Raw genomic sequence first — 144,179 nt, forward strand, 5'->3', positions numbered from 1 at the left:
GGCACAGGACCCTGAGGTGGGCCCCACTTTGGGAGCCTCATTTCCATTTCCTTATGACCTTCCCATGTTTCTAACATTTCCAGTTTAGCTGGATTTCCTGAGCTAAGAGTGGGCACTGGTGAGCCAAAATGACCTGCTCTGTGGCATGGAGAGAGCTCGCACCTAAACCCTCTCACATCTGGTTATCACCTGAGTGTGAAGCTGGAGATACCATCCCTTAGTCACAAGAACATGACTGACCCCTCATTCCTCTTGGAACCACCATAAAATGGGAATGGTATTCTCTCATGCCTATGGACACTCTGAGGATTAAGAAAGGTACAGAAAGAAAAGTGTCTGGCCGATTGTCTGGCACCTAGTAAGGGTTTTGAGGAATGTCTCTTTCAATTGCAAGTGACAGAAATCTAATTCAAACCATGTTAATAAAAGGTGGAATTGATTTTTTATGGTTCTCATAACCAAGCCTCAGTCCAAGGGTGGGTTCTCTGGATGGCTTCAAGCCAGTCTGGGATGATGAAGTCAGTGCTCAAGAGAGGAGGCCAAGGTTGTGCCTTCCCTCCATCCCTCTTCTTGGCGTAATTTCAACAATGTTCTCTTTGCATGGTTAATATGATGGCCACACAGAGCCTTGGACTCATGGCCTCCCAACTTGGCAATGCCATTGGAAGTAGGACTTCTCTTTCTTAATGCCCCTGTATGAATCACAATGAAGACCCTGGTTGGCCCTGATTGGTTCATATGTCCCTCTCTGAACCAATAATTGTGGCCAGGGAAACATAGTATTCTGACTGGCCAGCATGAAACAGATTACCATGTCTGGGTAGAGGGTAGAGTGATTTCCAAAAGGGAGATTCACCACCCCTAAAAAGGAGAATAAATGCACCACAGGCAAAAACCATAGGACACAATCCCCTTCTCTGAATAGGTGAATGAATCCACTAATTAAAAATGTTTCCCTCCACCCGCCCCTGCTCCCTAGACATTTCAAACTCCATCTGGCAAAGCGAGTTAAGGAAAATGTATGGACCACGAGCCAACACCCAAGACCAAACATAATACCCAATACAAGATTTGCTGGTAGATAGTCTTGCAATTTTCTAAGCAGCTAAATACAATTTCTTCAGTGAATTGGATAAATAGAAGAGCAGGTTGTATTTAGCCGGAGAAATAATAGGGTGGATGTTTTTTTCTTCTTTCAATATTTGAAAAGCCATGACATGTTATAGTCTTGGCCCACAATCTTATGGAAATTCACGTAACAGTTCCCTTCCTCTCATAAGCAATTTCCTTCCTGACAGGCTTAAGTGGATGAGTGATTGCATCCGTGCTGTCTTCTTGAGGATCTGAGAGTGAAAAGTGTCTTGGAGCCAGTACCGCAATCTTAGAATGTTGTCTGCTCTGGTCAGTTGTGAAGACTGAAGTTCAGTCTCTGATGCAAACCTTAACCAAAAACATGTAAGGCTCCTTAATCTACAATTCAGACCATGGACAAAAGTAATTATAGCTGAGTGGACAAAAGGATTATCAAATGTATTACAAGTAACCCTCAAGAGGTTACATAGGCAATTGGGAAAGCAATGTGACTGAGCCCCAGGTTGGGTGGCTGGGTCTCCCCTGGCAGAGAATGGCTGGTGATGTTAATGGAAAGAGGCATCTGTGGGAATGGTGAGTGGTTATTCCAGGGAACTCGGTTAGTACTCAAATTTTCACAGCAGGTCTGTGATGAAAAGGAAAATTGAACCACACCTTCTGTGGCCACTGGAGTATGTCACCCTGGAGCATGCACACATGAGTGCTTTGTAGGAAGGAAACACTGAGCCAACAGAAGTGATGACACATCCCATTACCTGAGGTGCCTGTGCTGGTGGGGCCCCAAGACCATCTCCAAAATGAAAGGTCAGACGGAACACGGGGAAGGGAGTATGGGTCTCGTGTGGCCCATAACTTTGTCATCGATGAAAAGTCACAGATTAATTTTCTCATGATGCATTTGTACCCCCCTGGCAGCTCTTTGGCATGAGCCCAACTTCATTGAAATGGAAAAATGGGGCTCAGGAAAGCAGCCCAGGCTGTCAGCTATGATTGATGGCTTAGAAAGGATTCTCTATTATCCAGGTGAGCGCTGTAATTGAATAAAAAGTGAGAGGCAGAGATGCTGTCTTTTGGGGCCCTGATTCCCCTCAGCAAGTGAGCCCCAAACAACAGATTGAGCTAGACGTGATTAAAGATCTCATCTCAAGATAACTTGAATACACAAAATAACATACCGGTAATGATTCAGTGGTGAGAGAAAGTCACTGTACTTGGTAGGTGCTTTGTGAATATTTGTCATATAATTGAAGGAATATCAATCTCTTTTCTCTTTTATCATCCAGTGTCCCCGAATCACAAAATATTTTTGAGTTTGAACAAATTGGCCTCTAACAACATCTGTATGGCGTGTCGAAAAGGGTCTATGAAATCTTTTCCTCTTGATAGCTGAAGAATCTGAGATATGAAGAAGTTAAGTGACTTGAAGATAACATTTCATAAATTCTGGATGAGGCAGAGAGAAAACATATCTTGAACTTCCTGCTTCCCCTCCGGAGAATAATCCCATTCTTTCACTATTTCCATCAGCTTGCTGACTGAAGTTACTGTGATGCCATAGTGCTAGTAAGAACCTTGATTTCTGGGGTACCTGGCTGGTTCAGTTCGTTAAGTGTCTGACTTAGGTCATGATCTCACAGTCCATGAGATCGAGCCCCACATCGGGGCTGACAACGCGGAGCCTACTTGGGATTCTCTCTGTCTCAGTAAATAAAAAGAACCTTGATTTTCAAGCAGTGACCTGGAGCAGATCACCATGCCTAAATGGGCCAAGAGAAGCTTTCTTTCTCATCTCTCAAAGATGCTAAATGCCCCCCTATGTTTCCTTTGGAGACTGTTTGCATCTCTGATGAAAGATCCCAATAAATTGACAACTTAGAGTGTATTTCTGGCTCAGCCAGGTACTCTGGGCAAATGCTCGAGCCCACCAGCCCAGTCCAGGAACATCCACCTCCCCATCCTGTCCCAACCTGGAAAATGGGGCCAGAGACAACCCAAGGGAAAGAGTCAGGAGCTCCCAGACAATTGGCAACAGATATGACCTCAGCCCCCACCTGCCCAAGCCCACCTTCTTCAGATGAGCAAAAAGGGGTCTGCAGAGGGGGGAAGTGAAGTAACTTTGTACCCCAGCTGAAATCATACCTAGAGCATGCAGACTCACCAAGGACCTTGGGTGTCTCCAGATTCATAGAGAGAGCCCTTCTAGGGAGAGAGTGGTCATTCTGTCATGAAACTGCTTTTCTTGGGCTGCATGCTTTGTGAGATCAAATGAGCCACTCTGCTTCTTCTGTATTTGAGTGTCATCCAGATTAACTAAATGGAAGCAATGAGCTTAGCTCTTGAAAGGAAACACTCAGGAAAACACTCAGAAAAGAAAAGGAGTCAGGAGGTTGAGGGGGTCTTTTTCATTGTTACAGCAACCCTAAACTAATTGCCTTTGGAGTAATTTTCTTTATTATGGCTAGTACAGTAATTAAGTAGTTGGTCTCATGCCAAAGAATGGTTTCATTTTGGAAAACTAAAAAACTCTAGACAAAATAGACATTTTCAAACCCCTTGGTTCAAATACATATTAGCAGCATGAGCTTGAGCAAATGGTCCAGAGTCTGAGTTTCTTCATCTGAAATGAGAGATTTCAGGTCTCCTAGGATTATTTGAGGACTAAATGAAATCAGGGATATACGGGGCTAACGCAGTGCATGGAACAGATCAAGTTTCCAAGAGAAGCTGATTGCTTTTCTCTTCCATGTGCAACCAAATTCTTTTTCCTCTGACCTGGTCTTGAGAGAATGTGCTCCTGACAACACTTCCCAACTGCTATGGGATGAAACCAAGTCTGCCTCTCTCCGAGCCCTATTTCCCTTCTTCATTACGAGAGGATGGCATTGAGCCATCTTTGAGATTCCTGTGGATTGTCATGTTTTGATCCTCCCCAGAAATGATGCATCCAATAGCAAGGCCTCCAGAGGTTTCTCTTCCTTCCCAGTTCTATACCTGTCCCTCCATGGGTGAGGTGTGGCAATCGTTTTCTAATTTTGGTGGCCATGATCTCACCTCTTTTATCTAAAAGGCACAAGAAAAAGCCATGATGGGAACTCTTCTTCACCATATGTTCACACAGGAACCCCAGCTGAAGTGAGAAAGGGGTTCTAGACTTCAGTTGCCACGTCAGTGAATGTTTAGTTCAAAGGCACTAGGGAATAAAGAGGAAGCTACGCTGCTACCAAACCAAATGTAGAAACTAACCACCCATTATTTCATATGTATTTCATAACAAACATTTACTCTCTACAAACTGTTTGGGACCATAAACCAATACTGCAGTCTTCATGCTGTATAACTTTGAGCAAGTTGCCTCCTTGAGATAAATTCCTAGCTTATCTGTGCCCCAGTGTCTGCATCTGTAAAATGGGCACTATAAAAGAACTTGACTTATAGAGTTATTGTCCAGATTTAAAACATAATAGATGTGAAGTGCTTCCAATAGTGCCCAGCATATGAAAACATGCTCACTGTTGTGTGCTACTCTTTTTTGTTTATATTATTCTATGCCAGAGTATTTTTTTATTTAATTTTTTATCTTTTAAAATTTACATCCAAATTAGTTAGCATATAGTGAAACAATGATTTCAGGAGTAGATTCCTTAATGGCCCTTACCCCATCCCCCCTTCCCACAGCCCCTCCAGCAACCCTCAGTTTGTTCTCCATATTTATGAGTCTCTTCTGTTTTGTCCCCCTCCCTGTTTTTATATTATTTTTGTTTCCTTTCCCTTATGTTCATTTGTTTTGTCTCTTAAAATCCAAAGTATGGAAAGAGCCCAAATGTCCATAGATGGATGAATGGATAAAGAATATGTGGTATATATATACGATGGAGTATTACTCGGCAATCTATGCCAGAGTCTTTGTTAGTGACCAGCCATCAGCTCTAAGACGGCTACAGCCCCTACTCATAAAGAACTTTCAACCCTACAAGATTGATCTTCATGCAGATCAGTCTGCCAGTCCATACTAGAGAGTTTTCTCCACATGCTGAGCACTCTAGCTGGTACTCAAGACACAAAAGTAGACATACTATGGTCCCTGATTATGTGAAGCCAGGGGGTCATGGGGAGGCCTATGTGGACATGGGCTGCCTTGGTTTGAATCTAAAATGCCAGTTACTAACTATGTGTGTGACCTTGAGCAAGTTTCTTAATCTCTGCAATCTTCCATTTTCTCAACTGCAAAACGAAGAGCCCAATAACATTGACTGAGCTTTGCGCGAGATGCTATGCGTGAAGCCCTGATACAGGACACATCCAGGGAAGACCCAGGAAGCTCCTGCTGGGTACTTACAGCAAAGGGTGGAAATGTCACAAGGCAGTAGACCCCAGGTGGCCATGGAGGCCCAGGGGAAGTACATTCAGCTCAGACAGCAATGAGAGGAGGGGCCAGGGAAGCTTTCTGAAGAAGGGGGTCCTTGGGGTGACAGGAAGAACAAACCAGGGCTGACTAGGTATGGCATTTGAGAACATTCCACATACAGAAATAACAAGATCCAGAAAATGTACTGCAGGCAGAGTTCACTGCAGCATTTTCTCACCACAGGGATACCTGCAGGATAAAACAGCCCTCCTGCTGGTTCAGGTCAAAGGAAGTAAATCTTGAAATTTAAAAACTTGATCTTCAGTTAATGGCCCATGCAGGACCAGACTAGCTCAAACTGCAGAACCAAATCCTCCAGATTTGTTTATCACACAGGAACTTAGTGGGGAGGATTGGAGATCCATCCCTGGAGTGTCATCAGCCCTTGCCACTTGCATTCCATGTGAATTTCGACATGGAATAGAGACCCGGCTTGGCAAAACTGGTTTTGAGTGGTTCACAGTTGAGCTAGATCATATCCGTCTATGCGGCTCTCAGAACAAAATTGCCATAGTTAGGACACATGGGGGGTCAGCACATCTTCCACCCACGGGATTAACAAAGGTAGACATTCTGGCAGCCTCCTTAGGCCTAAGAGAATCATAATGGCAGACTGCAATGCTGATAGCAATTATGTTTTGTAGACATCCACTGCAGGGGAAAGGCTGTTATTCAACAACATGCCGGAGACACCCTTGAAAATAGAAAATAACTTTTCTGCAACAAATGACCCCAGGAAACAAAATCACACCCTCCCCCATTCCTAACCCCTGCAGCTTTAAGCCGGAGGTCACATGCGGGGATGCTACTTGGGGATGCCAGTGGGTGTACAAGCCTGTGTACCCTAGGGGCGTACTGGACAAAGCCAAGAAAACACAAACAGGAAGATGAAAAGGATGACCAATGTAAGAACCCTCTTCTTCTGCCCTTTTCTCAGCTTTAAGAATGCCCCTGTTTGGACCAAAAATCTCCTGTGTGATTTGTAGCCACGCAAGAGTTTTGTTTGTTGGAGAGTTGTTTATTTGTTTGTCTGGTTGGTTTTTGATCTTCACATCCTCACTCTGGTGTCTTGGTAGATCCAGTTGCAAGGTAAGAAGTTGCTCAGGAAAACCCAAAGGTGGCAGCTGCTTCCCTGCATAAGCAGTAGCCCTGTGCAGATGAAAACCATCAGTCTCTGTTATGCATGAATTTAGAGAAGAAAATGTTAGGATATGCACAGTTTTCATCCACATGTTTGTCTCAATGGTGGCAGATTCTTGCTGACTTCTCTTCCTCCATCTGCTCACAAATGTTGCAATTCTCCCAGACTCAGTCCTGCTCTTTCCCTTCTTTCCCCAGGTAAAATCATCTATCTCTGTGGCTTTAACAGATCCATGCTTTTCATTTCCATACTAATCAGCAGGGTTGGGATATACTGCAGTAATCATCAATACCCCAAACGCTGAGGCTTAAAATAACAAAGGCTTATTTGCCTTCCACACAAAGAATACTGGGGGTCTGGATGTCTCTCTGGGTTGGCTATTCCTACATGTGATGGTTCAACATCTCTCCTCTGTGTCAGACATTCCATTATTGCTGGGGTAAGAGAAAACTGGGTGATTGAATCTCACATAGGCAATTAGTTGATTTGTCTGAAAATGACATGTAGTGCTTTTGCTCCCATTTGACTTGTCAAATCAAAGCATGTGGTCCCACCTCATGACTGCCTTTCCATCCTCACCTCATGCCGCTCACCCCTTCTCACTTCTGTCACACCAGACTCTGGAGATCTCCATAAAGAGCTGCATCCCCCCTGATGACTTCCCCAAGTGTGGTTGACTATTGCTGAAATTGTCCCCCAGTGATCCGTACCTCTCTGTCCTCACTCTCTTGGTCCCCTGTCACATTGACTTTGAGCGTGGCTCTGTGATTTGTTTTGGCCACCAGACAATAAAAAATGTGATATAAGCAGATACTTGCTCGATGAGGCTTTCTCTCTTCTGCTGTTCTTTGGAACCCTGAGTAACCATGTGCAAAAGCCCTAAACAGCCAACTGGAAGAAGAGACAGCACTGAAGCATAGATGAGGCACCTCATTTGAGGACCTCTAGACTAAACATTCTGCCAACTGCTAAACATATGAACGGAGCCACTCTAGAATCTCCAGTCCTGGAGAAGACACCAACTGTGCATGGAGATCAGCCAAGCCAGCCCTGCCCCAAAGAGTTGTGAGAAAGAATACATATTTGCTGTTTATGGCTGGCTTGTTATGCAGCAAAAGCTAACCAACACACAAAAACTATTCTGTTGAGAACGTTCTTTGTCTTAGCTTTTTACTGCACTGGCTTCCTTCTTATCATTCAGGCCTCAGGTAAAATGTCACCATTTTTAGATCCTAATTATAAATACAGATTGATTTACACAAAAGCATCAGCATTTATACTTGATTTATAACTTCTGATTTGTTGGGGCCATGAATTGGTTTTTATTAAACTCTTTCTATTGGTCTAGGCAACAATATCTATTATACCCATTTCACTGTTTATCTCCATTACCTTTGTGAAGTAAAGCCATCGTCATTCCTATATTTTTACCTAAAACTTCTCATTTTGTCCCCCCATATGCAATGTCAACAAATCTTCCCAAGATATCTGATGTAACTTTATAACTGTTTCTAGATATTTACTACATGATCAGGTAGGTACTGAGTACTTACAGATGAGTAAACCACAGTTCCTACACTTAGCAGTTTACAATAATAGAGCATGCGATGCGTGAATAAAGGAAGTTCAGAAAGTAGGATGCTTGTAGCAGCAGAAACATGGGCAGAGGCAGAGCTAGCATGGAGATAGGAGAGGCTGTCTGAGTTGTAGAAAGGAGGAAGCAAACCAACATCCATTAAATAAGGCTCTTTGGATGTTATTCTTGGTGCTGCATTTGAAAGGATAAGAGTTGGACAAGGCATGGGAAAGCATTCCAGGCTGAGGAAAAGACTATGAGTACATTAAAAAAAGCAGACAACCCAGGGTGTGGGTAACAAGGGTCGAGGTAGACCACAGGCAGTTGTGTGTTTCTGAAAAGTAAGGTAGAATGGGCGGCAGTAGGGAATGAGCCTTGCTGAGAAAGAAGGGGCCACATAAATGGTAGACATTGCATGCCATCCCAAGGGATGTGGATGTTCCAATGTCTTCTTCCACCTCCCTTTATCACATGGATTATTGTCTTGGAAATGAGTGAGTGAGTGAGTCATCTGTATCTCACCCATCTCCACTCAATCTTCACCACCTCTGCCATGAAGGTTTTTTTATCTGCCCTTAGGATAACAATTTCCTGTTTCCTGAATCTGTTCTTTCTCTTCCTCCTCCACTCAACACCTCCCCTCCCTGTGTCTCCACCAGCAGATCCCTTCACCACCACAACATACACATTTCCTCCTGTCATTATTGGTTTCATTGCTAATTCTCTCCTTCCTCCTCTCCTCTTCATCATCTAATATCATAAATATAATGACTTGCAGAGGGGAGAACATATTCTAGGCAGAGACTAAGGTGTGACTGAAGGTGAGAACCAGCAGGTCTTAGGGACAGGAGGGAGGACAGAGAAGTGACCCCAACAAGGATGTATTTGTGGGGTGGAGTCAAAGGTTCGTGTTTGGGGAGCAATGGGGGTTTGGGGAGCAGAGAGCATCAAAGGAAGGTCATTGTGAAACAATGGTGGGCCTCAAGTTACAGGTTGAGGCACCTTGATTTCCAGCCTGAAGCAACAGGGAGCTTCTGCAGACTTCACTAGGTGATCCTGTGTGATACTGGACGGAGGGGAGAGGAGTCATATGCTACCCAGGCAAAAACTGCATGACACTGGAATAAAGAAAATGTTACCAGAACAAGCATGTGAGGAAGAGACCAGAAAGAACAGAAGAGTAACCATGCAACATAAAGAAAGGTGGTCATACTCTGGTTATGTATCAACCATCGTGTGTTGTATGTCAAATAGTATGATAAGCTCTTTATGTATGTTCTCTCACTTGACCTCATTAGTCCTCACAACAGCCATGTAAGATTGATACTACTGCCTCTATTTTATAGATTCGAGATTTAGAGATTTAGTGAACTGAGCAAGATCACATAGCTGGTGAGGGATGGAACTGGAGTTCAGGTCCATAGTTGCTCTATAGCACTTGGGACACTTCTAGGAGAACCCCTCCAGGCCCCTTAACATGAGAGCCTGACCCTTAGGAGCTCCACACAGCCCTAACTTAGATGGGCTCTTCCTCCTCTATTTACTCAAATAGAAATATGTGCTTGGTTAACCTTCCACCTGTGATTTCATGTCAAAATGTATTTTATTCTCCACGTCCCCTTCTTTCAAATTTCAACTTCTATCTCTGTCATTAGTTTTCCATTTTAGAGTGACAACAGAGGCCTCCTTTGCCAAGCCCCCCCCTTTCTCCTTTTGCACTTTGGTTATTATGATTTACAGTTGGGACCTCTCTGCTGGTAGTAAGAGGACAAGTGACCTGTCCTGTTGAAAGAGTCCATTAAAACCCAGCTATCGAGCCAAATGCAGTTACGCCCTTCCCGTGATACTCTCTCTCCCTCACACCTGCAACCACTTTCTCATCCTGTCCTCCAGGAATCCCCTGTCCTCCCTTCCATCCACCTCAGACCAGTCCTGGTTTCACCCTGTTGCACGGATTTCCCCGCCTCTTCCTGGACAGTTCTCTTTGCTTGCTGCCCTGGGTCTCTCATTCACTCTCTGGTCACGAATGTTTAAGCTCTCCACTTTTTCCAAGCTCAGCTGTCACTGCTTCCTCTAAACTTGGATCTGTACCATTTCCTCCCAATTTCCCTGACTTATTGGTTCTTCATGTGTTGTTACTCAGCGGGGTTGACAGAATAATGGCTCCCCAAGGACATTCACAGCCCAATCTCCAATACTTATGAATATGTTACTTTGCATGGTAAAAGAGACTTCACAAATGTGATTATATTAAGGACCTTGAGATAAGAAGATTATCCTATATTTCCTGAGTAGGTCCAATGTGATCACAAGGGACCCTGCAAATGGCAGAGGGAGGTAGGAAGGGTGGTAAGTGCAGTGCAATGTGGAAAGAATTCCAATGTGGTTCTGGAGATGGGAAAAGGAGGCCATAAGCCAAGGAAGGTGGACAGACTCTAGGAGATGGATTCTCCTCTAGAGGCTCAAGAATGGAATTCAGGCCTGCTGATGACACCTTGATTTCAGTCCAGTGAGACCTGTGTTGGACTGCTACACTATAGAGCTATGGAATAAAAAATTTGTGTTGTTTAAGCCACTAAGTTTGTAGTAATGCATCCCAGCAGCTACAGAAAATCAATATACTCCCTCATTTTTTAGAAATAAAAAAAATGGAGCCTGGATTAACTGAAATTACTCAGGAAAGGGGAATCTGGGGTCATCCCTGATTAACTGAAGGTTCACCTGAAAACCCTTTTTGCTGGAAGCCTTTTGAGAAATATTCTTGAAATACTGTTTGTCCAGCTCAATGAGCTGAGTGTGCTCTACATGCTTGCTGCTTGCTCAGTATGGTCCATGGCCCAGCAGCCTTAGCAGCACCCAGGAGCATACTAGGAAATAAAAAGGACAAGGGGCCAACTGGCCCAGAATCTACATTTTAATAGATCTGCAGATGATTTAGACACACTTCAAGTTTGAGATGTAGTGCTCTCCACAATTACAAGTTATACTAAAATAATTGCATTGATTGCATTCTTGCAGCCAGTTAGCATCTGTTTATTCAGAATTCCTTGAGTCAAGAGCTGAACAGCAAACCTGAAGATTGTCTCATCTGGTGGCTTTCAAACATATTCACCAGAAGAACTTAATTTGAAAAGAAATTTTCCCAGGAGAACACTTTTGCACTGCTGGTGGGAATGCAAACTGGTACAGCCACTCTGGAAAACAGTATGGAGATTCCTCAAAAAATTAAAAATAGAACTACTCTATAACCCAACAATTGTGCTACTAGATATTTATCCAAAGGATACAGAAATGCTGAATCAAAGAGGCACATGCACCCCAATATTTATAGTAGCTCTATCAACAATAGCCAAATTATGGAAAGAGCCCAAATGTCCATTGACTACTGAATGGATAAAGAAGATGTGATCTATACAATGGAATATTACTTGGCAATGAAAAATAATGAAATCTTGCTATCTGCAACAACGTGGATGGAACGAGAGTGTATAATGCTAAGCAAAATAAATCAGAGAAAGACAAATATCATATGATTTCACTCATGTGGAATATAAGAAACACAACAGATGAACATAGGGGAAGGGAAGGAAAATAAGATAAAAACAGAGAGAGAGGCAAATCATAAGGGACTCTTAAATACAGAAAACAAACTGAGGGTTGCTGGAGGGGAGGTGGGTAGGGGGATAGGCTAAATGGGTGATGGGCATTAAGGAGGGCACTTGTTGGGATGAGTACTGGGTGCTATACAGAAGTGATGAGTCACTGGGTTCTACTCCTGAAACCAATACTACACTGTATGTTAACTAACTTGAATTTAAATAAATACATTTAAATAATAATAAAAAAGAACTAAGCAGCAAGAGCCAACTACAAAAAATAAATACTTTTTTTTAAATAAAATATATCTTCCCAATTAGAAGAAAGGTATGTGGCCCCAGGACTCTACCTGCCTCCATCCCTCTACCATCAACCTGAGAGTCACCTCTGGGCATCTCTTTAGAACCTAAAGAGGTTCACCTTTCTGTGTTTGAAAAACAGATTTTAAGCAAAATCCCTCTTAACATGTGCAGGAAAACTAAGACTTGAAGAAGAGAAGAGACTTGCCAAGAGTCATAGGTACAATTAGGAGGCTGCAAAGGGGAGCCTGGAAGGCCCAGAAGCTTCTCAACATGATAGACTTGTTGGTGATCTTGACTACACTCCAATGAAGGAAGGTCTATTTCCATCGCTGTTGTGATGATGGTCTCTATTTCGGAAATGAAGAAACTGAGGTCAAAGATCCACAGAGGTAATAAAGGGTGAGGGCAGATCTTCATACTTCCTGTTCTTTCCATTAAGCCTTACGTCTCTGGTAGGCTTGCTGGAAAACAAGTCTATTGTCTGAAAGAAGTAGATGTCCTTAGATCTTCTGAAGAGCCTTCAGTAAGTGTAAGTGCATCTCCGTATTGTACTTATTTTACTATCAGTAAGTGTTTGAATGTATGCCTCCTCAGCTCTGGGCGAATTTCTGCATCCTCAAGGCTTAGCACAGTAATCAGCAGTACTCAGCGAAGGTTGACTGAATAAGTTAATACTAATGATAACTAATGGTTATTGCAAGTTCACTGTATACCAAGCACTGTTCATTTTATCTTCTCTGGCCTCAATTTTCCACTTTATAAAATAATAGATGTATGGATAGATAGATAGTTGGGTGGACAAGATGGATGGACAGATGGAGGGATGGTTAGGTGCATGAGATGGATGGATGGATAGACTGTTGGGTGGATGGATGGATGGACAGAGAAATGGAGAGACATGTATTAGGATGGATCGTTGGATGCTCAGATAGTGGAAAATATACCTTAATGTCTAGGAGATTTTTCACCAAAATGTTGAATCCGGTTGCAATTCTCCTCCTTTGTGTAATTACAAACACAATCAGCAGAGTACGAGAGCTGGAAGTGTTCTTTGGATGGTCTTGATTCAGCCATTTTGGAAATTAAGACATTCTTGCCCAGAAAGTGCTTTAAAAAAACTTCATGAAGTTTCATGAAGAGAAAACAACTGACTTGCTGGAATCTCTCACAGCATATGCATGCTTCTCTCTCAGGGTTTTTAAAAGATTTTTTTAAGTTCAATTCTGCATGTTTTTTAAAAAGTTTATTGTTTAACACTTCCTCACAATAGCACGAAATAAGTAGATTACAAGGATAATATTTTATTCATCCCTTTATTTCTACTATGAAGCATAGCATCTGAAATATATTGTTTCAATAAATACCAAATAAATGAATGAATGAATGAACTTGATTGCTATCAGAAGACATTTGAATGAACACTGAGGGTTATTACATTTGTCATTCTTTCAACAAATGCTAATAAAACCTGCTGTTCCCAAGGTCCTGCCCTGGTCACCCTGAGGGAAGCAACGTGAATGCAACACTTTTTTTTTAAGTTTATTTTGAGAGAGAGAGAGAGAGAGAGAGAGAGAGAGAGAGAAAGGGAGAGGCAGAGGGACAGAGATAGAATCCCAAGCACGACCGACATGGGACTCAAACCCACAAACCATGAGATAATGACCTGAGCCAAAATCAAGAGTCAGATGCTGAACTGACTGAGCCACCCAGGGACCCCTGAACGCAACACTTTTGAGGCAGACATAACTTCAATTGGTTGCATGTGGGGAAATTGAGAAATCAGGCCACTGAGTGAGTACGTCCACTCATGCAACAAATCTCTATTGACTGCCCACAACATGCCAGTTAGCTGTGGATATTTCGTGAAGAGCCTGGAATACCATTCTGAGGATTTTGGACCTCGGACACATGCCAGGGACCATGTGTATGTCACTGAGGGCTTTGCATAGGGGGCTGAAGTCACAACACAGCTGCGAAAAGAAATGCAAAGACAATATGCTGCCTTAAAATTCAAAAGTAGCTATTTCCTCCCATAAATGCTTAGCTATGCTTGTCTCTGTCAAGTTCTGGTTTCTTTTTTCATTTTTTTTAAGGTTTATTTATTTTTGAGAGAGAGAGAATGAGTGGGGAGGGGCAGAGAGAGGGAGACAGAGGATCTGAAGCAGGCTCCACACTGATGCGGGGCTTGAACTCATGAACTATGAGATCGTGACTTGAGCCAAAATCAAGAGTCAGTCACTTAACCGACTGAGCCACACAGGCGCCCCTGGTTTCTTTTTTAAATCTTAAGAACTTTGTATGGAGTTTCCACATTAACAGAAAACGTGAAGTCTGGAGTCAGACAGACCTGACTTTGCCTCCTGGCTGTGTTTCTCACCAAGAGCATGATCTTGGGCAAGTAGGACTCTCTTTGGGCCTCAGTGTCCACACGTGCAAAATGAGAGAAATGATAGTATCACTGGTACAGAATTATAGTGAGAATTTAATGAAGTCATGCGTGGACAACATTTAGCTCTGTGTATGGCATAGAGTAACCACTCAGTGAACACCAGATAATCAGAGCACAGCGGACAATGGGGTGACAGGGCTGGCCAATTATTGAGTACCTAATTTAAGACAAGTCCTCTAGACAAAACTAGATGTTTAAGCATGCATTTATTCAACGAGCTTCACGAAGCCCCTGCGTGGGCGCCAGGCACTATTCTAAAGATTGGGCCCAAAACAGTGAAGAAAACAGAACAGGAACAGAAGTTCTTACCCTCAGGGAACGTCCATGCTAGGGGCACGCTTAATCCACATAGTGTGACTCAGTTTCTTCACCTGTTAGTAGTAAGAACTGAACTTTCCTCCCGTGGTTGTAAGGAAAATTCAATTATTAAAAAAAAAAATTGTCGGGGGGGTGCCTGGGTGGCTCAGTCAGTTAAGTGTCCGGCTTCAGCCCAAGTCATGATCTCACAGCTCATGGGTTCAAGTCCCACATGGGGCTCTGTGCTGACGGCTCAGAGCCTGGAGTCTGCTTCGGATTCTGTGTCTCCCTCTTTCTGTCCCTCCCCTGCTTGTGCTCTGTCTCTCTCTCTCTTTCTCACTCTCTCTCAAAAATAAACATTAGAAAAAATTTTTTAAGTTTATCTATTTGTTTTGAGAGAGACAGAGACATCATGAGCAGAGGAGGGGCAGAGAGAGAAAGAGACAGAGAGAGAATCCTGAGCAGGCTCCACACCGTCAGTGCAGAACCTGACACGGGGCTCGAACCCACGAGCCCTGCGCCAAGCCCAAGAGTTGGACGCTTAACTGACTGAGCCACCCAGGTGCCCCTGAAAACTCAATTATTGAATGTGAAGTGCTTCAAACAGTATCTGGCACAGAGTAGGGGCCGTAGAATATTAGTTTTTTGTTCTTCTGACTGTCGTTATTTTTGTAGGGAATCATTACCTATCTCTTGTACCTCTGGCACTAGCCACAGAGAGAATTTTAGGGATTATTACCTATCTTTTGCAAAGAGGTTAAGTGGTCTCATTAAAATCACACAGTTATTAGAGGCAGAGCCAGAACTTAAGCACAATCCATCTCCAAAATTGAAGGTCTAACTTGCTACAAACATTCCCCAGCTTCCCTTTCCACCCGCCCCTGAGAAAAATTTATTTTATGTACACTGACTAGTATAAACAATTATATCATATGCTTCTTTTCCCAGAGTCATTTAAGCTCTAATAACTGGGATTTCCTGATTTTGCATTGATGGATGACAGAATTAGCAGCACTTTTGGAATTTCTACTCCCAGGCTGACCTCATTAGCCTTGTTTATAGACCAGGCAGAGAAGACAACGTTACGTCCTGTAAAACAAGGAAGGGAGGACTTATAGATTGGGGCAGCTTGCTTTAATTATCCATTTTGGACCACGGAAGCCCCTACAGTAGTGATTTTTATTAAGTGTTTTAATACGAACCAGTAAGACAACTTTGGAGTTCTAAAATGCAAGCTGCGATGGGTTTTTTTGAGAAGTGACTTTTAAAAGTCTGCGAATTTGTTGTTCTTTCTTTCTTCCGGTAATGAATATTCTAGACCTTTTCTCTAAAGACAATTTGAAATCCTCTTTAATCTACAGATTAACACCTCATTGGAAATTACATTCTTTCTCTGATAAAAGGGACAAGTAGGACAAAGATCAATATTGTGTGTGGTGTGTGCCTCAAAGAGCTAAGTTCAAAGTTACAGCCGAAAACTTCAGGGGAAAATATGCAAAGTATATGAGAGGGAAGTTGAAAGATAAAGAAGAAAAAAAAATGGATTAATAAAAATCTTTGCCAAGGCAGGAAATCAACCTAGACATATTTTATTGAAGCCTTTTGACTTTCTGTTTGGGTTGAATTCCAATGGCTTTGAACTTTTTTCAAAAACATCGAAAAATATTTCTTCCAGAGGAGGAAACTCAGTGTGAATACAGGAATTCAGTGAGATCCATTAATTATTTCAGCTCCTGGAGTCCTTGTGAAAGTGTCTAGATTCTTCTGGTGAAAGAGACTCTCCTGCTGTTTAGGATGCACCTGATATGCTCATTAAAATGACAGGTTCCCTGATCATCAGAATCCTACAGAATTAGAAGCCCAGAGGCAGGAGTGGGGTGGGGGAGGAGTTCATGTTTTCAACAAGGCCATGGGTGTGTCTGATGCAGCCCAGGACACTCTATTCCAATCTTTCATCACTGGTCTAGGGGTCCATTTTGTGGATTAGAAAACTAAGAACCAGAGAATGGAAGTAACTCACCTCCGAATTGTTTTAGTATGGCAAAATACACCTAACATCAAATTTACTATTTGAACCATTTCTAAGTGTGCGGTCCGGTGACATTAGGTATATTTACCTTGTTACGCAACCAACACTGCCATCCATCTCCGGGACTCTTTCATCATCCCCGACAGAAGCCGCACACCCATTCAACCCTACCTGTCCAACCCCCATGCCCCCAGCTCCTGGTAACCTTATTCTACTTTCTGTCTCTGTGAGATTGACCCTTCCCAGTGCCACATGTAAGGGGAATCATATAGTATTTACCTTTTTGGCTTCATTCACTTAACGTAATATCTTTAAGATTCATCCATGTTATAGCATGTTTCCAAATTCCATTCCTTATTGAAGTTGAATAATATTAGGGACGCCTGGGTGGCTAATCAGTTGGGTGTCTGACTTCAGCTCAGGTCATGATATCATGGTTCATGAGTTCAGGCCCCACGTCAGTGCTGACAGCTCAGAGCCTGGAGGCCGGTTCAGATTCTGTGTGCCCCCCTCGCCCTGCCTCTGTTCTTCCCCTGCTTGTGCTCAGTGTCTCTTGCTCTCAAAAGTAAACATTTTTTAAAAATTAAAATAAATAAATGAATAAATAAATAAATAAAGTTGAATAATATTCCATTGTATGTATGTACATTTTGTGTTTATCCAGTCAACCATCAATGGACATTGAATTTTTATTTTTAGCCATCTTGGACCAAAGACATGACATTTTCACTTAAAAGTCTTCCTTTTCCTGTCCCCATCATAGGGTCGCCAGATTTAACAAAAATACAGAATGCCCAGCTGAATTTCAGGTAAAAACAAAACAAAACAAAACAAAAAACAGTACACATTTTCAGTGTCAGTCTTTTCTATGCAATATTTGAGACACTCTATGCTAAAACATTATTCCTTGTTTATCTGAAATTCAAATTTAACTGTGCATCTTGGATTTTATCTGGCAGACCTACAGTCCACATTCAATAAAACCACAAGGAGATTCCTGTCTACTTGGAACCCTGAGTTGCCAGAATTCTTGTTTTTGAACCTTATCTTAATCAAGATTAATGTAAAGCAAGTAAAAGCACAGTATAAGCAATATTTGTACACTTTTTCTCAGCTTCAAAAGCTTTGTCTGATACATTGCACCGTTGCCTCAATCCTGCAGCCATCATCCCAATTCTCTAGATAAGGAAAATGAGGCTTGTATATGGGGACTGCCTGACCTCATACAGGTGGTAAAAATCAGGGGGTGGCTCAAATCCAACACCCCCAGATTCCAAATCCAGTCTTTAGTGTGTTTTTTTTTAATTTCACTTTAAGTATAGAAATAGGATAGACTATGGGGGGAACAGATACCTTCATTCAATGCTGGAGGGGATAAAAAATGATACAATTCCAAGAGGAGATTAGGCAATACTCATAAACAACCCCAGCAGGAAGCATTCCTCCATCAATCTAACAATCCCACACCTGGAAATCCACCCCAAACATACTTCCATACTTCCAGCAGCATGAAAATACATATGCACATGGTTTTATTGCTTTATTTATAATTATAAATATTGGGAACTACTTCAGTGCCCCAATATAGGATTTGGAGTGAATAAACTATCACACATGCACACAATGGAGTACTATGCACCTGAAAGAAAAGAAAGGAAGCCCTAAGAACCGATGCAAAGTGATTTCCAGGAAATAATGTCAAATGATGAGAGCAGGGTGCAAAAAGTCTATCTTTTGGGTGGGAAAGAAGATCAAGTAAGAAACAAAGGTGCGTCTGCTTAGCTCTGCAAAAAGAACCACAGGAAGGAGAAAGCTGATGTCGGGGAGGAGAACAAGGTGGGGGGAGTCCCAGAGTGAGGGGCATTTCTCCGAGTACATCTTAGCCATAGATTTGACTTTTAGAAGCAAGTTTATTTCTGTGTATTTAAAAGTAACTTTAAATCAGCAAGGATAGGATGGAGGGAAGAAAATCTAGAACGGCGTACAAACTAAGGCAAATAAACCCCAAAATATTTAAAATCAATGCAAAAACCATACTGATGGGGGGGGGTTGGATAACTAATCTGAGTAACACACTGTGTTACCCTTAATCTTGAGTGGGGTTGAGGACCAGGAGACATTTGATTTCCTCTTATGATGTGTGTTTTTCTCAGTGGTGTGGGTGAAGCAATTTTAGTGAGTAATGTGCCATTGATGTTGTTGGGACCCAGGATTCTCACTAAAGAAGAAGGGAAATTTAAATATAGAATGGGAGGGTGCCAAGAACGACCCCCGGACCGGAGTTAGAGATTTCAGTCAGTGCACACTCACGATTCCCAAAACATGTACACATGTGCATACATATGTGTGTGTGCATGTGTATACATGTGTATTTGCGCCAGTGGCACGTTAGAGACAGCCGTACTAGCTCATGAGATCTCATTTTCCAACATTAGGCAATCTGTGAGCCCGTTGTTATCGCAAGTGTTGTTAAAATTAAAGTACATAAGCTTAAAACTAATTGCATTAAAAATAAAGGTAATGGGGTACCTGGATGGCTCAGTTGAGCATCCACCTCTTGATTTCGGCTCAGCTCATGATCCCAGTGTCGTGGGATCAAGCCCTGCATGAGGCTCTGTGCTGAGTGGGAAGCCTACTTAAAGTTCTCTCTCGCGCTCTGCCCCACCCCCACTTGTGTGTATGCTCTGTGTGTGTGTGTGTGTGTGTATGTGTGTGTGTGTGTGTGTGTGTCTGTCTCTCTCTAAAATAAAAAATATATATATAAGATAAAAAATATACAAAATTCATAACATCCTCATTTTTTACCACATTTTACTATTGTCCATGCACTTGACGTTAGTTGCATTATCGTACCTGTTCTCAACGCCATGTTCAGTAACATCACATCGGTAGCTTAAAATTGGCTGCGGTGGAAATATTTACACCATGGAAATCCATAAGTACTACAAAGCAAGGTCCTGTTTGTTTGCGGATCTGGTTGTTAAATACATACCAGCATATATTGTTTGTATGCGCATATACAACTATGCCTACATTCTCTAGTCCTGTTCTTACTATTGCAACATTAAGAATCCACATCTAGGAGCACCTGGGGGGCTCAGTCGGCTGAGCGTCCGACTTCAGCTCAGGTCATGATCTCACAATTTGTGAGTTCGAACCCCACATTGAGCTCGCTGCTGTCAATGCAGAGCCTGCTTCATATCCTGGGTCCCCTTCTTTCTCTGCCCCTCCCCCACTTGTGCGCACGCACACACACACACACACACACACACACACACACATTCTCACTCTCTCTTTCAAAAATAAATAAACATTAAAAAAGAAAGAATGCATACTAAGAATTGGTGGAATAGGTGTTTGTTCACTCTCCCTTTATGGTCTGCCTCAGGCCTTTGGAACATTCATTCTGAGAGAGCAGAACCTTGTTTATTTTATGCATCGCCGTATGTAATGTCTAGAACACAGCCTGCCGTACAAGGTGAGTGGTTGAGAACTTTTTGCCAAATGAGTGAAAAGACAAATAAATGTCTAATCATTCTCATTTAAAAATTGTGAGGGGTCCTTGATTTGTCATAGTTCTAGTAGGAGGAGCCTACCAAAGAATCCCAAGATTCTAGCCCAACTTGAGACTAACAGATGCTCTCTCTGGCAGTGCAAAGGGAATGGCACATGAATTCATTGACTTCCACATACAGGCTGGTGTCTCCCAAGCTCCCTCTTCAACACTGCCCAGAAAACTAGGGTCCAAGGGACTGTGGTGACCATTGCCAAATCCCCAGCTCCTAGAACAGGGCCTGCCACATAGTAATTCCCTGATTAATAAAAACAGCATCTCTTCCGGAAATTCTCAAAAAGGAACTTGAGGTCTCTCCTTTGTGGATCAGCACTTACACACACAGCCACTGTTCCTTAATCAACATGCATGTGACTTCAAATAAATCAAGGGAAGTTGATTTAAGGGTTTCTTAAGGAAATACTTGGGAGCCCAAATATTCAAATCCAATGAATAATGCTTTTGAAATCAAAGAGATTATTCACTGAAAGCAAAACAATGGCCAAACAATAAGTCACCTTGGAAAGCCAGGCAGGGCAGGTAACATAGGAGGCCCACCCTATGATGCCACGGTCCACAGCCTACTTAAAAATCCAGAGTTCAGTCTTTTCTGGATGTGGGCTTTGCTGCAAACCTCTAAAATATGAAGTGCTAGCCAATCATGTAAGCACCCTCACTGTTTGAGGATAGATCTGACCTTTGATTATTTTTTTCTGCTTCTTCCTTTGCAAATCCTTCAAAATCCCATCTCCTCCCCCAGAAGCCTGAGGACCTCATCCACTGCATGGACCCTGAATCCCTTCTTTTTTTTTAAGATTTTATTTTTTAAATTTTATTGTTTAATTTACATCCAAATTAGTTAGCATCTAGTGCAACAATGATTTCAGGAGTAGATTCCTTAATGCCCCTTACCCATTTAGCCCCTCCCCCCTCCCACAACCTCTTCAGCAACCCTCTGTTTGTTCTCCATATTTAAGAGTCTCTTGTGTTCTGTCCCCCTCCCTGTTTTACATTATTTTTGTTTCCCTACCCTTATGTTCATCTGTTTAGTATCTTACATTTCTCATATGAGTGAAGTCATATGATTTTTGTCTTTCTCTGATTTACTAATTTCACTTAGCAGAATACCCTCTAGTTCCATCCACGTAGTTGCAAATGGCAAGACTTTATTCTTTTTGATTGCCGAGTAATACTCCATTGTGTGTGTGTGTGTGTGTGTGTGTGTGTGTGTGTGTGTGTATATATATATATACCATATCTTCTTTATCCATTCATCCATCGATGGACATTTGAGGTCTTTCCATACTTTGGCTATTGTCAATAGTGCTGCTATAAACATTGGGGTGCATGTGCCCCTTTGAAACAGCACACTGGTATCCCTTGCATAAATGCCTAGTAGTGCAATTGCTGGGTCGTAGGGTAGTTCTATTTTTAGTTTTTGAGGAACCTCCATACTGTTTTTCAGAGTGGCTGCACCAGTTTGCATTCCCACCAGCAGTGCAAAAGAGATCATCTTTCTCTGCATCCTTGGCAACATTTATTGTTGTCTGGGTTGTTAATGTTAGCCATTCTGACAGGTGTGAGGTGTTATCTCTCATTGTGGTTTTGATTTATATTTCCCTGATGATGAGCGATGTTGAGCATTTTTTCCTGTGTCTGTTAGTCACCTGCATGTCTTCTTTGGAGAAGTGTCTATTCATGTCTTTTGCCCATTTCTTCACTGGATTATTTGCTTTTTGGGTGTTGAGTTTGATAAGTTCTTTATAGATGTTGGATACTAACCCTTTATCTGATATGTCATTTGTAAATATCTTCTCCCATTCCATAGGTTGCCTTTTAGTTTTGCTGCTTGTTTCCTTCACTGTGCAGAAGCTTTTTATTTTGATGAGGTCCCAATAGTTCATTTTTGCTTTTGTTTCCCTTGCCTCCAGAGATGTGTTGAGTAAGAAGTTGCTGCAGCCGAGGTCAAAGAGGTTTTTTTCCTGCTTTCTCTTCTAGGATTTTGATGGCTTCCTGTCTTACATTTAGGTCTTTCATCCATTTTGAGTTTGTTTTTGTGTATGGGGTAAGAAAGTGGTCCAGGTTCATTTTTCTACATGTCGCTGTCCAGTTTTCCCAGCACCATTTGCTAAAGAGACTGTCTTTATTCCATTGGATATTCTCTCCTGCTTTGTCAAAGATTAGTTGGCCATATGTTTGTGGGTCCATTTCTGGGTTCTCTATTCTCTTACATTGATCTGAGTGTCTGTTTTTGTGCAAGTACCATACTGTCTTGATGATTACAGCTTTGTAATATGTCTTAAAGTCCGGGATTGTGATGCCTCCAGCTTCGGTTTTCTTTTTCAAGATTGTTTTCTCTATTCCGGGTCTTTTCTGGTTCCATACAAATTTTAGGATTGCTTGTTCTAGCTCTGTGAAGAACACTGGTGTTATTTTGATAGGGATTGCCTGAATCACTTCTTGTTTGAGGATCCCAAGACACCATACTTCCTAACTCTCTCATTGCATTGAGAAAGGACTTTAGGGCGAGAAAAAGGAAGAATATGGCAAAGTTCACATGCTAGTTAGTCTCACAGCCCTGTATCAGAACCACAGGCACAGAAACAGTGGTGGAATGGACTCTTTTGCCATTTATTAACACAGTGAGCCCAGACCCTGTCTTTTCTATTCCATGGGAATATCCTCTGGGAAGGAGAGAGCTTATTTTGTAAAGGTCATTGAACCCTTAGTCTGTGTCGGGCACTGTTCTAAGGGTGTTACAGTTATTAACTCACTTTATCCTTGCAACAGCCCTGAGTATTAGCCACTAATTATGCTCACCAAATTATTTCTGGCTCTCCATTCTGCAGGCACCTCCTGAACCCCTGTGGTTGGACAAGGTCATGTGACTGGTTCTGACCAATGAGTTGTAAGCAAAAGTGATATGTGTGTCTTCCTGGCTAAGCTAAATTACCAGACCCTCCAGAGACCTCTTTTCCATCTGCTATGAGTACCCACAACATTCAGGTGCCACTGGCTCTGTTAAGAAGCAGTTTCTTACACATTTTATCCTTGCCTCAATCCTACAATCCAATGTCAGTTCTTACGATGTAGGAATTGAGGCTCAGAGAGACCAAGTGTGTTTCTCAAGTTCGCATGGACGATAATGGTTAGAGGTTGAACACAAAACAGTTTTTTTTCAACTTTATAGAAAAAAGGTAGGCAGTTATAATAATGAGCTTCTGACAAGACAGAACAGAGTCCCAACTGACCCACCATGAAGATGGAGCATCAGAGAAATAAAAAAATCTCTGATATTACAAACCATGAGAAATGGAGGTCTTTTGTTACGACAGCATACCCTGGACTCTCCTGACCCATTTTGTGAGGCAGAGCCTACCATTGTCCTCTCTTTGAGATATGGAAACTGAAGCATAGTGCTATTAAGTAACTTGCCAAGGTGACAGAGTTGTAAGTAAGGGGTTCCTATTTGAACCCAGATGGTTTGGAAGGCAATTTATCTCGCTGTTCTTCCAGCTGGTTTGTCTCCCAGCAGCTGATGCTTCCCATTGCCCAGGTACCCACAGAAAGATTGGGACTCCTGCCTGTGAGGACCACGAATGAAGTGTGCTCATTTTAGAGCTGCCGTAAATAATTGCCATGAACGGGGTAGCCTAAAACAGCAGACACTTATTCTTTTGAAGTTCTGGAGGTGAGAAACCTGAGATCAAGGTGTCCCCAGGGCCATGCTCCCTGTGAAGGTTCTAGGGGAAAATCCATTCTTTGCCTCTTCCAGCTTCTGGTGGCTCCACGTGTTACTTGGTGCATGGCCCCATTGCTCAGATCTCTGCCTCCATCATCACTGGCCTCCTCTTCTTCTGTACATCTTGCTTCTTTCTGTGTGTGTTTTATAAAGACACTTGTCATTGGATTTAGAGCCATCTGAAGAGTCCAGTACGATCTCCTCATCTGAAGATCCTTGACTTAACTACATTTGCAAAGACCTTATTTTTTTTTTTAAAAGCTACATTCTGTGATTCTGGGTGGACATGAATTTGAGGGGATGCTAGTCAAGACGTAGAGAAGCAGAATGTTAGGCATTTACTCAGGACACTGCCTCTACAATTCCCAGATCCAAGGGTACACTGACACCTATCAAGGTTTAAATCCCAAAGACTTCAGAAAATTGTGTCAACGCTAGATAAAGTTGGAGATCAGTGGTTGGAGACACTCAATGGGAGGGGGTGAGAAATGTGAGTAGAACAAATCAAGGCTTGAACCGTTGGCCTGGCTAAGCCCCTTCGTTCTTTGATGAGGTCTCACTGCTCAGGTCTCAATCCTCTTTGATTCCTTCTTACATTAGGCAAAATCCTGCAGCAATGGGTATCCCTTCAATTTCATAGGCATGTCTCCCTTTCCCACTTAAAAGGGAAAGCTGGGCTCCAGCTTGTGGTCTTCCAGTTCCTTGGAAAACTGAACACGAGCTCTTGCCTAATGATTGGAAAGCATGTGACTACTTGGTCTGAGAGATAGGGATAGGAAACTAGTGTCCTCAAGAACTCAGCTACAGATGTCTTGTTTGACCAGATGTCCTAGTTCTCCAAAGTAGCCTGGACTCTCCACTATCCTGTACACAGCCTGTTCACTCCTTTATCCTACTTTCCTGGCCCCCAGAAAGCATTTTGGTTTGAGCCTCTCTGGGGTATGTAAAATTAAATGTACCTCACCACCAAGAGAATTAATTTCATTCTGAAAATTCTTGTCTGGTCTACATTAAAAATTCATAATCTTGCTCCTAACATAACTGACCTCATTTCTTGAGCACTAATAACCTTAGCCTTATTGTGTGTTTGCCAGTCCCCATCCTCCCTGCCAACTCCACCCCCTCCTTCCTGCCCTGAGTCACAATACAATGGTTCCAATATTGAAGGGCCCCATGCCCCAAAAGTTTCTAATCATTAGGTTTCTCCACTCACCACAAGAGAGAAGAGTTAAAGGAGAGTTTCTGTTATCCCTAGATGCCAGGGATTTTTGCAACCTGCTGGAATGCACAGATATCATAGCAAGGTGGCTATTGCAGAGGAAATGGAACTGTTCCCCCAGACAGACCCAGGCTTTGCATTTGGCTTGCAAGAAAACTTTCACAGAGAAACCCCAAGTCTTGGCATCTCCATGCCTTCACATCTAAATGGGGATAGCAATACTCTACTTGGAGAAGTTAGACAAGATGATAGTAGTGAAATCACTTCTTATGCTGCAAAACCTACACAGATACACAAGATTGCTGCCATTTTTCAATCCGCGGATTTCAAGTTTCCTCCTACATGAAGTGACTCTTCCATCCACATCCAGAACTGCCAACCAACCCTTGGTTTCTTCAGTCTGCAAAAGTTGTTGACAAGCCCATTGGAAGGCAGATGTGGATAATCAGACACATGACTTCAAAGGAGAAATACTAACACCATCATCATTATGGTCCTGGTATGATTTCAGGAGAAGTGCTTCCTTCCTGCCCATCCTCCCCCAGCAATTGCTTTCAGGTTCCCTTCACAGAATGATTACAGTTGATCCCCAATTTGGCTGCTTATGTCAATGATAATCATCTCCATAGTCTGTAATTATTGAAACCTGCTGAGTCTCCACCAGCACCCGCCCTTGGAATAGGGAAAAGAATTAATCACATCACCAACAGATGTGACCAAATAATGGGGATGAAATATGGAAATCCACAATGAACCCTTCCTGCCATATATTCCTCCATCAATTTTACTGCAATGTGAAGAGACACAAATTAAAAATAATAATAAACATTTATTAATGTCTCCAACGTGCCATTATTTCTCTTAACCCTTGTGTATCTGTCAAGATTCTCTAGAAAAACAGAACCAAAGAATACACACACACACACACACACACACACACCCCACAATTAGTGACTGTAAACAACATCCATTTAATAGCTCACAGTTCTGCCGGTCAGAAGTTGGAGTGGGGTGGGGTAGAGAGTCAGCTGGATTTTATATTCAGAGTCTTATAAGCCCCAAATCAAGCTATTGGCCATACCCTCTTACCTGAGGGTCCCAAGGAAGAATCTGCTTCAGGCTCATTCAGATTGTTGGCAGAATCCATTTTCTTGCAGTAGGAGGATGGAGATCCTCACTTTCCTGCTGGCTGTGACCCAGGGCTCACTCTACTTCTAGAAGTCACCTGCACTTACACTACTTCTCACATGGCCTCCTCCAAATTCAAAGCAGCAACAGCCACTGAATCCTCCTCACCCTTAGAATCTCTCTAACATCCTGTGTTGCCACCAATAAGCCAGAGAAAACTCTGCTTTTAAGGCCTCATGTGATCAGATGAGGCCCACATAGATAATCTCTCCCTCTTAAGGTCAACTTTGCAGCCATATCATAAAGCACAATCACCAGAGTGAGTATCTCACCCCATTCACAGGTCCCAGAGAATTCAGGTGTATGATTCCTGTGTTTTCCAACACCATCAAGCAATTCTCCACTTCTCAGTGAACACTGACCCATTGCCTGACAAATTCAGCTGACTTCTGACACTATATACCTGCAGACAGCACCAGATCCCACAAGGTAAGGGCTCAGGCTCACAAGACTACCCCCTCTCCAGACACTAATTACAAGTCCAGGCTGTCACCTGTGCTTCTGACTGACCAGCTGTACATCAGAGGCTCCCATGACTTCCTCCTCCTTGGGTTCCATCAATTTGCTATGGCAGCTCACAGACCTCAGGGAAATATTTTACGAACTAGTTACCAGTTTATTACCAAAGGATATAATTCAGAAACAACCAGATAAAGAGATGCACAGGCAAGTTATGTGATGGCTTCCATGTCTTCTCCAAGCAGGCACCTAGTGTCCATCAATTAGGAAGCTCTCCAGACCCCATGCTTTTGGGTTTATGGAGACTTCATTACGTAGGCATATTGATCAAATCATTGGCCATTGGAAACTGATTCAATCTCCAGCCCCTTTTTCTTCCCTGGAAGTCAGGGGGAGGGGCTGAAAGTGCCAAATCTCTAATCACATGGTTAGTTCTCCTGGCAATCAGCCCCCATTCTTAGGCCTTTTCCCCAAATCACTTCCTTAACAAAAACTCAGGTATGGTTGAAGGTGGTTTGTTATAAATATCAAGACCGCTTTATCGCTCTTGTCATTTAGGAAATTCCAAGGGTTTTAAGAACTCTGTGATAGAAACAGTGACAAAGACAAAATATATATTTCTTAACAATAATCACAGGGTAGAACATCCTTTGGAGGCTTGGAAGCTTCATCTTTGAATTCAGCCTACCACACTGGTGATTTCCATACACATAAAGCTTGAGAAGTAATATTTCACACCATTTAGAATCATAATTCACACAGTCAATTCTTAAATGTCTTATATTTTGGTTAGCAATTTGGCTAGCAAGTATGGTCCATTTTCGACTGCACTTGCATTATCTCATTTAATTCTCCAAAGGGCTTATGTATGGTAATGGATACTTCTCATCTGAGGATCAAGACGCTGTTACCCAGAGACCCTCCGTGTTCCACCAATATTACATGACAAGTACTCAGAACCTCTGGTATTTGATCCTGAACTCCTGCTTAAAAGTCAAACCTGCTTCCTCCCTCTCTCCTTCATATACTTCGAAAAACTCATTTTCATAGATTATTAGAAAAGCAACTCTGATATTAAGCTCATTTTTGCTGAGGCACAAGCAACTGAGAGAATTCGTTCAGTGTTTTGTGTGTGACGTGCTGTGTGTGACGGGTTTGTCCATTTGTGAACAGGACTGACTATAATTGCTGTCTTCACCAGCATGTGATATTAACAGCTAACAGACAGGGTACTCCAGGACCTAGTGGCCCAAGGTGATAGGGAAGAGTTCTAACATGGTCTAGGAGGCTCAATAAATCCTTCCACAGTGACTTGAAATTTATGGGCGTCGATTCAAAGAGAAAGAACCCAAATGGAATTTCTGAGGAGAAGATTTTGGATCAACCCCTTTGCTTTGAAATCCTTCAAACCACACCCCCAGGATGATATAGGCATACTTCTGAATCTGTGTGTGAGGTAGAGAACATTTGCCTTGGATGAAAGTTTGAGACCTGGAGTGTGGGTTCTCAACCTGGCATCTGCAGCTATCATTGGAGATATCACATACCGGCTCTGCGCCTCAGGTTTTGAAAAACTTTGGGTGGTTTTTGAAAAAACCTCAGGTGGTAAAGTAACTCTATGATCCTTCTGTTCAAGGATGCTGTCCTAGAGACAGCAGTGAGGTGTAAAGGGAACTCATGAAAGGAAGGACCAAATACCTGGAAACCATTTTTTGGAAATATCCCAGCCCCAGTGGCCCCAGGGTGGGGTGGAGAGCTAGCAGTCATTGAGCAAAAGCCAGAAAAGCTGGTGGCTTTGGAGTGGGCCAAGAAAAGGTGGCCTGGAGGAGCTTTGTTGTTGACAACTTTCTACAAATTCCCACCTCATGCCTGGAAGATAGCTGGGTTCAGTAACAATGTAGATCTCTTCCAGCTACAGGACTCAAGTCCTGCTGAAAACATTGAACCAGACCCTTCAGTGCCCACCATCAGACACTTTCTCCTTTGACATTTTAACAGCTCAAATGGAAAACTCTTGGGGACCCCGTTTCTGAAGCATGATGAGTTGTGTCATCAAGTTAAATGATGCCACCTGTATACTTTGTTTCATCTGGAAGGCTTTTAAAGTCTGGTGTCTTTTCTTTAAAAGGGTCTAAACAGCTGGCCACCAGATGCCAGTCTCTATCCCTTGAGTTGTGTTGGCAGCTTATAGTTTGGATAATTTAATGACCAGTCTTCACTTAAGTTGGTGCACAATTCCTGCCAAGCTGGACTTTTATTATTACGTGGCATTTATATCCAGGACTATGGGAGACTTAATGAAAAGAGGATAGAGATGGGTCTGGAAAACATTCCCAAGGATAGAATGGCTGGAGCCAACAAAAATTTTAGAATTTTAATTTAGAACCTTATGCCTGATAAACAGATGAAAATAAATATATAAAAATAAGGCCAGCTTATAGGTAATAATTCAGAACAAGTACCAAATCATGGTACTTTTCAAGACTTTCCAATGTTTATCTGAAATATATCTATGGTACAATGAACTGAAGACAACACAAGGAGTGTTTGAACATCAATAGTCATAATGTTTGCCTTCCTACCGCAGGATACACTTTTCTGAAGAGGATATACAAACTGAAGGGAAGAATCAGAATTTTCAAGATAACTGCAAAAATTCTTTTCAATACTTCTTGTCAACTTTCTTTAAATATAATTCACGTATAATGTATATAATACAACCACTTTAAGTGTATGGTTTTATGGTTCAATGAGTTGTGACAATTGTCTACCCTTGTAACCACCACCACAGTTAAGATCTAGAATGTTCTCAGTACTCCCTCAAATTTTTCTGGAGCCCTTCCCTGCAGCCCCTGTGTTTTCAGTCCCCACTCCGATGCCAGATCCAGGCAATCACTGATCTTCTTTCTCACTATAAATTGGTCTGCCTGTTCTAGAATTTCTTACAAATGGAATCATATAGTATATTCTTTTTCGTATCCGATTTCTTTGGCTCAGAAGTGTTTTTGAAATTCATACACATTGTTACACAGGTCAGCCTTCCATTTTCTTTTTCTTGAGTAGTATTCCATTGTATGAATTTACCATTATTGGTTTATTTGTTCACCAGTTGATGAACATTTGGGTTTCTTGTAGTTTCACTGCTGAGTAGTGTTCTATCCTATGGGTATACTTAGAATTGGTGATCCAATCACAGATGAATGGTTTGTTTCTAGTTTGGGGCTATTATACATTAGGTTGCTAGGAATATTTTTTTGTATTCACTTCTTGGAGATAGTCTTTCATTTCTCTTGGGTAAATGGCCTAGGAGTGGGATTGCTGGGTTTCACAATAAGGATGTAGTTAACTGTGTATAAAGGCGCCAACCAGTTCTTGAGAGTGTTTGTACTATTCTCCTCACCCACCAGCAATACACAAGAGTTCCAGTTGCTCCACATATCTGTCCACTCTTGGCAGTGTCATTTTTTACATTTTAGCCACAGTAGGGGGTGTGTACTGTTACCTCACTATGTTTTCAATTTCCGTTTCCCTGGTGACACCCCTTAAGACACTCTTTTAGATCAGAAGAGAGAAGACCTCGACACATGTATAAGAGAGAAGGCTAATGTGTAGAGTTACCATATACCATAGTGTCTCTAGGACAGTTTGGGATTATACCCAGTGTCCTAATGTCATTACCCACAGCACCGCCTTACTCATTTGCTCCAGCTGCCGTAACAAAATACCACAGACTGGGTGGCTTTATTTACAGGAATTCATTTTTCCACAGTTCTGGAGACTAAGAAGTCCTAGATAGGCGCTGGCCAACTTGGTTCCCCAATGAAGCTTCCTTTCCCAGCTTGCAGGTGATCAAGCTGGAAAGAGAGAAAGAAGCAAGCTTTCTGGTGTCTTTTCTTAGGCAGGGCCAACCTTCCTGCCCTCATCTAAACCTTACTATTTCCTAAAGATGCCATCTCCAAATATCATTGAGGTTAATGTTTCAATGTATGAATTTGACAGAGAGGGACACTCCATAGCAGCCCCGTTTAATTTGGATTAAGTTTTGTTGTTGAGTGTGCAATGTAGTCTTCTCTACCTCTTCACAAAACCTCCAGTAAATCCACATTTCTTACCAATCTATTTGAAATTGTAGCTGTGCTTGTAAGTCAGGTACCAAGAGCAGAAGTTACCTGATAAGACCCCATTGCATTTGTGCTACAATTATTATAAGTTTTGAAAGCATTCAAAAGGATACACTACTATCTGCATCATCTTATTGAACTATTTCTTTCAGCCTAGTATTTTGGTTTGAAGAACAAAACCTACCTCATAAAAGCACACTGCAAATTAAAGAATCACTATCATCAATGAAAATATATTATTTCAACTTCTGGCCAGTTGTAAAATAACATTTTATTTTGACCTTTTGTGATTTGAAAGAATTATACTGCACATTCAGGTACAAGTTTATCCATGAAGGCAAAATGAAAGTTGAGCCAGACATTCTGTCCATCCCTAAAACCAAAGCCAAGCAAAAGTGTTTTCTTGACTCTGTTCCCATTTTCCTCTTTCATTCTGGCAATAAACCACCATCAGAATGTAACGATTTCAGTTTTACATAGTCTGTCTCTCTCCTGTTCACAATATGATTCACAACATGATAACGTCCAGTCCCAAGCATTATATCTGGTAGCACTTCATGACAGGTTAGAAATAGATGGAAGCATGCATTCGTACCTTAAATTTGTTCCATAACTCTGACCACATTTTCACCACGTAACCTTTCATATAGTTTTACCCTTATGTAGTTTCATTTGGCAAATTTTTAGCATGTATATAAATACAAGGTATCGCAAAAGGCACCATGGATAATGGAAAGTTACAAAGAAGTTTAAGACATAGTCCCAGCCTTCAAGAAACTTATACTTTAGTATGAAGGGGGGGGGGCACTTACATAAAGAACTATAAGATAAAGCAGAAAGTGGTAAGTACTCTGTGCATGAGACAAATGGTTGTAGCTTGGAAGCATTGAGTGTCCTTGTAGGCAGGGCTTTTCTGTTCCCAGAGAACTATGTATGCAAGAATTACTAGCCAAGTGGGGAAGAAAGTGACGCTTAATAGCTTTGCGAGTGCCCCTTTGTACCACTCCCTGGTCAGGGAGAAGAAAAGCTGAACTTTTCTGATGTTTAGTGCTGAAGCACAAGGTTTATAATTTCAATTCAAACTGAGATTTGCTGCTCCACATCTCCCACCCCTATATTCACAAAGCCAACACTGAACCCACTTAATCATGGAAGCAGTGGTGGACCCACCTTGTGGGGCACTGACTTGACCACTACCACACAGAAACAAGAAATTGAAAACACACACCTCACTTAAGCACAGGAAATGAAAGGTAGACAAGAGAACTGGCTCTGCTCAGCCCTGAGGACACCATTTATTCCCCAGTCTACCACAGAATCAGAAAAAAGCTCAGCTAGAAAAGCCCCAAGCTGTCATGGCTGTGTCTCCATCCACTAATGAACTGTGGCCAGCCTTGGACCCAGCAGATTATAACTCTGTCTTCATTAGAGGGAGGTTACACCAGGAAAGGAAGATTGCAGAAAGGGAAGATGGTAGTATTATCTTTGTGTCTCCTGTGGGCTGAAGATGAGACGTGAGCAGGGAGATAAACATATCCTCCCTTTCCCCACAAGTTCATTACTTTAGAACAGCCTCTTTCTGAATGTGCTTTGCCCAATATTTGTATCATAATGTGCACCACCAATAACATTCTTTGAATCAAGTGTTTCTTTGAAAAATATGGAATATTTTAGCTGTTAGTCGAAGATCGATTGCACTCATGATGCAGCTTTTTCACATCTTGTGTCCATGACTTTGGTAGACTCTCTCACACTGACTCTGGGCTTGAGCCCAGACTTGCTCTGGCCAATAGGTTCATAGCAAACTTGATGCACACACAAATTTGAAAAAATAGTTGCCTATTTGCACTTCTTCTTTTGGACTCTTACAACTTCCTTACAACTACATGCCCACACTATCCTTTTGGAGAAAAAGACCCACAAAACAGAGTCAGTTGCCCAGCCAAGGCCATCTTGGATCAGCCAACAGCCAGAAGACCAAAAGACATATGGGTCAGTGCCCACCAAGACCAGAAGAAATGCCTACTAGCCAAGCACAGCCAAGATCAGTGGAACTGCCCAGTCAACCTACAGATTCATGAAGAATAATAAATTGTTGCTGTTTTAAGCATTTAAAAAAATTGGAATAGCTAAATGATATGCCCTAAATGAGATTGCTCTGGAATGAATTGTGTCACTCCAGAATTCATCTGCTGAAGCCCTAACCTACACTGTGATGGTATTTGGGGGTGGGGCCTTTGGGAAATAAATGGGTTTAGATGAGGTCATGAGGGTGAGGCCCCTATGACAGGATTAGTGCCCTTATAAGAAGAAGAAGAAGAGACACCAGAGTTCTCTCTTGCCACTCCATGTGAGGACACAGTGAGAAGGCAGCCATCTAAAACAGGAGGAAGAGAGCTCTCATCAGAACCTGACCACACTGGCACCCTGATCTCAGACCTCCAGGCTCCAGAACTCTGAGAAAATAAATGTGCTGTGTAAGCCACCAGTTTACAGTATTTTGTTATGGCAGCCCAAGCAGACTAGGACAGCTTTTGGTACCGAGAAGCAGGGTGCCACTGTACCAAACACTTGAACATCTGAAAGCAACTTTGGAATTGAGAAATATGAATTTGGAATATTGTCCAAATTGGAAATATAGACATTAATAGCAATTCTGGCAAGTCTCAGACAGATGAGGGACGTGTTATTAGGAACTGAAGGAAAGGTAATCCTTGTTTAAAATCTTAAAATCAGCAGAGAACTTGGTTGAACTATATTCCTAGTGTTTTGAAGGAAGCAGAAACTGTGAGCAACAAAACCGGATGTTTGGCTGAGATTTCTAAGCAAAATGCTGGAGAAGTGGCTTCCACGCTCCTGCTGCTTGGAGTGAAATGCCAAAAGAGATAAATTAATTGAAAAAAGAACTGTTACGCAAAAATGAACTATAAATTGAGGGTTTAGAAAATTCTCGGCTTATGCATATCGTAAAAGTAAGAAACTTGTTCTGAAAAGTACACGGAGGGGGTAGCTGAACAAGCATTTGATAGAGAGATCATGGGTGGAGCTCACTCAGTCAGACATCTCAACAGAAGCCAGGAATAGAGATGGGATTTTATCAACAGAGACACTGCCTCTTTGACTACAGGAGAAAAAAAAAAAGGTGGGAGAAAATAAAGGAAGGCTGTCATGGTTTTTTTTTTTTTTTTTTGGATTTTACAGGATGGAACCATATCGTTCTTTGGCAGTAAGCATGCACTATCTTTCCAGAAAAGGGAATAAGGAACCCTCAAAGCAATTCAGAAATCATCAAGGCTACCACTGTCACTACAGACACAGAATACACAGGCTCAGAGGCAAGATGGCCTCCACCACAGTTTCAAAGAGTGAGACCACCACCCAATACAGCCTCATGGGTGTGGGCACCCTGCTAAACTGTGGGGTGATACTACTACCCCCAGGCAGTCTGGAGGCAGAGCATCAAACCAAAGTGGCTTCTTCACAAAACTTAAGATCGAATGCAAATTGCCTTGCAATTGCCTTGCTAAATTTTGGACTTGCCCGAGGCCTATTCTCCCTTTTTTCTTTCCTATCTCTCCTTTTATAATAATGTCTACCCTATGCCTGTTCAACTATTGCACTTTGGAAGCACATAACTTCTCTGGTTTCACACGTTCACAGCTGAAGAGGGATTTGCCTCAGGATGAATCTTGCCTAGAGTCTCACCCATATCTGACTGAGATGATATTTATATGAGAATTTGGACTTTAGAGTTGATACTAGAACAAGTTAAGACTTTGGGATGGAATTAATGTATTCTGAATACAAGTACAACATGAATTTTGGAGGACCTGGGACAGAATGTTATGGATTGAATTGCGTTCCCTCCAAATTCATATGTTGAAATCCTAACACTCAATGTGATGGCACTTGGAGATGCGTCTTTGGGACATAGTTAGGTTTAGATGTCACAAGGGTCGGGCCCTCGTGATGAGATTTGTACCCTATAGAAAGAAGGAAAAGACACCAGAACTCTATCTCCCTGCCATGTGAGGACACAGTAAGAAGGTGCCCTCAAGAAGACAGAAAGAGAGCTCTCACCAGAACCGAACCCTGACGGCACTCTGATGTCAGATCTCCAGCCTCCAGAACCATGAGAAAATAAATTTTTATTGTTTGGAGCACCCAGTTTATGGCATTTTGTTATGGCAGCCTGAGCAGACTAAGAGATTCCTATATATAACTAGTATCATCCAAACTTATTTTACTGTCATGTTTCTTCCCATGGAACATTCCAGAATATGAATCTACAGACAACACTCCAGGGAAACACTGGGATAAATAAATTGTAATAATATAAGTGCATCAGGATGCCAGATTTCAGAGACATAATAAAGAAACAATCAGTATTTTATGATGGAATTTTGAGGGAAAGTAGAAGAGGGAGTAAAAGCAGTATTTAAAATCCTGACAACCTGACAGGATTGTGGTTTTAATGACAGAATTAGGTAACTCAGGAAGAGTGAGTTTGAGGGAAAATAGTTTTCTTTTGAGATATTAAACCTGAAGAGAATGTGCTATCTCCAAGAAGTAAGATCCAGCAGGCATGAGAAAAACAAGAATGGTGTCAGGGGAGAGGTCTTATTAGTTCTATAGATTCCAAAGAGAGGGTGACCAATGCATGAAAGAAAGATCCCACAGAGGGAAGAGAGTCAAAGGCTAAGTGTTATGCCTCAAAGCACTGGGACATAGGTGGGGCATACATACAGAGGCCAAGAGTAGGAAAATGACTTTTCAAGGCCAGTTCAGAGTTCAGGCTATAACTCTAACTGTTGAATTCTTGGTAAGCTTACCACAGGGCTCACAAGTCATTTAGCAATGAATTGGACATTGGTTCACCGAAGGGCAACCAATCAAGATGGCACCTTAATTGAAGTCATGTTACATGAAGAACAGTTAGAAAGAGCCAGAATCATCGAACTTGGGATGAGGAAAATGGGCCTGTGGGAGATGAGAATGGCTGAAAGTAGCCTTTGGAGATTGTAACAGCTTTTACGTGTGGAAAACTGAGCAGGAATATTTGCTGTTGCTCAGAGAATAACCTGGTGAAGTTGTGGCCCCTTTCCCTGGGAACTGACAAGCAGAAATGGAGTGGCCTCTGCCAAGGCTGTGAAGGAGGCTCGTGCACAGAGAGAGAGAGTTAGATTGTCCCCAGTCGGCTATCCTCTGATCTACAAACAGATAGTCTCCTTTTCTCATTTTGATGAGTGGCAATAAGCTGATCTTCTACTTTATATCACCAAGAAGGTAAAAAGGGGCTTTCAGATTTGCTCACCATGACTGGAATCCATGAGAAACTCACAGAAGCGGCTCTATCCCATCTCCATCTCTCACAGCTAATAGTGACAAGCACACAGTAGGCATCTGTGTATCATCTAACCCTCTGGAGCAGGGCAAGGGCCCCCCAAATGGCTTCACCTCGAAGTTATGACTAGATTATTCCCTACCACTCTCAATAAAGAACATTTCACTTAACTCTCCCATCTCTAAACTTCAGCAACATCTTCCAAGAGGAAGATGAAATTTTCCAACAAGATTCATTTCTCCTTTGGCCTCTTTCTCGATGTCTTCACGTATTTGATAGAACTCAGCAAAGGCTTTATTATAAAATCCAGATGAAGCCACCTGGGTTTTAGGATATAATTGGAAACTTGGCTGCTGCATGCATGCAAAGGAGAAGAAATAAAATCAACCATAAGAGCACAGACCCTAATATATGAAAAATGTTCAAACTTTATAATTACATTCAGATAGAGGACTGCAGGTTTTCCAAGAATAACAACTGGTGCCTCTAAGAGTTTAGAGTGTCTTTCACAAGTAATCTGTATTCATCTCGAATGTAATGGATGCGAAGGAAAATATATGGTGCATGAATCTTCTCTGCATTTGGTGTGGAGATTGTGTTTTAACCAGCATTTAACAGCTCAGGTACTGGAAGAACCAGACAACCTACATTCAAATCCCAGCTTGGCTACTTACTGACTGTGTGACCTTGCGCTAGTCACTTAACCTCTCTGTGCTCATGTGTAAATTGAGGATAATGTTAGTATCTATTTTATAGGATTGTTGAAAGGATTAAATGAGCTCATACACTTAGAGAGCACATGAACCAGTGTCTCGTGCATAGTTAATGCTCGACAAATGTTTGCAATTTTGCCACTATTGTTTAAAACGGTAGAAAAGAAAAGGGTCTGACCCTTTTACAAGCGTGTGTGGAATGAAAGAAGCCATATTTCTAGTGGGAAGGGCTCAAAATACTTGAGTTAGAAACAAAATGTATGGGGGTGCCTGGGTGGCTCAGTTGGTTAAGCGGCTAACTTCGGCCCGGGTCATGAATTTGCTTTCGTGAGTTTGAGCCCCGCGCGGGGTTCTGTGCTGACAGCTCAGAACCTGGAGCCTGCTTCGGATTCTGTGTCTCCCTCTCTCTCTGCTCCTCCCCTGCTCATGCTCTGTCTGTCTGTCTCTCTCTCTCAAAAATAAATAAAGATTAAAAAAAGTTAAAAAAAAAAAACCAAAATGTATGAACTAGGACTTTCTGTACCTACATTTAGCGCAGTTCAAAGCCAACAACACATGGCCTGAGTAGAGGGCAGCTTTTAGGGATATTAGCTTTCAACTAGCATTAATAAGCTGTTTAGCCCATTTTGACTGAGGGGCAGCCTGGAACAGTCAATGTCAGGATGATGGCCTTGTTCTGTACACACAGTAAAATAAATGTTTGGGTAAGTGGAGTTTACACTAGTTAAATGCTAAACAGAGTATTTAAGTTGTAACTTGGAGTTTATAACTTCCTTTATCCCTTGCTTTGAAGGTTGCTTGTGAAATCTGACAGTGACTTAGTGGACAATTTTCTTAATAAATGCAAGCATTTTTAAAGATGGTTTTCAGCATCTATTTCTGTCACTAATCTTTCTACGGTTTCCAATTTACTTAGCCCGATGGCACACAATTTTTAAACCTTCAGTTTATCGTGTTCCCAACTGACATTTAGCTAGATTAGTTTTGCAAGAGAGAGAAAGCGGGGATTTACGTTTAATATAAAAATACCCATCATTTGTCGAGCACTTTTTATAGTGTCAGGCCCTGCTCTGCATTTTTTGCATATATTGCCTCATTTAATCTTCTAAGAATCTTTCAAGGCAGCTATCTGTGTTAGAGTATTTGACATTAGCCGACTCTGACAAGCCCCCAAACTCAGTGGGGAGACACAGCATAGGTTTATACATTTTCCCATAATGTCTGATGCCGTCATGTGGTTCTCCCAGGCAGCATCTTCTAAGGGATGCCTCAGGGTTTGGGTGCCCTCTACCCTGCAGCTCCAGCACCTTCGCTTCCTGCCAAATGGAGAGAGGAGAGGGAAAAATGTGCCCTAGGCACACCACCGCTAACTACCTGAGCCCCAAATGAACCCTCCCTTAGCCCTGCTCATGTCCCATTGGCCAGAAATCAGTCACATGGTCCACCCAACCTCAGAGGCGGCTAGGAAGCAGGGAGGAATACTTGACATCACTAAATTTTAAACCTATCTGCCATAATTTACCCTTCTGGTCACTAAATACCTATTTTCTCCCCTCTTTCCTTATATATAAGGAAGAGAACGCAAACACAGAATCCGTGACTCTTGGGATTCCATCTGGTCATTGCACCCAGCTCAAAGTGCAGACTTCCGAGTTATGTGAGGCGCTTGTCAAAAGTCCAGATCTGCCATTTCTCCATCCAGTGGTCTATAAATTAAAAGGAAAGGGATCTCTATCACCCAAAAAGACAAATTAAAAGGAAAGTGATCTCTATCACCCAAAAAGACAGGTTTCCTCCATCATGCTCGCCCTCTCTCTCTCTCTCTCTGTCTCTCTCACACACACACACACACACACGTGCACACACGCACACACACTCTACAAATGGAGTAACAGTGATGATAGAACTACAACAAAAAATGTCCCTTCAGAGAGATACCCAACAGCCATTGATGCCACATCTCGCCAGGCAGACATAGGGAAAGGTTCAGGCTATGGGCCTAGCTCCGTTTTCTGGGGAGAGCTCCCTTGTCCGTTTTTCTCTGTGGCCATCAGTTCCTCCTTCTGGGAGTCTCTCCTTGCTACCCCGAGCTGTGTATTGGGGAGCCAGCCCTCCGTACAGCCAATAGTTCACCTGCTGGAGGGAGCGGTTGTTTTTTCAGTCTTGAAAGATACTCTGAGTACCGGCTTATAGTTATTTCAGCGACAGAAAGTCCTCAAAAAAAAATTCGTAGGTTCCTAAAAACCATGAAGTTTAGGTACTGTCTCTCTATTCCCTTTTATTTCTGTGTAGAGTTTAGCCATTTCCTTCCGGGGCTCATCTCATTCTCGAAATACCTTGCAAAATGCAGTCAATAGCAGCCAACACACACGGCGGATGTTTTCCTCCCAGCCTCGCGTCCTAGAGCTGCGGGGTGACTCGCACAGATGGCTGTGCGCATTATCACAGATGTTGGTTTCACCACATGTGTCTGTTGGGGCAAAACCTGGCACTTTACTCATCCAGCCTCCGGTATCCATTTCCTTGCCACTCAGCTCCTGACGACCCGGCCAGTGACACCAAGCGTAGGTTTTTATTAGACAGCACCCTACGTCCATTACCAATTTTGGTATTGATCAGGGAGACAACACTAGCCGCTGTGGTCAATCGCAGTGACTCACAATAGGTCCTGCTGAGTGACCCATACGTAGTGAGGTGCTGAGTTAACAGTCGTTGAGTAAATGCAGCATTATGTGTCTCTATACAATTAGGTTATTTAGCGTATTTGTATCTAATCTTCCACAATTAAGCAAACAAATTCCTAAGGAAATTAAATGCATATTCAAGATCATATAACTGGAAAATCATAGATCAAGGTCCGGGACACTACTTGTACTCGTGCCTATAGACGTCTCTTCAGTAGTAGCCAGAGCGAAAATAGACTCGACCTTTTTCTCTGCTTTCATAGGAAAGAAAATCTGAAACCTGACCGTTTCCCTGCAGTTGTAGATCCTTTCTGTCTTTGCGCTATTTCAGTCAGAGGTATTATCCTCTGTCTATGGCATAACAGTTCCTTTAGGTGAGTCAAAAAACACAGTGGAAAATAGTCTATAGTTTTAAAATAATGAATGAGGTTTTTGTCCTGTAATTTGTTCATGTAAGTTTACATACTTAATAGCATATTTAACAGACTGCACCTGTGTCCGTATCTCTATTCTCCACCAAATGGTTTACTTATTTAACTAATGTTTGCTATATTCATCGAGGAGATTTTACTATACCATAACCATTCATTAAGTCTGGCAAGGGCACACATTGTCCTGTTTACTCTCTGCATAAGCTTTGACATATCCCTCCCCAGTGCAAACCCAAATTGTCAAAACTGTCGAATGATCTGAACCCAAATGATACTTTATTCATGCAGCATGTATTTATTGAGGACTTATTATCTCCCGGGAACTGAGCGAGACCTGCTTTAAGATATACTATAAATATTTTTTAAATCATCATTTTCAGCTGGCCACACTTTAAGTTGGCTATAATTTGAAATCACAAATGCTCAGGGTGTGTGTGTGTGTGTGTGTGTGTGCGCGCGTGGGTGTTTCATGGCAGGTGGGGAAGGGTGGTGGCACTAGTAAAATCAGTAACACTGTATGTCACAAGACTTATATCCCGCTGCATGGACACACTCTGCAAAGTAAATATCCCTCCTGGAGTTTATGATTCACATTCAGGATGCAGGTTAACATAAGCCCGATGCGAATGACATCATTTTAGGTATGTTCTCCCTTTTATGAAAACATCACATAGACTAATTTTACATTTTCAAGCAGACAAATTAGGGAAGAATTGCGTGGAAATAATTGTGTTAGCAAACGTGACGTCTAAGCCTAATTTCACCAGGAGTAACCGTTCTATAAGTTGAGACAGAAACTTCCTTATGTGCTTTTATGCATCCAGTGAAGCGATGCCATTTGGTCTCAAGGCACCGCTTGAAAAGGCAAAGCAGCTTCAAGCGCCACAGCGAGAAGAGCTACGGATAAAAGAGAGAAACAGAATTGCTCAGATACCTGAAACCTTTGCCTCTCGTTTGCCTCAGTCTGGAGTTTGCGGAAGAAATTCACCCACTCCCACTCCTGCCTAACGAGCGTATATATTAAGCTCTTTGAAATGTGAGTATTATGGGAAGGATCGCAGTTGCTTTAAATTATAGACGTTGGCAAGTGGCGGGGAGGAGCAGGAGGTTGTTTAAACTGAGAAAGACAGTTGCAAAACTTCATGCAACAGCATGAGCTCCAAGCTTCAAACACATTCTCGTGCTCAGAAGAGCACTTTATTTTTCACCGAGTTACTTTTTGTATTGTTTCGAAGCAGCTTCGAATAATATACACATATTCCTGCTTTCAATTTTTTAATGGTTTCTAAATTCATGGGACAACCAAAGCAAGAAAGCCTCATGTCTTGGGGGAAATGTTGATAGCGGCAACGCCTAGAAAAGGTAAGCTCCTATTTTCATTGCACTTTTTCTCTTTTTCCCTCCTGTTTGGCCTTCGTCAAAAATATATACTGGAAGAACTTAAGACAGCTACTTGTAAAGAAGGGGGGAACTTGTAGAAAGTACGTCAACAAATGATAAATCAAGAGGTTGGAAAACCTCAGCGATCATGCCTTCTCCTGTCTTCTATTCCGCTTGACCCAAACCTCTGTGAAATAGCTTTGACTATTTGAAAAAATGTCATTTCTCTCAGCAAATGTGCGCAGGTCCTCCGAATTTCCAGCCTGATGCACCCCACATTCACTAGTGGGGTGATGGGCTCATTTATTGCCCAGGTCAGAGGATCCGTGTTTTTTTGCCCGGTTGTATGTAAGTCAACTTCCGGAGCTGTGATCTTTCTATTAACTCAGAAACCATTCCCAGGGAAGATTTTAATATCTTTCCAAAAATTCTCTTAAGTGTGGTTACTATGACTTCTTATAAACTTGTTTTGCAGAATATGGTTTTAAAAGTTAAATAAATCACTTGGCTTTTCCTTTGTAACGACGCGAGAGGATGTTACAGCTATTATGTCCTGGGAGAAAAAAAGTCCAATTCCAAGTTTGTGCATTCCGGTTGTCGTTGACTGACAATGCTAGTGTCTGGGTAGGGTGGCTGTGCCTTCTCGACTATGCCTCAGATACAGGTAGGGAGCAGAGAGACTCAGATATTCCTCGGTTTTCTATTGCATTGGTCCTACGGGAAGTATGCTGTGGTTTGAGGTAGAAAGGTGCAAAAATGTGTGGTGTGTTATTCCTATTTCCCTGGGAAAGTCTCTGTTATCAGATTTCCCATCTTTCTGAGGCAGAATTCCAGGTGCAAAGAACTAGCTATCCACAGAAATCTAACTCCAAATTCTTCCAGCAGGCTGCGATTTGAACAGAGCTGTGCGTTCGTTCCTCCACACACACATATGTACTCACAGGCGGAGGTTACAGAGCCCCGTGGGTTGGACCGAGCTGGAGGGGTCTGGGGCCTCTAGGCAAGCGTGGTCTACGCAACCCACTGGTACAGAAGCAGGACGGATATCCCCTCAGGCCTGGGTGAGAAGGCGAGGCTCTGCCCCGGGAAGCGTGCTTGGGTTGGGAAGGGTTCTACCTGCTTGGCCGGACCAGCTGCTGCCCTGTTCCTGGGATATTTTTTTTTACTTCTGTGTCAAATTCTGATTATGTAAAGTGGATTATGGTGGCCTCCCCTACCTTTTGTGGTCTCAGTGAAAAGAAACAAGTCAAGATCAAAAGAAAGACGTTGTGAGCAGAGAGACGGCAGCTAGATGATTGCAAGGTGGTCAGGGGAAACTGCCAGCTCCTTTCTCCATCCCCAGCTGTTAGTGGAGGGAGGGATCCGTGCCTGCCACCCTGCTGTCCTTCTCCCCGTGTCTTCCCGGCTCTCTCTTCCTCCTTCCATTTCTGTCCACACCGGCCATGCAATCTCAAGAGAGGGAGCAGCGGGTTGGACAAACAAGATTATTACCATCTCCTCCTCTCCACCAGTCCCAGGCCAGTTGGGGAAGCCCCCACCCTATTTGGAGGGGGGGGTCTCCAGGACCCCACCCCATGACCTCATCACAGGCAGCCGGGGAGCTGGGATGGCCAGCAGTTGCATGGCGCCTGAGTGCACCCTGGGGAAGGGTGCGGCCCAGAAATGCGCAGTGTGGCATGACGTGGCTGCTGGGGAGTGGGGCGCGGACTTCCTATCATGGGCTCTCGTGGAGGCTGGCGGCATTTCTGGAAGCCAGGCCCGCCAGGCCCCACCTCTGGGCCTGAGAAGGCCCAAAGAAGACAAAAACAAAAAGGCAATTAGCGTTGCTAATGAAGCCCCAGGCCAGCTGACTCATCTGAGGCACAGCCACTGGGGGGCTTTGTAATGAAACCTGGACAACACCCTGGAAAGGACAGGTCAGGGTTGTCCCCAGAAGGACACTGATGAGAGGCCGATGTGACCTAATCGTGCTCCTCACCTCGGAGACGCTGGGGAGAGGCAACATCTGCGAGGCACAGAGGGAGGACGCTGTTAACTAGTGAACTGCCAAGCAGCTCAGGAACCATGCTGTCCGAACCTGGGAAGGTTTGGAACCAGACTCAGCCCAGGTTGGCAGCTACAATCACACCCCCATGTCTGAAGAGCCCCAGGCTGAGGAATCAACCCCCCCAGAGCAGCTGGGAAGATCATAATTCACTAAGCTCTGAGTGTCCACTCTGTGCCAGAAACTTTACCAAGGCTCTTTGAACATGGCCCTAGACAGACAGACCACATTTGGAGAACACAGAAGGGCTTTGCACATCAACCCGCTGACATCAAAGAAACCTCCTCATAGAGTTGCATTTGAACTAGACCTTGGAGGAGGAGTAAAAGATCAGGAGACAAGGGGGGCAAGCATGCAGGCAGAGGTCAGTGAGCAAAGGTGCAGAAGTGGGAAGTTCGTGGCTCCTCCCGTGAACCAAGTAGCTTGGGAAGGCGAGGCTCTGTTTCCCAAAGTTCATCCCAAGGAACGACACTTTGATGGGCTGTTCATAAGAGGATAACCAAAAGCATTTCGTGGTCAGGCAAATCCAAGGATGTGGAAAGCCGTGCACCACAGTGGACCAGAACTCGGGTGCTGGGGTGACAAAGGTCTGATTCAAATCCCAGCCCTAACTCTTAACTGCCGTGAGAACTTGGACCATTTGAGCATCAGTTTCTTCATCTGTTAAGTGATGAATAATTACATCCATTCTTAAAGGGGTTAAGGCATTTGGAAGATTAAGTTAAAGAATTCAAAGGAATTCTCCTCATATAGGAGCTCAGTGACTGTTAGCTACTCTTGTTAGCTGTTAAGACCTGATTTCTTTACTGCAGGACTTCACATACATTTCAGTTTCCTACTGCCCCCTCTGTCTTTCCTTGAGCGGGTCATTAGAATCTAATGTTTTCCATAAGAGATTCTTAAGGACTGAGAATAAACTGAGGGTTGATGGGGGGTGGGAGGGAGGGGAAAGTGGGTGATGGGCATGGGGGAGGGCACCTGTTGGGATGAGCACTGGGTGTTGTATGGAAACCAATTTGACAATAAATTTCATATTAACAAAAATAAAAAATAAAAAAATCAAGTTAAAAAAAAAGAATCTAATGTTTTCATTAGAACTTAAAACCATGTCCCCCCACCCCCACCCCACAAGGCGTATTGCACAAAACATGGAATACGGAATGCCTGCTGGAAAATGGAGAGGCTGAGTTGATCCAGTTGGTTGAGGCCACCGGGCGTTCAAGAGCATGCATTTCCCGAGATTACTCTTCACACACTGTCTTCCATGTTTGTGTGAAACAAAAGCCCCACAACTGGGATTCTCATATCTAAAGAAATAGACTTTTTTTTTTTTAATATGGTCACCTTTTAGAGGGAAGAGAAAAGGGACATCCAAGAAAATTGTTGTCATACCCAAATGTTACACCTAAAAGGTCAGCTTTTGCCTGTGGTTTGAGGGTGTACCTCATAGGGGGCAACGCACAGGACACAAGCTAACCAAAACATGATCCCACCTTCAAGGAGTTACCGATCTCATGGGGACAATAACACGTGGGTTCCAATATCTAAAATGTAAAAGTATGGGGTGCCTGGGTGGCTCAGTCAGTTAAGCAGCTGACTTCGGCTCCGGTCATGATCTCACAGTTTGTGAGTTTGAGTCCCGAGTCGGGCTCTCTGCTGACAGCTCAAAGCCTGGAGCCAGCTTCGGATTCTGTGTGTGTGTCTCTCTCTGCCCCTCTCCCACTCACCTCTGTCTCTCTCTCTCTCTCGAAAATAAATAAACATAAAAAATTTTGTAAACGCAAAACTAGATTTACAAGAAGGACTATGGGAGCTCAAAGGGAGTGGGAGCTCACAGCAAAGGAGGCTTCAGCTCCCTGGAATAATCAAAGTAATGTGTAACATTCTTTGATGTTTACCATGTACAAGTGACTAGGCCTAGTACTCCACAGTATGACCGGCCCATGTGCCCTTCGTAAGGCTTCACGGTGGGTGTGGGCTTGTGCATCTCACAGATGAGAAAACGGAGCCATAGAGAAATTCGGTAGCCTGCCTGAGATGTCCTAGGAAGTAAGGGGCAGAATACACTCTCAAACTCAGCCCCATCGAGGGCTCTGTATCCCTCACCCAGGGAAGACTCCTCAGAGGAGCTACTATGTAATTTGGCCTTGAAGGATGCATAGGGATTGGTAGGAGGGGTATTCCAGGCAGCAAGAATATTAGTAAAAGCATGAAAGAAGAAAGCATAGGGAATAGCAGGAAAGCCACCCTAGCAGAATAAAGTGTATGAATAGAGAGCTGCGGGGGATGAGCTCAAAAAAAGAAAAAAAAGAAAAGAAAAGAAAGGGCAAGACTTTGTTGGAACGAGATCATAGAAAGCCTCGAACGCCAAACCGCAAAGTTTAGATTTTTTTAATGGAATAATCATTAGAAGTTTGTAAACAAGAAAGTAACTCCCTGGCAGTTCATTCGGATGATGATTTAAGACGATTAATCAGGGTCCAGAAGGGGCAGAGACTAAATCTCCAGTTAGGAAGCGGATATTTGTCCAGACAAGAGATAAGAGCAGCAGGGGGGTCACACGGCAGTTAAAGGGTGGAGATGCTCCTTGGGCCCAGTCCCCTTAAACTGTTTACACCACGGCCTTGACCATCCTAGTGGACTTTCTGAATAGCAGCCTCAAGGACTTGTTAAATCCGGATTCAAGCCCATAAAATGTGAGGGAGTGGAGGTTGGAAGGGACAGGAGGAGCTGATTGACCTCCGAGGGCCTTCTGATACCTCAAACTCGATGCAGGTAGCCTGCCAAGCACTTTTATGAAAACCACTAACTGTATAGTTCCCTATCCAATCACCTTTCCGGACTGCTCTTTCATATCAAGCAGGCACATTTCCAAGAGAACTTGAGGGTGTGCAAAAGTTTGGTGAGTTCACAGCCGTGGCAATTACAGAGTAGTGGTGTTGGCACGCAGTGATTGGGGGAGGATGTATTTCAACGTATCCCTTTGGGAGAAACATTTATCCATCATCCTGGCCGTGTGCCTTCTGCAACATTCAGCTGCCTACCTCCGGTGACCGCAGAGTCCTGCATTTCATACGACGTCAGGACCTTGCGGGGCTCCAAATGGTAGTTACTCCTATAGGTGTTGTGTGACCTCCTCCAGCTCCCAAAGAGGTGGTCAGCTTCCAGACAATAGGAATTAATTCATCTTTGACTATCTGTTGCCTTACGGCCATGGCAGGTCTGACTCAGTTTACAAACGCATGTCTCCAAGTGTCACATTTCCTTATTTTTTTACTTTCTTATTTTCAACTTATTATTTCAACTGATTTTCAACTTGTTTTCTTATTTTCAACTTGAACCTGATCCCGAGTCCATGCCAGCAGGAACTTCAGTTTCTGAAGTTATCTAGCTCCTGTCCCCACAACCTCCAATACCAGGGTGGGCTTCCTTCACAGCAGTCATGCCCACTCTTATAAACTGCCTCTTAGACGTCTGTGGATTCTGCTTTCCAACTGGGGATCACCATCCAATCCAGGGACCTGGTGTCTGAGCAATCCTGGGCCACCCAGAGCGAGCGTTTCCGCTTCTCACAGATGTACCCATCCCGGGGCTCCCAGTCTCCAGGTCAGGGTGAGGATCCCGTCTCAAAGGTACCCCAACTCCCGCTCTCCCAACATATTCTCTTGGATTTGGACTTTCAGAAAATAAAGGAGCAGGCGTCGTTGTCAAGAAATTTCCGCCTCCTGCTCTGCACAATCTTGAAACAAGGACACACAAAGGACCAGGCCACATTCTTGGAGTAAGCTGGGGGTGGGGAACACAAATAAAGTTATTTTGTCACTCACCCTATAGGTGTTTAACAATCATCAGTGAAATGCACGCCCCAATAACTGATGAAGTGGTTCCTTCAAAGTTTGTCACCAGAGGAGGTATTATTATGATCCGCTTAAGAGAGCCTTTTTGTGAAGCACCTACCATGCGCCAATGCTTTACATATACTGTGTCCATATCCCCATTTTTCAGATGAGGAGAAGTGAGCAGCTTACCTAAGATCCCACAAGCACACGGAAGTAGAGCAGGTATTTAAACTCAATTTGTGCCCGTCTCCAAAACCCTTACCCTGTCCGCTCAGCCACACGGACTCACGGAAAGGATTCCTATTTTCTGTCTGGCAGTCTAGAGGCCTGCTCTGGACAGGTGCCTTTTCTCACTAAAATTTGTTTTAAATAAAGATTATTTTTTCACCATGAGCATAGTATGACTCCGCTCACTATAGTAATAATCCCATAGAACGATTTACTGCCCCAGCTGTAGGCAGCGTGGAGTCAGACGTACTCCTGTCGGAAAGACGAGACCAAGGTAAGGTGGCTCGTCCAAGACCACAGAGGCAGAAGAGGGGTTAAACCCATGCTCGTCCGTCTCTACCTCCAAGTCAAGGAGAGGGAATTAGTCCTAATTAATGAAAGGCTAATTATAAAATAGCATCAAATATTTGCAGTTTAACAGACTTTTCATCTGCCAATAGCCATAGTTTATGCAGCCTCAGAACACATCCTACAGATGTAACCTAATGATATTTGAGAGCCATCAGTAAGACACCAGTTGGTGGCCTTGCCAATCGCTAACATCCTCAAAGCAGCTCATCCTCTGAAGGTGGTAAATAATTTTTTTCAGTTCTTTTTTTTGCACCATTAATTTTTTTTTTTAGAAAAGACTCTTGATGAAGTGATTTTTATCCCATTTCACTCTAAAATCTAATTGGACATCACTGGAATCTTTGTCAAGGGATCCCTTGAACTTACTACCACCCTTTTATGTCAGGTGAATTTCTATCAATTTCTCGGATCATTAGCATCTCTTTTCCTTCACAACAGAGACCATATCCGTCGGGATGGTCTTGGAGAGCCTTTGAAAATTTGTCTTTGGACCACCCTCCTTGTGCACATTCATCCCACCTGCCCCCCATATACCCAGGTTTACCAAATACTACAGACTGGTGGCTGAAACAGCAGGAATTTTTGTCTCACAGAGGCTGGAAGTCTGAGATCAAGGTATCAGTAGGTTTGGTTTTTTCTGAGACCTCTCTGCGTGACTTGCAGACGGCTGCTTTCTCCCTGTGTCCTCACCTGGTCTTTGTGCGGCCCTGGTATCTCTTTGTGTGCCTAAATTTGCTCCTCTTAGGAGGATACCAGTCGAATTAGATTAGGACCCCCTTCCCGGGCCTCCTTTTACCCTTATCACAGCCTTCATGGCCTTACCTCCGAATACAGTCACATTCTGAGGTACTTCAACATGGAATTTCGGGGAGCCTCCATTGAACCCAGAACAACCCAATGCCTGCACAGTGAAGTCCACAGTTTATCGGGCACCCCTTTTCTCTATGTGTCATATAGGTCTAAAGAATCTAGTCCAGGGGCACCTGGGTGGCTCAGTCGGTTGAGCATCTGACTTTGGCTCAGGTCATGGTCTCACGGTCTGTGAGTTCGAGCCCCGTGTAGGGCTCTGTGCTGACAGCTCAGAGCCTGGAGCCTGCTTCAGATTCTGTGTCTCCCTCGCTTTCTGCCCCTCCCCCACTCACACTCTGTCTGTCTGTCTCTGTCTCACAAATAAATAAAGAATCTAGTCCATTCCCTTGCCTTTGTGTGAATTACCCTGAATCCTATAAAATTGCTGGCCTTCAATCCTTCCATACCTACCAAAGTGGCACTTTTATATGATTCCAATATAATCTGGAAACTTAACAAAAACTTTCATTTCTTGATGATGGTTTTATGTGCCAGGCCCTTAAAATGTCACACCAACTGTTGCTCGTGCCCCTGTTTGTCCCTGAGGCTGAGACAGAATGATATTCAGACTTTGAGAATGTATCCACAATACAGATCTCACCTCCAGCTTCAATGCCACCGGTAACAAAAAGCTCACACTTAATAAGGCCGCCCCTTCCAGCAAAACACCATTGGTCAGCAGGAAGTTCTTCTTTATTCTGCCTAGAATCTGGCCCTTATTAACGTCTCTCCATTAGTCCTTGTTCTGCCTTTTAGCAGTAGCAAGGAAACGTCCAGTCTTTCTGTAGCATTTTAAATACTCGGAGGTGTCCCTCTGTGCCTTCCCACCCTCTCCCGGGTCTCCCTGCACTTACAGGGAGGGCTTTCCTCCTGGACACCATGGGGTTCACAGAGGATACCCGTGACCCTCTTGAAACAGACCTCCAGACCTGAACACCAGATTCCAGATGAGTTTCACATCTTGGGCTGACTCCATGTCAACTTCCTGGGATGGAAGGTGACTACTTGCAGTCCTGCACTGAGAAAGGATCTGAACTCACTCTAGGGTTAGCAGGAAAGACTGTAGAATGAAATCAGTGAATTCTAAGGGAGAATCAGGGGCTTTCTAGAGGTGGTCCAACTACTACTCTGCATATTGCCTGACGGCCCCAGTTGCAGGGAGACTAATTTACGCTCTCTGATTTAAACACTCTGTTTTCCTCAATGCTAAATTTTGCATCAGATTTGCTAGTGAACCCATCTCATAAGAAGACCATCTAAAACGCTCAGATTAGTTTTTACACTTACTTGTCGCAAGGGCTATTTTGACCCGTGTTATGGTCTTGCTTCTCTTCACGGTTAACTAGAAAAAAAATGAAGAATCAGGAACTATGATCTCTGTGTGCCATTTTTAGCCCTAACCCTTCCTGGTTGCACAAGTTATTTGAACTCTGAGCCTCTGTTTGTTCATCGTGGAAGATGGGAATAATATATTCCTATCCCACTGGACTCACTGGAAATATTCTAGTGAGATGTTAGAAAAGGTACACATGCTGGAAGGCAATGCAAATTTTTGTTACTGTTAGGCGCCTGGTATTTCTGGCCAGCCAGTCAATCTTTCCCCCGTCCTCCTTGTCTTCTGGAACTTCTTCTCACCGGACAAACTGACAACTAATAGGGAATTAAAACAAAAGTGCAAGCAAGAGAAACTAATGCACACCCCCAACTCAGTAAATAGACTTGTATGTGAATGAAAGGAGTCAAGGGAAAGGACTTCAGCCGAGACGAAAGCGTTGCCATGATGCTGTCAAAACAGAGTGACAAATAAAATCCAGATTGGCTCTCTTGGGCTTGATGTGACCGGTTGAGGCCTCAGGTGTATGGCTTGTGATGGTTTGTGCTCACCATTGGCTCACCTGGTTCGACATTGTGGCTCTAACACTTTTGCCTGCGAAAGAAACTACACTGGCTTCTCAGTGTTCTCAGCAATACCTTAGCAGAGCTCGAATCAATACGTTAAGCCAAGGGCTACAGCTACCTATTGGGCCTCACGGGAAGTGTGCATGAGTGAATAAGCGTGTGGCAGAGACCCTGGCGACCTAGGACATCATGCTCCCCCTAAAGTGGGCAGACACCCCCCACTCTAGTGGGCTGTGTCCATGGGACAACGTGGCCTCACGGTGTCAGATCTTCAGATTTTTCAAGAAAATCCATACATTTGGATTTATATGTGAGATGTTCCTTTTTGAGAAACACTTGCCAGGGGTGCCTGGGTGGCTTGGTCGGTTAAGCATCAGACTTCAGCTCAGATCGTGATCTCACAGTTCGTGAGTTCGAGCCCTGCGTTCAGCTCTGAGCTGACAGCTCAGAGCCTGGAGCCTGCCTCGGATTCTGTGTCTGCCTCTCTCTCTGCCCTCCCCTGATCACTCTCTCTCTCTCACTCTCTTTCTCTCAAAAATAAACATTTAAAAAACAAACAAACACACACCTGCTAGGTTTTTGACCCTTAGAAATGGCAATTTCATATGGTGCAACTCACTATAATCTACAGACAGAAACAAAGTTCCCATTTTCTTGTTGTGTGGGAAATTTCAAGAGCCTTCGCTCTTCCAAGAAATTTCCTAAATAAACATGTACACAGACATGCGCAACACTCACGGCAATACTTAAACGAGGGCACCTGCTGCCCAGAAGGTGCTCGTGTGGTAGGGCTTTCTGGAATCCTTTCCGCATCCCTAATAAGGCTGATACTGCTTACCATTTCTTACAAATGAGACCAAAGCCTCCCCATCGGTTAGCGGTGACACCTCCGTACGTGAGCATATAATCCCCTGGCCAACAAAGCTTGGACCCTTGTGTCTTTTGGATCAGAGGAAGAAGTGTAAAACACAGGTCACCCCAGAAGTGGGCAGGTTGAGGTGAATGCTAATTCTCCTGGGCTCTTGTGGTAACCGCCAATCTCCTACCCCTTGTATTCGTGCACTTGGGCCACTGTAACAGAATGATGCCACAGGCTGGGGACTTGGACAACAGAAATCTCTCTTCTCATAGTTCTGGAGGCTGGAAGTCCAAGAGCCAGGTCCCAGCAGGGCTGGTTTCTAGCAAAAACCCTCTTTCTGCCTCACAGACACCAGCTTTCTTGCTGCGTCCTCACATGACAGAGAGAGAGAGATCTGTGTCTCCCCCTCTTATAAGGACACCAGTCCTATTGGATTAGGCGCCCACCCCCATAACCTTGTTTACCTTAATTACCTCCCTAAAGGTCTTGTCTCCAGGTACAGTCACATTGAAGGTTAGGGCTTCAACATACGAATGGCGGCAGACATCATTAAGGCCCTAACACCCCAAACCCTTTCCATGGACACTGCACCTCTCCTGCCATTTTGTTCATTGCCAGCCCACACCCTCTGACCCCCACCCACCTGCCTGCCTCACCCGGCCAGCTCCCTTTCCATCGCACACTTCTTTCAGACCACACTGTCTCTCTTTTCTCCCTTTCCCAACCTCCTTCCCCTTCCCCGTTCTCTGCTTATTTCTCCCTTCTTCTGCTTTTCTTGCCATCTTTCGCTGCCTTATTGCCTTCTCTTTCTGCTTTTCTTGCCTTCTCTTTCGCTGCGGCCGTCACCTTCTCCAAAATCCCATTCTCACCCCATTTTCTCCTCGCCCTCTTCTTCACACATCCCCTTCAAGCCTACATTCCATGTTTGTGTGTGTGCCCTCCACAACCAGGGTGCCTAGCCCAGTGCGTGCTAAACAACAGAAACCCCATAAATGTCAGTGTACCCCCCCCACACACACACAGGATTTGAGGCACGTTCAAAGATAAGGGCGAATGAAGCGGTTTACGTGGAAATAGAAAATCAAAGCCATGAGAGGAAGGAGGGACAAAATGTGTGAAACACAAAGACCGATCTGGAGACTGTGATTGAGCGTGAAATTTCACTTCCTGGCAGCCGAACCCAATCTTTCCAGACTTCGAGCGACTCGTGCGTTCTCTGGTGTGCTCAGGGTGCGGACTGCAGAAACGGGGCCACCTCCCTTTCCGTTGCCCTGAGCCCGTCGGGCCTTGGAACAACTGTCTTTCCCCACATGTCAGCTCACTTCTCAGGACTGGCTGTCCACAGCTGTGTTGTGTTAAAATCTCACTCACATCCTATTTAAATGTTGTTTTGTGTTGTAACACATGAAAATCTTATCCTTAAGGCAATGGGTAGTTGAGGTTGCGGCTATGGTGTTGCTGGAGGGAATGTGCAATCTGTGGTGAATCAGAAAGCTTGCCAAGTGCAGGTTCAAAGGACACCTGAGTGGTTTGGGGAGAAAAGGATCAGAGAAAGCAGGGAGGGGAGAAAGGAGGAGGAAGAAAGAGAAAGGTTTCTCTGAGTCCTTCCAACATTCCCCTGAAAAACACTCATTTTCCTCATCTTTCTGATCCTGTGCTCTTTCCTCTCACCGTCACCTTCCCTCTGAGATCCGCAGAGAGACCCTGTCTCCACCTCAGGCCGCTCCCTCCCACTGAAAACCTAGTCCTTCATTTCCAACATGTTCTGCGGAACATAGAAAACGAACCATCAGGGGAGCCTGGGTGGCTCAGTCGGTTGAGCGTCCGACTTCGGCTCAGGTCCTGATCTCACATTTTGTGAGTTTGAGCCCCGCGTCGGGCTCCGTGCTGACAGCTCAGGGCCTGGAGCCTGCTTCGGATTCTGCGTCTCCCTCTCTCTGCCCCTCGCCTGCTCATGCTCTGTCTCTCTGTCTCTCACTCTCTCTGTCTCTCTCTCTCTCTGTCAAAAATAAATAAACATAGAAAGAAAGAAAGAAAGAAAGAAAGAAAGAAAGAAAGAAAGAAAGAAAAGACGAACCATCATCAATGAACTTTCTGTGTTGTTAGCGGCCCGGCCATTCTCCCAAACGGATCAGTGTCTGAGACTATCACTGCTCTATTAGATTCTGGACACACGTGTCAACAGGGCCATTGAAGACAGGTGGCTTGGGTGACCGGAAGAGGAGTGTGAAAAACAAAGAACACAGAGAAGGATTGTGGGGTCCCACCCTGCAGAAGGGCAAACCGGCAGGAGGCACAAGACTGATTTCAGGTATTTGAATATCTCCCTCAGGAAGGATGTCTGAAGCAGTTCTTCAAGACTGGGCATCAATTACTTAGGATTCTTAATCCATAGAGGATTTGATCTGAGTTAAAATAGCAGCTCTATCATTTTCTAGGCTTGTGTTCTGGGGCAACTAACTCTTCCCGTGGCCACTTCCCTGCTGTAAAAAATGAGGAAAATAGTATCTTTCTCATCAAGGTTTCTGTGAGGATATAATATGGTACTCAATCGATCAGAGCTAAGATTACTATTCCTGGTATCTCTGTTGAAATGCAATAGAAGAAAAAGCATTAGATATACAGGGTTATTAAGTTGTTTGGATCATAAAGTATAAGATTTTTCCTTCCTTCCTTCCTTCCTTCCTTCCTTCCTTCCTCCCTCCTTCCCTCCCTCCTTTCCTCCTGCCCTCCCTCCCTTTCCTTCCTTCCTTCCTTCCTTCCTTCCCTATCTCTTTCAGAGATAGCTTTCTGACTAACCAGGAATTGCAGGTTTCCTTTAACAACACTATAGCAACAATTCCAGCTATAAATTGCCTTACTCAAAAGACTGCATTGTAAACAGGGTTCGAAAGAGACCCTGAAAGAGACTCAGAGGAAGTGTCTGGCAAGCAGTGGGGAAAGAGAGCTTTGCAATATTATATAAATAAAGGAGAGGGAGAGTCTTAGCTGTGGTTCTCAACCTTACCTGCACCTTAATCATCGACAAGGGAGCTTTGAAAGATCCCGGCGCCCGGGCTGGACCCCAGACCATTACATAAGAACCTCTGGGGCTGAGATCCAGACGTAAATAATTTTTAAAGCCCCCCCCCCCCCGCCCCAGGGTGATTCTTTTTTTTTTTAATTTTTTTTTCAACGTTTATTTATTTTTGGGACAGAGAGAGACAGAGCATGAACGGGGGAGGGGCAGAGAGAGAGGGAGACACAGAATCGGAAACAGGCTCCAGGCTCTGAGCCATCAGCCCAGAGCCTGACACGGGGCTCAAACTCACGGACCGCGAGATCGTGACCTGGCTGAAGTCGGACGCTTAACCGACTGCGCCACCCAGGCGCCCCAACCCCCAGGGTGATTCTAATGTGCAGCCAAGATTCAGAACCGCTGTGTTAGAGGAAGCGGTGTCCAACAGACGGGGAAGCTGCAGAGTTGACAAGGCTATATGCTGTCCGTGCAGTGTCAGCACACTGGGAACTTTCTAAACTCTGGAGAGACTTTTCGGGAGAACTGCAGAAACAGAAAGCCTGCTGTACACGCAAGGAGGAAGAGCCTATTACAGGGGAGGCTCGGTCCTTCAACAAAGGTGCTGGAACAGAGAAGGGAAGGGTGAGGACCAGAGCTTGAGGAGTCAGCAAAAGCAAAATACTTCCTTTTCGGCACATGGGAGACCCGAACATACTTGAGCCAGAGATGAGCCTACCATATCGTGTATGCTTGCAATTTAAATTTTGGAACGTAGTGAAAAACTATGTGCACCGATCCGGTCAATTTCATCTGGAGGATTTCAGGTTCATCGCAGACCAAGTGTGCCCCGCCGCTTTACGCCTCACGACTTGTTTTGTTTTAACTGTCACTTGTTACATTTTCCGCTGTGGGTCAAACATGTCACTGGAGGCTCACAGCCTCCCTGAAGCCTCACAATCCTGTAGAGTGCTTCCATTTTACCGATGAGGAAATGCCTCAGGTGAGGAAATGAGATCCAGAGAGGGTCGGTGGTTTGCCCAGAGTCGGTGGGTGGCAAAACCAGGCTTCAAACCTGGATCTGTAGGACCCCCCCCAAGTCCCCTGGGTCTTCTCGCCCTGCCGTGGCACCACCGGATAAAACACAGGTTCAATCCTTGGAGAGCTAGCTGCGTGCTTCCATCGAAATCCACACAATGGCAACGACGACCTGAAAGGTAACGTCCCGGCACCGGGACCTCTGAAAGAAAAGAATTTTTTAAGAGTGAAAAATGTACCAGAGGCTGCAGCACCTACTCTATAGGTTGCGGAGGGCCTGGGCAAGAGAGGGGCGGGCACGAGGTCAGTGGCATCATTGACGTGGGTGCCCAGGGAGGTAGTGGGGGAGCAGCCAGAAAGGGGATCGCCCACAACTGACACTGATCTGCAAATGCAGCGTCTTGAGCTCAGGTGCGGTGGCATTCAGACAAAAACGGCCACGCTCAACACTGCTCCTCTCTGCCATCTGCCTAATTCCCTGGACGTGCAGTGCTTGCTGGCCTCTGCCTGCCGGAGCATGCGACACACGTCGGCTCACTTGGCTGCCTTTGCTTGCGGAAACTAAATCTCCCCATCCCTCGATTACCCCTGAAAACTGACTAGTGTTTGTTTGCAAGCAGTACTTTCCTTCAGTACGTCCAGGTGTATGTGGTCCAGAGGGCTGCTTTGATTTCCGGAATATTAGCTTAGAGGAGAATGAAATCTAATAACATATATAATATTAGCTCCAAATAGCCACGTGATCTGTGTCAAAGAGATGATTTCCACTTGGGCCAGCATCTGTACATATTATTAGCTATCCCTTGCGCCCCGACGGAGGACTGAGCAAGACATTGCTTTCCTTCCAATCAAAAAGCCTGGAAACTGCTGATGCAGTGTCTGCATGAAAGAGCCAGTGACATTTTGTGTTGCCTTTTTAAAAAATGTTTTAATATAACCGTATTTTAAGAGAAACTGGCCAGCAAGTTCACTCCAGGACAAGTTTTGGATTCTTTGCGAATCAAGTTGGGTAAGACCATAACAGAGACTGTTTGGTTTGGACAGAAAAACTGCCAACATGCCCATAAAAGGGAGAACTGGCTGGGCATTTTTCTTTCGGCTCTCATTTTCAGATTTTCTTCAAAAGTGAGTCTAAGAAAAATTTGGGAGGAGCCGTGTGATATACCCATAAAACACAAAACACCTCAAATAGAGCTTGTGTCTCAGACCGAACCAGTTTAGGGATTTTGTGATGATTGAGAACAATATTCCTGTCTCTGATATCCCTAACTGATTATAGAAGTCATCAGAATAAAGGAAAGATGGGCATTGGCTGAGTGCCCGCTGTGTGTCTGATATGTGCCCTATGTCCTAACTGTTAGACAAGCATGATCTCATTCAGTCTTCCCGGTCACCCCCTCAGTTAGTATTATTCCCATTTACCAACAAGAAAAAGAAGCTGAGTTATGAGCTCCAGAATGAAACTACTATTTGTCCAAAATGTGTTTGAACCAGCAAATGTATGAATCTTAGAAGATGAATATATATGTGTATATATATATACTCATATATATTCATCTTCTAAGATTCATATATATATATATATATAGTGGATATATATGGTGTATATATATATATATATGGTGACTTTATATATATATGTGTGTGTGTGTGTGTGTGTGTGTGTGTGTAGAGAGAGAGAGATAGAGAGAGTGAATACACACACATATTATATAATGAATCTATAGGTCCTGTATCAATTCTAATCCTTGGAAATCAGAAGCTCATGTTTTGTGTGTCCAAAGCTTCAGTCGAGGTACATCCCAGTATTTGTGGATCTCCTTGAAGGAGCACCATGAGCCCCTCCTCCTCCACAGCTGTTTTGTGGAAGGCTGGTGTGTGCACTTAACCCTCATCAAAACCCACCTTCCAACTGGGGAAAATGAGGCTCAGAAGTCCCAAACTGCAAAGGAGAGGAGGCTGGACAGGGTCTTGAAGGAATGATGGGACCCACGTGTCCAGTGGAAAAACAGCATAAAAGGCTTGCATATGGAATCCATGGGGAAGGCCAAGGAGCCCTACACAGATCAGAGAAAAAATGTTCTGGAAGGAAAGTAGTGAGATAAAAGTTGGATAAGATTTGGATGGGGTCAAACCAGGAAAAACTCAATACAGGAGAGTTAATGCTGACTTTGTTCTCAACGAACTGGGGAACCCATCGGAGGCTTTTGAGTGAGGGGGGCATGTGGGATGCAGAATTTTAGGATTAGCCTGGCCCTGGTGTGAAGAGGGACGGAAAGTGGAGAGGCCAGAGGGAGAACTTTCCTCAGAAGGATTCCATGACACTCTCAAGGCCAAGGCTCTGCATGGCATTTGGGTTCTGCCGTGTCCTATTCTGGAAGAAGACATCCTTATGGACTCCTGTCGAATGGGCTCAACCCCGTGGCCTTTGATATGGCCATGTCGTCCTGACAGTACAGGAATTCCAGGAACTCTTCCAGCCCCACCCGCTAATGGAGGAGGCCCCATACACTCATGTTGACCTTAGAAAGCAGGAAGACAAGATAAGCTTGTCTCCTAAAGAATTTGGGGGGGGAAAATGTTGTTGTCTCCTAAAGAATTTTTCCCAATGCTCAAGGACCCAAATTTAAAGTACGGGCCCCAAAGCAAAAATGTCAGAATGTGAAGAGCTCACTTGAACTTTGTTAATACTTAGAGGACCGTGTCCCAGAGAGACACTGCTTCCTTACTCCACCCCGGCTCATGTATGCAGGCACGACACCGCTAGATTCTTGCTTTTGTCGGAGCAACGTCCAGAGACTGATGCATTAGGAATATCCAGGCGAGGCCTCGCTTTGGGGCAAGTGATGGGTCCGTGCTGTTTACAGGTTGTAAAAATTCAGGAAGACTGAGTGGGGAAAGGGGCTGGAAAGCTAGGATTGAATATCTAAGTCCGCTTTGCCAGAAGACCTTGGGCAAATTCATTCAGCTGCAGAATAGCAATAAACACATGAGGATGAGATTAAGGAATGTAAGTGATGGCATCATAGCAGAAGGAAGGAGCTAACACAGCAGTGAGCCGGGTCCTAAATAAATACCTGTGGGGCCAGGCAGATGGAATGAATGTTGCAACCCTGTTAATACCTGAGAAACTAGAATCTACTGCCCCACCCAAAGAAGGCAGCCCTGGGGACCACTCGATTTACTTTCTGATTTTGAAATAATAGCAGCTGATTCACATCATCAGTTAAACCCCAGACAAAACAGCAGACTGGGGAGCCTGGGTGGCTTAGTCAGTTGAGCGTCTTACTTAGGCTCAGGTCATGATCTCCCAGTTCATGAGTTCAAGCCCCGCATTGGGCTCTTGCTGCTGTCAGCCCAGAGCCTGCTTAGGATCCTCTGTCCCTCTCTCTCTGCCTCTTGCCCCCCCCAAAATAAATAAAGAAACACTTAAAAAAATAATCCATCAGTCTTTTAAAACACATACAGTCGAGGGGTGCCTGGATGGCTCAGTCAGTTAAGCATCCAACTCTTGGTTTCAGTTCAGGTCATGACCTTATGGTTTGTGGGTTCAAGCCCCACATTGGGCTCTTCATGGTCAGTGCAGAGCCTGCTTGGGATTCTCTCTCTCTCCCTCTCTCTGCCCCTCCCTCATTCACGCTGTCTCTGTGTCTCTCAAAATAAATATAAACTTTTTAAAAAAGTCAAAATAAAACACATACAGTCAATTCTTGCAATTTGCAGTAGTTACGTTCTATGCAAAGTCATTCCAAAGACTGAATTAGCAAGTCCTGAACCCCTGCTCCTGGGGAAAACACAGGGGTAGGGTCTTGTCAGCTTCTAGTCACAGTGTTTTCAGCAGTAGATCAATATACAACTTTGTTTTACATGTGTTTCTGTTTAAAGGCACTTTATTTAATGCGTATTGTTGGTTCATTAATGTTGAACCCATGGCCAGCAGCACCGTAACTCATGACTGAATGAAGCTTATCTTACTTTCTCCATAAGGCATCTCACAGCCCTCTTGCGCTTAGGAACGTGAGAAGGAACTTTTATGTTTGGGGCCCATTTGAACAGCAAAATCACCACCAAAAAAAAAAAAGAAAGAAAAACCTAAAAGTGTCCAAAATGTGGAACTAAACAGACAGCTGAAAGGATACTTGTTTATAGCATGAGGGACTAAAAGAGGAAGGTAATACATCACCTTGTTTGACCCCAGCTGGAAACACGCCCACCAAGGCACTCAAATCTTTGCTGCTCTGTGCATATCTGCAAATGACCATGAAAGCATCGTTGAGTATTGATTTGCAGTCACCAATAAATTTCAGCCAGTAGGCGAATTTACCAACACAAAGCCTGAGACCGTATCTAAAACTCCATTCACACACTTACATATGAGACGTAACATTTACACTTCAAGTTAGCCTATCAGAGCTCTGGTCAATTCCTACCAACTCAGTGTATATCTAAGACCCACAAGAATGTAGCCCAGAGGACACGATGGTTGTCCAAAAACAAAAACAAAAGTTTCATTGTGAAGTCGGATTTTTTTTTTCTAGAAAGGGCAGAGGCCCAAAATGGAATTATGCCTGAGACAGCTTTCCAAGATACTACAACAGCCTCTTGCACATTTTAGCATTAAATGATAGAAAATCTTCCTATTGAATCAGACTCTCTTTCTGGAATTTTTCTGAATTGATCCTAGTTCTGTCATTGGGAACTGCTCAGAATAAGGCCAGCCCTCCTTCCATGCAGTGGTCTCTCAACTATTTGAAGACTCTACCAGTTCCGTCTTCCAAGACAGCGATTTCCCATGTTAGACACCCTCATCCTTCATAATTTCCTCATTTCCGCTGTCTTTGTGATTTTCTTGCAACATGCTCTAATCTGTCAGCAATAAACTGCTATCACCCACTTACTTAGGCGCTAGAATAAAATGAGTAGCCTCGAATTCTGCCTAAAGGACAGTTAACTTAAACAACCTTACTGGGGGGTAATTTGGCAATGTATACCGAATTCCTTAAAATAAGCATATCTTTCTATGTCTTAAAATTCATTCTAAGGAAATACTGAGATTTACTCATGAGGATGTTTATTATGGGTGATTTACAATCCCACCGTGTGGAAACAATCTAAACACCCAAAAATAAAACAACATTAAAGAAATTAGGGTACATCCATATAGCCACTAAATACTACGTAGCCATGAAGGAGACACTGAGCAAATCTACATAGACTCACACAGGTATTTATATAATCGTAATAGTAAAGAAGATTATAAAAGAGTGGGCACGGTTTGATTACATTTTTATTAAAGCATTCATCTACATTCCCAGGGGTAAAGAAAAACACTCCCTAGAGGTTAACACAGGCTCTTGAAGGTTTAATTTCAAGTGTTTCCCTCCTTCCTTATCTATTTTTTCTACAATAAGCTATGACATTCATAATAAAGGAAAGCAGCTCTGATTAGTGTATAAAAAGATTAAAATTAAAACAACTCTGGGGTTCCCTATTGCTTTCGGGAAAAAGTCCGACCACCCTGGCTTGCAACATGGGGCCTTTTAATATCTCAACTCTTGGGGTTCATCCCCTAACAAGCCACACACACAACATATTCCACTTTGGCCAATATGAACCATCTAAAATTCACCCGATTTGTTAGGACTCTTTTCCACCTTACACCTTCCGTTTGAGACATCCTCTAGTTTTCAAAACTGGTTTGGGGAGATTGTCCAAAATTATACTACTCATGAATGGCAAAACCAGTCCAGGCTGCCTGCCTCTGGAACCCATGGTGTCTCCCCACGATCCAAATAAAAAACTAGGACAAGTCAAGGTGATATTTTTCTAACTATCTCTGCGCCATATTTAATGTCAGCATAGGCAAACACTTAGACTGTTTATGACCTTATCTGAGGGAGAGAAAAAGCCATGAAATCTAGTTCTTTCCATTGTCATATAGACAGAAAGTCAAAATGATTCCAGAAATGTGTTTTTACCTTCTGAGAAGAATGATCCAGGGTATTTGGAGCAATATTTTAGCCAGACATTAAAGCCCAGTTTGCAAACATATGCCCTATGTAGTCAGATTTCACTAATATGGTCTACTTTGACTTCTTTGTCTGTTTCATTATAAGAATTTAATATTGAGTTTCAAAATCCAAATGGCATAAATAAATTCCAGATGTCTTCCCCAAATCCCTAAATCTCGCACTAGAATGAGGAGAGACACAGCTACATATGAGTAGGTGGCTCCATTTTAATTCACTGAAAAAATGAAGAGAGCAGTTGGTCAGAGTTTCTTTCATGAAAAAACACATGAACTCTTTTGAGTTTCTTGAGGAGCTGAGCCTTCAAGATTTACAGCCCAGCTGTTTGACATATGTTCTGCCTTATTTCTCCCCCTCGACGGGTGAAACAGCATCATCGCAACCTAGGGCTCCAGGACAAGGCTGTCTCAATTCCAATCCAATTGGGTGACTTTGAGCGAGTCATTTAACCACTGTATTCCTAAATTTACTCGTCTGCAAAGTGGGGATAACCACGGTACCTACCTTGTAGGCTTGTTGTGAAGACGAGTGAGTTTATAATCGGGCATGTTTAGCACAGTGCAAGCCATACAGCAAAACGTTTGCACTCACTGTCCCCTAACAGGTGTGTGTATGAGAAGCTGAGTGACGTCTTCAGTGGCTAGAAAATTCCTTTCTCTTCTTCCCGTCTTGACAAATAGGGCTAAGTCTCCTGAACCTCGGATTAGGAAGACTCCCATCTTTTCCTCTGTGAGTGACCACCAAGCAAAGTTCAGATCCCAGACCCCTCCCTGAAGCCTGGCCCCGGGCCCACACGTGCACTACCTGAGTCCACATTCCTGATCTCAGTGCCCAGGTCATACCATCCCACCAATTTTCCATCCGGGCAACTCACTCACAAAAACGTAAAAGCTCTGTCCTCAGAGAATTTGTGGAGGGAAATTCACGCACGTCTCCAGTGAATTAAAGGTCATATGTGTAAAACACCGAAGGATCATAATTAGTTCTCCAAAATGCTAGTTTTCTTCCCTCATTTTCCCTCCGCCATTAATGATTGGTACTGATGTGTGCAAGAAACACTTAATCACACCCATAAAAGACCTTCACCGCTAACCTTCAAGAGACCGATTACAGTCCGTATATCCCTCGGCATCTCCGTTTCCACACTTGCCATATCTTTTCACCTCTCAATAGCGATGAAAGCCTGTGTGACATTTTGATGTTTACAGGTCCTATATGTACGTCACCTTACTTACTCCTCCTATCAACTCTCTAAGTAGGTTGTATTATTACTGTTGTTGCTATTGCTGCTGCTGCTGTTGTCATAATTCTGCATGCTGGGGAATGAAAGCTTCAACAAACAGAAAGACTTGCCCCAAATTATGCAACTGATCAACGACTCCATAAGGATTTGAACCTGGATTCTCTGCCCTACCATTCTGCGCTTTTTTCCTACCAAACTCCACTGCTAGAGTTACAGGATTCAAGAGTGAAAACCTCATTAATTCTGTGCTGTATCTCTTCCACTGGATGTCCTTTATTTAGGTGACGCTTTTGATTTTTCTGTTTTCTCTGATGTTGCTACGGCTTGGCAAGCTCGATCTCGGCAGTCTCGTGGCTAGGTCGGAGTTGTTTCTGCAGGCTATCATGGCTGTGTGCTAGATGGTTGGTTTAAAAAAACAAAAAGACATGTTTAATTGGTGTTTTCTTTCGGGCAGCATTGTGTTATACTGTGGCCAAACAATGCCTCATCTAGAAAGAAAAAATGAACGATTCCAGAAAATTTGTTCAGTAAGAAGCCAAATCTTTTGCAACAATGAGGCATTATACACAAATCTGAAAGTATTTCAGATTGAGAAGATGATGGAAATGTGGTGTAGAGCTGTATCAGTTAGGGAATGTGCTTGACCTCATGCAACAGAAACCCAGCTTCTGTGACCCGGCCCAACGGGGGTTATGTCTCTCATCTACAATGAAATTAGTTTGGAGCTATGCAGTCAAGGGTTCGTATGATGGCTTCAATGTCATCAGACCCAGGTTCCTTTCTGCTCTTATGTTCTGATATGTGACTGTGTTTGCCATGATCACAAGATGTCTATATTAATGTCATGACTGCATTCTTGGTGAATGGCAAAATACAAAGAACGAGAACTGAACAGGTGACACCAGCTGTCTTTTTCCTTCAAGAGGCTTTCCCAGCAACCTCTTCCATCAATCTCTGCTCACATATTCTGGCCCCGACTGGGGGTGCCACATGGCCTTCCCTAGCCACAGAGAGTCGGGGAAGGGGGGCATTACGTGGTCATATTGCCTCCTCAAACAAGAAATCTGTTAGTATAGACATTGGGAAGCAACTAACAGAGACTTTCAAGACAACTACCGTTCACTGAGGGCCTGCAGTGTGTCAGGCACAAACTAAGACAAAGCTAAGAAAGAAATTACCCTAGGCGAGCCTGGGTGGCTCAGCCGGTTAAGCGTCCGACCTCAGGTCAGGTCATGATCTCACAGTTCGTGAGTTCGAGCCCCATTTCAGGCTCTGTGCTGACAGCTCAGAGCCTGGAGCCTGCTTTGGATTCTGTGCCTCCCTCTCTCTGCCCTTCCCCTGCTCACACTCTCTATCTCTCTCTCAAAAATAAAGAAACATTAAAAAAAATTTAAAAAGAAAGAAAGAAAGAACACTATCCTTGGGGTACCTGGATGGCTCAGTCGCTTAAGCATCCAACTTCGACTCACATCATGACCTCATGGTTCGTGGATTCTAGCCCCACATCGCTGGAGCCTGCTTCAGGTTCTGTGTCTCCCTCTCTCTCTGCCCCTCCCCCACTCACTCTCTCTCTCTCTCTCTCTCTCTCTCTCTTTCTCAAAAATGAATAAACATTAAAATTTTTTTTTAAAAACAAATAACACTATCCTTACCTTAGACATATAGAAAATGATATCCACAGAGATATAAAGTGTGAAATGAGAGGCACTGTTCTCAGAAGATTGCTATGTGAATTTTTCTCATGTAACAATGCCTGGCACTGAGTAGACACTCAAAAATGGTTTCAAATGTTTCGCTTCTCTCTGTCCTCTCTCTCCGTTGAAATTAGAGATGCAGTGCCAGCTTTCACTTGGAATGCCTTTATATTTGCATTGTCTAATTAATCTTATTATGATCTAACTATGGCTACCGTTCTGGCCTGTGCACCCATATACCCCAACCTTTGGCAAACATAGCATTGCTGACTCTATTAGATCACGTCAAATCTTTCCTACTTGATATGTTCTCTCTTTTTGATTGACTCTCCAGAACTGTGATGACACTGTTTTTACTTTTCATTTCATCAGCTAAGGCATAAACAGTCTTTGGCTTGGTGCCTTATCAGTCTCTTCGTGTAGGGACTCAGTGATATCCATTGAATGAATGAATCTAGGCTTCATCAATTACCAGTTGCATGGTCTTGGGCGTGTTTCATAACCTGCCATGAGCGAGAAAAAAAAATCAATGTTTTTTGTTGTTACAAACCACTGAGATTTGGGAGTAGTATTATAGCTGCAATAACTGATTATTAGATTCCTCTACAGGGGGAAGGGAATTCGTGGAAAAGAAATGATCAGTAGATAATACCAATGGGATTTACTACAGAATAGTATCCACATGGTAAGAAGACACATTGTTTTTCTAGCATTCATTACAATCAATGGGCAGTCTTGAATTATAATAATTTCACACATAATAAAGGCTAAAAAAAATGACACACAAACTTCCCCAAATCAAACTGAGGTTTTTAGAGCATATATAGATTATCAACGAGGAAAAGAAATGTTTTCTGGGCAAGCACCATTCTGCTGCATCACTGGGCAAGCACATGAGATGCCAGAGATTAAGAAAACACTCTGAATGCTTATCTCGCTGACACAGCCGTGTTTTCAGGGTGTTAGGTTTGAGTTACGGGAAACAAATTAAACAATCTCTCTGTACAGAGTAGAACGGGTAAAGGATTTCTCTTTTGTAGAGGCAAAAATTGCATCTCTTGATTGTCAGTGAAAACCAAAGCTGGAGTAAATTTAGAAATCTGACATATGATCGCCTGGAGCTTTATCCCTGCTAAAATGTAAATACACACCAGGGTACAATGGGGTTTTCCATCTCGTTTGGCATTCTCGTGTATTTGACTTCTTTTGATGAAACAGCCAGTGACACAGGGATTTGGGGAGCAATAAGCAGGTGTTTGGCACCATATATAAGTTCATACGTAGGGTGTGAGTCACAATTTAGTACTTTTCAAGGCATTTGTCAAATAGCAAAGGACAGCTCTCAAGAGATTGCTTTTTATTTTTCAAGAAGCATGAAGAACTGGAAATGTATTTGTGTACCTTGGAATCAAACCGACCTGGATCTGATTTCCAGGTCTCTTATCTAATAAATGTACATTAGGCACACTACTTATCACCACCAAGGTGGTTTTTTTTTCCTCATCTGTAAAATGGGGGAAATAATACTTAGTTGAACCAAGTGATCCTGCCATATTTGCAGTCAACAGAAGTGGAATGTTAGCAGTTTCATACGGTTCTACTGTCTCGCGGGACTGAGTTCAGAAAAGAAGACCAAGCCCATATATGTCTGCTAGTCACAACACCTTTGTTTCATGTGACAGACACCCTACTCAAGATAGCTTGAGAAAAAAGGGACTACATTAGCTTATGTATTTGATCAGTTTAGAAACAGGGTTGGCTTCATGCATGGCACAATCCAGGGGTTCAGATGATGCTTTGGATCCCCTTATCTCTCTCTCTCTCTCTCTCTCTCTCTCTCTCTCCCCTTCTCTCCCTCTCTCTCCCTCTCTCCCTCTTCTTCTCTCTCTCCTTCTCTTCCTCTCTCCTTCTTTCTCTCCCATCCCACTTTCTTCTGTGTCTGTTGACTTTGTTATACACGGTGGACAGGATTGCCAATGATAGTCTTTAGGAGAAGCAAAAGGGACTTCGCTTTCCCAAGGGCTGTCTCTCTTCAGTTACACTCTCACCTCTACCAGTCATTGTTTTCAGATGTTTCAGGTGGCTTTCCATGCTTGACCCAGCCTAGTTAACTTTTTCACTCCAAGGGAGGTAGTGCTAGCCCAATTAGAACCACATAAGATAAGGAAGGAGTTAACCAAAGAATATTGGGGCACCAGGTAGGCAGGGAAAAAGAGATATCCATTACATTGTGTGCAACACTTAACAGATGCACCGAAATTAGCTAAAGCATTTTCTACACAATATCCAAAGGGCATGAGAGGTAATATTTACCCAAAGATAAGGTTTCACCCAAAGACACAGTGACCAACTTTTTTCAATTTGCCCAGGACTTTTCTGGTTAACACTGTAAGCCTCATGCCCTGGAAAACTCCTTAGCCCCAAGCAAACCATCTTAGTTTGTCTGGACTATCGGGTTTTACACTGAAAGTCCCACATCTGGGGAACCCCCTAAGTCCCAGGCAAACCAAGATAGCTGGTCACCCTGTCCAAACATGGCACTTGTAAGTGTAAATGTTAGCTGCGTTTGAACTCTTAGTAAGTGAGTTTATAAGGTGCTGCATCTGTAGAAGAATGATGTAGTATGGTACATCCAAAACAGCAGCTGGTCTTATGGGAAAAATGCTTATCATGCCTGTTTGATCTAGAGTTGTAGGATCTGCCCCTTTGCTTTTCTTCCCCCTCTGCCTTCTTTGTTTTCCTTTCATTGTGTCTTTCTTTCTCCCTTTTTTTCTACCCCCCACCCCCCCCCCGCCTTTCTTTCCTTCCTTCTTGCCTTCCTACTGACCTTCCTTCCTTCCCTCTCTTATTTTCCTCTTTCTCTTTTACTTTCTTTTCTGGTGACATGTTGACCTTTCAAATTGCATATGGCTTAGATTATGTTTCAAATCTTCAAAGGAGCTCTTATGCGTTGTTTGACTGAGATAAACTGGCCACCACCGTACATTCATTTATCCCAGATAATGCCCCAAATAAGTGGAAAGATCATTGCTGATTAAGACGAGCAACATATGGGTGATTACTAGGAGTTTGCTGAGAAAGCACAGTCACGATGTTGAGCATGAAAAATGAAATAATTAGGATGGGGAGCAGAAAAGACAGTGATGGTTGTGAAATGAGGAATTGGGAGACTGGAAGAATTTGAGATTGAGTTCCTTCAAGGGACATTTTGGTTTAAGTGTTTACACAGAGGTTACATCTACTACCAATGGAAATTGCTAAGATTTGGGAGCTCTTTCTTCCTTTGAATCAATATTATCATTAATTAAGCAATGTAAACCAGGAAATCCTTCCTGGTTACAAACTATGCTTTGAAGCCAGGCTTGCATTTGAGTGTTTTCAATCAAAATCTTAGAATAAAATTGGAAAGAAAGCAATTTCTCATCTTCAAAGGAGAGCTATCCATGGGGAAAACAGTCTTCTGAATTATACTTCAGAGAATGATGAGAATTCTGTTGCCCTTATTGAAGTGCTGCAGTTCTAAAGAAATAACTACACTTTGGAGACAAATCCAAATGCTCCCTTATAGCAAGGTTCCACCCACACGTCAAGGTCATTGACTTAGGACTTCCACGAAATGTGGGTTTTTCACATATTAGTACTCACATTATTGTCATAATTTTTGTCATTGCATGGTACCACCTGTGCCATTTATTTACCCAACATCTTGCTGCAAATTTACTTTTTAATTAGATAGACTAAGCCAATGCACCCAATGCAGCCAATGCAGCTTATTAGGGCTCATGAATACCCTTTGTGGGAAGAATAGTATTGTCACTCAGAAGAAAAGCACTGTACTATGGATGCATTGAGTAAAGCCTGGGAGACTCACCACCTGGTTCTCAGCTTGGTTCTACCTTCTGGTAGCCTTGAAATTTGGGATTAATTTCAATTTTCCAGTCATACAGTTGTAAGGATTAATTGGTTGTAAAAATTGAGGAACAATGTTAGCACATAACAAATGTTAGCTAAGATTCTTTTCTTAGTCCATTAGTGAAGAGAGAGATTTGCATAGTCCTGTAGTGCAGAAGAGACACTTTTGGGAGGAAATGTGTCATAGCTAGGAAGGGACAAAGGACACATCATCATCTTTGTTTCTAAACTGGTTTCCCCCAGACCAGGTTTTTATCACTTGTGGCTTGAATAATCAAGAAGGGAAAACAAGATTTTGTGAATCTGTCCACACAAGTTGAGCCTATTAAGGGCCCAAGTGAGAAAAAAAGCCCAGAGTTAGGGAGAGGATAGGATGCCCTTCCTCTAAAGAAAAACCAACATCATTTTGCTGTCAACAAGGATTTTAGCTGATTTTTTTTAACATTCTAGCCTCTGATTATTTTTAGTGTTTAGGTTATTTTTCATGTGTTTATTTTTTGTCTGGCAACTATATTGAATGTATATTCTTTCTAATAGGCTTTTAAAATTTGCATGCATTGTTTGGGTATGCAACTGTGGTATCTTTCAATAAAGATACATTTGCTTCTTCTAATCCAATTCCTGTACCTCTTATTTTTTGTTTCTTGTCTTATCACATATAAATTATTTTACCACTATTTAGGAATGATTAAACTAGTATTGCATTCTTGGATACACTATGGTAAGGATGATCTTGAGAATGTAGCAACTAAAGCCCAAGAAATAGCTAAAAATATGTTGCAATAATTTGAATGTATTGTGACAATGCCATGGACAAAGACAGTGGGTAAAAGAGCATACAGAAAAAAAAATCACTGAGTCATATGTTAATTGAATAAATGAATGAACATAATGGAATGTAAGAATCAAAGCCTGACTGTAAGGCTTCAAGTGTGTAATGACACCAGAAGATTAGCATTCATATCAGTCAGGAATCAGAAAAATAAAAATCACTCTAGGTAGGGATTGAACATGAGAAATCAAAGCCTTAACCATCAAAAGAACTGTAGAGAATCTACGCATAAACTTAAATTGCACTGAACTTTACAACATACAAATGAACCATGCAAAACTAGTGAAATCTGAATATGTTCTACAATCTACTTAATAGTGTTGTACTGATGCCAACTTCTAGTTTTGATATATTACAGTGATAAAAGATGTCATTATTGAGGGGAGCTAGTTTTTGTTTTATTTGGTTTTTATGCAACTTTTTTTTTGCAACCTCCTAAGAGTATGTCATTATTTCTAAATTAAAAAAAAAAAAAGGCTGTGGAACCAATATTTGGAGAAGAGACCATGATGTTTTTCTGGAAACTCAGAAGTGCAGGGTTGCTGGAAAACCACACTAGACTATGTGATTCCAGGATCTCACTCAGAAGCTCCTACAAACTTTGCATCATTTGAGTGTCCTCACTCTGACTGCGACTGCCACCAAAGAGTGTCCCCTCATTCATTTCTGCCTTTGACGTCCCTGTGGTGCCCTCATTGGCTGGTTCTAAGCAGGGAAACTGACTGAAAAAGTTTTGAGGAAATTTAGTTTCAGGTGTCGAGTCCCTGAAATATAAGAGAGAGTAGAAAGATCCAGGGATAATGCTGAGTTAAAAACCTGTATCCCAGCTCACTGACGTTTAATAAATACTAGAAATTTATAATCTAGTCTTTGAAAAGGGGATTTGAAGAAGGAAATTAGTCAAATTTTTCAGTTTGTGAATGAAGAAAATTCATAAATAATTTCATTTCCCAGCATAGTTTCTCGGTCTCTCTGCCAAGCTATCTTCATCCAAAAGAATTTCTAATAAGCAAATTTTTATAACATTTTTACAGTTTATAAAACAATTTCACATGGACTCTGTCATTGGCCCACCAAACACAGATGAGAAACAGATAATAATGAAAACACTTAATACCTATCTGGAACTTTCACTAATGTTATCACATTTCCTTGCAACACACTGACAAAAGCATCTTCCTTGTAATTCTCTAACATAGCACGTTGTCTTTCCATATCTTTGCACATGTGGCTTCTATTGCTGAGAATGTCTTTCCTGGTACAAATTCTTGCTTGGCAAGTCCTATACCGCCTCATGCCTTGTTGCATTGGGATCTCTCTTTCGTCTCTTTCCTGAAAGAGACCGAGGCTAGAGCAGTATGAATAGGCAGCCCCCACCGTGCAGAGGGCCAGGCTGTGCTGCCCTTACAGGAATCCGAGGGTTGACCAGAAGGCTGGCAGGTGTGACCCAAGGTCCATTCCTCAGCTATTGTTTCTTATTCCAAGAACCTCACTCTTGATGGGCCAAATCTAGTTTCCTTGTGCAAAACAGCAAGGAGAAAAATGAATTTGGTGATAACAGAGGGCTTAACATTAGTGGTCTAATGGTTGGAGATATTTCAGTGAACCAGACATCCCTGCCCACAGTGAAACCTACAAACCAGTGAGGAAGACAAGCATTATGCAATTATCTTAAAAATATACAACTCCTCAACTACTATAGCTATGAAGTAACATTTGTAAAGGTGTACAAAAAGGAAACAATAATGAAGGGGAAGGATAGGAGAGTATAAGGGAGAGCTAGAGCAGGTACAGGGCAAGTCAAAGAAAGCTTCCCTGAGGTAAGGACACCAGTTGAGTTCAAACTGATGAGGAGGATTTATCAACACAGAGGAGTCTGGGAGGAAAGCAGGAAGAGAAAAAGAACGTTCTGGGCAGACTCCTGACAGCTGTCAGCCTAAATTCAGTGGGGAGTCCCTAAAGAAAACCACAGAGTTCCCCTTCACCCCCTCCCCTTATCACCAGGTAACACCTCCCTGACGTGACGCAGCTGAGCTCAGTGTTAGCAGGAAAGAAACATAGAGCTTCATGGCTCAGAGCCCAGGAGAAAAGAGGGGATGGAGGCAGATTGTGTCATGAAAAGAACATGGTGCTGGTCATCACAATTTACATGTGGACACTGCCACTTACTAGTGGCATTACTGCCACTTCCAAGTGACCTTGGAAAAGTCACTACCAGCCTCTGAAAATTGTTATGAGTATTCAATGAGAAAAGAAACAAGTGGGTCCTTATACCCAGTGAGCGCTCCGTAATGTTAGCTTAATGTTCTCACTTTCTCCAGGTCTGCTCTGGACTCAACTGCGTCCCTTCAAAGTTCGTAGGTTGAAGCCCTGACATAGAGGGTAATGAGACTGTATTTGCAGATAAGTCTTTAGGAGGTGATTAAGGTTAAATAAGCTATAGGGGCAGAGCCCTGCTCCACATGGACCGTGGCCTTATAAGAAGAGGGAGAGAGGAAGAGAGGGAGAGAGGGAGAGAGGGAGAGAGGGAGAGAGGGCGAGAGGGCGAGAGGGAGAGATGGAGGGAGGGAGGGAGAGCCCTCCCACTCTCCATCATGTGGGGATACAGTGAGACGCAGCTGTCCACAAGCCAGGGAAAGGGCTCTCACCAGAACCTGACCATGCTGACACCCCATCTCAGACTTCCAGCCTCCAGAACCATGAGAAAGTTAATTTCTGTTGCTTAAGCTCCCTGTCTATGGCGGTTCGTTATGGCGGCCCAAAAACTGCTCTTAGAGATGATGGAGTGCAAATCTTAACTGCAATGACATTCGAAGAATGAATTTATGAAAGGGCAAAGGAAGGGAATGGGATAACTAAACAGGACTGGGGGTTTGAGCATTTTCATCAGTGAGGCTGGTCTCGATCCATTTGCTGTCTGGCCGTGAATACTTGGATGTACAAGTACATCCTGTGTCCAGGATGCACACAGCCTCACATGTGTCAAAACTCTACAGATGGTTTTCTGTGTGGTTGAGGAAAACATTTTCTCCTTCTTTTCATTCTTACTGTTGCATGAGAGATGGAAGGACACATAAACTCTAAGAAAGAAAGAAGATCAGTAGTGGCCAGACCGGGGATACAAGTGCCAGGAGATGGCATAATAAGGAAAGAAAGGCCAAGTATACTCCTTAAAAGGAGAAGGAAACAAGTCCAAGAACCCAGGATAGAGGACGTGGCATCATCCCATCAACAGAGCTTTCTGTGTGAAATGCTATTCGGGATGCTGGAAAATACTTCCTCACAATTTCAAAGCCTGCAAGTGTTGATAAGCACGACCTCCAGGCAGAATGCATTTGATCTTCCCACCGCAAAATGAGGCAAGCCCGGCAGGACAGGGATTATGTCTCCAGGGAGGAAATTGTGGTTTGTAATGCTTCAATGAAGTTCCCTTGGCTGATGAGTGTTAGAGGCAGTAGCCAAGCCTTGATTTTCTGATTCCAGACCCAGTGTCCTTTCTGTGGCAAATGTCCAAACATGCTCTACCTTTGCATCTGATCTTGACCTGGTTTTCCAAGGTCAAAAGTTTTCTCCTTGTCCTGTCTTCTTCCTTGACCCAAGGAAATCCTCTGCCCCAACAAGTCAGATGGCTTGTTGGATGGCTTCTTCCAGAACAGAAAATAACCCTGAATAGACTATGAGAACAGAAAGGGACAAGAGAAGCATGTAGATTGGGCCCTACTGACAAAATCCCATCGTGGGCTATAATTGGTCTCCGCCTTGATGAAGTTCTCCCTCAGTGATCCCGATACTGCGAGGCCACACAAACACAACCGTTATTCTGACTCCCACTTTGCAGCCCTGAGAACTGAGATTCATGACACGCCTTCTAAAGATCAAGAGCCAGATGCCAAATCTTTGTCTCGACCTTCCTATAGGGGACGGAGCTCTGGTGTGACAGTCAGGAGGCTCTTGGGGTCCAGTCCTCCCACTCATACCCCGTGCACTCCTGGTCAAGGCTTGTAAACCCTGGGTTTCATTTCCTTCCACTGTGAAGTGAAGGGACCGGAGGGCACGGTCTCTGAGAACGTTCTCTGAAGTGGCTGGTAAGAAAGCAATCACAAATATTGAAACAAAATATGGTCCAGATTCTTCATGCTGGTTCCCAGATATGATTCAGGGAGGGAGCCAACAGATAGAGGAGGCTACTTATTTTTGCTGGTGAGGTCGACAGATACTTCTTTCGAGCTCGATCAAACAGGAGGTCTGTGCAGGCCACAGCGTCATTGCACGTCATGGGGCTTGCGTGCTCCCTCTCTCCCAGCCACTGCTCGAAGCCCGGGAGAACGTTTTTGAAACCAATCAGGAAATTACTTATCAATCTGCAGCCCCGCAGAGCTATCAGGCTCCTCGCTGCCAAAGGGAAGGGGATTTCGAGTTAAAGCTCCACATCTGCGTGCACTAGAATTCAAAGACTCCAGCTGTTGGAAGGTCTTGCGAGCAACGTAAGTAAACAGCCCTCTCTCCCGATCGAAGTGAACTTCTTCAGGCTTTTCTTCTCTCACAGATGAGTCTTTTGGCTCGTGCTGGTGTTGAGCTGTTCTCTCTCTGTCCATCTATGAGGTTTGGGGGTGTTTACTGACTGGGGCTTACTCAATGAACCGTCTCCTCTGGGGGTTGCTTCTGCTGAACAGAGGAGAGAAAGCGAAAGTCGTCAGAATCGGCTTGGCTTGGGAAGGGTTAGTTCTGAAAAGAGCCTTTGACTTGGCAGTTACGCTCCTTAGTGGCTATAGATCCATAGTCAAGAGGAGCAAGAGGCTGACACTTGCGGGAGCCTCACCCGGAAACACGGAATTGTCATCGAGTGCCTACATCTGTCATCTGTGCCTACATAATTCAAATTGAAGGGCTTTCCTTCATTCTGATACACCGCAGGAGTTTGCTCGAGGAAAGGGAAACATACAAGCTAATAGTGTCTGGTGGAGATTTCCCTGTAGTAGTATAAACCTTGTGCTCGATGTCGTTTGGGTTGAGCGTGCTGATTTATTTACTGTTTATTTTATTAAACAAACGTGCTCGACATTTAACATTGCTGTGGGGAGGATAAGGCGTTCATTGCAATACACGAGCGCGAACTGTGTTGGTAAAACTATGGGCTTGTGTTAAGAGTAATTATGAGACGGGATTGCCTAGTGTCGTACATAACACATTGTACTAGAGCATATTTCTTTCAAAGCTTTTTTGAAATGTTTATTTTTGAGAGAGAGAGAGCGCTGGGGAGGGGCAGAGAGAGAGGAGGACAGAGGATCCAAAGTGGGCTCTGCACCGACAGCAGAAAGCCTGATGCAGGGCTCAAACTCATGAACCATGAGATCGTGAGATCACTATTAGGAGATCATGACCTGAGCCGAAGTCAGACGCTTAACTGACTGAGCCACCCAGGTGCCCCACTTTTAAAGATTTTTTAAATCAGATTGTGGTTAAGGACTGGGAAGTAATTGCTAGAGGACAGCTCATGTAAAGGAAATAGCTCTGTTTTGATCAACATTCGCTCTCTGACACCCTGCAGCTTCCCCAGGACCTTGTCCTTTTCCAGGGTCTCTCATCAAGAACCCTACGGCTGCAGGGAATTCGCGTCCCAAGGTCTCGGACTCTGTCCCCCCATCAGACTACGCATCTCTCAATATGTCTTGATTCCTACTTTGCATAATAAAGCCTGGCATCCGCATCTTGGTTCTCCTACTCCCTGGAAAGCTCTCCTAAGCACAAGAACAACTGGCCTTAACTCTGTCGTCGATATCTGACTCGCTTTCTTTCCCTTTGAATACCCTTGCTTCACAGTTTGATGTCCTGTGAGGACTAGACCGGCTTGTTCCTCATATGCTAATTAACTCCTCTGTGCCTTGATGGCAGTGCATGCGTAAGGCATGTCAGAGGGCCAGGAGGCTCTGGATGGAAAGGGATGTATAACAGCCTATTTCCTGTGTAGACACCCCCTGGAGCAACTTTTAGTCTGAGGTGATCTCTAACCTTTCACTTTTACTTAGTACATATTACGTGCTTGATGTGCTAAAAGCAATAAAAACAAAAGCTGAGACGATGCTCCCCTTCTAGAACTAATGTGTTTGTAGTCTGTGGAGCCCAAGCCAGCTTTTGTTTTCATGGCAATAATTAAATAAATCTGGGCACTAGCTGTTGGACATGTGGGGTGCAGTGGATCATAAAATGGAGGGATACGTGTTTGGAATGTGAAAGGAAATTATCCAAATATTGGGAAACATTTACTGGGCATTCGCCATGCATTTGGCCCTCTGCTCACCGTGTCGCGTGAGGTCTTTGGAGCAGGCAACTCGCTGGTTAGGAGTAGTGGCTCTGCAACCACAGCACCCGGGGACACACGTCCCAGAGTGGCCTCTGCGTGGTCACTTCACTCCTCTGTGCCTCAGTTTCCTGAGTATGAAATATGGGTAAAAACCTTGGGGGCTCATGGGAGGGTTGAGAGTTAATGTAAGCAAAGCGTTATTTGGGTTTCTCTGCAGGAGAAACTGAGGCTAAGGCTAGCTAAGTAACTCGCCCATGGCACACAGGTGATGGCCGGCAGGGTTGGGATTTGGAGGTAAATGATCTGGCTGCATCGTAGTGGAGAAAGTCCACGTTTAGAACCAGCATCTGCTTTCCTTGCTTCCCTCGTGCTGTTGGGTTCTTTGGGGTGTCTCCTTGCCAGGCCCTCACAATGCCTCCTGGGGGCATGTGACTGACCACCGCCCGCGAAGATTTCAGACCAGGAAACAAGCTCAAGACGCGAGACAACTCGCCCCTAGGTCACACACTGAGAAATTACCAGAGCTAGGAGCTAAGCACGGTCTTTCAAATCCCCACTCCCACTTTCAAATCCCCTCTCCCACTCTTTTCAGGACCCCACGCTCTTGATGAGGCCAAGTCCATACTGCCCCCTGCAGGGGAGAGTGAGCTAGCGGAAGAAGCCAGTGCTGCATATCAGTGAAGGTCTCGTGGGTAACTGGCCGGCGGGCCTCATTAATTAAGGGCCCCTTGGTCAGTAACTCTCCAGAGGATTTGGATGTGCATCAGAGTCAGACAGTCACATTCCTCAGCCTGTTTTGTAATCTGGGAAAGAATGAATATTGCCATATCCACCTGAAGAAGGTGAAAACTTGTGCTAAGTACAAGAGATTGGGCCTTTTCCCCATTCAAATTTTTTCGATTACCCTGTGCTCAGAATCAACCTTATTCCAGAGTTAGTTACTGTTTTGTTTATATCCCGGTGCTTTCTTCAACTTCTGGCATGTGTCACCTGCTTCCAAGCCCTGTGACCACCTGAACTTGTTGTCATCAACACTTTTGGTTGCATCAGCAGAGGGGCAGTTTTCCTTCCTTTGTAGGCCTTTTATTATAAATCAGTACAGCTCCGTGGAATTCATCACCACCTTAGAACAAAGTGAGCTGCTGTCTGTAGAGCATGAGAAATTTGCTCAATAAACTTAACACAGAGAAATCAGCGACTTGGAGCATTTACTGTGCTGAATAAAATACAATGAGATCAATTTCTCTGAAGACTACTTCAGCACAGATAAATGCAAGCCAAACGTGTTCTCAAAACATGTGCTAGGATCTTTAGCTGCCTCGGAAAGAGGTCACAGAGGGCGTGGTGGGACAGGAACCACTGATGCTGGGAATAATTTCCGGTGGTGGCAAATGTCAGAATTGGAAGGGCAACGGACGTGGTTTTGAACTCTGGCTTGGTCACTTTCTAACTGCAAGACTCCAAGTATGTCACTTACCTCTCAGGTGTATGTAACAGACATAACCAAGCCCGCATGGCACCTAGCATAATAGGTGCCCGACCAACAGGGGTGTTCCTTTTCTCCTTAGCTCTGGTCCATTCAGTCTCCAGATATTTACTGAGCACCTACAATGTGCTATGCACTATTCTAGATATACCTGTGAAGCGAGAGCCAAAGTCTCTAGCTTCATACCTCTAGAGGGGGCAAAAATAGAATCATAAACCAGAATGTAACTTCAGAGACCGGAAAATGCTATGGAGAGAAAATAAAGTATAGTAATGAGATAGTGTGACTAGCAGTAAATCCATGGAGCTTCTTTTAGGCCTGAAAATCTGTTTTGTCATTTCCTTTCCTCATCGTAACATCATATGCCATGAGTAATTGCATGAAAAGAAGGAGAGAAAAATCTCTGAACCAAACGATACTACATTCATTCTTTCATTCCATCTTCTGCACTTTTTTCCAAACTGTTCTTTGTCATCAATGATAAATGAGTAGGTCTTAAGTGAATGAAGATCAATTAATTATTCTTCTTAAAAAGTTCAAATCATCACAATTCCTAGGGATCACATTGTTGGAGAGGAGAAGAACCACCGCATGGCAGATTTTAGGGATGATTTGTGCCGCTTCACGATGACTTCATGTGTGGCTGCGAGTCTGAAATTGTACATATGTTAGTGCAGCCAACATGCAAAGCTGCCAGACGTCGGCCGATCCAACGTTCTATTAGCCAAGAGTCATGTGTATGGCTTTGAAAAACAATCCACGGTCTGAAATGTTTCCTTTCTTAAAATGGCGCAGCAAACCTCACTTGGGTCTGAGACAGCGTCTCTCTGTAGCGAAGGTCACAGTGTAGATAACTTGTACCGGAGGAGTCTTTGTTTTTCAATCAGCCAACTATTTGCGGCCAGAGTCTACTTGGCCGTAACAATCTGGATGATTGTCTCGTTACTCCATTATGCCTTTATCACCATCGTGTAAACCCCAGTTAAGGGTCCACAACTTAGAACGAAAATCTTGTGTTCATGGCAACACAAACCGTGCAGGCCAATGTTTCCGATTTTCAAATATAGCACTGATATTTTTTTTTTGCTTAATTTATAGAAATGTGATCTCTCCAAATTGCAAACACATTTTTAGAAATTGTTTTGGGAAAACCAGGTCCAAAGTTAAAATCCAAGGACTGAAAACTAAGAGCGAAGAAGAAGGGACTAGGACATTGACAAGTTAATTAACCGGTCATGGGGAGTGTGGTGGGGCAATTCTCCGGTCATGGGGAGTGTTGTGGGGCAATTCTCCGGTCATGGGGAGTGTTGTGGGGATGCTTCTCAGGACTCCAAAGCAATCTCACCCAGAGAATGGTGGTGAGCTGCTGTCCAGAGGCAAGCGTAGGAGAAAGAGGCTACTGTTATACATGCACTTTTATGACAGATACCATTCTCAGCATTTTATGTATATTAGCTCCTCATCAAGACCCTAGTGTGGCTACTATTTGCTTATTCTACAGATGGGGGGCTGAAGCTTGGTGCAGTTAAGTAACAAGAAAGTTCAGCACCAGCTAGGAAATGGCAGGACAACCTTAATCCAGGACTGCCCAGCCGCACACCCCCACTCTACTGCCCTGCTGGAGAGAGATAAAGTGTTCTCCCATCCCACGCGATACACATTCTATGTAAGTAAAGGAAGGATGTACTGCGTGTTTTTAAATGTTGAAATGGCCTTCTGAGGGAAGAGGCTGAGGAATCGTCTCTTCTTTGGAGGTCTATTAAACCCAGATTGCTTATCATACACGTCTGGTATGACTTCAGTGTGGTCCTTTCCCAAGGTGAAAAGAAAGACAAAATGATTTCTCAAGGTCCTTTCTAGTTTTCCTGACCAAAGGCCAACTCTACACCCATGCGAGGCAAAGTGGTGGTGACATGTCAAGCCTGGTCACCCCGCTCTCCCTGCCCGACTCCATGCCGAGTGCTTTGGCTGAAGTGATGTCCAGGCTTCCTGGAAAAACCACAGTCAGTCAGATCACAGGCTCTGCTGGCCATTTTCCCACAACCAGGGAGGAGACCCAACTCTGTTCCAGTTCGTGCCCAACCAAAGGAACACCATTTCCAGGGAATCTATTATCTAATTTGGTGGTATACTTCCAGTGTTTCGGAAATGCAAATTGGGACCAAACCGGCATAAAAATGGAACACAGTTAGAAAATAGGAATGTCTTCTAAAATTCTGGTTACCAAGTGCATCAGTTTGGATTGCATTTATCTGTGAGCATCAGAAAATCTGGGTCCTTTCACATGTAAAGGGTTTATTTTTCTCATATAACAAGAAGCCGAAAAGTAGATGATTCAAGGACGATGTGGCTATTTAAAGGTGCCATCAGGAAGCCATATTCCTTCTGTCTCCCTGCTTCACTAGTGTTGGTTAGCACATGGTTTTCATCCTCATGGTGGCAAGACAGCTGCTGTACCGCTAGGTATTGAGTTCATATTCTGGGCAGGAAGGGAAAAACCTTCTTGTCAAACTTTGCCCCTTTTTTTTTTTTAATTTTTTTTTTCAACGTTTATTTATTTTTGGGACAGAGAGAGACAGAGCATGAATGGGGGAGGGGCAGAGAGAGAGGGAGACACAGAATCGGAAACAGGCTCCAGGCTCTGAGCCATCAGCCCAGAGCCCGACGCGGGGCTCGAACTCACGGACCGCGAGATTGTGACCTGGCTGAAGTCGGATGCTTAACCGACTGCGCCACCCAGGCGCCCCAAACTTTGCCCCTTTAATTGGAAAAGGAAACCCTCTTCCAGGACTTCCCATGTACTTGTGCACCCCTCACAGCAAGACGATCTGGAAATTTGTGTATTGTTTGTGTATTCTGTCTTTCATGTAGAAAAAGTTGGGGGGAAACGGATTGGGGTGGGTTTTGCAAGAGTCAAACCTATAGTATTTGTCAAAATATTCCACAAATTCCTGTTTATGAAAGCAATGAATTTGGAATTTGATACATAAATAAGAACTATATTACATAAACATTTGCTAGTTGCACCTATTTTGATACTTAATTGTGAACATAAAAGTATTTTTAAAACAAGTGATAAGGGGCAGGTAGGGACAGGATTCTATCCAAAGTACCACAGAGGAGGAGGAAGAAATGGGTTTGGGTGTCAGATCAAGGTCTGCATTCTGCCTCATACCTAACTAGGTGTGGGATATCTGCAGGCCGTCATTTATTTATATTTAAACTAGGGGTAATAGTAACTACCCACAGAATTACTTTAGAATTTAATAAGATATATAAGTTTATAAAGAATATACCTTATAAAGAGCCTGGCACATAATAAGCATTCAAGAAATGATAGTTCTAAGGGTGCCCGGGTGGCTCAGTTGGTTAAGCGTCCGACTTTGACTCAGGTCATGATCTCACGGTTCCTGAGTTCGAGTCCCACGTCGGGCTCTGTGCTGACAGCTCAGAGCCTGGAGCCTACTTCAGGTTCTACGTCTCCCTCTCTCTCTGCCCCTCCCCCGCTCATGTTCTGTCTCTCTCTGTCTCTCTCTCTCTCTCTCTCTCTGTCTCTCAAAAATTAAAAAAAAAAAGATAAAACGTCAAGAAATGATAGTTTTCTCTTGCTTTGCACCTTTTATTCAGCAAGTGCGTAAACCTTCATGAGCTGACAGTTGAAAAATCAACTCTTTGATTGCAAGAAATGAGGACAAATCCACCGAATGGTGTGTAGCCTTGTTCTATCCGGACACGCCAAGATTCTTTCATTTTGGGTTTCATCACATTATCTTAGCAAACCAGACAAAAATGTCCAAGTGATTGTGTTTTCTAAACTGCATCATACACTTCAAAGTGCCATCTGCTTGTAACTTGTTACAAAACAGAGTCAACAGAGCCATTTGTTGACATCTGAAAAAGTGACCAGTGTTTGTTATCAAGGGACATCATTCCTAGAATTTGTGCAATTTGTTCTGTGGTGTTGGGATGTGAAGGAAAGCCTGCACAGAAACTCTCAGCTGTTTCAATACATTTTCCTCATTTTAATCCACGGACCCAGGTCTTAAATCGTGTTGCTTTCCATTTTAATTATCTCTCCATGTCACTCCAAACTTTGCAGTCAAAGGTGGAGATTTAAGGCTTATCACCTCACAGTCGTCATTGTAAAATTAAAAAGAGGAAATGAAACAAACCAAAAAATGTCCACAGCTTTGCCAAGTCTAAATTTATCCATCAGCCAAAATCTCATTTCTGCACTATGATCAGGTTAAAAAAAAAAATGATAGAAAGCAATTCAAAGTCATTGGCTCCTGTTCACACATGAGCGGACCATTTAAAGTGACCTTTAGCAAGCCATTTATTGTCTCTGTCCCTACCCAGAAAAGTTAATGAACATACCCGTCCCTCCCATCCCGCTCGTTTGATATGAAGACCACTGAGCTAATGCATTAGCAGTGGCATTCAAAATAAAATGATGCACTCAAGCCCGTTTTTGTGTTTTCTGTCCCTTGCAGCACCGTTTGTAGCACACTGTCGTGCAAGAATTGCATGACCTTCTCGGGCTCTCCTCTAATTTCCCACCATATTTTTGCAGCCACGCTTTCTTAACAAAAGGCCACTGCTCCTCTGTCATTCTCTCTTCTGTACCTAAGTCTGAATTTAGCCAGTTCAACCACCTTTTTCCTGACCCGAATGAAGCCAAATTCATTTCATGCTCCTTGAATGTATACTTATTTATTGGACCGAAAGTGATCCAAACAGGCAAAAATCCCTGCCCTCCTTGAGATTGCATTTCCATCCTCTGGCCTCACCAGCCTAGATATACTGATAAGGACACCTCAGAGTCAACCATCCAATGTCATGCTCTCTCCTCTCACTGAGATCCTTCCCCAAGTTGTTTCTACGCTGTGCTCACATGTGCTCATGAATTTCTGTGCAGCAGTCACCATAAATCATGGTCCAAATCATACATAGTCTTCTATGCAAATCACAGTCTTTAATGGGGTCCATCTTGAGAATGGCAACATTCAAATGATGGATGCAATCTCTTGTTTTCCCAAAGTTGATGATCCTCATGCAGCCAGAGTGTTGCTAAGTTCTGGGCAGAGATGGAGAGAAAGCCTCTTTCCCATAGTGAGTCACCTGGCTCCAAAATAGTTTTGCTTGTACCCAAAGACTCAAATTTTTACTGGAAATGTCTTCCTGAAAAGTTTCCCTGGAAACATTTCTTTCAACATCTGACATTAACAACTCTCTCCATAAAGCCTTAAAACTAGTCACTGGGCAGGGAAGAGAAACAATTTATACTCTCTACTGTCTGTATCTATCCCCCACCATTCAGGTACACGTGCATACACATCCCCACACCTCTCACCCTTAATGGCCAATATCTAACTTCTAGTTGGCCTTAGGTAGAATACTTTAAAAACCAATGAAATCTAGGCAGTCTAACTAAACAGTTGCCCCTTCAAATGAGTATAGTTTGGAAATAGTTATTCCCAACTGCTATGAAGCACAGAATGGCCAGGCACGCCTGAATGCCTTCAGATAGTGGCTTGTGAAGCACCCTTGGAAAAAGCTGATTTGCTTTCTTCACTCTTTATTGGTCCTGTAAGTTGCCTTTAACCTACCAGATCTACTTGCCTTGGAAGAACAGAGAAGTAGAGTGGTTAGGAATAGTTAGAGCTAAGTTCAAATTATTTCAGGGTGAGAAAGACGAACGTTTGCACAGACTGAGAGCAGTCGGCCAGTGGTGAAGTCGAAGATACCGGAAAATGACAGAAGGTTACTGAGCCAGGTAATCTAGGAGAGACAAGAGGTAGGTTGAAACAGTCCCCAGGGGGAGGGCTTGGTTCTGAATAAGCATGGGTCCTGCCTCACACCAGTGTCCATTAAGACCGGCGGGAAGCTGGGTGGCTCAGTCAGGTAAGCGTCCGACTTCAGCCCAAGCCATGATCTCGCGGTTTGTGAGTTCGAGCCCCACGTTGGGCTCTGTGCTGACAGCTCAGAGGCTGGAGCCTGCTTCAGATTCTGTGTCTCCCTCTTTCTCTGCCCCTCCCCCACTTGCACTCTGTCTCTCTCTCTCTCTCTCTCACAAATAAATACACATAAAGAAAAAAAAAAAAAAGACCAGCGGGAAGCAAATGAGAATGGATGGGAATGTGGATAAATTAGGTATGGTAGAAACATTGAGAGGATCCAGATCATGCTCTCTGTTTTTCGCTAGGATGTTGGAAATAAGATCATTGCTTAAGATAAAGACAGCAAACTGATTAAATGTGTACTGCAAGTACCCAGCCCAGTTCTTGTCATAGGGAAGCACTAGAAACAAATTATATTTACTTCTTTCCCCCTTGACAGATTGAAATCTATAGCAAATGTTTATCTCCAAAAGACATCACATAAAAATAGCCACCATGACACCAGTCATATATTTTGCATTTTAACTGAAACACATGAGCCTTCCTGAAACTTTTATTTTAAACTCTGAACTATAATGACCTCTCTAAACTCATCTCAGCTTTGAAAATAACTTGGCTCAAGTGCAGACTGTCAGAGAAGGCCTCTGACCACACATATTCTCTTTCTGTGACCCATGAGCCTGGAGAATGTTCTGGAACCTTGCCAGCAAAGAGGTGTGTGGAGGAAGAAAGCTGAACTCTTGGAGCTTTTGATTCCAGTGCTGTAAAAATGGTTCCAGACATGACAAATGAGAGGGAGATAATCTAAAACATGGACCATTTTCATGTTTGCCCTTTGAAGATTTTAATAAGCATCAGCTTTCTTGGGGCAAATCGGGTTCTCAGCTTCCAAATGTTTCAGATTTAGACTGTCTTCCTTTGATTACTTGAAATCCTAAGGGTCAGTTTGGGGAGGTTTCATGCTCAGACTCGAGGGCAGCTGGCAGACAGACACTCAGGTAGTGGCCTCTCAGAGGAGAAGATGTTCTTCTTCCCCTCGATACCACCCTCGCCGGCAACGGGATGGGGAGGAGCATGGATGTGGATGGACCAGGTCCAGATTTAGCCAGGTTTCAAGGTTCCCAAGGGAAGAACTCTCTTATGAGAACAAGGGCTAGGAGTTTGAGATTTCTAGAACACTGGTTTTCTCAATCTCTCTCTCTCTCTCTCTCTCCTCTCTTGTAAGTAAGTACTGGTCTCTTTGGCTTGTCCATTAAGAATCCTTGTTACCTACAAGACTGGTAGAGTCATAGGGAGCCAGGATTAAGTATCCACAGAGTGTCTGGAACTATTCTATACACTCAGGGCAGGGCTGCGATCAAAACAAATGAACTCTCTCCTCTAGGTCTTACAGGCCACTTGAGGAGTATACAGGCAAAGGCAACAAAAGATGTGAAAACAATGAAGAGAGAAGTGGGTAAGAGAGAGATGTGCTGCTTTAGAAAGGTGGGTCAGGCAATAGCCAAAGTAGGGAAAGAGCCCAAATGTCCATCGACAGATGAATGGATAACAAAGATGTGGTGTGTGTGTGTGTGTGTGTGTGTGTGTGTGTGTATGTAATGGAATATTACTCAGTGATCAAGAATGAAATCTTGCCATTTGCAACAATGTGCATGGAAGTAGAATGTACCATGCTAAGCGAAATTAGTCAGAGAAAGACAAATATCATACGACTTCACTCATGTAGAATTTAAGATACAAAACAGATGAATATAAGGGAAGGGAAGCAAAAAAAAAATGGAGGGGGGGACATAAGAGACTCTTAAATATAGAGACAAACTGAGGGTTGCTGGAGGCATTGTAGGTAGGAGGATGCGCTAAATGGGAGAGGTTCATTAAGGAAGACACTTGTTGGGATGAACACTGGGGGTTAGGTGTCAGGGACGAATCACTGGAATCTACTCCTGAAATCATTATTGCACTATATGCTAATGGCTTGGATGTAAATTAAAAATAAATAATAAATAAATAAATAAATAAAATGAACCTGCAGGAAGAGAGAAAGAAAGAAAGAAAGAAAGAAAGGTGGGTCGGGAAAGGCTGGGGCCACAGAAAGCCAACATTTGTGCAGAGACTGGAAGGTAGCAGAATGAGTCACTCCAGCATCTGGGTGAAGATCGTTGTGGGCTGAGGAGTAACAAGTTGGAGGGAAGGTATGATTGATGGTGCTTGGCTCCTTCCAGACATAGGAGGATGCCAGGTAGCTGGAATGAAGTGCATGAGGAGGGATGTGAGGTCAGAAGGGAATGAGGATCGAGCCCATCTAAGACCTCGCAAGGGCCTTGAGATTTACCTCCAGGGATGCAGGAAGCTATGGCAGGGCTTTGAGCACGAGAGTGACTGACAGGCTCTGATTTAAGTTCTAAGACCAATCTAAGGCTGCTGCTTGGAAAATGGACCGTTGGGTAGATTGTAGCATCCCTGCTCCAGCTCTCAGCAGCCTCGCCAGGCTTATTGTCATTTCAACAATAGCAGGCTCACTTGATAAAGAATTCACAGACCAAAACAAAACGGACGTGCGTGAAAAGTCTGACAACGGTCCACCTCACAGCTTCTATTTTACGTTGCCTTGTTCTGTTTGAGGGTAGACCAACCCCATCAAAGCACGGTAAAACAATGCAATTAATTTGATTAAGGACATTTCTATTTGTGACATTTTACTTTACCAGCCAGAAAGCTCAAATGCCAGACTGCTTTCTTCAAAACTAGACCCAAAAGCCAAATAAAAACTGTCTGTTGCCTTTGTTTTCCCTGGACCTGTCTTCCCTGGCAATCAGAGTGATATCTCCCAGAACGCAAGAAGGATGTTTGCATCCCAGCCCCGCTCACCAGGGTCCTGGGGTCCTACTTGAGCACGTGTGACCAAAGCTCTAGCTGTAACCAGATGTTCCTTTGATGGGCCTTATCTCTTGTGCACAGGACTTTTTAGGGGGCTGGGAGTGGGGGACCAGGCTGATACAGAAACTAGCTAATTGAAGACTTAGATATAAGGAGACATGGATCCCAATCAAATACTGTTTATCATCATCCGTGGCCTTTATTTCATTGTCTCATCAATAAATTCATGTCCCTAATATGCAGCAGCTGCTGTTCCAGATGCTCAGGGCTCAGCGACAAAAGGACAAACAAGAATACCTGCCTTCGTGGAGCTTACATTTCATGGGGGAAGATAGATGATACCGAAATAAATCAAAAGCATAGTATGTTCTAGAATAATACATGCAATGGGCTTTAAAAAGAACACACAAAGAAGAGGGTTTGGAATGGCTGGATTTGTAGTTTTGAGAAGAGTGGTCGGAGAGGCCTCAGTGGGAAAATGAAATGTGAGTATAGCCCTGAAGTGGTGATACAGCAAGATGATGACAGGTACAGATACAGATACAGATACAGATACAGATACAGGTGTAGTTATAGGTATAAATAGACACAGGTGTAGGTGTAGATATACATACATGTGTACACACACACATACACAAACACATGTAGATGTACATTACCTACACATATACAGACACCTAGGTGTTGAGGATATAGAAACAGGTATAGATATGGACAAACCTCTAAAGGAAAGTTTTCTGGGTGGGAAGAACAGTGCGTGCAAATATTTTACCTTGCGTTGTTCTGTCTGGGGGCAGACTCACCCCGTCAATGCACAGTGGCAGGGATATGTTGAGGAGCAGCTCAGGAACAGTGTGGCTGGAGCAAAGGAGAGAAAGGTAGACTATAAGGTCACACGCTGGGGAGGGGCAGGCCATCAAAGGCTTGTGACTTATTCTAAGCCTTTACTTTTTAGTCTGACTAAGAAGGAAAGCCATGAGAGGGGTTGCACGGGAGTGCTCTGCCTGTTGAGCGCCTTCTCCAAGGGCGGGAGCAAAAGACCGGGTGGAAATGGTTGCAATGACTCAGGCAGGAGATAATGGTGAAAAGGGGACAAGAGTGACAGCAGTGGAGACGGTGAGGAAGGGTGAGATGCTTGAGACAGCGCTCAAGGAGAAGCACAATGAGTTGTCTCTAATGTCGGATTCATGGAAAAGAGGAGCATCAAGGGGAATCCAAGGTATTTGGTCCGAGTATCAAAAGAAAGAAAAAAATTGTTACTGATTGGAGCTCGAGGCTGGCGATATTGGGTTCATGTTTCCCTGAGACACCCATGTGTAGATGTCTAGTCGGTGAGTCTGGAGTTCAGGAGGAAGGTCTAAGCTGCAAGTAGATGTTTCAAGCCATGTGATTGGATGGGATAACTAAGGGGAAGAGGATCAGTACAGATAAAGAAGGGATCTGAGGATTGAGCCTGGGCTTCCAACATTTACAGATTAGGAAGAGGATAGGAATCCAGGAAAGGAGGCAGTGAAAAGGAAAAGGAACAAGAGGAGAACCAAGAGACAGTGGTTTCTTGTGGACACGCGAAGGGAAGAAGTAGGAGTGATAGTTCAGGTACTGAGAGGACTAGGAAGTGACCGCTGCGGTAGACTCGTGGGAGTGGTTGATGGCTTTGAACAGGTTGCTTGCACCGGAGCAGTGGGAAGGAAGATGGAAGCTGGGTGGGGCAGGTCTGAGAGACAGTGTTGGGGGCTGGGGATGAAACTCCAGGGAGGGAGTAGAGAGACTTCATTCAAGGACTTTGCTATAAAAGGGAGCAGCAAGGTGCATAGGGGCACTTGTACCCCAATGTTCATAGCAGCACTCTCAACAATAGCCAAATTATGGAAAGAGCCTCAATGTCCATCAACTGATGAATGGATACAGAAACTGTGGTTTATATAGGCAATGGAATACTACGTGGCAATGAGAAAGAATGAAATGTGGCCCTTTGTAGCAACGTGGATGGAACTGGAGAGTGTTATGCTAAGTGAAATAAGTCATACAGAGAAAGACAGATACCATATGTTTTCACTCTTATGTGGATCCTGAGAAACTTAACAGAAGTCCATGGGGGAGCGGAAGAAAAAAAAAAAAGAGGTTAGAGAGGGAGAGAGCCAAAGCATAAGAGACTCTTAAAAACTGAGAACAAGCTGAGGGTCGATGGGGGGTGGGAGGGAGGGGAGGGTGGGTGAGGGGTATTGAGGAGGGCACCTTTTGGGATGAGCACTGGGTGTTGTATGGAAACCAATGTGACAATAAATTTCATATTAATAAATAAATAAATAAATAAATAAATAAAAGGGAGCAGCGAAATGAGGCACTGTCTTGAGAGAGAAGCCTTTGGAAAAGGTAACATATTAGTGCTGTATAATAGTATATGTAGCAATACAGATCAGTACCCAAACATAATTTACTTTATATGCATTGTTTCTATACATTATTTCATTACTATATATGTATATGCAGCTACATATATAACTTCCACATTTACATATATAATATGTATATACGTAATCTCTAGCTATTACACAACTAGAGAGAGAGAGAGTGAGTGATAGATAGAAGGGAAGAAATGACCTTCAGAGTGTGCAGGACACAGAAGAGACTTGCTGGGGTGATGTCATTGAGAAGACAAGAGGGGGAAGGGAGAGTGGATGAGATCCAGGGCACAGGAGGTAGGTTGACCTGGGATAGAGGCACAAACAACAATAAGAAAGTGGCAGAGCATACCCGCTTGATACAATACAAAAGGGGGTATCAGTGTGGTGGTGGGAACTTCTAGGTCTTCTCCTCTATTTTCTGAATAAAATGGGAAATAAGGTCGTTCATTGAGGATAACCACAGAGGAAGAGGTGTCAAAGATTTAAAAAGAGAAGACAGGTATGCAATAGTTATAAAGGAGAGTGGGATGGTTAATCAAGTGAGAAAATTGAGTATCACTGATGGGCAGCATTAATCAAGGACGCTTCTGAGGTGAGCAATCACATTTGGAGACGCAGGGCAGTCAGCCTGGTGGTGCGTTTTTCTCTAGTGCTTCTAGCCAAAGTGGTGGTTTAGCTAAATAAGGTTCAATAAAGCAAAAGAGAGGCCAAGGAGTCAAAAGTTTATTGCTGAGGGTAATTGTCATAGAATCTAAACAGGGTAAGGAAGGAGGTGAGGACTTGGATAGGGTAAGGAATAAAAATGGCAGCATCCAAGTAAAATTAAGCAGTGGTTGAATTTGGGATACTGACTGGAGTCCCAGAAAAGAAGCGTCAGTAGGACAATGGGAAGCATGAAGCTTGGTTTATGAAGATCCCGCAGTTATAGGTAGTTACAAGCTCTCCGTACCAGCATGTGAGTAAGAGGCTGAGATTGGGTGGGAGACGAGACCACTAGAAGGAAAGAAGTCAAGGAACTGTGAGCCAGAGTATGTGACAGGTTTTCTAAGGGAACACTGAAATCACCTAGAATCAGGACAATAGTGTTGAAGAGAGTGACGGACAGAGGCCAGGAGCTGAGACCTCCAAGATATGATGGCAGTGAAGTGAATTAGGAGATGATGTCAACCCGGAAGACCGGTGAACGTCATGGACTGATGACGTGAGACTCAACCCTGGAGGGATAGAAGGATGCAGGGAGATGAACCATCTAGAAATGGCAAGGAGGAACAGGTAGGTCCTATGCACATCAAGATCCAGCAGAATGGCAACCGAGGGGTAAAGAACAGCCACTGCCTGAGTGTGCTACAGGGACAGAGATGTCTCTCAGGGGACAGCCAAGCTGCAGTCAGAACAAGAAGATGCGATAACATTCAGAAAGGAGGGTGAGGATACAGAGCACTTCACTGATGAGCAACCTTGCGTTCTGAGAGGCACCAGGGAAGGAAGGGGTGGGAGATGGGTCAGGAAGGGGTATATGGTGATGAGAACCCACAAGATGAGTGATGTCCTGGGGGTCCAGAAGGACATGAACTGGGATAAAGGGGGTGATAAGACTCCCCTGTGTCTCAAGGTAGAGAGTGGTGATCGGTCTGTAAGTGGCAGGGAGGACCAAGGTGGGGTCTACAGGAACCATGACAGGTTTATGGAGCTTTGAAGATGGGAGAGTGAGGAGCCTTGTCTGAAGCACCCAGAAAGCTCTGGGGTGTTTTCCTTGCTCCCCGTAGAGATTTTCATGAACTCTCTTGTGGAGCCTGGGTGCATTGTTAATCCCGGATTCTAAAAAGTGAGAAGGTGGGAGGCCAGAAATGAGGTTGAGGTGGTCAGCGGGGACAGGTTATGGAGCACTGTGCACCATTTTAAAGACTTGGGCCTTTATCCAGCAGACCAGGGTTCTTAATCTTTGTGATGTGAAAGGAGCTCCTTGGAACTCTGAAGACTGTGGTCTTACCTCCACTCCTACATAGCCCTGCACACCCACTCTTGCCTACCATTTCAGGGAGTTAAAGATTTGTCACTTGTGTATGTCAGTGTTCAACCAGAGAACCAGAACCAGGAGGAGATAATATATAAAAATCGATGTATGGGAAGCAACTGGATTATGCAATTGTGAAGATTATCTGGAGAGTCTGAAATCTGTAGGGGAGACCTCTAGTTAGGACACAATAGGACTTTTAGGCACGAGCAGATGCTGTAGTGTGTAGGTAGAATGCCTTCTTTATCAGGGAAGCCTCAAAGACCTTTTAATTAACTAAAGCATGCCCACCAGATTACTTAGAAAAATCTCCTTTACTTAAAGTCAACTGGTAATGGATTTTAATCACCTCTACAAGATACTTTCACACCAAAACCCAGATGAGTGTTTAATGAAGAAGTGGGGACTCAAGCCTAGCCAAGTTGATGCATGGAACTGACCATGACTTTAGTGTATTCCCTAAAATCTACAGATCCGTGGCTGGGGGCTCCTTTTGTGAGCAATCAGGAATCTGTGAAGCAAGAGGAGGAAGGTGGTCCACCTTGCAGTTCAGAAAGATCAGATCTCTGTGCTTAAGTGGTAAAAATTCTTAGTAAAGAATTTGAGTAAACAGTACTAAAAATAAAATATGACTTTCTCCAGTGCAAATCCATGTGAACTACAGCTGGTCTCAGTGGGAAATCAAGCAAGTTGGAAACAACCCCAAAGAAAAGTTATTTCAAATTTCCCTGGATATCTCAAGAAAGGGAGTAAATGAGTCCAGTATGCAAGGATTTTTAAGTAACCGTTCAAAATTCTTAATAACTACCCCATCCTCCACTGAATTTGTGCTTAATGAATCAATAAATATTTATGGGAACCTAATCAGTGCCCAGCATTCCAATGAAAAAGGAAAAAAATAATTAGCCACAGTCCCCCTTTCCCCCTGCCAAGAAGCGGTCTGCTTGGGGTGGGCGGGGGGGGGGGGGTCTGTCAGTTAATACCCTTTCAACTGAAACTGACAGAACGCCCAGTTCAAGACACCTCGAAGCAAGAAATAGGGAGGGGATTTCTTAATGCATAAAACTAAAATCTGGAGTAGATTTTCTGGCTTCAGGTTCTGTTAGATCCAGTTACTCTAAGGAGATGCCCTGAACTCTGTCTGCCCACATCTCTTGGTTCTGCTTTTCCCCAAGTTGACTTCACGGTTGATCAAGTCTCTCTTTGCCATGGTAGATGGGGTCACCAACAGCTACAGGCCTCTATCCTTGTAGCTCAGCAATCCCAGCAGAACAGTCCCAACATTGAATGGATGGATGAATGGTTGTGACCAGACTAACATCACACCCTGGAGAGGCTGGAGCATTGGGTAGGAAGACCTCATGTGAGCCACAAGTTCTGAGGTGAGGAGTGGAGAAAAAAAAAAAAAAGTCCTCAGAGGAAAATCAAGAGTCTATTCCAGAAGATGTAACAGATGTTAGATAAACAACCAAGTCAAGGGCCTCTACAGGAACATCATCACAACTCAAGATCCAGAAACCAGTGCAAGTCAGAACAGAGCTAAGAATTCCGACGGGCTCGCTGTCCTAACCACGAGGCTGTTTCCTTATCTCTAAAAGGCAGCTAATAACAATGCACGTACTATGCGAGACAAATACAAGCGTTATTAAAAGCCAAATGAGATATGTGCAAATACACCTCATAAATAATAAACATCATATATTTAAAAAGACATGATGAGAGCTTGACTGCTGAGGTGAGGCTTGGTTTGTGCTGAAAAGGGGAAGCAGGAAGAAAGAGAACAAGCAGAGAGAAGTACCACTCTTGGGGCAAAGTTACTCACAGGTAAAGAGATTTGTTCTGGTTTGCTGACGTATAGTTAGTCGACGTAGTTAACGTAGTCTTCTTTTGTATTCAGAAGTCCCATCTGCGAGAATGATGTAAAATAATAGTAGTGAGAGATACGGACTCGTTCCTTACTGGCTGTGTGACTTTGGAAAAGTTTTTTAACCTCTCACTGTTTCCTCATTTGTAAAATGGCATAATAGCAGTACCCACCTCCTAGGATAATTGTGAGGATTACGTGTGTTAATATTGGTAAAGTGTTGGGTGTAGACTAAGTGTTCTACAAATATTAACTCTTGTTACTGGTCCTCAGAACCACCTGGATTGCTAGGGTATTCGTATCCCCGTTTTTCTAAGTTAAAAAACTGATGCATAAGGGGTGCCTGGGTGGCTCAGTCAGTTGAGTGACCGACTTCGGCTCAGGTCATGATCTCACAGTTTACGAGGTCGAGCCCTGCGTCGGGCTCTGTGCTGACAGCTCAGAGCCTGGAGCCTGCTTCGGATTCTGTGTCTCCCTCTCTCTCTGCCCCTCCCCTGCTCATGCTCTGTTTCTCTCTCTGTCAAAAATAAATAAACATTTTAAAAAATTTTTTAAAAAACTGATGCATGAAACAATTTAGTAGATAAGGTAAGATCTGAACCCAGGTCTGACTGACTCTGAATTTCGTGCTCTTCCTGTTGCAACAAAGACTTCATAAATCTAGGCAGGCGGAGAGGGAGGTAAGGAGACAGAGAAGGAGGGAGGGAGAGAAAAGCATTCATGAGTATCCAGATCCTTAACCTGAATTTACTCTAACAACAGTTAACCAAATATTCTAGAATATTCCTTTAGCTTTGGATTGAGTAATATTAATTTTTTTATTTTTTTAACACTTATTTATTATTGAGAGACAGAGAGAGACAGAGCATGAGCAGGGGAGGGGCAGAGAGAGAGGTGGAGACACAGAATCCAAAGCAGGCACCAGGCTCTGAGCTGTCAGCACAGAGCCCGAAGCGGGGCTCGAACCCCCGGACTGTGAGATCATGACCTGAACCGAAGTCGGACGACGCTTAACCGACTGAGCCACCCAGGCACCCCAGGATTGGGTGATATTAATTTAAACGGTTCTGTTAGAGAAAGTTTTGGCCAGCGCAAAAAGTGACAATTTGAGGAATGTGCCTCAGACACCAAGCTGAATGTAAGTGCACCTCTATCGAAATTCCCCAGCTCTCCATTCCTCCGGACTTGGAGAAACCCGACTCCATTTCCTGCCAGGGGGCTGAGATGGCACATTCATCCACCTCGTGGTCCACACCTGTGCCCATCTACAACGCTCTCCCACACAGCGGCAGAGTGGTCACAGCCATCATCACAGCCCCGCCGTACAGACAAGGAGAGACTGGCAGAGACATTTGCGAAAGAAACCTCAATCCAGGCGCTCTGCTCCTTCAGCTCCGTGCCTGGCATCTTTCCAGGGAGAGCGGCCCCAGCCCCGAGGCCTTGGCCCTGCTCCCCCTGCACAGCCCCGAGGCACAGCCTGGGCCATCCACGGCCTCTCCGGGAAACCCAGTCTCAGCCCTTCCTCAGCCCTTCCTCAGTGTTGAGTGATGCCAGAAGTTTCCCAGGAGCCTGCAGGCAGAACACAGTGTTTACAGAAAGAGGCTTTAGAGCCAGAAATTTCTTGGGGGTCCTCTTTGCTCTCCGTGGGCTTATTTCCTTCCCCCATCACCTAACAGTAAACAGCATAATTACCATCTAAAAAGAGCACCAACAGGTTTTGCAAGAGGCATTTGAGTGATAGGTAAGTGTAGGAGCGAGAATAATCAGGAAAAGAGGTGCATGCCTAAACCTGGGAGTTTGCTATCCTCCCCACCCCCACCCCCAAGAAGGAAGTAATCGTGACAATTGCAATAGAAGCCCGGAGAGAGACTGTGAGTTTGCCTGGAAAACACAGTCCCCTAACTGAAAAACATCCGACACTCATCCCTCAGGGCGGTCTGCACAACCCTTCCTTGTGGTCAGAACCTACGGTGCCTGGGCTGCAGGAGCTTAGAGAGCGGGCAGGAGCAGACCCTCCAGGGAGGCAAAAACACATTCTAGGACAGTGGTTCCCAGCCCTGGTCTTTCTCAGAACTGCCTAAGAGCAGGTTAAGAGGCAAACTCCTAGTCCTTAAACCTAAAGATCCTGATTCTGAGTGTGTGGGGTGGTGCCTGGACACGTGTGGTTCAAGACGATTCCCTGGAAATTTTGGGTTTCAAAGCCACCATTCCAGGGGCACCTGGGTGGCTCAGTCACTTAAGCATCCGACTTCGGCTTAGGTCATGACCTCGCGGTCTGTGAGTTCAAGTCCCGAGTCGGGCCCTATGCTGACAGCTCAGAGCCTGGAGCCTGCTTCAGAATCTGTGACTCCCTCTCGCTCTGCCCCTCCCCTCCCCTGCTCATTCTCTGTCTCTGTCTCTCAAAATATAAATAAATGTTTTTAAAAAATTAAACACAAAAAAACAAAAGCCACCACTCCAGTTAACTTCCTTGCTTTGTGATTTGGGCCAAGAGAGTTTACCTCCTGGAGCCCGTTTCCCTCCTCTTCCAGATGGTGGCTGTGAACAGCCAGGCAATGTGAGAGCACTGGCAACCCTCAGGGCTGTTCACAGTAAACACACACCTGTTGAGGACCTGCTCTGTCCTAAACATGGGGGACACAGTGAATGAACAAAACAGAAACTCAGTATGCACTTGGACCTTCCAAACAATAAACCAAAACCACTCACTATCTCAAAGAATGACACAGCACTCAGGGAGAAAATAGAGCAGGGGTGGGGGCACAGGGCCACAGTGGGGAGAGTTATATAGTGGGTAAGAAAAGGTCAGATGTGTGATGTTTGAGCAGGGCCCTGAAGGAGGTGAGGGCACGAGCCTAAGAAATTCTAAAATACAAGCATTCCAGGCAGACAAACAGTCCTGTGCAAAGGCCCCGGAGTCAGAGTATGTTTGGAATATTTGAGGAACAGTGAGGTATGTAAGACAGTGTGGATGAGGAAGAGGTAATGACAGGAACTGAGATCAGAGAGAAACCCAAGGATAGATAGCAGAGGGCCTCACCAGTGGCTGTAGTGAGCTCTCTAGAAATAGCAGTTAAGTCAGCACAAAATTAAAGACAGCCTAGATGTCCATCAAGAGAAAAAGACCTAAATAAGTCATAGTCTACTCATACTACAGAACTCTGGCCGGAGATGAGCATTCAACAAATATTGTCGAGTGAGGAAGCATGTTGCAGAAAAGAGATCTATTTGCATCTCAATTTTGAAAGAAATTTACCTCGATATGTGTACCTGTCCACGCAGAATAAAGCAAGTGTGGAAAATGTGCACACAAATCGTTAGTAGGCATCTTTGAGGGTCAGGACTGAAAGGAGATTTATGGAGAGGGACCCGCACATTTAGCTTCATATCCTTCCGTATCATGTTCATTTTTTTGCGACAAATATATTTATTTTATGATTTTCAAAAAATACGCAATACGTATCTGATCCAAATGGAATTGGCATCGACCCTTCATATTTCAGGGCTCACAGGTGAGATAGTGAGGAGTCTTACAGGTCGTGAGCCAAAAGCCTTGGTTCTGGCACTTTCTTACCCAAGAGGAACCAGACATCTGTCCCCAAGGGGATTCTAATTACTAACAACAATTTGAACACTTCATTTGTTTCCCAAAAGGATTTGAGCAGGACTACCTCAAAATGCACCTGTGGGATTTTAACCCAGGGAGGTGACTGATAACACGGAGAGGCTGAGACAGTGCAGGATCTTTATTACTTCCATTTCCTGAGAGGAGAGGTGTAGCAGACCACAGGGGGAATCGCCTAGCTTCGTCATAAGACAGAGCGAGAGAAAGAAAACCCTACACCCGAATCTAGGTTGTGTTTTCTACAAGAAAAGTAAGGCAGGTCAGGGTACACGAGATTGGCTAGTTTGAATAATTCCGGCAGGCTCTGGGGCATAGGAACTCTCCCCAGCTGTCAGAAAGCTAGCCCTGGGGTGATTTAGGGCAGGAGAGATATAGGCTTGGTATGTGAGAGTTTGATAAAGGATTTGTTTTGGGGGTCTGGGCTCTGGATTGGATTTTGCTTATAAAAGTCACGCCCCCCCAAGTGAGCCTTTTGCCGTCTCTAAAAATTGGCTAGCCCTAGAAGGAAGCAGTCTCTCCCCGGGCAGTGAGGCCATAAGTGTCAGAGCATCGTGAATATCGAATTTAAGACAGTTAGTGAATTTATTACTTGGTCCTGTTATGAATTAATGTCAAATAGATTCACAATCTAAGAAAACACAGAACAATGACCCACTGAAAAGAGGCCAGTGTCCTGGAACATAACTCAAGACGTTCTCTGCCAGGAGGCATAGCCAGCTGTGGGTTGAGGGGGCCAAGGTAGGGGAGGCAGGGCCAAGACTGGGGAATCAAGAGCAGGGCTAATAATTTAAATGACACTGAAAAGAGCAGCAGAAAATCCTAGAGCCTCCAATGTGCCGAGCAAATACACAGCACTCTTAATATATTACCTCTCATAACCCTTTGAAACAGGTGTGACTATCACATTTCACAGACAAGAAAACCAAGGCTCAGAGAGGCTAAGCGTCTCCCCCAAAGTCATCTGGCCAGTAAGTGGTGGAGGTGGGGTTTCCTCCTCGGTCCATATGATTCCAGATTTAAAGCCTGATTCCTCATGAATTTGGGCTTAAACCTGGGTAGATGCTGACCTTTAAGGAGATGAACTCTGGTGAGTCAGGAGGAAGGAGGAAGCAATGGCGGCTGTCAACACTAGTGTTCCCCGGTCAGGGCGCGGCCGCAGGACAATTCCAAGAAGAGCTGCCAAGCAAGAAATTTAGCATAACCGAAACTTTCACAAGGATCCCAGGGCAGATGTCATTCCGAGCGCAGCCAGGCGGCAGGAAAGGGTGCGGATGACCGCTTGAGGGCACCTGGCTGTGAAGACGCGGCCACCTGTCCCGCGTCCTGTGCCCCCTCAGTCCAGATCCCCACAGAGGTGGCCTGAGCCAGTGCCAGTCAGGTTTGACAATAAGACTGGACAGAGGGGCCGACTGTGGACGGGAGGGGAGCAGTACCTCTAAGTGGGAGGGGCGGGGGCAGAAAGTGACTGGCACGGAGGACCATGCATGCAGCAAGGCAGGAGAGGTCCCATCCAAGGTCAAGTGAATCAACACAGGTGCAACTGACGCTTCTGCGAGCTTCCCATGTTGTGATCTGGGAAGAGTTGAGCACATCTGTCTGTTTTCTTTAATGTGTATTAATTTTATTTTTGAGAGAGAGAGAGAGAGAGAGTGCACAGGCCAAAGTGGGGGAAGGGCAGAAAGAGAGGGGCACAGAAGCAGGTTCCAGGCTCGAAGCTGTCAGCACAGAGCCCTGTGCAGGGCTGGAACTCACAAACCGTGAGATCATGACCCAAGCTGAAGTCAGACGCTTAATCTACTGAGCCCCCCGGGCACCCCTGAGCAGATCTCTCATACTGGATCTGTATTCACGGAGCGCCAACCATGTGTGTGACACAGGGAATCATACTTGGTTTTCCCAAAAGCGAACCCTAAGACAAAGACTTGGGGGCAGGTTGGGTTTTTTTGTGTGCATAAAGCAAAAAAGTGGGAGAAGGAAGAAAAGCGACAGTAAAGCAAAAAGGAGGGGTATTATCGAAAGGATCAGCGCTGGAGGCAGCTGCAACTCCGTCCCTCTGGGGATCCCGAGGAGCTGTGTACAACACACTTCACCGTCATCTCATCAAAGATAGGGAAGCTGAGCTTTTATCCACCAACCCACGTCCCTCACGGGTTGAGGGTCGCCCCTGGGGCTTTCCATCTCGGCACTTCCTGGCAGGTCACAGGCTCCAGTAACTCCAGAGAAATCCCCCAGACTGGGAAGCAAAGGGCCAGGGGAGGCAGCTGTCCGCGTGGATGGGGACTTCCCACCGCAGATGCATGCAAGCAGGCTCAGAGGTGAGTCGAGGCCACGGAGCAGGATCACAACGGTTTCTGATCCCGCAGAGCCCTCCCAGACTCTGTACTTCCATCCTGAACTGTGTGCCGTAACAGCCACCCCAGCTCGGCAACCATCCAGGCCTACGCTCAGGAATCCTCCAACTGATTGGGAACCCCCGAACCAAGCTCCCGAGCTGAAGGCAGACATTCCTTTCCCCAAACGTCCTTTGTGAGCCTCCCTCCCTAGGCGACGGTCGGCTTCTTCTGGCCGCCGAGTATCACTAGCACATCCATAGACAGTGGTTAAGCTCACGCGCTCCGACTCACACCGGGCTTGAAGGCAGGTAGTCACGGCCCTTATCTTCAAGGGGCTCGCGGTTCGAAGCCCAAGAACATCGCAAAATCTTCTAGGCTGTAAACGCTCCCGAGTCTTTAAGGCTTCACTTAGAAACGTGCTTTCTGAGAAATGAAAACAAGCAATGTTCTTTGGGATCAGCTTCACTCTAGCTCCTAAATTAAACAGACTTCACCTAATATCCCACCTAAGACTGCCCCACCCGCAGCCAGGGAAATCCCCCTCCTGGTGCTGATAACTACTGAGTTCTACTTCCAAGAATCCCCAAACCATCCAAACGCTTTTGAAGGTGCCAGACACACAGTGGGGTAGCCACCCCACCCCAGCTCCTACCCCCATGCAGAGCACATCCTCAACCAACACAGGAGCTCTTCTACAAATCTGGTCTTTATTGCTTTTTCCTCCACCTTGGCTACTGTCAGTGATCTACGTATTCATTCATTAATTCACCCACTCAGCCAACAATTTCTTGGGTACCAGTCATGGGTCAGATGCTATATTCTGTTCCAGCAATGCCAACAAAAATGAGGCATGGCCATAGGTAACAAGGAGCTTAATAGACCATAAAGAGGATAACTATTTTACACTTCCATACCCAGCTGAAAACTTAGAGCACTTGGGGTACCCAAGAGTTCTAATGAACCCCAGCTAGAATCCGTTTCCCAAAACCTACCAGCAAAGCCAGTGATATTAGACTTGTGCTCAACATCCAGTACTGGTCTGCCATCGGGGGCCCAGCTCTTTCATTTGACATCTAAATATCTTGATCAGATCCAAGCCTGTCCTCCGATACTGACCCTCACAGCTCTGAGCTTCTAACACTTGCCCAGGCTCAGGTTTCCTCTGAGCGGTCACCCCCTACTCAGACTTCAGGGCTGAGCTCAGGCACCCTTTTCTCCAAAGGCCTTCCATGACCATCCACCCTGAGGTAGCTGTCTGCTTCCAGTGCCCATCTCCTGAGGCGCTGGAGGTGATGGTTAAACACGTGCACCCGAGGTCACACTGCCTTCAGTGTCTGCTCAAACTCTGCTGCTCGGTGACGTGGGCCTATTCCTTCGTACCTCTGTGCCTCAGTTTCCTTGTCTCTAGAGTGGGGATAGTGATGCGGCTATATGTAGAGCTGATGCACAGATTTCATGAGACGGCCCATGTACAGCTGCAGCCTTGTGCCTGAGCACATGGTGACACTCAGTGCTAGCTACTGTAATCTCAGAATACACACAACATCTGATTTTAATTGTTACCTTAATTTGACTGTCACCTCCTGATGTATGTCTCGCGTAACAGTAGGCAACTGTATATGCGTTAAGTACATGAATAAATGCACCGATAGGCCACTTGCAAAATTAGCAAAATACTTTTGAGTAAGAGGTACTGAGTGCCCACTGGGGACCAGGCACTGCTCCAGGGGTTTTCCCGCTTATGAGCTCATCAGCTCTCCCAGTATTCCCATGGGATTAAAAAATCCACTGCTATTATAGCATTTTTGCCGATGAGAAAATAAGCTCAGAAATTGGATGCCATTTCTCTGGGGCCATGCCATTAAAGAATGACCAGGCCGGGATGTAAGCCTGGATGGTCTGGTTCTGGAAAAGAGATGTCACTATAGAACTAATGTGCAGGCAACAGACAAAACCAGAGCCAAGATATCTTCAATTGTCTCCTGGTCCCAGTGGTAATTCAGAGATGCAAGGTTTTATTTTTCGGAAATATCTAGGATTGTACGTACATCTTTTAATTACAGAGAGAACAAATAACTTGATCGAAAAAAAAGAGAGAAACATTCACAGATTATAAATTGCAAAAAGACCCGAAGGCAGCAGCTCCCGTGGTTCTCTGGCTCTTTAGGGGATACACGGTCAGTATAACCAATCAGAAATCAACCCGGTTTGTTCAGAGGTAGTAATTGAGGCTGTTAACAGCAATACGTCTGGGCAAAAGAAGGTGTAGAAAAGGAAGCAAAGAGAAACAAAGCCAAACAAGGTTAGGTTCCACTGTTGCATTTCCCCGTGAAGGCAAGCAATCTGAAACCTTCTGCAATAAGAGGCCTTAACTTCGCAGATTCTACAAAATTTCCCCTGCAACGTACAAGGAAGTCATTGAAGCTAGCCAGTACCCTGGACCGGTGATGAATGGTCTGCTCTGATATATACCTTGCAGCCTGCCCTCCCCACCTCCTCAATGCCCACGCTCCCTAATGGTTGATACAGAAACTGTTGGCTTTTCTTGTCCTGTATTGGTCAAAGACCATGCGGGAGAAACAAAAAATCCCAAACTTCAGTGACTTAAAACAGCAAAAGCTTCTGTATTCTCTATTGTTATTTTTGCCCCCTACTGTTGCTGCTACAACACGGTTATTGCCACATGCTCGACATGAGATAACCGGGTAGGCACTTAGAGAACTCACCAACCTTACGGTCTTCCTATACCACTATCATGGCACAGAGCTTCACAGTCCATCATGGAAAGGGAAGAAAGAAGGTAGGTGGTTCATGTTACTTCCACTCGCATTTTGCTGTTCAAGCAATTCATCTGGCCACCACTAGCTTTGAGGGGTGATGAAGGGTATACCTCAAAAGAGGATAGAACTAGAAATTCTGGTGGGCATCAGTGGTGTGCATCTCACAAAGGGTAAGTCAGAGTAGCCCTACAAATATCTACCTTCACATTGCTGATAGCTAGAGGGAAGGGAGTGGCAAATAAATGAGGAGGAAGCAGGAAGGCCAGCCATGTTTATTGTCTAGGATGCCTCTGGTTGGGAGAGCCTGTTTGGCATCAAATGGGATGAATTGGACTGGGTGGGACAACTCTGGAGTCACAACGTTCCCTGCTTCCTAAGCCACACCGATCCCCTGGTGACCAGTCTGAGGGACACATTTCACTGAAGCAGTTTGAATAGGAAGGCAGAGACCACAAAGCAATTTGGTTAACCACACCCCCCAGGCCCCCTCCACACTGTGTTGTCGATCAACATTTGGATGCACCTACTCATGTTTGAGTGATACCAAGAAAGACACCAGGCAGCAAGGACCCCAGTATGAGTATTGCAAGAGGGGGAAAATAGGAAGAAAAAACTAAATGCTGAAGGCAGATTTAAAAAATACACAGCATAAATGATCTATGCCAGAGAACAGAAACATTAGTTCTCTTCAGTATTAAATCACTCTCAACATAGTTTTTCAAAGGAAAAAAAAAGTTCAAAGAAGGACTAGAAGTCATCAAAAAAGAAATAAGAAGAAAACCAGTTGCAAAGTGACCCGGCAGCACTCAGGAAATAAATGGAAGCTAAAAATAAAGCAATTATAGAGATGAAAGTCAACTTAGAAGAAACCGAAAATAGATAAATATCATGGAAAGCACAGGCCACGCTTAAGAAATCACATGAAATGAAATAGAAAGGAACAGAGATCAAAATGATTGCAGACAAGACCATTCAAACTGAAGAAAAAGCCAGGCTCACATCCTCAAACTGGTATTCTGAACAGAAAAAAAAGCAAGGGAACAGAAAAAAAAAAAAAAAAAACCCAAAACTTAAAGACAATTCAGAAAAGCTTCTTGAAGTAAAATAAAGCTAGGCATCTCTAGATTTAAAGGACATACCGTATCCCAGGAAAAATAAGCAAAATTAGAAGCATCAGGACAGTACTTTGAGATACTGAAATTTAGGGGACGTGTGGAGAACAGAATCACGTGATTCCTTCCAACAGCCACTGCCAACATGCAACAGGGAAACATCAACAAGTTCGAAGGGACAAAAGGGGGACCCGAGAGTTTTCTACTCAGCCAAACAGTGCCATTACTATAAAAGAAACCAACGTTCCCAAACATGCAAGAATTCAAGGACTACAGTAACAAAGCATTTCCTAAAAAATATTTGATGATGGGGGTGTCCGGGTGGCTCAGTCGGTTAAGCATCTGAGTTTACTTCAGGTCACGATCTCGTGGTTCGTGAGTTCGAGCCCAGCATCGAGCTCTGTGCTGACAGCTGGAAGCCTGGAACCTACTTTGGATTCTGTGTCTCCCTCGCTCTTCGCCCCTCCCCCGCTCATGCTCTATCTCTCTCAAAAATAAAAAATAAACGTTAAAAAAATTTTTTTTAAATATTTAATGATGAAATCCAGCATCCAAAGGCCCGAATCAAAATTAAACACCCAGCAATGGAGAAGCCACCCTAAAGCACAACAGTGAGCTCCAGATGGATTTAAATACAGAACCAAAGCTAAGCAACCCTAGGAGTGAGCTGACAGAACAGAACACACATGTTGCAATTCCAGGCAATCCAAAAATAATAATGTAACTAACAAAAATCAGGGAGGCCAGGGGTGGAAAGGAAAAGGAAGTGCATAAAATCCCCTTTTCATGGCACAAAGTAATGACCTATCATGTAAAGTTGATAGAAACTTTCAGTTTTTAGAAAGTGAAATCATGCCAAACTCTTCATACCTTTTTTTAATAATTATCTCTTAACCTTAGAAATGTCTTTTAGTTTTTAGAAAGTGAAATCATGCCAAACTCTTCATACTTTTTTTTTTTAATAATTATCTCTTAACCTTAGAAATGTCTTTTAGGAATTAATATCTCCTGTTATGAACAAATATTTATGGGGAGTTCAACAATTCCTTCAGTTTGATTCTACTTTCTTTTCCTCCTGGTAAATTCCACTGGACTCAGGTTTAATACTTTTTATAAAAATAGCATGCGTAGTATGAATCTACTTTTGTAAAACTGTATCTACCAAGGCTTCTGGCTAAATATGTGCCTAGGGAGAAGTTCGGGACAATGTTCGATAATGTTGGCAAAATGGTTTCTAAGAGGTGTAAGTTTTGCTTCACTCTTTTTTTCTTCGTGTTTTCTCTAAATCTTAGATTTGTGTGTGTGTGTGTGTGTGTGTGTGTGTGTGTTTTAAGTTTACGTATATATTTTTGAGAAAGAGGGAGAGTGGGAGAGAGAATCCCAAGCAGGCTCTGCCCTCTCAACACACAGCCCGACACAGAGCTCGAGCCCCTGAACCATGAGATCGTGACCTGAGCCGAAACCAAGAGTCGGACGCTTAACCGACTGAGTCACCCGGGTGCCCCGGAAATTCTTAGATTATTTGTAATAAGCAGCCACACGTCCACAAATAGTACCACCGTCTCAGGCAAGTAAGTGGCCCTGCCACCTCCCTGGACGGTCGCTGAGCACCATGCTTCCCCACTGCCCCCCAGACCCCAGCCCAGCCAAGCCGGGTGCTCTCTCTGCCCAGGGAGAATGAGTCTGGCCTGCGTAGCTCTTCTGTCCCCACCGTCATAAGCAATGCATGTAGCCTGTGCTTCTCATACGGACACCCCAGTGTTGGTCTCATCCTGTCCCATCCTCTTACCCTAGTGCTGTGCTGGTTTCCTAGAATCGCATAACAAACGACCACAGACGTGGTGCTTAAAGCAACAGAAATGGATTCTCTCTCTGTTCCGGAGGCCGGAAGTGCAAAATCAAGGTTTGAGCTTGATTTGGTTCCTCTTGGAGACCCTGAGGTAGAATCCCTTCTATGCTTCTGTCCCAGCTGCTGGTGGCTGCCCCGACCTCCGGGCTCTGTGGCTTGCAGACGCATCACGGCAGCCTCTGCCTTCACATCAGCTTCGCTGTGTCTTCTCCCCTAGTCTCCTCTTCTAAGGACATGTTGGATTTCAAGCGCAACCCTAATCCAGACAATCTCATCCCCTCAAAATCCTTAACTTAATTACATCTGCAAAAAAATATATATTTTTTCCAAATAAAGTCACCCTCACAGATTTTGGGTGAACCTGTCTTTTGGGGGTCAACATTCAATCCTCTGTTAATGCTTTCCGACTGGTGTTAAAACCAAAACTGTGTGTTTCCTCCTCTGGGTGGTTCAGGGAAGCTGCCAGCGGCCCTCTAGACAGGGCCCAAGGATCCCTAAAAATCACAGGTTTTAGAACCAGGTAAATATCCAAGAACAAGTTCTTTTTGTCCATTTACTGAGCTTTAGTACTTTGGGGAAATGACTTGACTTTTCTGGGTCTTGATTTTCATCAGGAAAATCATGTCTAGTCTGCAAAGTCTGGTGAAGGTTAATTTTGGATTAGAGATCATTGTTTATAAAATGCTTCATAATATGCCTAGAGTAGAGTAGGCGCTTATCATGCTCCTGTTATAAATTAATTGTATTTTAAAAGGATTATGCCAGGGAGACCACACCCCTCAGTAATTTCATCAGGGAACAGGAATGTCTCAAACTCAGGCGTTTGCATGCATCAGTGACCAGCATCACTGAAATAGCGTGCTTCCTGATCTCAGATGTGCACTTAGGACTTTGAAATGGCAGTCAGATGGGGAGTCTGAGTGGCTCAGTCAGTTAAGCGTTCGACTTCAGCTCAGGTCACGATCTCGCGGTCCGTGAGTTCGAGCCCGGCATTGGGCTCTGTGCTGACAGCTCAGAGCCTGGAGCCTGTTTCAGATTCTGTGTCTCCCTCTCTCTCTGACCCTCCCCCGTTCATGCTCTGTCTCTCTCTGTCTCAAAAATAAATAAACGTTAAAAAAAAAAAATTAAAATGGCAGTCAGAACCAGCCTGGCTGGAGTAAGGGTGTCGTGTGACCCTTAATGAGGACTAAATAGTCTGAGAGAGAAAGAAAGCCTCCAGCATGGCTCCTCTCTCAGGTAAAGGATGTCTGCACAGCACGGTAGAAAGCATCTTTACATCACGTCGCAATTTAATAGCACGTCTGTAACGTCGAGATCATGAGCTGGAATCCACAAGCACAAGTTTCCCAAGTTAGGTTTGGCGATTGTTTCAATTTTAACACACCATGACTTACTCAAAACTTTAACGATTTGCGTAACATTCTGTGGAATTACTAATGGAGTTGGTTTTACTTTGCCAAGGTGATAAATGTATCAGTTAGGAAGGCTTTGGCTACAATCAACAGGGTACCTAAGGAACAGCAGCTTCAACTGGTGGGGGAGTTTCCTCTTTCCCATAAACAAAAAAGTCAGGGGGTTGCTGGCATTCATGGTTCAGCCGCTCATTCAAGCCATCGGAGACCCAGGCTGTTTCTCTCTTCCCACCTTGTCCTCCTTAATGTGTTATCTTTCCTTCTCATGCTTGTCGAATGAGAACGAGATGGCTCTGTGCTTGAGATATCACCTCTGTTCTAGTCACAGGCAGAGGAGGAGGTGGGGATGTGCCAACTGCGTCGTCTCGTGGGGAAAGCAGAAGCCTTTCCAGAATTCTCCAGGCAGTGTTTTCTTACACCTGATTGGCTAGAACTGTGTCACATGCTTCCCAAGGCTACCTGCAAAGGAGGCTGGGAGGGAGCCCTATGTTGGCGCCTGACAAAAATCAGAATTCTGGTAGCAAAGATAGAGGGGTTGCATTTTGGATGTACCTTATTTGATAATTTTTAAAAAGTATTTCCATTTAAGGTATCTGTTTGCAGGTCAGAAAACGAGAAAATGTAATTGCACAATGCTCTGAAATATTTCTTAAAAAGCTATAAATAAAATCGACTAAATAAAAAGATAGAGGGGGAATGGATATCGATTTTTTTTTAATTATAATTACTGAAGTAGAGTTGACATGCAATCTTACATTAGTTTCAGGTGCGCACCATGGTGATCCCACAATTCCTGGATGTTGATTTAATAACAGAATCTGCCACAAGGAGAAACCTGGAAGGCTCAGGCAATGAAAACTCAGAAAACCATGTTCCTTCCTCCTGGCCAATATCTGTTCAGGAGTTATCACTCTCCCTCCTGAGCGTTTATCATCTGGATAAAAATTGTGGTTTAGGATAAAATTTGAGCCGAGTGATCTTTTTAAAATGAAACCCAGGGGCACCCGGGTGGCTCAGTCAGTTAAGTGTCTGACTCTTAATTTCAGCTCAGGTCATGATCTCATGGGTTGTGAGTTCGAGCCCCACGTGGGGCTCTGCACTGATGATGCAGAGCCTGCTTGGGATTCTCTCTTTCTCTCTCTCTCTCTCTCTCTGCCCCTCCCTCACTCAGCCTCTCTCTCAAAATAAATAAATAAACTTAAAAAAATAAAATTCTAAAGAAAAAAAAGAAAACCAGATCATGCTCCTCTCCCACTGCCTTCAAATAAACTGAACATCAAATAAAATTTAACCTCCTCCCCATGGCCAGCAGTGTAGCCCTGTCCTGCCCCTCAGGGCTTGTCTCCCAAGCCCTCACCCTCTGTCTCTCCTGCTGTCCTGGGAACAGCCCGATTGTTCCTGCGCCGGCCTCCTTAGCATGGCTACTCCTCTACAAGGGGCTGCTGGTCCCCTGCCCTAGTCACAGGCCACACCTTTGCCCCAACCAGATCTCTGCCCATGAGTGGTTTCCTCAGAGAAACTTCCTCTGAGGCCCTCCTGGAGACTCCCCATCCTCCTACTTGCTTTCTTGTCCTCCTACCATGTATGGCTATTTGAAACCACCCCTGCCTGTGTTCCCTGGCTTGAGGTCTGCCTACCCCTCTCCAATGCCACTCCCCGAGGGCACGGCCACTTTCTGTCTCATTTGCCCTCTTTCCCAGCTACTGGATCAACACTTTGCACATCGGAAGGTCTCAGTAGGTCTCTCTTGAATGAGCGAGGATATGGACCAGAGTTAAGAACACAAACATCAAATATCCAAGCAGAACAAGCAATGGCGAAGCAAGTTCGGGGTAACAGGCTGAGAGTAGAAATACACGGAGGGCTACAGGGTTACATACTGGAGAGGAGGAAAGGAAGAGAGCATATGCTCACTGCCCTCAAAGGAGCACACAGTCTCCCCCAGGAACCCACGCATGCCCAGACAGTGCACCCACGTGCACGGACAGTACCCACAGATGCCCAGATGATAATCACGCATGCCCAGACTGTACCCACACGTGCACAGCAGGGCACGTGCGTGCACAGCAGGGCACATGCGTGCACAGACAGTACAGGGGAATCTGCAAAGGGAAGTAAGAGAAAAAGAGGGTGTGGGCCCTGTATGACAGCTGCCAGCTTCAGACTTCCAAATTGGAGAATGGTGCACACAGATTTTGCTAGAGGGATGTGTATAATTGCAATGTTATTGGCAAAAGCAGAAATTGAAACCACTAAGCCATTCAACAATAGGGAATTAGTTAAGACAGTTTCAATACATCCATATAATACAGTTTAAAAATTACAATCCAGAATTAGATTTTATAATATCGAAATGTGAGTACATATAGAGTAAATGACAATATTATTCCAAAGAAAGTAATGTATAGAATGGTTTTAGAAAGAAGAGAGGAAGAGAATGTGTATCTTTCCAGATGTAGATCCCAAAATGATAACAAGGTTATTTCTGGGTGGTCTGATGATTACAGCTGATTTCTATTTTCTTCCTTTTGTTTATCCATATAACCTAATTTTTCTATGATTAACGTGTACTAATTATGTAATCTTTTTCCACTTTGGAACAACAGAATTAGGAATCATGTTTTAAATCCCATCTCAACAGTACGATCAAAACATTAGATATCAGATGGGTTTTTTTTTTCTTGAGCAGGAAAACAGGCTGCTGTTAAATACTATTCCAGGCACACGGAAATGTTTAAGAGGTTCAGCGGGGCATGGGGACAAGCCCCTGGATGGCCACACCAATGGTACACCATGAGGAGGCATAGGTGCCTTTTAACTTGACAGCCAGTGACACCATATGAACCCAGGGAAGGGCCACCACCGGCAGAATGCCTCTTATGGTTGTGCCTCACCAAACTCACTTTAACTTCAGAACGTGCAAATTAGGCATTACTCTCCCATTTTACAGATGAGGATCCTGAAGTTCAAGGAGGTTCAGTGAACCATCCAATATCCTCCTGAGAGCAAAAGTTAGACCCACTTGGCCTGTCCCCAAAGACCGTGTTTGTTTCCTCACATCACAGTCAATCCTCATACGGACTGTCAGCCTCAAGTCATACCAGTGGAAGACAACTAGCCAGTAGTTAACCCGGTGGACAGCAAACATTTCTTTCTGTTGTTATTCCGGAACCATTGATTTGAATAAAATTTTAATCAGAGGCAGAATCAGATAGGACACTAAATGCAACGTGGTGTCTTGGATTGGATCCTGGAAAAGACAAAGAGCATTATGGGAAAAGCTGGCAAAATCTAAACAGTCTGGAGTTTAATCCTAAAAAGATAGATAGATAGATAGATAGATAGATAGATAGATAGATATTAGATAGATAAAAAATAGATAGATGTCAGATAGATTGATTGATAGATGTTAGATAGATAGATAGATAGATAGATAGATAGATGTCAGATAGATAGATAGATAGATAGATAGATAGATAGATAGATGATAGATAGATGTCAGATAGATAGATACATGTCAGATAGATGTTAGATAGAAGATAGATAGATAGATAGATAGATAGATGATAGATAGATGTCAGATAGATAGATAGATAGATAGATAGATAGATAAGAGAGAGTTGCTCTTACTGAATAATGAGCTGTGGCAGGTAGGGGAGGGCTAGCCTACTGAGATAGAAACCTGTCTACTCAGTCCTCCACCTCAGTCCCAAAGAATGCTCTAGGCTTCCCGGGGGAGACTTTGGATACCCTTGAGCTGGTCCAATCAGCTTACCTTATAGATGAAGAAATTAAAGGCTGACAATCATAATAACTTGACAAGACCTTTCAGCTCGACATGGCAGAGCAGACTAGACCCCAAGTTATAGACTAAATGTTGTATCCCCACTAAAATCCACCTGTTGAAGCTTTTACCTGCCAATATGAAGGTATTAGAGGTGGGTCTTTTGGAGGTAAGAAGGTTGAGATGAGGTCATGAGAGTGAGGCTCCCATGATGGGACTAGTGTCATTATAAGGAGAGGAAGAGAGACCGGAGCTCTCTCCCCATCATGTGGAGTTGTGACAAGAATTGGCCGTCTGTAAGCCAGGAAGAGGTTCTTACCAGGAACTGAACTGGCCTGCACCTTGATCTTGGACTTTCCTGCCTCCCGAACGTGAAAAATAAAAGTCTGTAAAACCAAGAAAAGTTGAACCTGTTTTCTCAAACACCTATATTCCTGCGAGGCTGTATGAACTGAAATAGTTGACATATGCAGCGTGAATTTGCTATTTTTTATTGAATTGTATAACTGTATCACTGGAGCAGTGGTCCTCAGCCCCAGACCCTGCATCCAAATTATCTGAGACGCTTGTTAAAAGTCCAGCCTCCGGGGCAAACTTAGGAGATTCTAGATCATTAAAACTTGAGAATGGGTCCCCAAGACCTATATTTATTAGTGTTCTCCCTTTACAATGGTTTTCTCAAGGAAGACAAACTGGGGAATGACAGGTGGATATAGAAGACTTATTTTCACTGTATATGCTTTTTATTATATGGACTTTTCAAACACCGTGGTGTCCTGCCTATTTAAAACTAAACTACACTTAACAACTCCCCATGCACAGCCATGGTAGGGAGTGATTAATCTAGGGAGAGACACTGTTGGGTCCCTGAAAAACAGAGCATTATACCAAATCAGCTGGAGGGTCTCTGGGCAGCCTCGTAAGCTAGTGTCCTGTCTGAGGTAACGAGCTGTGGCACCCAGACAGCCCAAAGTCTGAACCTGCTTCTGCCCCAACCAATTAGCGTTCACTTTTCTGAGCATCTTTTCTGTTAAGTCCGTACAATCGAACCTACTTCACAGACGCGTGAGGATGAATGGAGACGATAAACTTAAAGCACCCAGCACAGAGCCTGGCACATAGCAGGCCTCTGTAAATGATAGATTTTCTTTCTTTTCTCCAGAGCCCCTGAGCTGGAATGGAGGTTACTGATCTAATCAGAACTGAATTGTTTTGGAGAGCAAAACTTTTCTTTGTTTCCTGAAGCCCAATCAGCTGACTTAGAGCAAGAAAGCTGATGTGTTAGAATGGTCTCCGCATGCCCTGCTAAGTGCTAATAGCCAAGATTTCTCACCACGGGGTTCCTGCAATCAGCCCTAATCTAGGAAATGAGAACCCCTTGTGCATTTTCATTTGACTTGAAAATGTGTGTATTCATGATTTTCTTGCACATCTTCCACACTGTCGTGAAGCTCTAGTTTATTGCTTTATGGTTTTTTAGCTAATTTTTTTCCTTAAATATGTAAATAGCTATATCACTAAATGTTTGGAAAATAGGAGAAAAAAGTTCACAATTCCATTGCGTGAACACAAGAGATGTTGGCGTTTTGTTATATTTTCTGCTAGGCTATTGATGTGTGAGTTAGAATCATCATAAGCATTTTATTCACACCAAACACCGTTTTGTCTCGATTTTTCTCCTATCAGTACATTGCAAATATTTTCCCTATAATGACAAGGTCATTATAGCCACACTTTCAACTAGCTACAAAATATTCCACTGAGTGACTAGACCACAATATATTTAATAGTCCCCCTATTGTGTAACATTTCCATTTATTCCATTTTTTTTGCCGTTTTTAATAATGCTGCAATGAGAATTTTTGTATGTAGATATTTCTACTGAATTAAAAACTATTTCCTTAAGCTAAATTCACACAAGTGGTAAGTCTTCTGTTTTTCAAATATGAAATCACATTAGAGAACAGTATTATCCTAACTGGATAAACTCAGAAAAATAACAATTTCATGTGAACAAACTCCTTCTCTGGTCTTCAGAATTATCAGGGGAGTGACTTTTTTGCATAGCAGAAACAAGCACCCCGTGATCTACCAGAGATGAACAGAACTGCAAAAAGTTCACAGGGCCACATTTTATTTGGCTGTTACAGCTGCAACATGAGTTTTGAATTTCAAGCAGGAGACAACACAGAGCTTTGAGGAGCATAAGTGCTGTCACCCCGTTTGAATCTCACTGTCCGCATGTGAGCAGAAAGGGAAAGAAACTGCCCTTGGCCTCACTGAAAAAAAAAAAAAAAAAGGCCGTGGAAATGAACACATACACTAAAACAATCCTTGGACACTGCTCAACAGCTATCTGGTGAGCTCCTACCAACACCTGGATGGCAGCGCTCTAATCATTCTCCACTATTCCGGAAAAACAGGAATTCATTTCAGTAAGGACTTGTTTCTATTAATAACAACTTCTATTTATTGAGCACTTACCACGTGCCAATGTACTAATTATATCCATAATGTATGTTAGCTTTCATCCCATTTTATAGAAGGCACACTGAGGCACAGAGACTGGAGTTTTCTCAAGATCACAATTAGATGGTGGAGTGGGCTGCAAGCCTAGGTATGCTGGCTTTAGAAATCATTATGTTGAGCAGCCCCAGAGACCCCTACTCTCATGGTGCCTGGGGCTCAGGCAGAGTCTCCCGGTTTCACCTGTATTTGTTTCCTAGTGCTACTCAGATGACCACAAATTTGGTGGCTTAGTTCTTACCCTACAGCTCTGGAGGTGAGAAGTCGGAAAGGGTTCACAGGGGGGTGCCTAGGTGGCTCGTCTGTTAAGCATCTGACTTCGGCTCAGGTCATGATCTCGTAGTTCATGGGTTCAAGCCCCACGTCAGGCTCTGTGCTGAGAGCTCAGAGCCTGGAACCTGCTTCGGATTCTGTGTCTTCCTCTGTCTCCCTGCCCCACCCCCACTCGTTCTCTCTTGCTCTCTCTCTCTCTCTCTCAAAAATAACTAAAAAAATTTTTTTTTAATTTTAATTAAAAATAAAATAAAAGGGTTCACAGGGCTGTGTTCCTCTCGGAGGCTCTAGGGGAGAAGCGGTTCCCTTGCCTTTTCTTTTCTAGAGGCTGACTATGTTCCTTGTTGATTTCCCCACCTTCAGAGCCATCAGATGGCCGCTCCTTCTCTCACTGTTTCCCTCCAGTTCCATCCTTACCTCACCTTCTCTCTATAACACCGACCCTCCTGCTTCCCTCTAGTAAGGACCCTTGATTTGTCGTCAGGGGTTGCACCCGGATAATGCAGGATGCTCTCCCTCTCCCAAGACTCATAACTTCATCACATCTGCGAGGCCCCTTTGCCAAGTAAGGTAGCATATTAACAGGTGCTGGGGGTTAGGATGTGGACATCTTTGGGTGGCCATTACTCAGTTTACCACACCTGAGAAGTAACTAAAGCTAAAAGACAGCTCAGAAAACCACAAGTGTACCTGCAGAGCTATTTTCTTGGAGACGATACACGAAGGAAAAGCTGTCAGGCTTAGAATCTCAGGGATCCTGGCAGAACCAGCCATCAAGATGGAGACAGCATTAAAAGAATGTGTGTCAACCCTTCTGTTTCTGAGCAGCTGATATGATCCATATCCTTCACTTAATCCATTTCATCATCATAACACAACTGACAGGGAGTTTCTTTGTCCCCAACACAGAGCTGAGAGGCTCAGATTAGTTATGTAACCATCCCGACGTCACACAGCTAGCAACACTGGTGGGCACCAGGCTTATGGTTAGGACCCAGGTGACTGTGACGCCAAAGCCCAGGTACCCACCCTGCCCAGGCAACTGGTGACAACACTGATCAAAACGAACCACACCAGCCATGTGCACAGAACCCCTCCACTACCACCCCCTGAATAGCATTTAGCACTGATTTCCTTATTCATTTGCTTGTCCACATATTTGTTATCTATTTCTCCTCATAGGTAAGAATCCTGCCTGTTGCTGACTGGGGTCACCCCGGCTCTGAGAACAGGCCAGGCACATAGCAGACACTAAATAACTGTTTATGTAACAAACGAATAACACTTCTTTGACCTGGAGATAACCAATGTGAGCAAACTCAACCACTTACAATGAGGATGAGATACTGAAAAGTAACAAACACCCCAAAAAGCCTTTGGAACAGCCAAAGCAAACATCTCTGAAGTCCAAGTTAATGCACTATCTCTTTAGAAAACCCCTTGAGACCCAATCCGAAGCCCGTGTTCTCTTTCTGGAAAGTGATTTCTAACTAATTTGTTGAGCTCTTTATTACTCTACTTCCTGCTAAAAGGGATATGCTTCAGTGACTGTTAAAATTAAAAAGGAAGATTGTCCATCTAAAGTATATGATCCGAGGGGGAAAGGTAACCACACATTAATATTATAGAGTTCAAGAGCTACATCAGTGAAGTTACAACCTCTGCTGGTGGAGACAAGGATTCAGAGGAACAGATTCATGACATTTCCCAAACTGACCAGTTACAAAGCCCCAACCCCAACACTGCTATGCCCCTCTGTCAGCCCCTCTGTCTACATACACATAACTAGATGGAACAACCTAGACAGAGAGAGATCATGTTCTTTCATGCAGACAGGACCCTGACATTATGGTCATACGCACTTAATCATTTTTAAATTTTGATCCTGCGTGTAAATATAATACCATTACTTTTTTGATTCACACTTTGGCCTCAAATATACCTCCTTCATGGCAACGGTTCACCTCTTATCTAGTTCTCTCTCTTCCTCAGAGTGCTATAAGCTTTTTTGTGGCAGATAATTGGCTAAATAATCTTTGAATCTCTAACCTTGGTGATTGGCACCTGCATGTTGGATGAATGAGTCTTTTATCATAAAAATGGTGCATGATCATTAAGAATTTCAGAAAATAGAGAAGGGTGGAGAACAACCAACATAGTCCATGATTGTGAAAAAGCAGGAAACATTTTGTGATATTTTTCTGTTTTTTTTTTTAATGTAGACTGGTTTTTCTTTATTTATATTTTTCTCTTTACAAAATCCTATACATACTTTTCTAAGTTGGGACTTTTTCACTGAACATTACAACATAAGCATTGCCCAGTGCCATCTCAAAGTTCTGAAGCTTGATAGAATGCTCTAACTCGTCTCTTGGCACTAATTTTATGCCATTGGGCACATTATCAACTTCAACTCTGGTGTAATACAAAGAGAATTCATCCCGTGTCACAGCTACTATAATTCAGGCTTCATTTCCCCAACTCAACCAGAAACTCCTTTTGTTACCTTTTATTATCTGTGACCTAAATGGAGGTGCACCCATTTCTTCCCAGCTTGGTAACCATCAACAGCCATCTGAATCTATCCCTAAAACCATCCAGCAGGAGCCTTTTGGCAAAACCCCGTGTAGGGCACTCTCGTTCTAGTTCTGTTCTATTGGGATTTTTTCTATTAAAATAAATGTTTTCATGAACTCACAAATGTGTTAGTCATAACCATCACAGAGTTCCAGTTGATGATTAAAAAACAAACTAGGTTTGGGAAAAAATTCAAGATGCCTTCCATACTCCAAATTTGTTCCCAGTCAACAGAGAACAGGGGCCAATGCCTTGAAACCAACATATTTTTATGAAACCAAACATCATAAAACATGAGTGAGCGTACCCTTACATCACTCAGACCACTAAGATTAATAGACACGCTGAAAGCTTTTGCTTCACACTTGCTCAACTGAACAAATACATCTTCTCACAAAACCAATCCAAAATCTTGGCCATTCCCAGATGTCTAAAATCCAAGACGCTTTGCTCTCAAATTCCTCAATGAGAAAGTGTAGAAGAAGAGAATTTGGGACTTTAATCAAATGTTTAAATCTAGCACCAGGAAGAGAAGGAACTAAAATTGTACATTGAAGAAGGAAGGGAAAGGGAAGGGAAGGGAAGGGAAGGGAAGGGAAGGGAAGGGAAGGGAAGGGAAGGGAAGGGAAGGGAAGGGAAGGGAAAGGAGGGAAGGAAAAGAAAGGAAACAAAAGGAAAGGAAACGAAAGGAAAGGAAAGGAAAGGAAAGAAGGAAGGAGGGAGGGAGGGAGAGGGAAAATAGAGGAGGAAAAGAAAACACACTGAGATAAATATCCACAAATAATCTCTTATGTTATCAATGTTTTATTTCTATGAGAGAAAAGACATTTCTTCTATCTGTACATGATCCTGTCCATTGGGTGGGTAGACTCAGTTTGTTTTGTTTTGATGTAGCATTCATTTGTTCACTTTTTAAAACCAGAAGGGATATGCTTATTGGCTCTCATGGAAACGTGGAAACCACAAAAGAAATGAAAGTTGAAACTAGAAGTCACTCATAACCCCTCCACAAAGCAATAACCCCACATTGGCATTTTGGTATTGAGGCTTCTCATCTTCGTGATACATATATTATTTTTTTAAGCCAAAATGAATGTTCCAACACTGGAGACACTATTTGGCAGCCTATTTTTCCCCTTAATTAACATATAATAAATATTTGCCTTTGTCATTAAATGTTCCTGTAGAACATACATTTTAGTGGCTGCAAAATAGTCCTTTTGTTGATGTCCCATTGACTTAACTAATCTATAACTGTAGAATAAATAATTTATAACCAAAAAAGACCATCATTATACATATAGCTTTGCCTACATTCTTAAAAATTTTCTTCAAATTTAACCATAAAAATGTCGAGACAAAGGGTGACATAATTTTCAGACTCTTCGTATGTATTTGTCAATATGAATTTTGCAGCCCTAAAAGGTTGTACCACTTTGTATTTGCACAGCCTATGAACATGCCTGCCCCCAAGCTGGTTTGAATTCTGTGTATCTTTGCCAAACCTTTTGGCCATTAAAAACTATTTTGTTTTGCTACCATTTGTTTATTTATTAAACAAGTGCTTATCCAGCAACTTCTATGTACAGGCTCTGTTCTTGGGTGGGAGGCATTGCAATGAACACAGGCTCTGGCACAGACAGGGTTGGAATCCCAGCTGCCTCGTTCCCTCTGTGACCTTGGGCAGGTTCCTCACCTGAGCCTCCATTTTCTCAGCTACAAAATGGAGGCAAACACAACCCATCCAAGTGGTGATTCTAGAAGTTAGACACATGGACATGTGCACAGTGGTGCAGCCCAGGCGGAGTCCTGGGGCCTCTTAGTAAGTATTAATGCTTGGACTCCATCACCCTGCAAGCCTGTGCAGCTACTCTGTTGATGCACCCACTCTTCCCATGACATTTGATGGAGCCTCCACTGGGAAGCTTCAGCCCTCCACCCACTGTGCTCTTGTGTCTCAGACAACTTCTCCATCTGAGGGAAGAGAGACTAATTATGGGAAGCTGATACTTGTAGTTTGTCCGATCTCACATTGACATTGCATTCATTTTAAGATGGGAACTGTGGCCACACACACGGCATCTGAATCTAATGACCTTGAAGTCTCTCCTTTTATGTTAAAGTCAGAGGCTTTAGTGGATGGAGAATTAGGCTGAAACTTGGCCAACTCCGCCTTCATGCTGAGCTACGGCACTCTGATTTGCCTTAGCTCCCCTTCTCTATATGGAAGCATTCCACCATTAACACAAATAATGCTAGGGTTTTACATTTCAGATCTTTTATAAGGAAATAAAAAATTTATTTATCTTTACAGAAAATAAAAAGTTGTAGGTTTAGCGAAGGCTCCATTCTGACCCTTTCCTTATTCTTCAGTTAACCACTAGCCTGGAGCTAGTACATTGCATTTCTATGCATTATTTTTTATGGAGGTGAAACTTAACATGGTATAAAATTCACCATCTTAAAGTAAACAATTTGTGGCATTCAGCACATTACACTAGCACAGCCACCAGCTCTAGCAAGCTCCAAAACGTTTTCTTCTTGCCAAAAGAAAGCCCCTGTAACCGTTAAGCAGTCACTTTCCATTTCTTATGCCCCCACCTCCAACCCTTGGCAACTACCAATCTGTTCCTGTCACTACAGACTTACCTATTCTAGATCTTTCATACAAAGGGACACATATAAAACGTGGCTTTTTGTGTCTGGCTTCTCTCACTTAGAATAATGTTGTCAAGGTTCTTCCATGTTGTGACATGTATCCATACTTCATTCCTTTTTCGTAGCTCAACAATATTCCGTTGTATGTCTACACTGTCTAAGTTGGGTTGAGTTCCATGTACACCTACTTTTTGCCTGCTGCATTGGGCCAGCATTTCTTACTTGGTGATGATCCGAGCAAGAGCCCCGCTTCCCTAATGTGTAAGCCTGGTGGATGGTGTGGGCAGGAAGGCCGCTGGGTGATCTTGTGCATGGTCTTTGGCACCAAAAAACGTGGATTCAAGCCATGCTTTAACGCATCATAGTTACGTGAGTGGGATAAAGGCAACCGGCCCTTCATGCCTTTGTTTCCTCTTCTATAAAATGGGGATGAAATATTAACCACTTCATTTGGGGTTGTTGAGTGCAGCACACAAAACAGTGCACAGTGACTCTGTGCAGTGCCTGGCACACAGGGAAGTGACCAATTCAACACATTTTCAAATCATTTATCAAGTACCTGCCATGTGGCAGGTACCATTCTAAGTGGTAGGAGTGCAACAGTGGACACAACAATAAACAATAGGTAACTCGCCGTCCAGAGAAAGCAGACAAGATAAAGTGAAAAACATCACCAGTGTGATAACAGGCTGGTGGGCTATAGGCCAGAGAGAGGGTGCTCCAGAGCTAGCTAGTGTTACAAGGTCAGAGGGGCTCCCACAGGACACGATGTCTGATCCATCAAGACTTAAACAAAAGTACGTTTAAAATCTCTCCCTTCCTCTCTGTATCCCCTGCCCCCACGGTGCCCAACTGGCTGCATCAGTCTCCCGGTTGGTCATTCATCTCCCCTCCCTAGCCCTCTCTCATCCACTGTCCACACCACAGCCAGAGAATCATTATAAGAATAACAAAGATGACAGTTTCCCCCACTCGGTGGCTCCTATGATACAATCTAAACTCTTCAAGCCCTGAAGTCATTCGATCTCACCTATTTCTCTGACTGCCTCTGTTATAGGCCACTTTGCCCTTTTTAAGCCCCAACCCACTCTCCTTTCATTCCTAGAATTCCCAACGCCCTCTCCTGCCTCAGAACCTTCACGTAGGCTTTTCTCCCTTCCTGGAGGACTCCACTCCTGTCTTCACCAAGCTAAGTCATCCTCAGGAATCTCTTTAAATGTCCCGTCCTTAGTGTAGCCTTCCTTGACCCCTAGAACTAAAGTAGTCTCTGAAGCCCTCGAGACCTGGCCAGACCAGGGGCAACTCTGGTGTCCTGATAGAGCTGTCCTTTCAGGGGGACAACAAGATGACTTCAACCCAGGCATTGTGTCTCATCACCTATATCCCATCTGCCAAGGTCGGCTGAGCACCCACTATGCACCCAGCATGGCTCTAGTTCTGTGAAATTACAAATGACCAGGGCTTAACCCCTGGCAGGAGCTGTGTAGGGAATTTGGGACCACCCAGCCCAGAGATGGTACAATTGTCAATACCACTGAGGAACAAGGTTCAATGTCCTCTCCACAAAACATACTGCTATGATCAAGCATCAGTAGAGGTGAGCTTTGCTGGCCTTTAAAGTTACTTCCAAATCAAAAATTCTGTGACCCTGTCTGTGTTCCAGGGACTGAGGATGCCTAACTGTTGGGGAGTTCACATTCCCCTAGATTTTGTTTTCATACAGGAATAGGGTAGTGTAAATTCACACAACCTTTTGGAAAGCAGTTTGGCAGCATGTACCAAGAGAGACATAAAACATCCAAATCTTTTGACCCAGTAATTCCATTTCTGGGAATCTATCCCAAGGAAATAATCCTAAATAGGGGTAAAGGCTTATGCACAAAAGTTTTCAATGTAATCTCATTTATAACAGGAAAAAATGGAAATAGCTTAATTGTCCAATCACAAGGGGAAAGAGATTAAATAAATTATGGTACAACTACTTGATGAATATTGTTTGGCCATTAATGGTTCCAAAGAATAACAGAGGAGAAATGCTTATTATATAATATTAGGTTAAAGAAAAAGTAAGCTGGTGATCTAGCAAGCCCACTTCTGGGTATATACCCAAAGGAAAAGAAAACAGGATGTAGAAGAGATATCTGCACTACACTATTTATTGCCATATTATTCACCATAACCATGATATGGAAACCACCTAAGTGCCCATTACCAGTTGAATGGATAAAGATGTGGTATATATCATAGAATATTATCCAGCCATGAGAAAGAAGGAAATCCTGTCGTTTGTGACAACATTATAGTAAGTGAGATAAGTCAGGCAGAGAAAAACAAATACTATATGTTATCACTTATATGTAGATTCTTAAAAAGCTAACTATGGCTACAATGGCAATCATATTATAATACAAACATATATCAAATCAACGTGTTTTACACCTCAAATTTGCACAATGTTGGGTGCCAGATATATTTCAATTACAAAGAAAGAAAGAAAAAGCAAGCAGCAACAGTGACAGATAATATTACACATCTCTGCACAAAAGGTCTATGCACATGCACGCACACACACACAGAACAAAAAATAATGGAAGAATAAACTAAAATGGTAACAGTGGTTATTTGAAAAATAGAACTGTAGTTTCGTTACTTTTATTTTTTCACCTTTTCCTCTTCTACAAGTTTTTTTTAAGTTTTTAAGTTTTTATTTTATTTATTTATTTATTTATTTATTTATTTTTGAGAGAGAAAGAGACAGAGTGCAAATGGGGGAGGGGGCAGAGAGAGAGAGAGAGGGAGACACAGAATCCGAAGCAGGCTCCAAGCTCTGAGCTGTCAGCACAGAGCCCAATGTAGGGCCCGAACTCACTGTGAGACCGTGACCTGAGCCAAACTCGGACGCTTAACCGACTGAGCCACCCAGGAGCCCCTACAAGTTTTCTTTAAGGAGCACATATGTAAAATAAAATATGGGTAATTCTGTATGACAGTTACACTCAGCATCCAGAGCATAGAAAATAAATTCTGAGGTTAAATAGAACACATGTATTTTGATGAAAACTTTGCAAATTATGAATAGGAAAACCTATTAGAAGGAAATCACACACGCACGCAAACACACACCCACATGGCCAAACAAAAAATGAACAAACCAAGCCTGTCACCGGTTCTATTACAAACATGATCCGTGGTTGGATGGTTTTCTTACCTTTCCTTGCTCAGGGGTTCTGTCTACCATAGCCCTTCATTCTTGCCTTCCTCAATCCTTCTTGACATGGCAGTCCAAGAGACCTTTTCTTCTTTAAATGTTTATTTTTGAGGGAGGGGAGGGGGTAGTAGCGAGAGGGAGGGGCAGAGAGAGGGAGACAGATAATCCCAAGCAGGCTCCATGCTGGCAGCGCAGAACCCATCACAGGGCTTGAACTGATGAACTATGAGATCATGACCTGAGCCGAAGTCTGACGCTTAACTGACTTAGGCACCCAGGCGCCCCTAAGAGACCTTTGTAAACTGTATGTATGGTCCTGTCACTCCCAATCCTACTCTTCACTAGATCCACAACGGCCTTTCCATTCCTGTGATCAGCCTCTGCTCCCTCTCTGCCTGTATTTCTCACCGGTGTCTTTTCACACTCTTCTGCTCCCCGCCAACTTTCTCCTAGTTTCTCCAAGGTATCCTGTGCTGTCCCAGTGCCAGGCTTTTCCTCAAGCTATTAGCTCTGCTTGGAAAGCTTACTCTACCCCAGCTCACACCTATTTTTCCAGATACCTGACATCAGCTTTCGAGTCTTAAGAAATTGCTAGAAGTTATTCCCTTGGGCAGTTTTTCTAACCACATACATGAGGTTATTCCAAAAACACAGATCTAGAGCCCAGAAAGGGTGCCACCAAAGAAATGCATTTCCCAGCACCAGCAAGAAGGTAAATTCTAAATATTTTAAAAGAATATTTTAAAAATATTTTTTAAAAAATTTTAAAAAAAAAGAAGGAAGGTCTCTGACTTAAAATTGCTTCTCCTTTCATCAACAGAAACCAACATTTCTTGCGTAGCACGAATGCCCGTCAATGAGATGCATTACTTCATTAATCTTAACAAGCATCCCTGGTTTGAGCAGTTTTCTATTTTTAATTTATGGAAGAGAAAAGTAAGGTTTAGACAGGCGATGCAAATTGCCCAAGGGCACATGGTGGGACAAAGAAGACTTTAACTTTCAAAGCCAGTGGTCTTACTCTGCCTGCTGCCACAAAGAAGTGTCAGTGGGAAGAGAGAACATGGGGAGAGTCCTGCTAATTTAGACTGTGGTAACATTCCATTTATTTTGTCTTTTCTTTGCCAAAACCACTCTCCTCAGCTTTCTTCCCAAGCACACTATGAGTCACCATTGGATTTCCATCCACTGGGATGGAGTCAGTGAGAATGTTGTTTTGGCTGGCAGGGTCTGTATGTGCAAGTGTTACCACCTGCTGCTAAATCTTTGTCTCTGTTGGGTCTATTGTCACTCTGGACTCTGAGACTGGCTCATGTCCACTGGTCTCCTCCAAGAATGCCCCAAATGTTTTCAGCAAGAAGAAAAGCAGAGAACAAGGGTCTTCCTTATCTGGGTAGACATTTAGTAACACCCGGGAGTTGGAATACAACTGAGATGCCCCAAAAGAAGCGAGTTTAGGGGTTTTCAATAAATGTGAGCTATTGTATTATTATCACCACCATCATCACTCTTTTTATGCCTAGATAATGTCACACAGAGACTCTCAATGGCCTCAGGATAGAGAGGCTTCATCAGTAAATGGCCATGTTGCCTCTGGCCTCCCTGCAACCAACATGGGCCTTTGGATGCTTTTCAGGTGCAAACAAAGTGGACACAGAGAACAGAGGACAGATAGTTCATCAAAGAACACAGCCCAAGCTGCAAGAGTCAGAGCAGTGGGGCTAATGCCAGCAATATTAACAAATGTCCATTGTTTGGGTTCACTTTTGTAGCACGCAAGAGCTTGGACATGAAGGCACAAAACTGCAAGGCCAGAGAGAGCAGGTCAGAGACTGTTGCAAGAGGTCGGGGGAGAGACAGGGAACAGGAGAGCTACTCACATGGCTGTTGAAACATACTGGTCAGTGGTTACCTCCAGAAGCCAATCAGCATTGAATACTCTGACATCTAATTAGCATTAGTCATTAACCCATCAGTATATGCTGCACCTCTACATTCTAGCCCTTGGCTGCGTGGAGGTAGCACAAAGATGAGTAAGACAGGGCTCTTGCCGCATATGAGCACATTATAAGGTGTGTATTCTTATACCTGAGTCTGTATCAGTCATAACTCATGTACAGAAGCCTGAATTCCCCTTGGAGATTGCAAACCCGTTAAAAGGAAGCATTGGCTTTTCACATTTACTGGGGTCCCTCTTCCCTTCCAGAACTCCAGACAAATTGAGAAATAAAGCGAAAGATGATGGGCATCCACATTGTGGAAATAAGTGAAGATTAACCAGATGAGAGCAAGGAAAGACTATGTACTCTGAACTTGCTATAGCAAGGGAGTCGGCCACCATCACTTGCTTTTTGGCAGAGATTCAAAGAAAGGCAGAGGGGCAGGAAAGCTTTCTAGTAGAACAAAATGGGAGGCTTCAGGCATTGCCTGACTGGAGGCTGTCGGTGTGGGGAACAGGAGGGTTTTGGAGTCCAGCTCTGCCCCTTACCAGCAACGCTAGTGAGCCATGGCCATCGCCACGGCTGCAAAGACAATCTTCCCCTAACCTCCGTCCCCTTGCCCACCATGAGGAAGTCCAAGCAGCCACCTCACTGGCTCGTGGTAAAGAATAAACAAGAAGTACATGTAAAGTGCTTAGGACAGTGCCTCACCACGATAAACGCTTGATGAATGGTAACTATTTTTTTATTTTTCATCATTCAAAGATGCGGCATCTCAGAAACAACCTTAAGTGTCCATCGATGGACGAATGGATAGAGAAAATGTGGTATGTATATACAATGGAAAATTATTCAGCCATAAAAAAGAAGGAAATCCTGCCCTTTGCCACAACATGGATGGGCATGATGTCAAGTGAAATAAGTCAGACGGAGAGAGACAAGTGCCGTATGATCTCACTTACATGTGGAATCTAAAAACAAAAACAAAACCTGGGGCACCTGGTGGCTCAGTTGGTGGAGCTGGACTTCGGCTCAGGTCATGATCTTACTGTTGGTGAGTTCGAGCCCTACATCAGGCTCTGTGCTGTCAACCTATCCACGCAGAGCCCGCTTTGGATCTTCTGTCCCCTCTCACTGCCCCTCCCTCACTTGTGCTCTTCCAAAATTAAATAAATATTAAAAAAAAAAAAAAAAAAAACAACTCCTACTATAGACTTCAGATTGGTGGTTTCCCAGGCTGGGAGTAGGGTTGGGTGGGTGGCATGGGTGTAGGAGGCCAAGGGGTGCAAACTTTCAGTTATAAAATAAATAAGTCCCAGGGGTGTCATGTACAGCATGGTGACTAGAGTGCACACTGCCTCGCAGACCTATAAGTTGCGAAGAGAATAAATCTTAAAAGTTCTCAGCACGTGAAAAAAATCATTTGTAACTAAGGGTGGTAAGGGATGCCAACTAGACTGTGTGACCACTTCACAATATGTACATCTACTGAATCACTACGCTGTGCACCTGAAACTAATATAATGTCATACGTGGACCATATCTCAATGTTGTTTTTAAAAAGAACACACACACACATACACACACACAAAGATACAGCATCTCTCACATGCCTGATAGGTCTCAAGAAAGTGTGCAAATTGAAGTCCGCCTAGCCCAGAGGCATAGAGGTAGTGAAGCAAACAAACTGAGATTGGCTGTCCACCTGGAGGTCATGCCCAAGTTCCCCCCTGGCCCCTCTGGTCCAATTGCCCCACGGTGGGGATGGAAGCCGCTGTGCCCAGCCTTGCAGAGACCTGCTCCAGGGCAGACACACCCCATTCTACGCCGGTCGGTTGACTCTTAAGTCTCCAAAGCAACTCATCACCCCGTTGGCCTTCACATTCCGACATTCTTAGATTACCTTTTAAAAACAGCACCGGCTCTCTAGTGTCTCTTCAACAATCTCAGGACGGTTTGACAGGTTGTGTTAGTGACAGCCGAACACTGGAGCACCCAGCACCAGCACCACTCATCCTGGACATGCTGTGTGTGGTCTTCCATCCCAGGGTTCCCCCCCCCCTCAACCATCATAGGGTCAGGCCTTCCATGAACCCGCCTCTTCTTGGAATTTTTGTAACAAGTCATGGGAGAGCTTCCCGTGCACTTTGAAAACTTCGCTGAAGAAGCTTGACAGCCCCATAAAATTACATTTCAGAACTTCACGGCACAGTATGGCAGTCTGTGAGTAAAGTGCTTTCCAGACATTTTTGACTTATCTAAAGTATGCTCGTTTTTTGCTTAAAGAGGCCTCAAGGGACGATGGAGCTGCAGGGTGTCAATCGCTCTGTCACTTATTATCCAAGATGATAAAAATTGCTAGGTTTTCTGAACTAGGTATGGAATAAATGATATGATGGGTGGAGTTTGCTTCACAACACACCAAATGCAGGGAATGGGGGAGAGGGGGAAAGGACCTTAAGTGAACGGGGGCACCGGGGACACAATATTATTCCCCTTGCCTAACTTGCTGCGGGATGCTGGGTGCAGGGGACCTCACTGTATATGAAATTTTCTGCAATTTTTAAACATTTTCTTATGATTTACAATACAAGAAGTGATATTTTGAACATAAGGGGGGGATCAAGTATTATGGCCTGGGATAGTACTGTTTGTTAATTCTCAATTTATCCACGATGATGGATATTTATATATATAAAGAATTTTGCAGTGTCTCCTCCATGTGAAGTCAGGAATGAGGGCTTGATGACAGGCCATGCTGTGTGAGGAGTGACTCCTGGAAGTGATACAGGAATGCAAGTTCTAACATCGTGTGTTATTGTGACCTTTGGGCAAGTCACTTCTCCCTGCATCTGTTTTCTGGTCTATAAAATGGGAAAATCAGGCTGTTGCCCTCTGGGGGTTCTTCCTTCCCTGATGGCATGAAATTCTTGCTGGAATGTGAGCTCCGTGCACATCAGGATCCTGTCTTCCTCTTTCAACTCCTATCCCCCCAGGGCCAGGAACACCACCTGGCACACAGAAGGAGTCAATAACATTTGTTCGTTCAATGAGTGAGTGAACTGCCTTATTTTTAAACATGCAAACTACTTTTCTCACAAGAGCACATTTCTTTCCCTACAGTGAAAGCAGACTGAGTTCATAAATCACACTGAACTGGCAGCTGGGTGGCTCAGTCGGTTGAGCATCTGACTTGATTTCGGCTCAGGCCATGATCTTACAGTTTGTGAGTTCAAGCCCTGCATCAGGCTCTGCGCTGACAATGTGGAGCCTGCTTGGGATTCTCTCTCTCTCTCTCTCTCTCTCTCTCTCTCTCAATAAATAAATAAATAAGCTTTAAAAAAAGAAAAGAAAGAAAGAAACTACACTGAGTCTTTATGGCTTGTTGAACTCACCTTGAAAAGCCCAGAAAGTGCCAATAGGCATCTCCTTAATGTATACCATCCTCATTGTTGTAACCTATCAGGGCTAAAGGAAAGTTGACAGCCTGACCCACAAAACCTTGCCCATCGTCCTTCAAGGGTCCCTACCACTCCCCAGGACAAAGCCCAGAACCTTCCATGGGCAGCAGAGCCATCCTCCTTCCAGGCTCATGATCTTCTTTGTTCTTTCTCAATGGCCTTCTTCTACGCCAGGACCTTTGCACATGGCAATCCCTGCACATGGAAGTGTTTTCTCACCCCTCTTCCTGGCTATTGTCTGCTCCTGTTTCATATTTCAGGTCAGATGCCCTCCCTGATCCATACTCTCGGCTATGTCTCCTGCTAAACACACCTGTAACACACTTCACCTTTCCTTCAGAATGGTTTCCAGAGTTTACTGAACTTATCAAATTACCTCATCTGTCCTTAATATGATATAATTCCAAAACAACTTCATACTTCTCCCATCACTTCTTCCAATCAAATGTGTTTGGATTTTTCTTCCCCGTCCTTTCATGTCACTGCAGGCAAATTCATTAACTTTCCGGTCACTTTCAGTTACATGACCCAGTTTCATTATTTAATTGTGACTCATTTTCAGATATTAAAAAGACCAATCTAAAGAATAACTTTCATCTCACATCCAAAACACAGTTTGTTCCCTTCCTGTGCCTTCAGTTCAGGATATACTACGGGTTTTCCGCTTTTCCTCCATCTCCTACCCCTACTTCTGCTTCACACATGCCTAGAGTCAGACCACAGGGTAAGAGAATTAGAAAAACATGATCAAAGTATTTTGAGATATCACCTCATGCCAGTCAGTCTGGCTAAAATGAACAAATAGGAAACTATAGATTCTGGCAGGGATGTGGAGAAACGGGAACGCTGTTGCACTGTTGGTGGGAATGCAAACTGGCGCAGCCGTTCTGGAAAACAGTGTGGAGGTTCCTCAAAAAATTAAAAATAGATCTCCCCCATGACCCAGCAATAACACTGCTAGGAATTTACCCGAGGGATACAGGAGTGCTGATGCATAGGGGCACTTGTACTCCAATGTTTATAGCAGCACTTTCAACAATAGCCAAACTATGGAAAGAGCCTAAATGTCCATCAGCTGATGAATGGATAAAGAAATTGTGGTTTATATTCACAATAGAATACTACTTGGCAATGAGAAAGAATGAAGTATGGCCTTTTGTAGCAACATGGATGGAACTGGAGAGTGTTATGCTAAGTGAAATAAGTCATATAGAGAAAGACAGATACCATATGTTTTCACTCTTATGTGGATCCTGAGAAACTTAACAGAAGACCATGGGGGAGGGGAAGGGGGAAAAAAGTTAGAGAAGGGGGGAGCCAAAGCATAAGAAACTCTTAAAAACTGAGAACAAACTGAGGGTCGATGGGGGGTGGGAGGGAGGGGAGGGTGGGTGATGGGTATTGAGGAGGGCACCTGTTGGGATGAGCACTGGGTGTTGTGTAGAAACCAATTTGACAATAAATTTCATATTAAAAAAAAAACAAACAAAGTATTTTTACTCAATACGTGCTATTTGCATGGTTCTCTCCTGGCACACATGGCTGTGCCCCAAGTCTTCAAATGCCAGCTCTCTCTGGTTGAACATATTCCCAGGGCCGGTAGAAGCTTTCTGAAAGACCTCCATAGTATAGAGTTCCCTGAATGGATGAATCACTCCTTGGTTGGTATTTTGCATTGCCCTGCGCCAGCCTCAGGTTCTGTATGTAGCTGCTGGCTTCTTACTGGCTTCCTCACCCTAGGAGGACTCTATCCTGGCTTAAGGTCCCATCTAATGGCCAACCCCACCTGCATGCTCAGCACCATCTGCCTCTTGAGAAGGCAAGGAGAGGCTCTTTGCCTCTCCAATGGCTACCCCTCTACTGGCTGTCTTCTCTGATGGCCTTCTGCCTTTACAGAACTAGAATTCTCTGGTTTCTATGATCACATAAGACATCAAGCTCCAGGGGTGGGCCAAGCTCCCCCACAACTTGTTTATCACATGTCTCTGATCCCACGAAAGCTGCAAAGCTTTCAGTTTCACAGTTTAGCTAAACATCCAACTGGAGAATAAATAGCTTCTTTCTTGCAGGCACCTTCCACATTATCAGTGATCCTTTGGGATCCTCGCCACTTGGTTGGAAAGTTGGTGTCACTCTTCTCTTACCTCCCTTATCGGAAAGGAGGGGAGAGCTCCTCAGCACTTCCTTATCAGCTATTATCTCCCTACCTTGAAGGCTGTCTTCAACCATTAATCATTTTTGAACTTCTAGTTTTCTCTTATGTGCACTGAAAGTGGATGCTGGTCCAGCTATTTTTGGCAAGTCTTAAGTGGATGTGTGGGAACCGATTGCCCATTTATTCCCTACTTTGGGTCCTCATCTGAAACTCCAAGATGATAAGTCATCCTGTTAAACATAGTTCTGTGAGTATTTGATGAATGTCTGTCTTTTCCAGTAGACTTTTCCTCTATAAGGGCTCTGTGTTTACTCTCCCTTGAATACCAAGACCAAGCATTCAATGTCTAGCATATAGTAACAGCTCAATAAATATGTGATGAGGTAATCAGGGGCACCTGGGTGGCTCAGTCGGTTGAGCGTCCGACCTCAGCTCAGGTCATGATCTCACTGTTTGTGAGTTTGAGTTCTGTGTTGGGCTCTGTGCTGACAGCTCAGAGCCTGGAGCCTGCTTTGGATTCTGTGCCTCCCTCTCTCTCTGCCCCTCCCCCACTCGTGCTCTGTCTCTCTTTCTGCCTCTCAAAAATAAACGTTTTAAAAAAAAATTTTTTTTTTTAATTTTTTTTTTCAACGTTTATTTATTTTTGGGACAGAGAGAGACAGAGCATGAACGGGGGAGGGGCAGAGAGCGAGGGAGACACAGAATCGGAAACAGGCTCCAGGCTCTGAGCCATCAGCCCAGAGCCCGACGCGGGGCTCGAACTCACGGACCGCGAGATCGTGACCTGGCTGAAGTCGGATGCTTAACCGACTGCGCCACCCAGGCGCCCCTAAAAAAATTTTTTTAAATAAATATGTGATGAGGTAATGAATAGAAAAACAATATGAGAGAAGAAGACCAGATTTGTATCATTAAAACACCCTGGTTTAGAAGGACTAACAGACAGAGCAACATTCGAACAATAGAAGATCAGGCAAAGATTCCCAAAACCTGGCTATCCATCAGAATTACTCATGGAGCTGTTGAAAAATATAAATGCTTAGATCTGATCTGCTGGTATGCTGATTCAATAGATCTCATTGAGAATCCATGAGCTAAGATGCATAAGAGAGATCTAAATAATGTGCCAGGAGAGCTCCCGGGAAGGAGAGGCTGTACCTGATGGGGAGAATCAGGGAAACTTTCTGGAGCATCAAGGAGACTTTCTGGACAAAGCAATGCATAAGGATGAAAAATGTGAGCAGGTGAAGAAAGAGGCATGGGGAAGACATGGTTATCAGGAACTTGTAAGCCAGAGAAGATGAAATAAGCAAGGCACTGTGACTAGAAAGAGATTAGATTCTGGACAGAATCTAGTGCTTTGGGGAGGAGGAGTCAGACGGTCATTCCACCTGATTGAAAGCTCTTTGGATGCAGAAACCTGACCTAAAGTTAGCAATACCCAGGGAGGTATATGGTGTAATGTGGTTGGGTGAGCCAACTGTGGATTAGACTGCCTACATTCTTCATCTATAAAAGGAGGAGGATGAAATTATTCACCTCAAGAGGTTATCATGAAGATTAAAAGACGTATTGATGTAATGTCTTAGTCTGTAAGTGCTCGTTATATATCAGCTAGAACTTTTTTTTAATAATTCTAGTACCTAACAAAATAGCCAGTTCTGCAAATATCTTCCCAACGTTGCATTTAGTCAAGGTCAGGTTGGTGGCTTGTAATAGGCCATGATGGGAAGTTTGTTGTTTTGTTGTTGTTGTTGTTGTTGTTGTTGTTGTTTTAAATCACTAATCATCAAGGAAATGCAAATCAAAACCATAATGAGATACCACCTTGTACCTGTCAGAATGGCTACCATCAAAAAGACAGGAAGTAACAAGTGTTGGCAAGGATTTGGAGAAAAAGGAACGCTCATTCATTTTTGGTAAAAATGTGAATTGGTTAAGCCACTGTGGAAAACAGTATGGAGGTTCTTAAAAAAATTAAAAATACCACATGATCCCATCATTCCACCACTGGGTATCTAACCAAAGAATATGAAAATGCTAATTCAGAAAAATATATGCACCCTCACCGTGGGAGTGTTTATACACCGAGGAAATTGGCAAAACTACAAACTTGAACCCTTTCTTTGAGATCTGAACCAACACATTGTTAGATGCTCTGTGGATATTGATTGGATTGGTCTAGATTGAACAGACTTCAGTTGAAAAGTGAGTCAAGGATACAGGAAAACAAAAGCACAAGCTGAGAGGAAAAACTTCTCTGCATAGGCAAAGCAGAGGAAGACCTTGGCCTTGGAATGACTGACAGGAAAAAACAGAATATGATTTTTTTACTCTAAGCTAATGAAATAAGCTTCAGCATATTATTTTACCCATCACTTTCACCATTGTCTCTAAAATAAGCATCAGAAAAGCTGAGTGAAATAATCACTAACAAGCTGTAGCCCCATCAGAGCTCTGAATGCTCTAGGAGAAAATTTCAAAGGCTAGTTCTCTCTGGAAAGATGTCCGAGAAGATACAGTTAATAAGGAGTTATATGAGATGAAAAATAATTTTAAAAATCTAATATTGCAAAACAGAAAAATGCATGATACCTCAATAATACAAGAAACTTTATCATCAAATATTAAAGAGAAATTAAGGAAGTTGCAAATGACACAGGAAAGAGAATATAAATGCCCGTAAATTGTATCAACACTTGGCCAAGGGAAGGCAGTAACACAAAAATACATCTGTCTGTTTTGGAAGTCAACAAACCACTTCTAAGTTCTTTAATAGAGATTGTGCTATTTCATAGAATGAGTGAGAAAAGCCCTTTAAGAAGTCATTACTTTATATAAATAAATTAACACATTAAACGGCTGAAACACCTGAAATTAAGCTTGTAAGGACTGATATTCTAGTTCAGCCTCTTACAACACTTCAGTGTCAGAAGTGGGGAGATTCCTTCAAGTCAGATAGTCAAGGCCATCTTACACATAAAAGTGTTATGGTGTGACATTATATTGGTACTGAGCTAATGGAAGCATTTAGCCCCAGGGACCTGCTTTGCCTGTTCAAGTTCAATACGGTCATGCAGTTTTTCAATACGGTCATACGGTTTTATTTCAATGAATTGCTAGGATCCCATTTACTTTTATTAGCACATGGACTACTCAAGACCTAAATACTCCCCTCCATGAGCAACCTAAGAATTCTAGGGGCTTGCTTGCTTCAAAAGTGGTCATCCCAACTTCCAACCTACTTCCAAGGAAGATGTAGAAAACAAAACCTTTAATTGTCCACCCCATCCCCCACCGTTGATTTAGCTGTCACCAATTTGTGACATTGTTGAACACTAGTCACGCACATTCCAGTAGATGCTTGTCCATTTGTGGGAGATACTGTTGCTGACCCCAATAGTACCACCTTCCTAAGTTTCAGTGTAATGATCCTTTTAATTCACCACTATGTGTTTACCCACTATCCCCCAAATGATATCTGCTCTGACAGAATGACTGAAAGCAGACCAGTTCGCAGCCTCATTCATACACTGTACCAGAGCCGCCACCCCGAAATCCTTTAGACCTTTTGGCCCAGATTCCCACTTACCTCCTGGTCAATTCCATTCTGTAATCCACCGTGTCCTTTCTTGGGGTGTCCTTTCTGGATGACAGGATTTGGACCAGGCCAACCCTGTAGTCCGTGACTAACTTCCCTGAAGTTGCATCATGGAGAGGAATTGGACCCTTGGTTCCTTCCTTCCAGAAGACCATGGATGCTTTAAGCAAATAATCTCAACACCTCTCCAGCCAAAAATTCCTAAGAGGAAAAAGCCTTCATCGAACTACTATCAAGTACCTCCTTGTATGCACAGCACTAAAAGAGTCACTTGAGTGACTTCTCTCAGTAATTGTCTCCTTAACTGTACTTGTATCTCTACCCATGTGTATAGAAGTGGCATTTTTTACAAATTCCATCTCATCAGCCACAACACATTGTTAGGGGATATTAAGAACTGTGAGAAAGCTTAGAAATAATGAAGGATGCCATTTTATTTTGAGGAGGAGAAGACAGACCCAGGGACTCCATCTGATTAAGACCATACTTGATAAAATGATGGTAATCAGGGAAGGAAGGGGATAAAATCTGATGGTGTTAAGGGTACTAACTTGTAACGAGTGGTTAATAAACCTTAGAGCTCTAAGGCACAATTTGATGAATATAGATAATATTATTGTACTATAATTATATAATTTGATAACAACTATATTACCATATTTAAGTATACCAAAGAACACCATACACCTTAAACTTACACAATGCTGTATGCAAAATTGACCAATTTTTAAAAACCCGACTCTAATTAGGCAGAAAATAACTGTCTCACTTCTGTGCCCAAGGCATGGTTTTTACTACCCTATGATAGCATTCATATTTTGGACAGCCAACAAATCCAAAAGACCATTTTCCTCCAGATGGGAGGGTGGACAGCTAGGGTAAAATGAAGATCAAAAGATGGGGATCCCATCCATCTTCTTGGTCAAACTTAGCATCAGTGTTCACTTTGATAACTCTGAAAATACTTCTTCCAATTAGCGTTCTCAATGGCTTGAGAGGAATGTTGGGGAAAGCAGGATAAAAACAAGATTTTTCCGACACTGAATTTCCATAAATGACGTCATGAATTATATATTGCTGTTGCTAAGGAGATGTAAGAAGTATGTATCAGAAGGAAACAAAGAAACTGATTACACCAAAGATGAGCAGTCACAGGCTTTGGAGAACCATTCTGCTTTTTGAGTTGTTATGATCAATTCTCTATAGTAACAAAGACATATCAGTCTTCTAAAAATACCCAATCATTTATCCATTCAGCAGAAAACAAAGAAAAGATCAGTGCAGTGCTCATAACCCTCTTCCATTTTGGAGCACATAGGATGCAGGGCCCTTTTCCTGCCACGTTGACCAAGAATATTTACCACCTCTTCCTGTTTAGTCCACGAGACACCACCCAATTTCCAGAATTTGAAGATTCTACCTTGAAAATTCTCAACTAGGAAATGACTCTCTTCTCTAAGTTAACAACTAATTTCCAGGCAGTGAGTAATTTTTTTCTTGAAACTTCCACTCAGTGGAAAACAAATTAAGAGGGAAAAACTTAAGTAAACAAATCTGCAAAAGAGGCCATGACATACAGAGGTGGAGACACCTCTAAACTCACCAGTCAAAGAAAGCAGGAGCTTCAGGTTTATCTCAAACAAAACCGTAATTTTGACCAGCCCCTGATTGAGCCTCACCCCATGAATGACTTCCAGGACCTCTGGCTTTTTGGGACTAAAGGAGAAAATTATTTTTAGCACAACTATTTGGAAACCTCTGAGAACTTGGATCTCTTTTTCTGTCTGGTACCAAAGCAAGTTTTTCGCTGAAGCTCTCATGAAAGATCCTCAGTCTCTTGTGGATTTAGAATCCTGGAGCAAGCCACCAACCCAGAGAAAGGTATGGTGTTTCTTTTTTTTTTTTTTTTAGAACTTTGGCAAATGTAGATGCAGTGGCCCATTTCATGATGGTAGCTTTGGAGTTTATTAAACAGACAGCTCTGTAAGAAAAATCCATGAAACTGAAGACCTGAGTTCAAATCTCTGGTCTGACAGTAGTTTTGTGGCCATAGACAAGTTACCTGTCCAATCGACCACAAGGGGGTCCTTTGGAAAGATGATACAGACTTAACGTTGCTCTGTAGGCTACAAAATCTTTGCCAGCTCTCAGAATATTTTACTCTTACGCTATCATAGCACTTTACATAAAGCAGTCGAAGCTTTATCAATCATGAGCTGTTGATATAACTAAATGTTGAGGAATACATGCTTTCTTCATTCAGCCTTCACTGAGCCTCTCCAGTCTTGGTCCTAAATGTTAGCGATACAGAGTTTATATTTCGGTGGAGAAAAAGCAAGGAGATAGACAGTCCTAACACAGCGTAGTTGTGAGGTGCTGCACGCCGCGTAGTGACAGAAGGGAAGGTTTTCCATGGCTAACAGGAGAGGCACTTCTGAGGAGGAAAACTGGAGCCCCAAAGACAGAGATGAGGAACCAACATAACAGAAGCTTCTGGTATATGAACACCTAAGTGCTCTACCCTGTCTTGCTCACTCCTAGGGTCACTCCTAGGGCAGCTAGGGAAGGATAAAACCTACTATTGTGAAATGTCTTCCTCTGGGGGCCAAGGATATGTCACGTTTTGGCCACGCCTGGTTACCTATCTTTTCCCTAATGATTTCCAGGCAAAATACATTCTCAAGTCAAACTAGTAATCGAGTCAGCCCTTTGTCATGAAGTGATGTGACAGTTTCCCTCCCACGATATGGGGGAAAACTCGAGTGTTTGGAGACAGGAAGAGCTCAGTTCAAATCCTGCCTGTGCCATTTTTATGGCTGTGTGGACTTGGGCCCTCAGAGTCTCAATTATCTTGTTTGTAAAATCGAGATAATATCACCTACTGCATACGAGTGGTTTAGGGATGAAGTAAATGCTGTTTTAAAACACCCAGCACAGGGGGCCTGGGTGGCTCGGTTGGTCAAGTGTCTGACTCTTGATTTTGGCTCGAGTCATGATCTCACAGTTCATGAGCTCAAGCCCATGTCAGACTTTGCACTAATGGCATGGAACCTGCTTGGGATTCTCTCTCTCCTTTCTCTCTGCCCCTCTCCTCTTCATGCTCTCTTTCTCTCTCTCTCTCAAAATTAAAAAAATAAATAAATAAATAAATAAATAAATAAAACACAGCACAGTAATAAAAATGCTAGTATGTTCCCTGCATTCCAACTCATCTGGGTTTTTTTTTCACTTAGTGTTTTTTCTGTTATGGTAAAATATACATAACATAAAACTTACAATTTTTAAGTATACAGCTCTGTGGCAGCAAGGATACTTACACTGCTGTACAACCATCACACCATCATCTATCTCCAGAACTTTTTGAGACTTTGAACTCATTAAATATTAATCCCCACCCCACTCTCCAGCTGCTGGCAAGCACCATTTGACCTTCCATGTCTACAATTTTGACTATTCCAGATACGTCATGTAGGTAAAATCATGCAATGTTTGTCCTTTTGTGACCGGCTTATTTCACTTAACATAAAGTTTTCAAGATTCCTCCATGTTGTAGAATGGGTCAAAATTCCCTTTTAATGGTCGAATAAGATTCCATTGTATGTAGGTACTACATTGTGTTTATCCATTCATCCGCTAATTCACCTTTTTGCTGTTATGAATAATGCTATGATGAGAATGGGTGTGCAAATATCTGAGTCTCTGCTTTCAGTGCCTTTACGTATATACCCAGAAGTGGAATTGCTGGATCATATGATAATTCTGGGTTAAGTTTTTTGAGGAATTAACTTACCGTTTTGCACAGCTGTTGTGCCATTTTACATTCTACCAAGTATGTTTTTTCCAGGTTTACTGAGATATAATTGACATATAACATTGTGTAAGTTTAAGGTATGCAATGTAAAAGTTTGATACATATATGTATTGTGAAATGATTATGGCAATAAGTTAGTTAACACATCCATCACCACACATAATTATCATTTTTCGTGTGCACTAAGAACATGCAGTAACATCTCTTCTCTTAGCAACTTTCAAGCATGCAAGAGAGTATTATTAACTACAGACACCATGCTGCACATTAGATCCCCAAAACTTATTCAGCTTGTAACTGAAAGTTTGTATATTTTGACCACCGTCTCCCCATTTTCCCCACCCTCCAGCCCTGGGCAACCACCATTCCACTCTCTGTTTGTATGAGTTCAGTGTTTTAGATTCCACATATAAGTTAGATCGTACGGTGTTTGTCTTTCTCTGACTTCTTTCACCTAGTATATTGCTTTCAAAGTTCATCCGTGATGTCACAAGTGACAGGATTTCCTTCTCTTTATGGCTGAATAATATTTCATTGTATATATACCACATTTTCTTTATCATTCATTTGCCAGTGGATATTTAGGTTGCTTCCATGTCTGGATTATTGTGAATAATGCTGCAATGAACGTGGGAATATAGATAGCTCTTTGATATCCTATTTTCTTTTCTTTTGGATATATACGCAGGGGTGGGAGACCACTGCCAAGGATCTTTTTCTCTGTGTTCTCTTCTAGAGGTTTTCCAGTTTCAAGTCTTATATTTAAGTCTTTAATCCATTTTTAGTTGATTTTTTGAGTGGTATAAACTAGTGATCCAATTTCATTCTTCTGCATACAAATACACAGCTGCCCAACACCATTTTATTGAAGAGACTATTCTTTCCCCAGAAAGTATTCTTGGCTTCCTTCTCAAATATTAGTTGACTGTATGTACATGGGTTTTTTTAATAAGTAAAAACATGCTATTTACGAAGAGATCTCAACCAGTGGACACATTTTCTAAAAGTTCAATTTTTGCAGTGATTTATTCAGTATTTCTCCAAGTACTTTCATGATGAGTTTAGCAAGAACAAAGGGTTCTATCACTAAAAATCTTAGAAAACACTACATGCTACATTCCTGCCTTACACATTCAAAACACATTTTTGACATAAAGAGTGTGAAATCTATAGTACCATAAAGTAAATATAAGTTTCAAAAACTGAAAACCTGTTACTTTATAATCCCTACAGAAAAATAGGATACATTAGCATCCCAAGACAGATCTGCACAAGATTAACAATATTTCCAGAGCTTTGATTTTCTCACTCCAAAGGAGCGTGATGTGGGAAAAAATACATTTTAGCACATATTCTACATAAATTTGCATATTCAATGTAATTCTTCAAAATACTTTGTATGAGGCATGACTGCAAATGTGTATGAGGTTTCTTTTTGTAGTTTTGAAAATGATCTAAAATTGGAGTATAGTATACATTGAGTTGTGTACTTTAAATTGGTCCAATTTATGGTGTGTAAATTAAATCTCAATAAATCTGTTAAAACATATTATAATGTTTATAAAACCATGACCCACATAGTGCAGTCCCAGCCAAAATAACCAAATCCACTGCAACCCAGTGGGACAGTGGGAAAAGGATAGATTATTCAATATAAGGTGCTGAAAATATACAGCTGGATCCCTACCTCACACTTTTTATCAGAAACATTCTAATGGGTCAAAGATTAAATGTGAACAAATGAAACAACAAAGAAACTGAAAGTGGGAGAATTTTTTTTTTTAGTATCGTGGAGTGAGGAAGGCCTTTTAAATGGAATAAATTGAACTTCAAAAATGTTTTTATAATAAAAATTTTTTAAAATTCATGAACAAAATACAAAGGCAAACTGGGGGAAGCTATTTTCTGCTCATATCATAAACTATGTACACACACACACACACACACACACACACACACACACAGTGACTTATTGTACTGTTGCTTATACAACAATGAAAATATCCCAAATATCCATCAGTAGGAGACTGGTTAAATGTAACACAACCATATAGTGGATATTCTATAGTCACTAAAAAAAGGATGAGGCAACTCTACCTACTGATAACAGAAAATCTCTTAGCTACCTGAAAAAGCAAGATACAGAAAAATGCATATTTTTTGCCAAAATGGAGAAGAAGACACACAAGAAACTAGCAACAATGATTGCCTCTAGAGAGGAGGACTGCATGTCTGGAAGACTGGGAGGAAGGGAGAGATTTACTTCTCATTGCGTACCCTTTTTTAATTTTATAAATGTGCATGTTCTATCTGTACCAAAAAAAAAGGTAATTATTTAAAATATTTCTAAATACTTAGACTATGCAAAATTGAAACAACTGAAGTCTTTTGTTTGTATTTTTAAACACTGTGAGAGGGACCCACAGACCCCTTGAATATATAAGTTCTTTTTTCTCTTTCCCTTACAATATTCTCATATTCCATTCTCCCATGTTTTTCATTTAGTTTTTCATAAAACACATACCTCACCCCGCCAAAAAAAACCCAAAAAAACAACAACAAAAAAACTTCTCTGTCCACAGCGTGAGTTTTTTATGCCAAACACTGTTCTAGATGGTTGTAGAAATCAATGACTAAGACAAAAATCCCTGCTGTATTGTAATGCCCGAAGTTCCGAAACCTCCCACAAAAGTCCACCAGAGTCGTTAAGTCAAAGCCAAGCGGCAAGGGTCGTTTATTGCAGGTTCGAACCTGGTCCTCTGCGCACTCGTCGCCGGTGACGCAAGAGGCCACGATCAGGGTTGGTACAGCGTTTTTATAGACAGAGACAAATAGCACAGGGGAGGTTTCAAATTATGAGGGGCCTGATTAGTTGATTTTAAAGTAAGGACATTTGTTGTTCTCTGATTGGGCGTCCTTTGTCTGTCCTTTGGCGGGAAGGCTTTGTCCGTTACTTGTGGCGGGAGAAAGAAAGGGGGAAGGGGGAAGGGGGTAGGGTAGGTGAGGAATGTGCTAAGCAAGCAGGTTTACAGAAGCGAGAAATGCCGGTTAGTTTATGTACAATCACTCATTCCATTACATATCAGACTACATTTAGGAAGGTTTACAACCCATTCTACTACACAGCGGGTTACATTCAGGAAAGGCCTCACAATGCTCGTAGCAAACAGCAAGCAAAACAGACTTCTCAGCAATTGTATTTCTTATCAAAGATCCATAATAAGCAGAAAAGAGAACTTTAGCTTTAAACTAAGACAGGGCTGTCATTTGGATTTAAAGCTGTTCTTTTCAGTATGCCCTCATCCCTTACGTTCCATCAGATGGAGATATACCATATTTTTAAATCATAATAAAGGTAATAATAATCTAGTGAGTTAGAAGATGGTGGGTACAAAGAATAGAAAACAATAGAGCAGAATGAGGGGGGTGGAGGTATGAGATGGCAGATGGCAGATGGCAATGTTAAATACAGTGTAAGAATTGGCTTCAGGGAGAGGTTGGCATTTGAGCAAAGACTCAAAGAGGGAGATGAGTGAGTGAGACATGTAGACATCTTGGGGAAGAGAAGACAGAGGGAAGAGACAGCATGAAGGCCCTAAGGTAGAACATTCCTGGTGTCTTTGGGAGACACCAAGGCATCCTGAGAGACTGGAGCTGGAGACAGGGAGAGAGAGTAGCAGAGGATGAAGTTAGGGAAGTAAGGAGGGTGGTGCCCAATCCAGTAGACTCTTGAACCATGTACCATGAGACTTTTGGCTCTTAAGTAAACTGAGGAAACATGGCAGGGTGATGCCACTGTAGTTTTCTATTATAACCCACACCCCTTTGTCGTCCTATAAACTGAGTCCCGAGACTCAAATGGCCAGTTACCACCACTCACTTTGTCATTATGTGTCAGGCAGCACAACACATTGTTCCTCAATTCTGATGAGGACTCTTAATGGATAATCATTTTGAGAGCCTTTCAAAACTTCTAATTGGGGATGCTTCCAGCATTTAGACTATCATACAGACAATATTCTAATGCATCTGTCAATGAAAGGCAAACCATTTGTTCAATGAATGCGTCTGTTTCAATTGTATTAAGTTTTTACCTCCTTTGAGCACCTTTTTGCCTGGCTATTGGAAATATTAATATCCTTTCTTCCAAGCGCATGTTTAGAATTTCTGCTTCTTATATTCACCATAACCTGGACCCTTACCCCAAGCTTCTTTGTAGACTGATCCCTGACTATTGGCATGTTTGTGTTTTCAGCTTCTCCATCATAATGTTTGAGAAGCCACTGCCCACAGCGCCTTCTCTCCAAGTAATTTCAAGTTCCTCTTAGAACCAAGTCCTGGTCTCAGCTATAGGATGCCATCCCATGTCTCTTTAAACATTTAAACATTAAACTTTTATGAGTATCTCCTATGAACATGTTCTACTCTTTCAAATTCTTTCTCAAAGCCTCCTCTCATCCATTTTTTACACAAAAAAAGCTAGCAATTTCATCATCACAGTTTTGTTTTAACTGTGGCAGGGGTATGGATAGAATGTCCTTTCATTTTCTATCATCTGGGACACCTTTGAAAAGACTGGTATCTTTATCAGATCCACCGGGCTTTTCAGAAAGTGCCTTCATCCCAGTTGAGCAATGGAATCAGTAATGTTGAATTTGTGCTCTATTATAAGCAGACAGTGCACAGCAAAAATGTTCTCCTGGATGTGGGGGAGGGAGAACGGTGGGGAGAGACACTGGTGACTTGGAGATTTGGTGAAGGATACAGGGCCTACATCTGGGTAAGTTGCTTCAGTTTCTCACTAATAAGATGTCTAGGAATAGACTTATTTTGAATCACATGTGCACGCTGTGTTTTTCTCAATTTGTCATTCCTATGCTCTGGCAAATTTCTAGGTCTAATTCCAAGATGTTGCAATTTCCCCATGGGTATCATAAAACTGGTACAGTGCGCCTGGTTAATTTTCTGATGTGGCTGTAAGAAAGCAAGGAAGCCCCATCCGATTGCCTTTTTTACATTTCATGATTATTTCCTTTGGGCGGGTACATGCCAGGCATATACGTCAAGCGATGTTGAGATTTCTTATTAAAGCACAGGTCCAGCTACCCCAAAACTATTCATTTGCACTGCCCTAAAACCACGTGCATACATTCTCCCATCCAAGAAGCTGCTAATCCTAGGGACCGTTTAGCCTAGAAAGTCAGGTGTCCCAGCCCATATGGCCCACCCCTCAGTTTATATGCCAAACGTCATGCTAATAAACGATCCGTCATTCTCAGGATCCTGTTTGTGGAGGGAAAAACCAAGTCCTATTAGACCACAACTAAAGAGACCTGTTGTCTGCCTCCCTAGGCACATGTGACACCATGCATGGTTTAATTTCACTCAGCTCTTTAATTGAGCCCTGGTGCTAACAGCTTAATGGTTCACCAGGGCATTGTATTCTGCAGATTTTAAATTAAAGTTTGAGCCCCCCCCCCTTAGGACATGCACAGTACTCCAATTAACACTAATTGGTTTTACACATGATTATCAAGTGAAAAACATGGTTTTCCTGAAAATGCCACTTCTTTTCTCCTGCTTAAAAAAACCCACAAATTCTGAGAAAATGACCATGGATGCATGCCAAGACTAGATATAAGGATGCCTAGCATAGTGTTTATATTGGCAGAAAACTGGAAGGAAATATCTACAATGGAGAATTGTGTACACAAAGAATAGTACAGAAAATGCAACATTTTTTAACGTTAAGAATAATTTTTGACATGGGAGGATGTTCATGATGTATTGTAAAGGGGAAAAAAAGTTGGAGACATACAGGAGGGGCATAATATCATTTTCCTCCACAGCATAGACAGAAAGACCGGAAGGATGTCTGTATCAAAATGTAAAGAATAATTATCTCTAGTGGTGGGAATATTGTTGATGTTTATCTTATTCGTTTGCATTTCTAATTTTCTAAAAATAATGCATTATTTCTGCAAGAAGAAACCATCATTTTTCAAAGTCCATCATCGAGCCTACAGGAAAAAAAATGCAACAAGTGGCTTTATTTTGAATTTTTTTTAACCCTTCATCTCCACCAACCCTTGTGTGGGACACTGAGAACCCTCTATCAGTAATGTGTTAATAGTTTCCAACGGAATTACGAGAGGTAACTGAGGTTTTATACATGCGTGGAGAGGCGAGCGCTGAAGTCCGCGGTTGCCAATGCCCGCCCTCATGTTCATTTATGCCAAAACTACCACCTGAGAGGGTGGATTTATGTCCCTGTGTTTCTTTTCCAGAGCCAAAGATGTTTATCTTGCTCTATGTTACAAGTTTTGCCATTTGTGCCGGTGGACAGCCTCGGGGTAATCAGTTCAAAGGAGAGAGCTACTCCCCAAGATATATCTGTAGCATCCCTGGCTTACCTGGACCTCCGGGACCCCCTGGAGCGAATGGTTCCCCGGGGCCCCATGGTCGGATCGGCCTTCCAGGACGAGATGGTAGAGACGGCAGGAAAGGAGAGAAAGGTGAAAAGGGGGCTGCAGGTAATGAACGATGAAGTGCCATGAAACACCCCTCGTTCACCCACCCACCCTCCCCCGCCTTAAACCGCTTCCCTTCTCTGTTGCCTTTTCTCATGGGAATTGCTCCTGAAATCCCTTCTCTATTTCACCTTCCTTAATCATAATAATGTGTTGAGCCCTTACTATGCTTTAGATACCGCTCTGAACTCTTTACCTACACCTTATTTTATGGCAATGACCACTCTTTCGGTTATCCCATTTTACAGATGAGAACACAGAGCAATAACATGGTTAAATTAATTACTGAAGACGGAAGTTCACTGCTAGTGACCGGCAGAGCTGGACTCAAACACTGATGCCCGTGGCCACGGGGCTGTTCTAGCTAGCAGGCAATGGCTGGATGTGCGAGGGCATGGATGGATAGACAGACAGATGGACAAGGAAGAGAAATGGACAGACGAAGCAGAGGCAGGAATTAGGAGCCAAAAGGCACAGATGCCATCCTGACCTGTACTAAATATCCTGAGCAAAGCTGCATAAAGGACTTCTAGATTTTATTTTTCACAGATGAAATGGCAATAGCACTGTTTAGCCCACCTTTCGTAGCTCATCTCTTTCCCTCCTGTCCTGTCCCAGCTAGAAAAGTACATTCGTATCACTCTTAACAGCAACACAATTGCTCCCTACTACTTCAGGAATGTTTACTTTTTTTCCCCCCCACAAATAAATTGGCCCAGGAAGATTGCCAGACTCTGCAATCCTTCAGAGTAAACCGAATTGAAATTCTAGAGAAGCTGGGTTAACTCTAAAAGAGGAAGCGATTTGGCATCAATCTTTAAAAACAAGTTTCCGAGTGTAAAGGCTAGGACAAAAGACAGGAAGAGAAAAGTCAATTAGTCTAAGAAACATGTCTCTATCTAGTCATTGCCCCTGATTTACTGGTGTTATGTGAAATAGCAGCATAATATACATGCAAGTTACTGGATAATAATTCATTTCTGAACTTGTCCTGCAGAAAATACTTGGAAAATCAGTAGCTACCGAATGTGTGAGTATTGTTCAATATTAGATTAAAAACCTTTAGGTAAAGGTTCAACATCAGATAAAGAGCCTTTAATTTGGAGCTTACATCTTAATCTATCGTGACACCTATGACTACAACTTACCGCTGTGTCATGATCACGAATAGCCTTGAAATCCTGTAATAATAACAGGACCGTCGCTACATATGACCAACCCTTTTAGTTTCTTTACTGTGTCTGGAAGCAATAATGTAGTGCTTCCACAAGCATGTACTGGAGTCAGTCTGATTGAGGCTTAGATCTCGGCTCCTTCAATTACTAACTTAGTATCCTTGGACCAATAACCACTTCGAGCCTCAGTTTCCTCATTTGTAGATTGGGAGTAGTAAGGGTGATTGTGACAGTTAATAATACACGGGAAACACTCAGTGGGGTAACTGCCATCTGGTAAACACTCAGTAAATGTTAGTTCTTATTACATATCACACAGTGATCTGCAAACATGAGTCATAGCTAACTTGCTGAATATCCAAACTCATGTAATAAACTCGAAATGGGTGCTCAGTTTCATTAGGTAGTTCTGATATCATTTAAAAATACACATGTGGAGAGGTGCCTGGCTGGCTCACTTGGTGGAGTGTGAGACTCTTGATCTCAGGGTTGTGAGTTTGAGCCCCACATTGGGTGTAAAGATTACTTAAAAAATAAAATCTTTAAAAATATAAGTATGTAGAGGGGCGCCTGGGTGGCTCAGTCAGTTGGGCATCCGACTCCGGCTCAGGTCATGATCTCACGGTTCGTGAGTTTGAGCCCCGCGTCGGGCTCGGTGCTGACCACTCAGAGCCTGGAGCCTGCTTCCGATTCTGTGTCTCCTTCTCTCTCTGCCCCTCCCCCACTTGTGCTCTGTCTCTCAAAAATAAATAAATGTAAAAAAACATTTTTTTAAATATAAAAGTATGTGGGTATGCATTCAGATTAAATTGAATGTTCATAATTATTACAAGGTTAACCATATGAGGTCAGCTACACCTCCGTATTCATGGGTACACCCAAGCATTGTCCTTCAACAAGCTTCTTGTGTACCTGTTGTTATCCAGTATTATTCCAGACCAGTGTTTTTCAACCTCTATCCTAATGATATTTCAGGCCAAATAATTAT

At 43.3% G+C, this 144,179-nt stretch overlaps 1 protein-coding gene across 1 annotated transcript in view; it reads left to right on the forward strand.

Annotated features, from left to right (window-relative positions):
• Positions 1-137,795: 137,795 nt before the first annotated feature.
• C1QTNF7 (C1q and TNF related 7) overlaps positions 137,796-144,179 on the forward strand; it is a 10,824-nt gene continuing 4,440 nt past the window's right edge. Inside the window, exons 1-2 of the mRNA XM_047090371.1 lie at positions 137,796-137,813; positions 141,776-142,019. Coding sequence (XP_046946327.1) covers positions 141,782-142,019 — 238 coding nt within the window. The 5' untranslated portion in view covers positions 137,796-137,813; positions 141,776-141,781. The remainder of the gene's footprint in view (positions 137,814-141,775; positions 142,020-144,179) is intronic.

The sequence above is a fragment of the Lynx rufus genome, unplaced genomic scaffold, assembly GCF_022079265.1.
Source record: "Lynx rufus isolate CCGP_SWC_20201006 ecotype Redwood Valley unplaced genomic scaffold, mLynRuf1.p SCAF_3, whole genome shotgun sequence".
NCBI lineage: Eukaryota > Metazoa > Chordata > Mammalia > Carnivora > Felidae > Lynx > Lynx rufus.